The sequence below is a fragment of the Oncorhynchus tshawytscha genome, linkage group LG13, assembly GCF_018296145.1.
Source record: "Oncorhynchus tshawytscha isolate Ot180627B linkage group LG13, Otsh_v2.0, whole genome shotgun sequence".
In the NCBI taxonomy this organism is placed as follows: Eukaryota; Metazoa; Chordata; class Actinopteri; order Salmoniformes; family Salmonidae; genus Oncorhynchus; species Oncorhynchus tshawytscha.
In genome coordinates this window covers 30808071-30952249 of record NC_056441.1, presented here as the reverse complement: position 1 = coordinate 30952249, position 144179 = coordinate 30808071, and the positions used below count along the sequence as shown (strand labels likewise).

Below are 144179 nucleotides of genomic sequence, written 5' to 3'. Positions count from 1 at the left end.
AAGTTAGATTAGAATTTCATATTCTGTTTTAAATGTTTTGGAATTTTATTGGCCTGCTGACAAGGTACCACAGGGACCTATGTATGTTTGTCCTAAAATATACTGTATGTCATACCAGAGTAACCTATTTCTCTCTATACTCCCATCCCCATCGGTGTTCTCAGAGTGGTATATTTTGTGTTTTGATCTCTCCCTCTGTCCCCCTTGTCCAATCAGGAAATGGCATTGGTGACATGTGCGAGAATGACTTTGACAATGACTCAGTGATAGACTTGATTGACGTGTGTCCAGAGAGCGCTGAGGTCACAATGACCGACTTCAGAGCCTATCAGACGGTCATCCTGGACCAGGAGGGCGAAGCCCAAATCGACCCCAACTGGATAGTGCTCAATCGGGTGACCGTTTGGAATATTCCTAGATAGAAAACAAACATTACATTGTATGTAATTTAATTCATTAAGAATTGTTCTGGAATTTTGTTTTAGGGTATGGAAATTGTTCAAACCATGAACAGTGACCCTGGTTTGGCCATAGGTAAGTCTGTTGCTCTGTGTATCTTTATGGCTGTCTTTCTTTCCTCCCCCTGTCTTTATCCCACTTTCTCTCAGTTTTAAATGAAGCTGTATCAATAAAGAACATGACAAGTCAAGTATCTCTCTCTCCCTCCACCTGATCCCCACCAGGCATCACAGCCTTTAACGGGGTAGACTTTGAGGGGACGTTCCACATCAACACGGCCACGGACGATGACTATGTGGGCTTCATCTTCAGCTACCAGGACTCGTCCAGCTTCTACGTGGTCATGTGGAAACAGATGGAGCAGACCTACTGGCAGTCGCTGCCTTTTAGGGCCATGGCCCAGCCAGGCCTGCAACTGAAGGTGGGGGACACAGAAAACTGCATCTGTTGGCTTTAAAGGGACATTACACTCCAACATCAAACGTGTGTCAGATGTTTTCAGACCTTCAAAGTTGTCTTATGTCAATAGGAGTACACATCCCACCTCCATCATGTTGTGTTGTTCCAGCTACATGCCTCAACTTCAAATGTAATAGATATTAGATTACCACAGCCAAACACTTGACTTTACTCTTTCTGCTCTACAGGCAGTTAAGTCACGTACGGGTCCCGGTGAATACCTCCGTAATGCCCTGTGGCACACGGGCGACACCCCGGGTGAAGTCACCCTGCTGTGGAAGGACCCCAGGAATGTGGGCTGGAGGGACAAGACATCTTACCGTTGGCACCTCAGCCACCGCCCGCAGGTGGGCTACATCAGGTGAGCAAAACATCAAAGGGCATTACAGCCACAAATGCTCTACTCCTAGTTGTATTCTCCTGCCAATGCACTTCATCATCACAAATGTTCCTCACTGTTTAATTGAGCCGTTTTCTGTATAGAGATAGATCTATAGCTCTTTATGGCTATCTGTATATAATTCAGATTATACACTGAATGTACAAAGCATTAGGAACACTATCCTCATATTGAGGTGCACCCCCTTTCCCATCAGAACAGCCTCTATTCGTCGGGGCATGGACTTTACAAGGTGCCGAAAGCGTTCCACAGGGATACTGGCCCATGTTGACTCCAATGCTTCCCACAGTTGTGTCAAGCTGGCTGGATCTCTACTCCGAATATCTTGATCCATCTCATCCCACAGAGATCTGGTGACTGGGCAGGCCACTGCAGTAAGCTGAATTCACTGTCACCTCTGTGGAACCATTTTTGGACAATCCTATCCTTGTGGCATGGGACATTATCCTGCTAAAGAAATCCATTCACAGATGGACACTCTCCTGCTATTAAGGGATGAATCTGATTGTCAATGATGTTCAGATATCATGTGGCATTCAAATGTTGCTCCACTTTTATCTAGGGGCCCAATGCGTGCCATGAAAACGCACCCCACACCACCACATTACCACCACCAGCCTGCAATGTTGACACGAGCCATGATGGAAACATGTACTGGTTTTCTCCATACCCTAGTCCTCCCATCAGCGTGAAACAACAGGAACTGGGATTCAAATCAAATCAAATCAAATCAAATCAAATTTTATTTGTCACATACACATGGTTAGCAGATGTTAATGCGAGTGTAGCGAAATGCTTGTGCTTCTAGTTCCGACAATGCAGTAATAACGAGCAAGTAATCTAACTAACAATTCCAAAAAAACTACTGTCATACACAGTGTAAGGGGATAAAGAATATGTACATAAGGATATATGAATGAGTGATGGTACAGAGCAGCATAGGCAAGATACAGTAGATGATATCGAGTACAGTATATACATATGAGATAAGTATGTAAACCAAGTGGCATAGTTAAAGTGGCTAGTGATACATGTATTACATAAGGATGCAGTCGATGATATAGAGTACAGTATCAACGTATGCATATGAGATGAACAATGTAGGGTAAGTAACATTATATAAGGTAGCATTGTTTAAAGTGGCTAGTGATATATTTACATCATTTCCCATGATTAAAGTGGCTGGAGTAGAGTCAGTGTCATTGACAGTGTGTTGGCAGTAGCCACTCAATGTTAGTGGTGGCTGTTTAACAGTCTGATGGCCTTGAGATAGAAGCTGTTTTTCAGTCTCTCGGTCCCAGCTTTGATGCACCTGTACTGACCTCGCCTTCTGGATGGCAGCGGGGTGAACAGGCAGTGGCTCGGGTGGTTGATGTCCTTGATGATCTTTATTGCCTTCCTGTAGCATCGGGTGGTGTAGGTGTCCTGGAGGGCAGGTAGTTTGCCCCCGGATTCTCCATTGTCCAGTGTTTTTGTTCCTTAGCCCACTGCAACCGCAGTTTATTGTCTTTTTCTGAAAGAAGTGGAACTCTGTAAGGGCATTGGTTGCCATACACCATTCGTGTCAAGGTACGACGAATTTTGCACTCTTTTATGGGTCTTTGGGCACCAATGTTATACTGGACTGTAGCCCGTCTATTGCACAATTTGTGTCAGCCTCCTTTGTCCTCTTTAATAAATGACTTGTCGTTGGCTGGATGTCCTTTGGGTGGTGAACCATCCTTGATACACACAGGAAACTGTTGAGAGTGAAAAACCCAGCAGCGTTGCAGTTCTTGACATACTCAAACCAGTGCGTCTGGCACCTACTACCATAACCGTTTCAAAGGCAATCTTTTGTCTTGACCATTCACCCTCTAACAGATGACATCAATAAGGGATCATAGCTTTCACCTAGATTCAGCTGGTCAACCTATATCAGGGAAAGACCAGGTGGTTTGTACACTCAGTGTATAGAGAGATCATTGTGTATACCCATGTCACAGGGTGAGGCTGTATGAAGGCATGACATTGGTGGCAGACTCTGGCGTGGTGGTGGACACCTCAATGAGGGGCGGGAGGCTGGGCGTCTTCTGCTTCTCCCAGGAGCAAATCATCTGGTCCAACCTGGGCTATCGCTGCAACGGTACGTCAACGCTCTCAGAAGATCATTTTCTTGAATTTGAATTTAACCTGGCTACGTTATAATATTTCTTTCTATCTTTTTCCATCAGATACTGTACCAGAGGACTATGAGTTCTACCGCAAGCAGATGCACATCAGGGTGTGACTGAGCCTAGCACAGCATCTGTGCAGATACACAACATCACCTGTGCCTTCGCTGTATCTTGTGTGTGTGTGTATGGTTGTGTGTGTGTGTGTTTTAAGGTACATTTACTTTAATGTGGGGCTCTTTCTGTCTTTAGCCCCCACAACGACCTTACAGGTTGGTCAAGTCAAGAGTTTAAGATTGTTTGACAACATAAAAGCTTTTATTTATTATTATTATATAAAATGATGAATGAAAGCTACTTTTAAGGAATTAGGATCGTGAAATCCTAAGGTACATGACTGTGTATAAGGGAAAATTAAATACATATGTTTGAAAAGTGTCAAATCCTACTCTTAGACTTAAACTGAGCATCATAAAGGTTTCAGACTCACAGTTGACGTCACATTACACACCACTGAATCCACTGTTAAATTGTACAATATTTGTCATGATGAAGGGTTAACTTAACCCAAGGCTGAGTTTATAAGGAATTTTATAATTGTTATTTTTATGAGGATCATCGAGACAGACCTATGTGGAAGCCTGTGAGAAACCAATTGCATGGTAATAAACATCCAAATATATATATATAAAAGCAGGAGCTGAGACAAAATGCTGGTTGACTTGACAAAGAAGACATACTGGCAGCAGACAAACAGAGAACACAGGTATAAATACACAGGGGATAATGGGGAAGATGGGTGACACCTTGAGGGGGGTGGAGACAATCACAAAGACAGGTGAAACAGATCAGGCCCCCCCTCCCCCCCCCCCTCCTCTAGGGACGCCACCTGGTTGTCCTACCTGGGCACAGGGAGGTGTCAGCATTGGAACTCAGAGATGAGGCCTGGGTCCAGGATGTCCCTAGCGGAGACCCAGCACCTCTCCTCCAGGCCATAACCCTCCCAGTCAACCAGGTACTGGAAATCCCTGCCCCGAGGTCGAACCTTCAGGAGCCGTCTCATCATGTACGCCGGTCGGCTCCCATGGTCTCAATTAAGGTGTTCAATAATTAGTTGCATGTCATGATTTACTCACTTTCTTCATTCTGTTACAATTCACCACAAGCACTGTTACAACTAACCCAGACTATGGGGTAAATTGTTACACTTCACTCCTTGTATTTAAGACAACACCGTGCATTTGCAGTTTGATTTACATATATAGTAACGACACCAAGTTGTAAAGGACAGATGTAGGTTGTTTGTATCAAGTTTTGAATACACTACCATAAACGATCTCTGTGTTACAACCATCCCCAGTCTCCTCTACACGCCTCATCATAGCTACCCACCCCTCTTCTTTTTGTTGGAACTTTTTCAATTATACTCAAGACACACACATTTTAGATGCTTTTCACTGACAGCCGCAACTCAATCAGCTATAAGCGTGCTGCCCGAATTGCAGGATTCCTAAATAGGCATAAGCCTACACCACAGGAGGTTGGTGGCACATTAATTGGGGAGAATGGGCTCGTGGTAATGAGTGGAATGGTATAAAATACATCAAACACATGGTTTCCAGGTGTTTGATGACATTCCATTTGCGCCATTGCGGCCATTATCATGTATCTGTTCTCCCCTCAGCAGCCTCTTGTGGCTGCTGAGCTAATGATCTGAGCCAATGATCATCTGTGGCTAAGTCATGCTCTCTGGTGAAGTATTTAGATTATTTTTATTTAGACAGGTGTAATTATATAATTTTGGCAAAACGTACATTTATACTGAACAAAAATATAAAAATGTAACACGTAAATTGTTGTTCCTATGTTTCATGAGCTGAAATAAGAGAAGTGTGCTCTTCACGGATGAATCCTGGTTTCAACTGTACCAGGCAGATGGCAGACAGCATGAATGTCATTGTGTATGCAAGCAGTTTGCTGATGTCAGCGTACACAGTGCTCCATGGTGGAGGTGGGGTTATGGTACGGGCAGGCATAAGTTACGGAACAAGGAACACAATTGCATTTTATCGATGGAAATTTCAATCCACAGAGGTACCGTGATGAGATCCTGAGGTCTATTATCGTGCCATTCACCCGCCGCTATCACCTCATGTTTCAGCATGATAATGCATGACTCAATGATCTGTACACAATTACTGGAAGCTGAAAATGTCCCTGTTCTTCCATGGCCTTCACATTCACCAGACATGTCACTAATTGAGCATGTTTTGGATGCTCTGGATCGCCGGGGACAACAGCGTTTTCCAGTTCCCGCCAATATTCAGCAACTTTGCACAGTCATTGAAGAGGAGTGGGAGAACATTCCACAGGCCACAATCAACAGCCTGATTGTCACACTCTGACCATAGAGAGCCCTCGGGGTTCTCTATGGTGTTTTAGGTCAGGGTGTGACTAGGGGATGTTCTAGTCTTTAATTTCTATGTTGGTGTGAGTATGGTTCCCAATTGGAGGAAGCTGATGATCATTGCCTCTAATTGGGGATCATACCTAGTGTGGTCCTTTTCCCACCTGCGTGGTGGGATATTGTTTTTGTTTAGTGCTATGTGCGCTACAAACTGCACGTTCATTTATTTATTTGTTGTTTGAAGTTTCACCTGTGGAACTCTACTCACGCTGCGCTTTGGTCCACTCATTATAACGAACGTGACACTGATACAACTCTATGTGAAGGAGACGTGGAACTCTGCATGAGGAAAATGGTGGTCACACCAGATACGGACTGGTTTTCTGATCCACGTTCCTACCTTTTAAGGTTCAGTTGGAATTCAGAAGTTCACATACACTTAAATTGGAGTCATTAAAACTTGTTCTTCAACCACTCCACAAATTTCTTGTTAACAAACTATAGTTTTGGCAAGTCGGATAGGACATTTACTTTGTGCATGACAAGTAATATTTCCAACAGCTGTTTACAGACAGATTATTCCACTTAAAATTCACTGTATCACAATTCCAGAAGTTTACATACACGAAGTTGACTGTGTGTCACGCTCATCAAAATGATTGGACCAAGGCACAGCGTGCATAGAGTTCCACATATTTTAATAAATAGAAACTCACCAAGCAAAACAAACAAACAAACAAGCACAAACGAAATGTGAAGCCACTGGTGTGCACACAGGTAACTATCTGTAGACAAGATCCCACAAAGGGGAAATGGCTGCCTAAATATGATCCCCTATCAGAGACAATGATAAACAGCTGTCTCTGATTGGGAACCATACCAGGCCAACATAAACCATTAATCACCTAGATGACCCACCCTAGTCACTATCACACCCCAACCAACAGAGAATAAACAGCTCTCTATGGTCAGGGCGTGACACTGTGCCTTTAAACAGCTTGGAAAATTCCAGAAAATTATGTCATGGTTTTAGAAGCTTCTGATAGGCTACTTGAAATCATTTGAGTCAATTTGAGGTGTACCTGTGGATGTATTTCAAGGCCTACCTTCAAACTCAGTGCCTCTTTGCTTGACATCATGGGAAAATCAAAAGAAATCAGCCAAGACCTCAGAAAAAAAGTCTGGTTCATCCTTGGGAGCAATTTCCGCACGCCTGAAGGTACCACGTTCATCTGTACAAACAATAGTACGCAAGTATAAACAACATGGGACCATGCAGCCGTCATACCGCTCAGGAAGGAGACGCATTATGTCTCCTAGACATGAACGTACTTTGGTGCGAAATGTGCAAATCAATCCCAGAACAACAGCAAAGGACCTTGTGAAGATGCTGGAGGAAAAAGGTACAAAAGTATTTATATCCACAGTAAAACAAGTCCTATATAGACATAACCTGAAAGGCCGCTCAGCAAGGAGGAAGCCACTGCTCCAAAACCGCCATAAAAAAGCCAGACTACGGTTTGCAACTGCACATGGGGAGAAATATCATACTTTTTGGAGAAATGTCCTCTGGTCTGATGAAATAAAAATAGAACTGTTAGGCCATAAGGACCATCCTTATGTTTGGAGGAAAAAGGGGGAGGCTTGCAAGCCAAAGAACACCATCCTAACCGTGAAGCAAGGGGTGGCAGCATCATGTTGTGGAGGTGCTTTGCTGCAGGAGGGACTGGTGCACTTCACAAAATAGATGGCATCATGAGGGAGGAAAATTATGTGGATATATTGAAGCAACATATCAAGGCATCAGTCAGGAAGTTAAATCTTGGTCGCAAATGGACAATGACCCCAAGCATACTTCCAAAGTTGTGGCAAATGGCTTAAGGACAACAAAGTAAAGGTATTGGAGTGGCCATCACAAAGCCCTGACCTCAATCCTATAGAAAATGTGTGGGCAGAACTGAAAAAGTGTGTGCGAGCTAGGAGTCCTACAAACCTGACTCAGTTATACCAGCTTTGTCAGGAGGAATGGGCCAAACATAACGATATAAAACTGTATTTTTTTGTGAAGAATTAACAACAAGTGGGACACAATCATGAAGTGGAACGACATTTATTGGATATTTCAAACTTTTTTAACAAATCAAAAACTGAAAAATTGGGCGTGCAAAATTATTCAGCCCCCTTAAGTTAATACTTTGTAGCGCCACCTTTTGCTGCAATTACAGCTGTAAGTCGCTTGGGGTATGTCTCTATCAGCTTTGCACATCGAGAGACTGAAATTTTTTCCCATTCCTCCTTGCAAAACAGCTCGAGCTCAGTGAGGTTGGATGGAGAGCATTTGTGAACAGCAGTTTTCAGTTCTTTCCACAGATTCTCGATTGGATTCAGGTCTGGACTTTGACTTGGCCATTCTAACACCTGGATATGTTTATTTTTTAACCATTCCATTGTAGATTTTGCTTTATGTTTTGGATCATTGTCTTGTTGGAAGACAAATCTCCGTCCCAGTCTCAGGTCTTTTGCAGACTCCATCAGGTTTTCTTCCAGAATGGTCCTGTATTTGGCTCCATCCATCTTCCCATCAATTTTAACCATCTTCCCTGTCCCTGCTGAAGAAAAGCAGGCCCAAACCATGATGCTGCCACCACCATGTTTGACAGTGGGGATGGTGTGTTCAGGGTGATGAGCTGTGTTGCTTTTACGCCAAACATAACATTTTGCATTGTTGCCAAAAAGTTCAATTTTGGTTTCATCTGACCAGAGCACCTTCTTCCACAGGTTTGGTGTGTCTCCCAGGTGGCTTGTGGCAAACTTTAAACAACACTTTTTATGGGTATCTTTAAGAAATGGCTTTCTTCTTGCCACTCTTCCATAAAGGCCAGATTTGTGCAATATACGACTGATTGTTGTCCTATGGACAGAGTCTCCCACCTCAGCTGTAGATCTCTGCAGTTCTTCCAGAGTGATCATGGGCCTCTTGGCTGCATCTCTGATCAGTCTTCTCCTTGTATGAGCTGAAATTTAGAGGGACGGCCAGGTCTTGGTAGATTTGCAGTGGTCTGATACTCCTTCCATTTCAATATTATCGCTTGCACAGTGCTCCTTGGGATGATTAAAGCTTGGGAAATCTTTTTGTATCCAAATCCGGCTTTAAACTTCATCACAACAGTATCTCGGACCTGCCTGGTGTGTTCCTTGTTCTTCATGATGCTCTCTGCGCTTTTAACGGACCTCTGAGACTATCTCAGTGCAGGTGCATTTATACGGAGACTTGATTACACACAGGTGGATTGTATTTATCATCATTAGTCATTTAGGTCAACATTGGATCATTCAGAGATCCTCACTGAACTTCTGGAGAGAGTTTGCTGCACTGAAAGTAAAGGGGCTGAATAATTTTGCATGCCCAATTTTTCAGTTTTTGATTTGTTAAAAAAGTTTGAAATATCCAATAAATGTCGTTCCACTTCATGATTGTGTCCCACTTGTTGTTGATTCTTCACAAAAAAAATACAGTTTTATATCTTTATGTTTGAAGCCTGAAATGTGGCAAAAGGTCGCAAAGTTCAAGGGGGCCGAATACTTTCGCAAGGCACTGTACATATAAACATATGGCTGAGCAATGTTCGAGTGGCATAGGCAAGATGCAATAGATGGTATAAAAATACAGTACATACATATGGGATGAGTAATGCAAGATATGTAAACATTATTAAAGTAGCAGTATTAAAGTGGCCAATGATTTCAAGTCTTATGTAGGCAGCAGCCTCTGTGTTAGCGACAGCTGTTTAACAGTCTGATGGCATTTAGATTGAAAAGTAACTTCTGTCTCTCGGTCCCAGTTTTGATGCACCTGTACTGACATCTCCAATGCACTTCCTTATAAACTCTCTCACCGAATCAGAGTATACATCAATATTATTCTCTGAGGCTACCCTTAACATATCCCAGTCCGTGTGATCAAACCAATCTTGACACATGGATTCAGACCAGCGTTGAATAGTTCTTGTCACAGGTACATCCTGTTTGAGTTTCTGCCTATAAGGTCAGGAGGAACAAAATGGAGTCGTGGTCAGATTTACCGAAAGGAGGTCGGGGGAGTGCCATGTATACGTTAGGGGAAGCCACCATCCTAATAGTGCACTGTGCACACGCCAGCCAACATTCCTTTCCGATTGGCAAGAGGTGAAATCAGAGTTCTGTATATAATGATGAGATGCTCATGTCTCCGCCCTAACAATGTGAGTTATTGTCCCAAAGGCGGGAAGGCACGCGTCAAGCTTAAGTCTGCATAGTATGCCCATATAAATGCATCGGGCTTATTCTTGGCAGACTATGGCGAGAGTAAGCGCTTTCGCTTCGCCTCTTCCTCTCTGCAGAATCTCTCTCACCAGAGAAAGCATCTGATGAGCAAAACAGCACCCCTTTGTCTTACTATATGTAGTCCTGTATCTGATGCTGTCTCTCCAGAAATAGTATGAGATGCTATACACTTTTTGTCCAGACAGCATCAGACACATGGTCTACACCTACTAAGACAGCGGGGCACTGTTTAGCTCGTTCAGAGATTAACTCGTCTTTCTGTCAGCGTGTGTCTCAGTCAAATAAATTATCAATATTTCAACATTTTATTTGGATGGGCGAGGAGTGGTAGGGTGGGCCAGGCCTCGTAAGGCCCGCCCATAACGCTGGTCCTGTGACACACCAACACACACATACACACACTACATACTCTAACACACACAAAACACACACACATGCATATTGACGCCACACACACACACTCACACATAGACATAATTTCACACTCCCACATTCTTCACATGCACTTCCTTATTGTTATTTTATTGTGTTACAAATCATTCGTACTTTTTAACTCAGCATTGTTGGGAAAGGGCTGGTAAGTAAGCTTTTCACAGTGAAGTCTTCAACTGTATTTGGCGCATGTGACAAATAAAATACTATTTGATTTAAATCATCATTATACCGCCCTCTAAAATCATTTACAGCTGACAACATTGACTTAGGGCTTCAATATGCATCATACAGGACCAGGAAACCTGGTCACAATGTGAAGAATGAGATGAGACAGTGGCTGGAAATACAATACCACGTACAGACAGCCTGAAAATGTGGGCACAATCAGAATATGGGTAAGATCAGGACACAGGATCCATGTTAGAACCAGGGGTGTATAAACGGAAAATATTTTGCAACGAAAACAACAGTTTCTATTGGACAGGTAGGTCCCTTCGTTCCATTTGCTCTGTTTGTTTCTGTTAGGTTATTAAATGGGAAGTGTTTTCTGTTGCAAGACGTAATGAATATACCGCAGGTATAAACTAGGCTTTTGACCAGTTGGTATGCAGGGTTTGACATAAGATATAGCAGGCTCACTTTTGCCTCTAGATGGTGCAATGTGATCACAGTTTTAGTGGTGACAGGGGAAACAACATGGGAAACAACTTTCTCTGCACTTCTGATTCACCTTCAAGTTCAACCACCAATAAAATGTGGGTGAAGCAGATTATCTGGTGCAATTTGACCAATTTAGACCATTGAATACCCAGATAGCACACATACGTCTCACTGAGATCTTGCCAATTACCAAACGCTCTCCATACTACATCTTCCCGATGTATGATGTAAACATCAGGCTAACGTTGGTGAGACATATGTGTGCTATCTGGGTACAATATGAGTCATGACATCTAAACAAACAATCTAATGTCTCAGATTTTAGGGCAGATGGGGAACACTTGAAGTCTTGATAACTTTTTATCATTTAAATGAAGTCACAGAAAAAGTAAGGTATGTAGTTAAAGCCCAGTTATATACATTTTATAACTTAAGAATCCATAACTATTTGGAACTCTATATTGTGGGTCATATTAATTAATAGGTCAAACTTACAGTATGTGTATTACCTATAGGAAGCCAGCAGTCAAACATTGACATTGCTTGAGTCTGCTGTTTTCCTACTTCCAAGAAAGCACCTGACATATCCATAAACAACCGCTGTCAAAGCAAAAGCATCAGCAGTCGACGTCTCTTCAAACTTTACTCACACATTATGTAATTGGCACGAATCCAGCTGTGGTTTTGCAATGGATATTCCAAACAAGTTCAAGAATGAGCTATGTGTGTGACCCTTCTTTATCCTGAAATTGTTTACCAAGTCTTCAACCCAAAATTAGTTAGACTCATGTTTGGTGTTTTACATTTTTTTTAAATGTCATGCTACGGTATCTCACTAGAGGGTGCACCTAGTATCTGATAGAGTTTTCCAAAAACATTAATAAAATACAACCACCGACTGTTTGCTCGTTGCTGTTGCTCTAAGATGGCAGCTCCGTGCAAATGTGGATGTGCCAATTGAATCTCAACAAGGAAACAGTCGTTGGTGGTATTTCATTAACGTTTATTGAAAAAGTATGGATTCCAGCAAACAAAGAAAGGCACACAACTACAGAGGACAAACATAGATACAAGCTGGGTGTTTCATAAATGTTTTGAAGTATCAACATGGAGTGGAGTTTAGTCCACTAACTGTAGGCATGGGCAAGCCTACGTAGAAACATGACCAAATGGTTTAACAAAAAATATTTCAAAAGCAAGCTTATCCGCAAACAACTTTTGGTTTTCCCAACACGTCTGACATACACTGAGTGTACAAAACTTTAGGAACAGCTTCATTTTGCCCTCAGAACAGCTTTAATTCGTTGGGGCATGGACTCTACATGGTGTCGAAAGCATTCGACAGGTATGCTGGCCCATTTCACTCCAATGCTTCCCTCAGTTGTGTCAAGTTGGCTGGATGTCCTTTGGGTGGTGGACCATTGTTGATACACACGGGAAACTGTTTAGCGTGAAAAACCCAGCAGTGTTGCAGTTCTTGACACCTGGCACCTACTACCATACCCTGTTCAAAGTCACTTAAATATTTTGTCATGCTCATTCACCCTTTGAATGGCACACATACACAATCTATGTCTCATTCAGGACATCCCTTCAGGACATCTAAAGCACCCGGTGTCACAGGAAGGCAAAGAAGATCATCAAGGACCCAAGCCACGGCCTGTTCACCCCGTTATCATCCAGAAGGCGAGGTCAGAGCAGGTGCATCAAAGCTGGGGCCGAGAGACTGAAAAACAGCTTCAATCTCAAGGCCATCAGACTGTTAAATAGCCATCACTAGCCAGCCTTCACCCAGTCCCCTTTCCTGAACTTAGTGACTGTCACTAGCTGGCTACCACCAAGTTACTCATCCATGTACCTTAGAGGCTGCTGCCCTATGTACATACAGTAGACATGGAACACTGGTCACTTTAATAATGTTTACTTACTGTTTTACCTATTTCAGATGTATATAGTGTACTCTAGTCAAGGCTATTCAATTCAACTATTGATGTACATAGACTTTATATACAAAAGTATGTGGACATCCCTTGAAATTAGTGGATTCGGCTATTTCAGCCACACCCGTTGTTGACAGGTGTATAAATTCGAGCACACCGCCATGCAATCTCCATAGACAAACATTGGCACTAGAATGGCCTAACTGAAGAGCTCATTGACTTTCAACGTAGCACCTTCATAGGATGCCATCTTTCCAACAAGTCCAACTTCTGCCCTGCTAGAGCTGCCCTGGTCAACTGTAAGTGCTGTTATTGTGAAGTGGAAACGTCTAGGAGCAACAACGGCTCAGCCGCAAAGTGGTAGGCCACACAAGCTCACAGAACAGGACCATTTAGTGCTGAAGAGAGTAGTGCGTAAAGATCATCTGTCCTCAGTTGCAACATTCACCACTGTGTTTCAAACTGCCTCTGGAAGCAATGTCAGCACAAGAACTGTTCGTCGAGAGCTTCATGAAATGGGTTTCCATGGCCAGCAGCCGCACACAAGCCTAAGATCACAATGCCAAGCATTGGATGGAGTGGTGTAAAGCTTGCCACCGTTGGACTCTGGAGCAGCAGAAACACATTCTCTGGAGTGATGAATCATGCTTCACCAACTGGCAGTCTGACTGACGAACCTGGGCTTGGTGGATGCCAGGAGAACGCTCCCTGCCTGAATGCATAGTGCCAACTGTAAAGTTTGGTGGAGGAGGAATAATGGTCTGTGGCTGTTTTTCACGGTTCGGGCTAGGCCCCTTAGCTCCAGTGAAGGGAAATCTTAACACTACAGCATACAATGACATTCTAGACAATTCTGTGCTTCCTACTTTGTGGCAACAGTTTGGGGAAGGCCCTTTCCTGTTTCAGCATAACAATGCCCCTTGTGAACAAAGTGAGGTCCATACAGACACGGGTGGTTGAGATCGGTGTGGAAGAACTTGACTGGCCTGCACAGAGCCCTGACCTCAACCCCATCGAACACCTTTGGGGTGAATTGGAACCCGTACTGCGAGCCAGTCCTAATTGCCCAACATCAGTGCCCGACCTCACAAACACCTCGATCACACCGACAGCGTCATTGCGCAAAATGGTTTGCAGCATCATCTGGACATGTGTGCAACAAAAGTTCAACATTCACCTTCTGCTACCATTTCTGTCAAGCAGTCTACACATACAGTTTGATACATACGTTCGATAAATCCAATGCATGCACCACAAAGAACGCACTGCAACTGCCTCTGCAAAGCATGGCTGCAATGCAAACACAGCGTTCCAATGAAAATGAAAACACTTCTGGTGTACCAACATGCAATGACACTTTCGGTGTGATCGAGGCGTAATGCTCTTTGTGGCTGAATGGAAGCAAGTCCCAGTAGCAAAGTTCCAATATCTAGTGGAGGCTGTTATAGCAGCAAAGGAGAGGCCAACTCCATAGTAATGCCCATCATTTTGGAATGATATGTTTGACGAGCAGTTGTCCACATGTCCACATGTTGGAGCTAGGAACACAAGCATTTCACAACACCCTTAATAACTAATGCTAAACGTGTATGCGACCTATAATATTTGATTTTGTTTCCTCTCAAGGCTTAAAAATCCATCTTTAACCTCTCTCCTCCATTCATCTACACTGCTTGAAGTGGATTTAATAACAGGTGACATCAATAAGGGATCATAGCCTTCACTTGGTCAGTCTATGTCAATGTTTCCCAACCAGGGGTACCTTGGGTTACTTAGCCTATCCACAGGGCGTACTTGAGAAGACCTATGAGACCATAGGCCTACTGGTAAAATGCACATGAGGGGATACTTCAGGGGAACTCTGGGCAGAGCAGAATTCCGCTGGTGGTACAATAACTGAAAAAAGATGGGAACCACTGGTCTATGTCATGGAAAGAGCAGGTGTTCCTAATTGTTTGTACACTCAGTGTAGTTTGTAGTGCCATGACACTTCTTTATCCACTCCCAGGAGGGTCAAATCTGAACAAAATGTACCTCGACGGGGCTGTTAAAAAACCCTATACTAATTAATATATTTAAGAGTTATCCTTCCTGTACCAGGCTTGTGAAGTTAATTTCGCTCTCCAAAAGACCACAGACTGTAAAAAGCTACAAACAAGAATCTAGCCACTCCTCCATAAGCCCTTCCTCTGTGACAGCTGCTGAGCACTCGCTCTATCCTCTCAGCCACGAGGTGTCCACGCGCCGTTCCCGGGCGCTGATTGGTTGCAGACGACACAAACATCGATGTTCATGCGCTGAGCCATGCTGTGCATTCTGCTTCCACATGCTCAGCTGAAGTGATCAACAACGCTGGTGAATCACTGGCTGGCCTCCTCATATAAAAGCTGCGCCTTCCTCCTTTGTTTGTAGCTCCTAAAGTTAACTTGACAGTAGGCTGGAGATACTTGTGGATAGGCTTACACCAAAGCAATATTTTTGCGCTGCTTCACAGTCGTAGTTCATTAAACCTCAAATCAATCAATTAATTATATTGACCGTCTTATTGAACAACAAAACATTGATTTGGAGTTGGAATAACTCTGAACTTCTTGCAGTGTAACTATTAGACTTGGATATCGACTAAATAGCAAACATGGTTGCTATGCCGAAGAGAGTGAAGACTTTCGAGGTCATTTTCAGCGATGCTAGCAAGGCTTTCTACTGCAGTGGAGACAAAGTAGCCGGGAGGATCGTGGTGGAAGTAGCGGAGGTGACCAGAGTCTCGGCTATGAGGGTACTCGGAGTTGGATGCGCCAAAGTGGAATATGCCAAAGGAAAGCAGAAATGCAGAGAGCAGAATGAGTACTTGAGATACGAAGAAGTTGTTCAGCTTGTTGACCACCCAGCTGGTAAGATCCTCATTGAATTATTCCGTAAAATCAATATGATGAATAACTTATTTTCAAGTGTAAACGTTAGCCATGTAGATACGCATAGTAGACGAAGATCAGTTTGTGATTATTACATGCATTTCAAATGTGACTGTCGCTGTAAGGTTCGAATTACAGATTCCTGTGAAGTATCAAGTTTACCTAGCAGTTATGAGCTGTTTTTTAAACTGAGTGTCTCCTACTTCAGTAGTCATTGACTTCAGAGTTTAATTCGATGGAATGAATGACTGGCCTATGCAAAAGCTGCTGGCAGCAGTGGCTGAGCAGTATATGTGGAGTGTATACAGGGAATCCCATTCTGAGGTGTCAAAAACATCTATGTTCCACAGTACTAGGCTGAGGGTAGCATGGTGTTCTTGGCAAACCTCCAACACTAGGCTTTAGAAATGAACATAGCTGATTCTAACTTTTTTTTTTTTTAAAGCAAACTTGTATCTTGCCGTTTCGACTAATCAGGCAAATCACCATTTATTAAAACACTTTATTAACAATTTCAGATCATGATGGATCAGTTGTCCTAAGACCTGGCAACAAGTACGAGTATATGTTTGGATTTGAGCTCCCCCAGCAAGGGTAAGTCTCTTTGCATTGGCCTGTATTTTAGTAAGTCAATACAATATAAAGCTTCCTCTATATGTGGCTCTGCCTTATCTTTTTGTTTCCCCACAGGCAGATTGTGTCTTCCTACAAGGGCAAGTTTGGCTATGTCCAGTACTTTGTCAAGGCCTTGATGGAGAGGCCTGCCCAGCCTGCCCTGGAGTGCAAGAAGCACTTTGAGGTGGAGGAGCCCCTGGATGTGAACACCCCAGATCTGCTGGTGAGTTCATCTCTCACTTATCACAAAGCCTGAACTGCAAAAGTAAAAATAGCTGAGGTGCAAGCCAACTAGCCACCTGAACTCTGTGGAAACTCACCTTTTAATGGTATTGCTGATACACAGATGACAATCTGAAAGCATTAAGAGTGAGCAGTCTGTATCAGGTGTTTCCCTTGAGTGTTAACTTCAACCAGCCTTTAGAATTACAGTTGTGACATGCCCAGATGTGATGCTTCAGGTTGGGCACCTGTGCCTCATCCTGCTCAGCAGTCTTCCTTGTAAAGCATGGACAGATTTGACCTCATGCAATTCAAGTCATAGGTCCTAGAAGTCTTTAAACAATTTAGAAAACTTGGCATTTGTGAACATGAAGGAATATATGTATTGAATTAGAGATCTCAAAAGCATGGTTAAACATCTGTTAAAGTGAGCCCATGTGTAACCAGTTTCTTTCTCTCCCTCTCAGTCACCTACAGGTGGCATGAAGGAGAAGAAGGTCACCTGCATGTTCATTCCCGACGGCCAGGTGTCCCTCAACGCCAAGATCGATCGCAAGGGGTTCTGTGAGGGCGAAGACATCTGCATCTGTGCCAAGTTTGAGAACACCTGCTCACGTATTGTGGTGCCCAAGGCAGCCATCATCTCCAAGCATACCTACCAGGCCAATGGCAGGACAAAGGTCTTCCGTCAGAAGCTCTCCTCTGTGCGTGGCAACCACATCATCTCCGGTATGTGCGACGCCTGGCAAGGCAAGACCATCCGTGTGCCCAAGATCAAGCCCTCCATGCTGGGCTGCAACATCATCCGTGTGGAGTACGCCCTCATGGTGAGCATCTTGATCCCCTCAAATTAGCATAATAGGATAGTGCTAATGGGTTTGTGGTAAGCAGCCATTTCTAGTAGCAATGGCCTTTCATTGGTGAAATGAAGTGTTTATCAACCTTCAAACTAACTCGTCGCTATTATCATAGACGTGCTTATAATAGTATGTTCATTACTCTAAATCCGACACCACTTCAATTAGGTAAGAGGATGAGCCAAGTGTCCGCACTAGTTAGCCATGCAGCCTTTTGAAATGGCCACTCAGCAAGTCTGGTTTCTAACCGTTATCCTCTCCTCCAGATCTACATGCACATCCCAGGCAGCGAGAAGCTGATCCTGGAGCTGCCGCTGGTCATCGGCACAGCCGGCCTGGGCAGCCGCACCAACAGCGTGAGCAGCACAGACGGCTCGGTCAGCAATGCCTCAGCCAGCTGGGTGTCCCTTCGCATGCCCTCTGCTCCCCCCAGCTACTGCGATGTCACCCGCGACTGCCGCCTGGATCAGCCCCTCACACCCCTGCTGAATGACTACGACGGCGACGACAGCCCCATCTTCATGCACTCCTCAGCCTTCCAGTTTCCACCTCTGCCTGCCTACTCTGAGGTGAGTGTCTTGAAAATAAATGCAGATAAACTATCTCCATGATGGTACTAGTTCGTTGTGATTGAATTGATGAGCAGGTGATCTAACACAAGTGTCTCTCGCCGGTTTCAGGTTGATGAGGAGTTCAATGGCAACACTCGCATGCTGCAGGTCTGCTGAAATACCTCAGCGCTTCCAGAACTCTGGTCCACTGTACAAGGGCCACTTCTGGCACTTAGCTCACTTGAAAAGGAGCAGAATATCCAAACTAGTGTTGGACGGACTTTGGGAAGTGATGTGGTGTATCGGAGCCGGTCCTGCATCGCGAAAAGAAGAGGATGTGAAGGTCACGAGGCAAGAGGCCTTTCTTGTGCTGGCGCTGTCGGCCATCTTTGCAGCACCACCTAAGCGGATCTGGTTCTGTTTCCTCCTGGACTGTTGCTGTTCAGGTTTTTGCACCTGAGCATGACACTGCAGACTTCATGGTTTGCAACGTCTTGGTGTGAATAAGCTGCTCCTTCCAATACCCTCAATGTTCTTAGTATGTTCTGAATACATAAGAGATGAATGTTAAGAAATTAAGAGGGTTCTTATAGTCCTTTATAAACCATGTGATCTCCATGAGTTTCCCACTGGGGCCAAGCATTTGTTGACAAGTCCCTGACTGATTATGAATAAGCTCTTTGCTTGTTGGGTGTGTTCTTCATGGTGTTTCGTCATTCCATATAATTCCTGTATTTCACAAATGTGGGATTTCATCTGAGGAAGCATATTTTTTTTCCCAATTTTATTTTTTCTAAAATAAAAGCAAGCAATGTTGTGTTAGGACATGTTGACTATCTTCCCAAGGACAATCATGCAGAGTCCTATATTCTGTACCAGTGTCTTCTATGGTATTCAATTTTCTTATGGATGCATATTGCTCTGACCTCCTCCTACAGGAGATCTCATGGTTTAGATTTGTTTCTCCTGTGTTTTGTTGGGTGTGTCTCCAACTCAACCACTGATATATTGTTGTATCACAACAGCAAGGGCTCAAATAGTTTTGTATTTCAAATGAGGGCTGAATCACAAGACAAACGGGTGTATTTTGTGCATAAGACATTGAGGAAATGCACCATGTGTGAAAATAATATTGACTATATTTGGGTTTCTTAGAAAGCGTTTCACTGTGGGATGCCTAAGCTGAATAAATGTTGTAAAATTGATCTCTGAGAATGCAATGCATCTTTTATATTTTGTGCATATTGTAAATGGACATTTTTTTTGTATGAGACTGTTTTCTATAAATAAAAAGTTGCACTAAATCATGTGGTACATGATGACAATCATTAGCCGGTATAGCCAAGCAATAATAGTGCCAAGCCACAGTTGGGCACATTTTATCACAAACTACTATTGTGTCAGTATGAACATAATGTTGGGACTATCAGAACTAAAGGCTCAGAACTAAAGATTGAGTAGAGCCCTAATGCCTTGCACAGGATGTGACCCTTAACCCCCCCCCCCCTATTGTTAATTCATTATAGCTGATTTTTATTTTTTTTATTTTACCTTCATTTAACCAGGTAGGCAAGTTGAGAACAAGTTCTCATTTACAATTGCGACCTGGCCAAGATAAAGCAAAGCAGTTCGACAGACAACGACACAGATTTACACATGGAGTAAAACAAACACAGTCAATAATACAGTATAAACAAGTCTATATACAATGTGAGCAAATGAGGTGAGAAGGGAGGTAGGCAAAAAAGGCCATGGTGGCAAAGTAAATACAATATAGCAAGTAAAACACTGGAATGGTAGTTTTGCAATGGAAGAATGTGCAAAGTAGAAATAAAAATAATGGGGTGCAAAGGAGCAAAATAAATAAATTAAAATTAAATACAGTTGGGAAAGAGGTAGTTGTTTGGGCTAAATTATAGGTGGGCTATGTACAGGTGCAGTAATCTGTGAGCTGCTCTGACAGTTGGTGCTTAAAGCTAGTGAGGGAGATAAGTGTTTCCAGTTTCAGAGATTTTTGTAGTTCGTTCCAGTCATTGGCAGCAGAGAACTGGAAGGAGAGGCGGCCAAAGAAAGAACTGGTTTTGGGGGTGACTAGAGAGATATACCTGCTGGAGCGTGTGCTACAGGTGGGAGATGCTATGGTGACCAGCGAGCTGAGATAAGGGGGACTTTACCTAGCAGGGTCTTGTAGATGACATGGAGCCAGTGGGTTTGGCGACGAGTATGAAGCGAGGGCCAGCCAACGAGAGCGTACAGGTCGCAATGGTGGGTAGTATATGGGGCTTTGGTGACAAAACGGATTGCACTGTGATAGACTGCATCCAATTTGTTGAGTAGGGTATTGGAGGCTATTTTGTAAATGACATCGCCAAAGTCGAGGATTGGTAGGATGGTCAGTTTTACAAGGGTATGTTTGGCAGCATGAGTGAAGGATGCTTTGTTGCGAAATAGGAAGCCAATTCTAGATTTAACTTTGGATTGGAGATGTTTGATATGGGTCTGGAAGGAGAGTTTACAGTCTAACCAGACACCTAAGTATTTGTAGTTGTCCACGTATTCTAAGTCAGAGCCGTCCAGAGTAGTGATGTTGGACAGGCGGGTAGGTGCAGGTAGCGATCGGTTGAAGAGCATGCATTTAGTTTTACTTGTATTTAAGAGCAATTGGAGGCCACGGAAGGAGAGTTGTATGGCATTGAAGCTTGCCTGGAGGGTTGTTAACACAGTGTCCAAAGAAGGGCCGGAAGTATACAGAATGGTGTTGTCTGCGTAGAGGTGGATCAGAGACTCACCAGCGGCAAGAGCGACCTCATTGATGTATACAGAGAAGAGAGTCGGTCCAAGAATTGAACCCTGTGGCACCCCCATAGAGACTGCCAGAGGTCCGGACAGCAGACCCTCCGATTTGACACACTGAACTCTATCAGAGAAGTAGTTGGTGAACCAGGCGAGGCAATCATTTGAGAAACCAAGGCTGTCGAGTCTGCCGATGAGGATGTGGTGATTGACAGAGTCGAAAGCCTTGGCCAGATCAATGAATACGGCTGCACAGTAATGTTTCTTATCGATGGCGGTTAAGATATCGTTTAGGACCTTGAGCGTGGCTGAGGTGCACCCATGACCAGCTCTGAAACCAGATTGCATAGCAGAGAAGGTATGGTGAGATTTGAAATGGTCGGTAATCTGTTTGTTGACTTGGCTTTCGAAGACCTTAGAAAGGCACGGTAGGATAGATATAGGTCTGTAGCAGTTTGGGTCAAGAGTGTCCCCCTTTGAAGAGGGGGATGACCGCAGCTGCTTTCCAATCTTTGGGAATCTCAGACGACACGAAAGAGAGGTTGAACAGGCTAGTAATAGGGGTGGCAACAATTTCGGCAGATAATTTTAGAAAGAAAGGGTCCAGATTGTCTAGCCCGGCTGATTTGTAGGGGTCCAGATTTTGCAGCTCTTTCAGAACATCAGCTGAATGGATTTGGGAGAAGGAGAAATGGGGAAGGCTTGGGTGAGTTGCTGTTGGGGATGCAGTGCTGTTGACCGGGGTAGGAGTAGCCAGGTGGAAAGCATGGCCAGCCGTAGAAAAATGCTTATTGAAATTCTCAATTATGGTGGATTTATCAGTGGTGACAGTGTTTCCTATCTTCAGTGCAGTGGGCAGCTGGGAGGAGGTGTTCTTATTCTCCACAGACTTTACAGTGTCCCAGAACTTTTTTGAGTTAGTGTTGCAGGAAGCAAATTTCTGCTTGAAAAAGCTAGCCTTGGCTTTTCTAACTGCCTGTGTATAATGATTTCTAGCTTCCCTGAACAGCTGCATATCACGGGGGCTGTTCGATGCTGATGCAGAATGCCATAGGATGTTTTTGTGTTGGTTAAGGGCAGTCAGGTCTGGGGAGAACCAAGGGCTATATCTGTTCCTGGTTCTAAATTTCTTGAATGGGGCATGTTTATTTAAGATGGTTAGGAAGGCATTTAAAAAAAATATCCAGGCATCCTCTACTGACGGGATGAGATCAATATCCTTCCAGGATACCCCGGCCAGGTCGATTAGAAAGGCCTGCTCGCAGAAGTGTTTCAGGGAGCGTTTTACAGTGATGAGTGGAGGTCGTTTGACCGCTGACCCATTACAGATGCAGGCAATGAGGCAGTGATCGCTGAGATCTTGGTTGAAGACAGCAGAGGTGTATTTAGAGGGGAAGTTGGTTAGGATGATATCTATGAGGGTGCCCGTGTTTAAGGCTTTGGGGAGGTACCTGGTAGGTTCATTGATAATTTGTGTGAGATTGAGGGCATCAAGTTTAGATTGTAGGATGGCTGGGGTGTTAAGCATGTTCCAGTTTAGGTCACCTAGCAGCACGAACTCTGAAGATAGATGGGGGGCAATCAGTTCACATATGGTGTCCAGAGCACAGCTGGGCGCAGAGGGTGGTCTATAGCAGGCGGCAACAGTGAGAGACTTGTTTTTAGAGAGGTGGATTTTTAAAAGTAGAAGTTCAAATTGTTTGGGTACAGACCTGGATAGTAGGACAGAACTCTGCAGGCTATCTTTGCAGTAGATTGCAACACCGCCCCCTTTGGCAGTTCTATCTTGTCTGAAAATGTTGTAGTTTGGAATTAAAATTTCTGAATTTTTGGTGGTCTTCCTAAGCCAGGATTCAGACACAGCTAGAACATCCGGGTTGGCAGAGTGTGCTAAAGCAGTGAATAGAACAAACTTAGGGAGGAGGCTTCTAATGTTAACATGCATGAAACCAAGGCTATTACGGTTACAGAAGTCGTCAAAAGAGAGCGCCTGGGGAATAGGAGTGGAGCTAGGCACTGCAGGGCCTGGATTCACCTCTATATCGCCAGAGGAACATAGGAGGAGTAGAATAAGGGTACGGCTAAAAGCTATGAGAATTGGTCGTCTAGAACGTCTGGAACATAGAGTAAAAGGAGGTTTCTGGGGGCGGTAAAATAGCATCAAGGTATAATGTACAGACAAAGGTATGGTAGTATGTGAATACAGTGGAGGTAAACCTAGGTATTGAGTGATGAAGATAGAGATATTGTCTCTAGAAACATCATTGAAACCAGGAGATGTCATTGCATGTGTGGGTGGTGGAACTAATAGGTTGGATAAGGTATAGTGAGCAGGACTAGAGGCTCTACAGTGAAATAAGCCAATAAACACTAACCAGAACAGCAATGGACAAGACATATTGACATTAAGGAGAGGCATGCTTAGTCGAGTGATCAAAAGGGTCCAGTGAGTGGAGAGGTTGGTTGGGGGTCATGGCGATTTAGACAGCTAGCCAGGCCATCGGTAGCAAGCTAGCATAGGATGGAGGTCTGTTGTTAGCCACCTCTTGCGTTCCGTCAGTAGATTAGTGGGGTTCCGTGTGGTAGAGGGGATTAATCCAAATCACACAACAACAACAAAAATAAAAACAATAGATATAGTTATAGAGGCCCAAGAAGAAAACATAATAATAATAAAAATAAATAAATTGTCCGATTGTCTATTCAGATAGCAGCCGGTAAGACAGCTAACGGTTAGCAGGCCGCAGATGGGCGTTCAGGTAACGTCACGACGGAGGAGCCAGCCGGATCTCCTTCGGGTAGATAACGTCGGCAGTCCAGTTGTGAAGGCCCGGTGGGGCTCCGCGTAGGCAGTAAAACGGGTCCGGATAGGTGACTGCAGCCCAGGAGTGATTGATGGAACTCAGGAGTGATTGACGGAGCTGGCTAGCTCCGGAATAATTGATGTTTGCTCCGGAATCGACGAAGGCCGATAGTCACACGGATAGCAGCTAGCTAGCTGTGAGATCCGGGTATGAATGTCCAGAGAGCAGTCGAAATCCAGGGACATGGAGAGAAAAATTGGTCCGGTATGTTCCGTCCCGAGCCGCGCTGCGCCGTACAGAACTGGCGATAGATTTTCGAGCTAAAGGATAGCTGATGACCACAAACCGTGGTTAGCTGAATACTAACGATTTGCCAGTAAAGAAGCTAACTAGCTTCTGAACTAGCTTCTGATTAGCTTCTGGATTAGCTTCTGGCTAGTTTCAGGCTAGCTTCTTGGAGTTTCTGGCTAGCTTCTTGGAGGATTACAGATTTGAGGTAAATAATACTTTTTTATAAATATAAATTGGTGAGGCGGGTTGCAGGAGAGTGTTTTGAAGATGAGTTGATGGAAAATAAAAATAAAATGTATGTGAAAAAAGTTGTAAATATATATATATACAGGACACGACAAGACAAGGACAAAAGACGTCTGAACTGCTATGCCACCTTGGAGAATATTGTGTTAGATCTTATCAATTTAAGTTCTTGTGAACATTACAAGTTTTGAACTTCTATTTGGCTTGTAAGCCTCATTGACCTGAGCTCATAGGACTCGTTTTTAAGTTAAAAAAGCATAATGGATTCATTTGACTAACAAACAGATGAAACATTTATTTATCACAGACTACTTTGTGTCAAAGTTTAACAAGAACATTTGTTTTGAAACCATTTTAAAAAATTAAATATTGGCACAATTTTATGTCCTCAACCTGGGATATGGCGTATCTCGTTGGCCCTGGGATCATCCTGATAACATTTTCAGCCGACCTCTCCTCTCGTGGGGATGAAGACCAGGACAAATTCCCATTCTTTGACCGGAATGTAACAACAACCTCCGCAGGGCCCTCATCACTGGATTGTTCCACATCGGTTGTCTCTTGGTCTGGATCATATTCTGTGTTGTCTTCAACTCCTGACACTTCCTCCTCTAATGCATCTTTACTGTCAGTTTCCTGGCCTCTCCTCACCAGTGTCATGATCAAAGATATGATCAAGAGCCTCTCATACAGTATATCGTTTGGTCATTGTGCTGCCACAGAATGAATTGTGAGAAAGGCCTCAACAAAGTTTTATATACCAGAGCTACTGAGAAAAGTTCTATATATTATTGAGACAATGTTGCGATTGTAAGAATGCCAACAGGTGTGGTTCCCGTGGAAGCCAAGAAGTGGAGTGAGGTGTGTGCTCAAACACACATACAGTACATGTGGGAGTCTGGGAGAGGAAGTGTGTCCACCTGAAGAATGGGCATGTGCCTGAACTCAATTTTTATGCACTAGTTGTAGTCTCACCCATTCATTTCTAATGGCTGGTCATTTTTGACTGGGAACACCACAGGTGTACAAAAGTTAAATAAAACACCCAAAATGTAATGAAAATCATCAAAATGTATTTTGTGTGTTCAGATGCCCTGTGTGGACAAAGTATTGGAACCTTATGACAATCAGATTAAATGAACTACATTTTTCAGAAAGAAAACTTGTTAATCGGTCCAATTCGACCGGAACACAGCAGGAGGGTTAAAGCAAATCAAAGGAAAATGGGGCTGCCCATCAAGAAAAGTCTTCCATTTGGATGAGATTTGGTTGTGAATATTTATCAAATTCTCAGTGTCAATTAACTGTAAAAAATGACATAAGTTACCGTAAGATTGAGAACTTGTTGCAACCAAACACCCCAATAACTACTTGAGTGCCTTTTTCTCACACGGAGAGAGTCCATATCCATCAATAAATAGGGGATGGAGTAGCTTTGAGTTAAGAGAAAACCTTGCAGATATGACAGACATTGATTTTCTAGAGTCCACAATAAATGAGCATATATACTTGGGCCGGGATTCAATCCGATTGCGCTTTGTCTGCAATGCACGTTTTAAAAGCAATGCTCCCGCATTCGCAGAGACCACATTCATGTTCCACTCTATATATGTCTGCTCAAATTGGAAATAACATTTAAATGGTGCATTGTCTAAATCCACGATCGGATTGAATCCCTGCCTTGGATGTTAAAACTTTTCCCTGCCCTAAAAACTGAACAACGATAAACACAATTCTTTGGAAACATTCCCTTCATGAAACAAGTCCAGACAAACAGAAATACTCACTGTTTACCCAGAGAAGAATTGAAAGGCATTTCAAATGGGAGTGGGGCGAATGCATTGTCTTTGGGATGCTTGTCCTTTTATCCTTTCAAGTTACCTCCATGTCTAGTGATCCCAATTATGTTTTCCCCAGGTTTCTACCCCTTCATCTCATAATTATTCAACTATGTCCCCAATTAGATGGTTTTCTCAGTTTCGTCTGTCTCTAGCGCGGGAATCCAAAGTCATGTAATTTTGCTTATACTGTGTTACCTAAATGTGTTGGTTATTCTACAAGCCTGTGGCCAGACTATTTTGGTAATTTGGCCTTTTAACAATCGACTGAGGGAGACAAGATGAAAGATGAAGAGAGATGAAGTTTGGAGAAGACTCCTTAATTGTTCTTGCCCTTGTCTGATCAGTGATGCATGCAGTCAAGACTGAGGGTCCACGCATGAATTTTTTTTTCCAAAGCATGTTTTCTACTCTGTGTTTCGGTGCTGACGTGCATGAGTGCTACTTCTGTGGGTTGAGTGATAAGGGCCATCGCTTATCTTCTGTCCAGCAGCAGCAGACAAGGTATAGTACACCACGCTCCACCCCCTCTTCTCTGACAACCTCTAAAGCATATGCTTCATTTTCACTTTCTGTCTGAATATATGGGGTTGAGCCTAACTTGAGATCCGCGAGGCATTCAGACACCATAGGGTTAGTGGTCACATGACCTGGGGAGACCTTGACAAGGCCATTTCCTGGGCGCATCCTTCGTTTGCATTCAGGCTTGCCTCACAAGAACTACCTATGTTCGTAGTACATGTGCCCATCTTCGTGCCGGGCCATGCTTGTCCATTGCAATTTCTGCCAACGTCTGCACTGATGTACATGGGCAAACTGTTTGGCTTGGTTATATGTCGTGGGTAGGCATTTACATGTACAGCCTTCAGGTGCATACAACTTCCCTAGGGTCAAAGGATGAGGGTGGCATAGGACGGATAAAAACATTCCCAAAGTTAATGGTTGACCAAAGAAGTAGCAGATGGTGAACTGAAATGGTTGAAACGCACCAACGCATATCGGCTAATGACTGTTTCCCTTGAGATCGTTCCACACCATTGAGTCACCATTACTTGCCCATTCTGAACTTGATGAGTGGGTACGGCTAACGTGGTTGCTGTGGAAGAAAAATCAACAGCAGATAACAGATATATCCACATGAAAAAATACTATGGTATATGGTATAAATACTAGTATTCACTGTAGTGTTTTTTTGAAGACTAAAGTCTGCAAAAACATTTTTAAGGATTGCTTCCCTTGAAATAAAGCCTCCCTGGCAAAGTATATATATTGCAGCGCTATATCCACTGAGCTGGTAAAAATATTTCTGGGAAAAAAATTCTGAAGTGTCCTGCAAGATCACATAATGATATTTTACATAACAGAACCGAATATAATAGCATAGCATAGTGGGCCTGTTACACCAAAAACACTTACTGTCGAGTGAGATTTTAGGATGGTTAACTGAAGCTGAATAGTCACATTTATTTTCTCAACAGTGCATATTCCCGTGAAACTGATTAAGATCAAATGATTGGCATGCAGACACAGTTTGGACATTTCACCAGTAAAAGGTGAAGAATTCTAATTTACAATTGACAGTGATGATGGCCTATTTGGAAATTAGGTATGCCTAACTTGGTGTTTGAGGGTATTAAACATATTACATTTTCTTGAGACAATATGTTTGGGCATACACAGACATTTCAACTGGAGGATGCATTTCATGCATAGTCTATAATAATATTCCAAATTTGGTACAAACTTTGATAGAGAAATTATGTCTAAATTATATATATTTTAGGCGCTCTGCACCTAAAAAAAATAGCACTACACCACTGGTGCCAACACATTAGGATGGAACTCCTGCATAGTTACAAACCAGTCATAGTATGCACCCTATCCCCAGAAGCTAAAACCAGACCTGGGGTGTGCAACAGCTATATTTGGCTGTTCTTCATACCGACAGGGGTATTGTTTTAAACCTATTATGCCAGACACAGGGACACTGAACGAACACAGTAGGCTACATGCCCTGCATGTCCTGGGAAAAGCAAGGCCTTTCAGCCATATTCCGCACTCATAACAACTTCCACATCTTATACATCTGAACAACAATTTACAGCAACCTTCATAGTGGATAAAGGCTGGTCAGAGGTATGGCAATGAAGGTAGACACATGCAAAAAGGCACAAAAGCAAGAATATGTTTCGGGCATGTGTATTTTTCAATTGGGTCACTGACCTTTGACCTTCTACAGTCTTTGACCTCAGGTCATTCATCTCAGACCCTTGTTGTTGACCATGCCTCCTATAACAGCTCTGCTTCCATGAGGTCAAGGAAGGGGACACGTTTCTGACAGCCCACTCACCAGGGTAAAGTATTGTCCCCCTGGGCACACGCTGTTTGAATCAATGTTGTTTCCATGATATTTCAATGAAATTATGTTGAACCAACGTGGAATAGACACTGAATTGACGTCTGTGCCCAGTGGGGTGTGAGTCACTTCCCACTGGGCACACTACATAATTTCAACGTGGATAGTTGGTTAATATTTGGTTGAGACGTTAATCACTAAGATTACAACCTATATTCACACACTCAAAAAGAAAGCCCAAAGTTGGCTGATTTTCCAATCTACCACTATGCTTTCAACCATCTAAAAGCACAAACAAATTCCAACAGAAAAACTATTTCAGATTTTTGGTTTAGTTGTCACCCAAATGTCTATCACTGTAGTTTTGACCACAGCAAAGTTCAGCAAAGTTCAAATGCTAATAATGCAATTGTGAAGATCTCCACAGACCTGCAATGACATATGCATGCGATCTTGAACATGCATGGTTTATATGATTCTTTACAATGGGTGGGTCTAATCCTGAATGCTAATTGATTAAAAGCGCATTCCAGCTGGTGTCTATTCCACAAGTTAACACCGGCTAAATCTATGACGCTAAAATGCCTATTTACTCTGTTCCATCTGACTGCGCAATCCACTGTCTCATCAGCCCAGCCAGGCAATTTATAAACTTGATCTCCACTATAAAAAGCATCTAGAGATTATCTCACATTTCATTTAGACTAACATTTACTTTTCAACAGTGGAGACTTGTATAGACATTACTGTCTGTTTCAATATTCAAATTCGATCTCCAACTATCCCATAGTAATGGATGTGTAGGAGTCAGGAGTCGGGACAAGAGAGAGAGAGAGAGAGAGAGAGAGAGAGAGAGGCAGTCAGCGTTTCTCAGCCAGTCTAAATCATGAATCATCATTTGTATGGATAAATACAAAGAAATGTCAATTGAAAAAAGGTCAAACGAAACAAAGTGCAGCTAGTTTGCACTTTTTTCAGCTTTAGTTTGAAGTTATTGTGTTAGCTGTGTTGTTGGCTAGCTCCTCTGAACAACAGTGTCCTAACAAGAGAGCACATTTTCGCCAGACGAAATCGTGCCTCATTAGCTCATTGTTATGGATGTATCAAATAAATATCACTAGAAAACAGATTAAACAAATGCAGCTACTGTTGTTATTCTGTCTGCACTGGTTGACGTGACTCTAAGTTAGCCATAGTTGGCTAGCTCACATTCAAGGGATAAGAACGTTGCCAGCCAGTATGGCAATGGAACATTTAGAACGAACGACTGGGTTGCATCCATAGCCACAGAACAAAATGACTGAACAGCTGGGTCGCGTCTCTGGCAACCAAACCAATAGAACAAATGACCAGCCGGCTTGGGTAGCAACACTTGATTTGTTTCGGGACTATATCTTGTGCAAGGATGAAATAGTATGCATAAATTCATAAAAATAAAGTTATGAATGAAACTATGTCAATCATTATTTGAATATGTTGGTAACCCGTTGTATAAAAGTGATAATGCCATCGAAGTTGGTGTTTGGAGGATTTATTGACACGGTTTGCCAGCCCTTGACTTCGTCTCGGGCCTAACAACACCTGTGTCAATATATCCTCCAAACACCGGCTTCTCGTGCATTATCACTTAAACATAAAGAAGAAATGTATAGTTCCATGTATAGTTCCAGTTACCTCAAAATGTGTCCATGGATTTATTACTCATTTTAAGGTTGAATGTTACATTAATTTGTAAGATTGCCTTAACTTGTATTAACTAACGCTATTTACTGTATTATTAATAATATTGAATTGTGCTTGGTTGACAACAGAAATATCAACATTTAAAGGAGATGTACACTACCGGTCAAAAGTTTGGACACACCTAGTCATTCAAGGGTTTTTCTTTATTTTTTATTTTTTTATACATTGTAGAATAATAGTGAAGACATCAAAACTATGAAATAACCAAAAAAGTGTTAAACAAATCAAAATATATTTTATATTGGAGATTCTTCAAATAGCCACCCTTTGCCTTAATGACAGCTTTACACACTCTTGGCATTCTCTCAACCAGCTTCATAAGAATGTCACCTGGAATGTATTTCAATTAACAGATCATGTGTGCAATTTCTTTCCTTCTTAATGTGTTTGAGCCAATCAGTTGTTTGGTGTGTGTGTGTGTGTGTGTGGGGGGGGTATACAGAAGATAGCCCTATTTGGTAAAAGACCAAGTCTATATTATGGCAAGAACAGCTCAAATAAGCAAAGAGAAATTGTAGTCCACCATTACATGGAGGTCAGTCAATTTGGAACATTGCAAGTTTCTTCAAGTGCAGTCGCAAAAACCAACAAGCAAGCGGGTTCCATAAATTGGACTGAAGACTCAAGAAGGTACTCTCATGTGGTGGGAGCCATCTTTTTCCTATATTGGACACAGGCTGTCCATGTACAGCTTCTGTCCAGGGGGGATTTGAAGACTCAGCCCTAATCTATGTGCTCTCTGACACCTGGAGCTGCATGGCAAATAGTCCAGGAACACAAGGAAAAGACAATGCCAAAGGATGAGTCAGCCTTTCCCATCTCTGAGTGGCCAAAATGTGAATCTCTGTTACAGTATTCAGAGGACTGACTATTGACTGTGTATAATAATACTATAGTATCCATGTCTGGCATCTACTGTATCTGAAACGTTCACTGAAGATAACTGATGATAACTATATGTACAGTGCATTTGGAAAGTATTCAGACCCCCTGACTTTTTCCACATTTTGTTATATTACAGCCTTATTCTAAAATGTATTAAATAAATGTTTTTCCCCATCAATCTACACACAAAACAGGTTTTTAGAAATGTTTACACATTTCTTACAAATAAAAAACAGAAATACCTTATTTACATAAGTATTCTGACCCTTTGCTATGAGACTTGAAATTGAGCTCAGGATTCTGTCGAGGCACAAAAAAACTATTTTCACTTTGTTATTATGGGGTATTGTGTGTAGCTGCGGTGATTGCTCTTTATCCAATAGCATAGGTAAAGCTCCGCCTTATCTCAGTTCACTGGTCACGATGGCAACACCCACCCGTAGCACGCACTCTAGCAGGTGTATCTCACTGATCATCCCTAAAGCCAACACCTCATTTGGCCGCCTTTCATTCCAGTTCTCTGCTGCCTGTGACTGGAACGAATTGCAAAAATCGCTGAAGTTGGAGACTTTTATCTCCCTCACCAATTTCAAACATCTGCTATCTGAGCAGCTAACCAATCGCTGCAGCTGTACATAGTCTATTGGTAAATAGCCCACCCAATTTTACCTACCTCATCCCCATACTGTTTTTATTTATTTACTTTTCTGCTCTTTTGCACACCAATATCTCTACCTGTACATGACCATCTGATCATTTATCACTCCAGTGTTAATCTGCAAAATTGTAATTATTCGCCTATCTCCTCATGCCTTTTGCAGACAATGTATATAGACTCTCTTTTTTCTACTGTGTTATTGACTTGTTAATTGTTTACTCCATGTGTAACTCTGTGTTGTCTGTTCACACTGCTATGCTTTATCTTGGCCAGGTCGCAGTTGCAAATGAGAACTTGTTCTCAACTAGCCTACCTGGTTAAATAAAGGTGAAATAAAAATAAAATAAATAGATGGGTTGGTTGTTTAGCAACAAAACCGACGCATGCTCAACTATGGGGCAAAACAGAAGGGGTTGGCTTAGATTGTTGACAACATGTAAACTACAGTACATTTAGTCTCCAATGTTTATTAAAAACATAAATACATTTGCACTTACTATCTCTCAAATACATCATTACAGTGGTTGGTTAGCTAGCAGTGAATTGTAGCCATATTTCATTGACATGAAATCAGTCAAAACACCTCAAAACAAGACATGGTGTCAAGAACAAGATACAAACGAGCCGCTTACGATTCCCCACATGGCAGTTTCTTGTCATTGTTGGTAGCTATCTGGCCGTCCAGAATCACAACAAAACAAGGACTTCTGCCCCATTGAAGCGTGCACATCATCTTCGTGAAGTTGTCAGTTGACCCATCTATAGACAGTGAGAAAGACCTGCTTAGCAGCTCCGACATTGTTGCGAAATACTGCACCAAACACCTTAGTTAGATGTACAATTGTGTAACTGAAACATCTTCGATAAAAACGTCAAAATGAATGACAGATTTCTTGAGATATCTTCGATTCATTCTGGGGATTTTGAGGAAGTGAAATAAGCTACATTGTCTCATGGAGGACAACCATCATTAATCAAACATGGATTTGGTTAGGAAACACATCCAAGACTGAAAGCTACTTTTTTCTAATGAGCAACAGAAAAACCCACGTGCCAATCTGGATGTTCATTGGCTCTTTAAAAGTAGAAACACCTGTTGTTGTCATGAGAGAGTTTATTTGTAGTTTGGGTACAGCGGAAGGCTATTCAGACACAGCCGGCTTCTGAGTATTTTATAATCGCAGTGTAGAAGAGAGATTGCTGTAACCCAACTAATCAACTCCTACCCCTACAATCCACCCCCAGAGTCATCGTTATGAAAACAAGTACCATCTCTTGAAAGAGCCAGATACACTGAGTCTACCAAATATTAGGAACGCCTTCCTAATATTGAGTTGCCCCCTCCCTTTTGCTCTCAATTTGTCAGGGCTTGGACTCTATAAGGTGTCGAAAGCATTCTACAGGCATGCTGGTCCATGTTGACTCGAATGCTTCCAGCAGTTCTGTCAAGTTGGCTGGGTGTCCTTTAGGGGGTGGACCATTCTTGGTACACAGGAAACTGTTAAGCGTGGAAAAACCCAGCAGTGTTACAGTTCTTGACACAAACCGGTGCGCCTTGCACCTACTACCATACCCTGTTCAAAGACAATTCAATATTTTGTCTTGCCCATTCACCCTCTGAATGGCACACATACACAAGCCATGTCTAAATTGTCTCAAGGCTTTAAAATCCTTCTTTAAACTCTCCTCCCCTTCATCTACACTGAGTGAAGTGTATTTAACAAGTGACATCAGTAAGGGATCATAGCTTTCACCCTGGATTCACCTGGTTAATCTATGTCATGGAAAGAGCAGGTGTTATGAATGTTTTGTGTACACAGTGTATATATCTATAGATGACTGAGCTACCACCAAAGCTGTCTGCAGCCCCTTTTTTTTTTTTTTTTTTTTTTTTTAAATCTCACAATCGATTGGTTGGCCAGCGATCCAGTGTTATGTAGTGGGGTATACCACCCATATGTATTTCAGACATGTATGCAAATAAACCAGGCCCCCTTAAAACAACTGAACTCTAAGGCCAGTTCTTAGAAACACTACTGGAAGCCTCGCTATGTTCCCTTGGCATAGGACGGAAGCTATTTCTCATCCGAGTGTGGAAAGATATCTCCGGTGGTACAGTATGGTCGTCTTTCACATGGTCATACCAGGTTATGAAGAGGACAACACTATGGCCACAATCGACGTGCTGTTGCTAGGTGTCAACATTGCTGTCATTAGATAACTCTTGCGTGTGTTTATCCCTAAACAAAACATGTGATCATGTATACGTACATAGCGTGTGCTGTAAACAGTGCTCCTCAATGGGAAATATAGGGCACTGGGAGCAACCAGTACTTTACAAAGCACAAGGGCAGAAATCTTATCTGTGTGGACCTCTGCTTATATAAACAGTTTAGTGTGTGAGCAGCTCCTTACTTTCTTCCTCTCGGATTCCACAACATACCCCTGCAGTCCGATTGGTCAGTGTCCTAGTGAGCCCGTACAGACACCATATGAGCAACCCAACACTTGTTTTCTCCACCTGCAGCTGTTCTTAGAATAGAGGAAAACTCCCCTTCAGACCTCTCACCTCTTTACCCTTACCCAACCCCCTAGCTGTCAAAATAGCAGTCCAGGTAACTACAGACAGGAGAAACCAGACACGAGGGAGGGTCCAAGTGAGGACAAGTCCATCACCACTTCCCTATTATGTGTGAGCATTTCCGACCCTCTCTTCGCCAACTAATGACACTTGGCTTTGTTGTAATGATAGTATCAAACAGTACCAACCTTGTTAACATGCCCCCGGACCTCACAAGGCTAGGATCCAGGTTCATGCTATTTCCATGGGTATTTTATTGTGTTTGTGAGAGGAGGTAAAGTGTAGATGAATGGAGCCAGAAACTTATTGGAATTTGGAAATGTGACAGTTATTTTAGTAGAATTTTCTGTTAGACGTCATTGATTCCGAACAATCTTTTGGTACAACCCACCTGAGATATAAAAAGAATAAATAAAAAATGCTTACGAATAATATATTTTTATCTAAACAATTTCAAACTCTCCCCTACATCCCATAAACCCTTAATCAAACCGAGAACTCCACTTTTAAGGTTTTTTCTTGAGATCCTTCAGATATTTGTGGAACTATTAGTTGAACTATTGCATTATGGTCTATGGAAAGAACAAAATTCATATTAAAGTGGCAATCTGCAGTTGCTACATCAATTTTTGGACTTATAAATTAATGATATATATAAATATATATATATATATATATATATATATATATATATATATATATATATACCCATTGATTCTTGGAGAATATGCTGAGCATAGTTAAACTTTCATACCCTGTCAGAACCCAAAATATAAGCTTGTTTCACTCCAATGTTTTGTAAACATAGCAAAAGTAAACAAATATTGTGTAGCCTCAAAACATGCTTAAATCTATAAGTTGTATATCATGGATGGCCAGTCCTGGCATCCATAGCATAAATTGAGAGTAGTTACATTTTCTCCAGCCCCATCCCTCAGCTTTTGACCAAAACAGGGGTAACCACTTTGTAATGTTTCAACTCTCTGTTTCAACACTCAACTCAGAATCCTTCAATTCTGAAGAGGCATATCGTCAGCATCCCCGTCACAAATGGAACTGAATGCCCTATGGAACAACATGAGCTGCGACAACAGTATGTGAACTGTGTAAGAGGGGAAACTGTCCCGATGAGCCCTATTTTACGTTACGCCATGTGGAACAAAGGTGACAGAAGATAAACCTGTTCTCCAGTTTCTATCACCTGCTGGGGAGCCAGCGACATCACAGTGGAGATCACATTGCTTAAATCGTTTTAAATCCAGGCACTCGGGTGACATGCAACACGTGGTACAAATGCATTTGTTTTGGAACGTTCAACGGCAAGCAAAGCCTAGAGGTGGAACAAACAAGGTCATGTCCAGCGACCCCCTGAGCCGTAATATGAGACCTGTTCTGGGATCTGTCTGAGAGAATTATATCAAAGTGAGTCTGACTGAGCAGCACCATCTAGACTGATCTCATTACCAGCTTCCCTTTCACCCAGTTGGCAATGCAAAGATTCTCAGGAACAAAGTGGATTCTATTTCTGAGACATTTGTGAAATGTATTCTGTCCCTAATCAATCCCAAAAAATGTGTATTGAGATCTACACAGAAACTGCATGGTTATTGATAAAGATCCACATCTCTCTATAGGTCCAGTAAAAGCTCAGGTCATTATAGGGTAAAAAGAACAACATCAATTTGACAGTCAATCCTCTGTGAATGAACAAACCAAATTCATCAAATAAAGCGGTTCTACGAGTGGTGTGTGTTTGGGTCGTCAAGAGAAATAAAGGACCATAAAAGTCACAAAACGTTCAGGAAACTCATCTGAGAATGACGTCACAGAGAAGCCACTCCACTCCACTGAACCCCAGGGCAGTAGGTGTAAAGCTAGCCATTGCAACCAGCACCACCAGACCACATAAATATGATGCAACTTAGATCTGTTTAATCTATTTTAAATATGCATCTGTTAATGCAAGCATTGTGAGTTATCTCCTATTGCTGAGCCATCCGTTCTGTGCTGGAATGTCTTTGCAAGGACAGGGCAAGTGTGCACCCTGTCAGATACCAGCCTGTTGATTAAGACATTGAAATCCTTGGATTAAGTGGGGGCTAATTTTATACAGTGTTCATTCGTGCTCTGAGGCCCCAGCATGGGAGAAAGTATTATTACACCTGCAATCAATTCATGGAAGTGTGTCACGGTGCCAAGTTCACGACCAGTCAAATTAGATTAAAAGCAGAGGAAAGAAAGTGAAAGGAACAATTTGATTTTTGGTTTCATCAACCTTTACTTTAACTTTTTGAAAGAAATCATTTGACAACACTACAAAACAGCATCACTATAAAAACATGTTTGAGAGGTTAGAAAGCCTGTTTATATGGCTTGGCTCTGTGAATCTCAAGATAATTGGAGCAAAAACAACATGGGAAGTTTGGTATTTATCTCAGGTAGCTAAAGGCGTTTCACTCGCTCCTTATCAGAGCTCTGATTGGTTAAGGGGAGTTGTTCATGCAGTTTCCCATTGGCTGCCATGTCCCAGACACTTGCCTGGCAACTGACAGTTTGGAGGAACACGTCTTGAGTTTCATACATTTCTTTGGCCCCGTGCCAAAGAGGTTGAGACACAAAGTAAATGCACTAATTGTTCTACTGTCTTGTTTGTCTTCACGGATTGCAGAATCATCTTGAGGTATGGCATGGTCTAGAGGCTACAGAGTGAATAGGATGGTGTATGGTTTTCTGTGGGCTTCGTAGAGAGAGAGAGAGAGAGAGAGAGAGAGTTCTTTTGTACACCCAAACAGAGAAAAATATACAAACATAAACTAACACAAACACACGTGCCATAATTTTGGCTCTTGGCTATGGGGAAAAACTGTTGTAGCTGTGGATTAGCTCAGCTAATGGAACAATCGAGTAGTCACTACCTCTCAGTGACATGTTGGAGTTTCACTGTTGTTTTGTCTGGTTAGCTTGGAGTTTTCTCTCTTGGGGGATTTCTGTGACAGTGGTGGTGAAGGAGGGTTTTGGTACTCATTTTGCATTTACTTTCCATATTCAAAGGCAACTATTTCAAGAAAGACTCTTATTTCGTAATATAACATGCCTCAGGCTCCAGTAGTCTATCACCACATCTCTCATGAAAGTTTTTGGTCTGTCGCAGTATGTTAATCTCACAAAACGTTATATAACTTTGTAAGAAAAACAAAACTCTGAAACTAGATCAAGTTAAGTCATAAATAAATAGTGAACGTATAGTTTTGTCAACTGAACTCTGCAATTGAGGCTGTTTATGAGAAAGCTGAAGATGTTGCCTTTTCTAAGTGTTTGCTCAATGAAAATTCCTGAAGGGGGAAATAATTCGGACAGGGGGCCTCCCATGTGTGACGATGCCTTACTTGCCAGTTAATTTTAATCAATCAAGAATTTCATCATTATGAATCCCGTTATAAATCCAGCTTGACACAGAGTTCTGGGAAGTGCTGTGCATGCAGAGTGCAAGTGGCACTGGCCTCAGACAAGTGAAACTGGCCTCAGACAATGATGTTGCAAGTGATTTAGACCTCTGACCAATCAGAAACAAGTTGAGTCAGCACTAGAAAGAGGACATCCTTAGTGATGACAAATATCAGAAACCAAGGTACTTTAGAAGTCTCTTTCCCTCTGACTGTTATTTTAGAACATTTGTATATGTGGAACATATTAGTCACCTTACCATTCACCATTCAGGCATATCCTGTTGGGACATTCAATTGTTTCACAATGAACAACAATTGAAATGACAGACTAAAACTGATTTTCATCCATTTGTAACAAACACAAAGTCACCATGCAAAATGTCCTTAAACTTTTAATAATAATAGAAAGTGATTTGTGTTCCCTATAGCTTTTCTGTGAAAGAAGTGATGAGTCATTTGGTAAACTGTCAGAAAGGATGCATTAGAAAATATGCCATATACAGTGCCTTGCGAAAGTATTCGGCCCCCTTGAACTTTACGACCACATTTCAGGCTTCAAACATAAAGATATAAAACTGTATTTTTTTGTGAAGAATCAACAACAAGTGGGACACAATCATGAAGTGGAACGACATTTATTGGATATTTCAAACTTTTTTAACAAATCAAAAACTGAAAAATTGGGCGTGCAAAATTATTCAGCCCCTTTACTTTCAGTGCAGCAAACTCTCTCCAGAAGTTCAGTGAGGATCTCTGAATGATCCAATGTTGACCTAAATGACTATTGATGATAAATACAATCCACCTGTGTGTAATCAAGTCTCCGTATAAATGCACCTGCACTGTGATAGTCTCAGAGGTCCGTTAAAAGCGCAGAGAGCATCATGAAGAACAAGGAACACACCAGGCAGGTCCGAGATACTGTTGTGAAGAAGTTTAAAGCCGGATTTGGATACAAAAAGATTTCCCAAGCTTTAAACATCCCAAGGAGCACTGTGCAAGCGATAATATTGAAATGGAAGGAGTATCAGACCACTGCAAATCTACCAAGACCTGGCCGTCCCTCTAAACTTTCAGCTCATACAAGGAGAAGACTGATCAGAGATGCAGCCAAGAGGCCCATGATAACTCTGGATGAACTGCAGAGATCTACAGCTGAGGTGGGAGACTCTGTCCATAGGACAACAATCAGTCGTATATTGCACAAATCTGGCCTTTATGGAAGAGTGGCAAGAAGAAAGCCATTTCTTAAAGATATCCATAAAAAGTGTCATTTAAAGTTTGCCACAAGCCACCTGGGAGACACACCAAACATGTGGAAGAAGGTGCTCTGGTCAGATGAAACCAAAATTGAACTTTTTGGCAACAATGCAAAACGTTATGTTTGGCGTAAAAGCAACACAGCCCATCACCCTGAACACACCATCCCCACTGTCAAACATGGTGGTGGCAGCATCATGGTTTGGGCCTGCCTTTCTTCAGCAGGGACAGGGAAGATGGTTAAAATTGATGGGGAGATGGATGGAGCCAAATACAGGACCATTCTGGAAGAAAACCTGATGGAGTCTGCAAAAGACCTGAGACTGGGACGGAGATTTGTCTTCCAACAAGACAATGATCCAAAACATAAAGCAAAATCTACAATGGAATGGTTCAAAAATAAACATATCCAGGTGTTAGAATGGCCAAGTCAAAGTCCAGACCTGAATCCAATCGAGAATCTGTGGAAAGAACTGAAAACTGCTGTTCACAAATGCTCTCCATCCAACCTCACTGAGCTCGAGCTGTTTTGCAAGGAGGAATGGGAAAAAATTTCAGTCTCTCGATGTGCAAAACTGATAGTGACATAGCCCAAGCGACTTACAGCTGTAATCGCAGCAAAAGGTGGCGCTACAAAGTATTAACTTAAGGGGGCCGATTAATTTTGCACGCCCAATTTTTCAGTTTTTGAACTGTTAAAAAAGTTAGAAATATCCAATAAATGTCGTTCCACTTCATGATTGTGTCCCACTTGTTGTTGATTCTTCACAAAAAAATACAGTTTTATATCTTTATGTTTGAAGCCTGAAATGTGGCAAAAGGTCGCAAAGTTCAAGGGGGCCGAATACTTTCGCAAGGCACTGTAGCTGACGCTTTTACCCAAAGCGACTTACACTCATGCGTGCATACATTGTAAGTATGGGTGGTCCCGGGAATCGAACCCACTACACTGGCGCTACCAGCACCATGATCTACCAAATGAGCTATTATTCATGTAAAAGTGTTATTTAAGGGAGACGATGGATAAAATGGAACTACTTTACATAAAGTTGACAGACATAATGCTTTATTAACTTGTTATAAACATGTATGAGCTTTTATAATGTGTTATTATTTTAAGGATTCCTGTATGATATGTTATGTCTATGTAGCAAATTGTTGGACTCTAAATGGCTGTTATTTAGTAAGGATGTCATACGTACTTATGGCAAGTCTGACAATGCATTATAAATGCATCATAATATAATATACCTGTTGGTGTTAAGTATTGTGTTGTGACCAAAGGCTTGGCCAGCATTGTAAAGCTGAGAGAAGCGCCAAGTCAAAGTACCCAATGTTCTCTTATCCGTTCTCTCTGACCAAACAAGGTTAGTCTGTCTGCTGCAATGCTCTCATTCCCTGTTCAGTGCTGCTCTGGTATGCCCTGACTACTATGGCCTGTGCTCCAAGACTTCCCAACACACGCACACTCACACTGGTCTATTTCCCAGATATGTCCAGCCGTTTTTCGAGGAAAAAAGGAAATACTCCCCATCCAGTTTCCTCGCATGACAAGGCTAGTAAACTGTGAACGCTGAAGCTACTGTAGAAATAGTTTATTTTGCAGCTAACTTTCAGTCACCGACACAAGAATTGTACCCATTGTGTGGTTATGTTGGTCAATCTTGAATCAGATTTTGGAGTCCCTGGTATATATCTTTCGCTTCAGTGATCATTCCATATTCAGAAATAAGCAGGTATGATACAATAAATATAATGACATTTTGTGGGAAGATATGCCAGGATGACACACAATTAACACAAATTACAATAATGATCCCTTGGAACTCTATTCACTTTCTGAATACCTTTGGAAATAAGCCTCAATGTAAACATTGCAACACACAACCCTGCCCTCGTTCTAACACAAAACCCTCTGATGATACTAAACCATCTTACTCAAAACAGCAGTCACACTCTCTGGTTTCTTTATAGGTCTTCTCATTGGCTCAGGCCCTTGATCACTCACATTGTGATTGGTCTAACCGGTTGTTCACGAGGGCTCCCATTCATTCAGCACGTGTTCACCACACCCTTCCCAAGAAATCCCTGCCCTCCCACTTGTGGATTTCTTGTTTATGTTCTAGGGGCCTGAGTCAAGCAAGCCTCCCTCTCTTCTCTACTCCTCCTCCTCCTCCTCTCTGTTCTGCTTTTATTACAGCTGGTTGAGAGAATCCAGGACACCATGTGCTAGTTAGCTGCTATAGAAAACAAACAGCATCTCTGATCAGTTATTGACATGCTTTTACGACTATTAGGTTTATAGGCACCACTGAAAGACCTCGATAAATGGCAGGGCACACAATAGAGTTTAATATAAAAGGGTTTACAATAGACTCTAATGTAAAAGACTTCTACATTTTTACAAATATATAACATATTTATTGTACAAAGAGATGGGTGGATAACAATGAAGCCTGATCTGTGAAAGACTGTCATAAGCCATCATACTGGCAGGGCAACCGATTTCCATCTATCTAAACCCCCATCAAACTGTGCAATCATCCTTTCTGTGCCTTCCCCGTTCATGTTCCCAAGGGAGAGCATGTCCACATAAATGCGTAGGCCTACTTGGCATGCTGGCTTTACATTACATCACAGTTCGGTTCTACACGTTTGACTATTGAACATTGTAAATACTGACCCACGACTACCCCTAAGGCCTTATTCAATTGTAACAATTTGCTTGACTAATTAGTGATGTAGTCCTACTGTATGTAGACTACATGACACACAGGATATTTGATGGGTAGGTGAATGTTAACTTGACAACCATTTTGACATGGGCTTTAGATAACTAGAGTCACAGTGTGACACATCAGAGCAAGTATAGGGTAACTGTTTTCCTCTTATGCAAGCATGGCCCCTTTCATTCCCATTATAGCCCAGTCTGACTCCGAAATAGGGAACTGGGCAGGTCAGTGTAAATGCTGAGAAAGGAGAGCTGTAGCAGTACAGGATCTTACGGCAGGGATGATCAAAGTCAAAGTAGAGCCTTGTTGTACATATTTTTCACTGATTAAATGGGGAATTACTAATTGAAATACATTTGGAATTGATGGTGAAAAGGAATGGGCTAAAAATGAATTTATCACAGGTTAAAGTTGATTTAAATGTGTAATGTTTATATTGTTTTAGAAGAATCTAACAAACACATCATGTGCTGTATGAAGTGATAGAATTTGTCTGACCTTCAGAACATTTGCTACAGTACAACAGGCCCTCGCTTGAGGTGAACTCAGCCTTTTCCTCTCTGCATATCCTCAACAGAAATTAAGTGAGCACCCATTGGCCGACACGTACTATCACTCGCTCTCTGATTGGCTGAAGGGCATGCGGCTGCCATGCGAGGACGGCATGCAAGCATCCCCTGTACACTGATCAGTTCAGGCTCTGGTCTTGAGACATAGCTTTTGTTTCGAGAGAGGCATTCTTAAAAACTTCTTAGGGCTGCAATCCCGTTAACGGGATGATATGACAACAGCCAGTGAAAGTGCAGGGTGCCGAATTCAAAACAACAGAAATCTCAGAATTAAAATTCCTCAAACATACATGTATTTTATACCGTTTTAAAGGTAATCTTGTTGTTAATCCCACCACAGTGTCCGATTTCCAATAGGCTTTACGGTGACAGCACCACAAACAATTATGTTAGGAAAACACAGAAAAACACAGCCATTTTTCCAGCCAAAGAGAGGAGTCACAAAAGGCACAAATAGAGATAATGTAACGGCATTCAGAGGTGGAAGAAGGATCGGACCAAAGTGCAGGGTGGTAAGTGTTCATGATGTAATATTTAATGAAACGAACTGAACACTGAAATACAAAACAATAAAGTGAACGAACGAAAACCGAAACAGTACCGTGTGGACCAAACACTCACACGGAAAACCAACACCCACAAACCAAAAGTGAAACCCAGGCTACCTAAGTATGATTCTCAATCAGAGACAACGAACGACACCTGCCTCTGATTGAGAACCATACTAGGCCAAACACAGAAACCAAACATAGGAAAACAAACATAGACTGCCCACCCCAACTCACGCCCTGACCATATAAACAAAGACAAAACAAAGGAACTACGGTCAGAACGTGACAGATAAAATTAATCACTAACCTTTGATGATCTTCATCAGATGACACTCATAGGACTTCATGTGACACAATACATGTATGTTTTGTTTGATAAAGTTCATATTTATTTAAAAAGAATCTGAGTTTACATTGGAGCGTTACGTTCACTAGTTCCAGAAACATCCAGTGATTTTGCATAGCCACATCAATTCAACAGAAATACATCATAAATGTAGAATGATAATACAAGTTATACACATGGAATTATAGATATACCTCTCCTTAATGCAACCAAACCATGCAATAATCTGAGACGGCGCTCAGAAAATGAATCATATTAGCCGCCATGTTGGAGTCAACAGAAACCAGAAATTACATGATAAATATTCCTTTACCTTTGATGATCTTCATCAGAATGCACTCCCAGGAATGGCAATTCCACAATAAATGCTTGATTTGTTCGATAATGTCCGTTATTTATGTCCAAGTAGCTGCTTTTGTTAGCGTTAGGTACACATATCCAAACGCTCGTGTGTTTGGACAAACACTTCGGACAAAAACTTTAAAAAGTTATATTACAGGTCGAAGAAACATTCCAAACTAAGTATAGAATCAATCATTAGGATGTTTTTATCATAAATCTTCAATAAAGTTCTCCAACCGGAGAATTCCTTTGTGTCTACAGAAGCAACGGAACGCAAGTCGATATCATGTGGAATGCGCATGACCAGGAAATGGCTCTCTGCCAGTAAGCTGACCCATTCAGCTCTTATTCAGTCCCACAACACAGCAGAAGCCTCATTCAAGTTTCTAAAGACAGTTGACATCTAGTGGAAACCCTAGGAAGTGCAACTTCATTCATATCCCAATGTTGTGAAATCTGTTGTGAATGTTTTATAATGGTTTAAAAAATATATAACTGCCTTAATTTTTCTGGACCCCAGGAAGAGCAGCTGTTGCCTTGGCAGTAGCTAATGGGATCCATTGTAACGGTTGTCGTATGAAGGAGAGGACCAAAGCGCAGCGTGGTAAGTGTTCATCTTGATATTTAATAAGAAACGTGAACACTGAAACAAAAACAATAATCAACAATGTGAAATAACTAAACCGAAACAGTACCGTGTGGACCAAACACTGACATGGAAAACAAACACCCACAACTCAAATGATTGACAGCTGCCTCTGATTGAGAACCATACCAGGCCGAACAGAGAAAATCCCAAATTATAGAAAAAAGAACATAGACAACCCACCCAACTCACGCCCTGACCATACTGAAACAAAGACATAATAAAAGAACTATGGTCAGAACGTGACATCTATAATAAATACAAATACATGACAATGCAGGGATTTTGACAGAGCACAGGGCTGCAGGCCAAAGTTTGTGGGTTTGCAGACCACTGCCGACAAGAGTATGGGTTGAAAGATCTCTTTTACAGTAAAAGCATTGAATGAATCTATCATCTTATTTGCAGGTCCGAGAAAAAAATGACTTTAATAAAAATGTCATGCAATTCTACATATTAGCAGAATATTTTTTTTATATCAGGCAAAACACCAAAATGACAGGTTAAGAATGGACAGAGAGATAGGCCTATGTGTTCATTTTATCATATTTCTCCCATGACAAATCAGTGTGTCTTGTTTGCAAAGAAACTGTCCCTGTTAGCAAATAATTCAATCTGAGACATCATTAGAAATCTGAGCATGGCATTTTCAAAAGTTAGGCCTACCTTTCCACGCCAGACAGAGTGGGCCTACCAATGCAGCAAAAATGTAAGCTTTAATTGCTGGCTACTCTTCTTCTGTGGCTTAACCAAACGAGAGGTCACAAGTATTCTCCTAAAAGCTGTCTGGGATTAAACATCTTTTATTGTACAGAAAGTAAATAGCGTAATCAATTGATAGTGACAGAATGACATTACTTCCCAAGCAAAGTAAATGTTTTGTCTCCTCAGCTATAGAAGGTTGTAGCTCAGCCTCTGAATGTCAAAGAAACAAAACAATGATATCCCCATGTGCATGTGCATCTGGGTCAAGTCTTTTCCAAGTATTTTACATCTTGTTTCTAGCATAAAGCTTCGCGGACCAAAGTGCTGTTATAGATAACTTTATCGGATCCATTTTATTTTCTTATGCCATTTTCTTTAATAAAAAGTAGTAATGTCATACCCTCGCAATTCGAGTCTTGGTTTTAACTTAACAGCCCTTCACAATTTAAGAGTGCATGTTGGGTGGAGGAATTGACCGACAAAATCTATGAGTATAACAGCCTATAGCCTAAGTTTGTTTGTCAAACAGGTAGGCCTACCTCTTATTTCTTAAATAGGAATAAAAAGGCTCCAACACAAAGCTTACTAAATTGTTAGTGAATTAGGCCTACTAGAATTTCAGCCACATGAGCTGTCCATTTCCAATTGATTGTGCTTCAAGTTTCAACACCACAACGTAAATGACTAAAATCTGGTTTATTGTGAGGTCAATAACTCTGATAAATAGGCCGACATCATGGGCAAGGAACATAATGTTTTTAATAAAAACAATTCTAGTTGGAGCAAACTATCAAAGTTGACCGCAGGTCCTCATCTTCATGCTCTCCTTCTCAAACTGAACAGAACATACAGTACCATTCAAAAGGTTGGACACACCTACTCATTCAGGGGTTTTTCTTTATTTTACTATGTTCTACTACATTGCAGAATAATAGTGAAGACATCAAAACTCTGAAATTACACATATGGAATCATGTAGTAACCAAAAAAGTGTTAAACAAATCAAAATATATTTCATATTTTCATTCTTAAAAGTAGCCACCCTTTGCCTTGATGACAGCTTGGCATTCTCTCAACGAGCTTCATGAGGTAGTCACCTGGAATGCTTTTCCAACAGTTTTGAAGGAGTTCCCACATATGCTGAGCACTTGTTGGCTGCTTTTCCTTCACTCTGCTGTCCAACTTATTCCAAATCATTTCAATTGGGTTGAGGCCAGGTGATTGTGGAGGCCAGGTCACCTGATGCAGCACTCCATCATTCTCCTTCTTGGTCAAATAGCCTTTACACAGCTTGGAGGTGTGTTTTGGGTCATTGTCCTGTTGATGAACAAATGATCGTCCCACTAAGCACAAACCAGATGGGATGGCGTATCGCTGCAGAATGCTGTGGTAGCCATGCTGGTTAAGTGTGCCTTAAATTCTAAATAAATCACTGACAGTGTCACCACCCCACCTCCTCCTCCGTGCTTCACAGTGGGAACCACACATGCAGAGATCATCTGTTCACTTACTCTGCGTCTCACACAGACACGGAGGTTGGAACCAAAAATCTAAAATTTGGAATCATCAGATCAATGAGCAGATTTCCACTGGTCTAATGTCCATTGCTCATGTTTCTTGGCCCAAGCAAGTCTCTTATTATTATTGGTGTCTTTTAGTAGTGGTTTCTTTGCAGCTATTCGACCATGAAGGCCTGATTCATGCAGTCTCCTCTGAACAGTTGATGTTGAGATGTGTCTGTTACTTGAACTCTGTGAAGCATTTATTTGGGCTGCAATCTGAGGTGCAGTGAATTGCTGATTTCTGAGGCTGGTAACTCTGATAAAATGATCCTCCGCAGGAAGGTCCCTCTGGGTCTTCCTTTCCTGTGGCATGAGAGCCAGTGTCATCATAGCACTTATTGTTTTTTGCAACTGCACTCTAAGAAACGTTCAAAGTTCTTGATATTTTCCGGTTTGACTGACCTTCATGTCTTAAAGTAATAATGGACGGTCGCTTCTTTTTGCTTATTCTACCAAATAGGGCTATCTTCTGTCTACCAACCCTATCTTGTCACAACACAACTGATCGGCTCAAACGCATATAGAAGGAAAGACATTCCACAAATGAACTTTTAACAAGGCACACCTTTTAATTTAAATGCATTCCAGGTGACTACCTCATGAAGCTGGTTGAAAGAATGCCAAGAGTGTGCAAAAAATGTCATCAAGGCAAAGGGTGGTTACTTTGAAGAATCTCCATGATTGAGTAGACACAAATCCATCAGTTATATGGGCCAAGTCTTGTAGCATATGCTCTATCTATAGACAGGTTAGCTTACAACGTCACAAAAAAAATGTGCGCGCTTCAATGGGGCAGAAGGCCGTGTGTTGTGATTCTGAATGGCCTGATAGTTAGCAACAATGACAAGAAGCTGCCATGTGGGGAATCTTAGGTGGCCCGTTTCAGCTAGTTTTATATTGTTGTTGATACCATGTCTTGTTTTGAGTTGTTTTGTCTGATGTCATGTCTACGCTAACATGACAAAAATTTGCTAGCTAGCTAACCAACAACGGTAGCGATGTATTTGAGAGACAAGTGCTCATTGGAAACGTATATTTGTTTTCAATAAACATTGTCGACGAAATATACATGTTGTCAACAATCTTAGCCAATCCTGTCAGTTTTGCCCCATAGTTGCGCACCTGTTGGTGTTGTTGCTAAACAACCAACCTGTCTATGGCATAACACGGAACTCATCTGAAACCATACTCTGATGTGTCCCATTTACTTTACTGTGCCCACTGTAGTAAATTGTGAAGTTGGAAAAGTTAAATAATGAAGCTAAACATATGTAGTGAGTACTTTTCTCTATTCTGTGTGACATGCCATGGCAAAATGGGGTTTAATGAAGAGGGAGAAAAGATATTTGCTCCAGTCATGAATCTCTTGACCACGAGTCTCTTTTCACTCTCAATGGGTGTGGAAATCAGACAGTTAAATAGTTAGATAAGCAAGTCTTCAAATGCTTATTAAAGGTAACATAAGACATTTTGTTACAACAAATGACTGCTGAAATCAAAGCCTCATCTATTGACATCTCTTTCACACTCTTTCACACTTGAACCACTACAATACGTCCCGCAGCAGTTACCGCAGGTCTTCTTTAATGAAGGTGCTTTCATGGTCAAGGACTGTGCTAACTTACACATAGTCATGAGACTCAGGCTGCATTAAACCGGTTTGATCCGCTAACACAGCAAAACTGTAAAAGAGAAAACGCAACACAGGGACTGGTGAGAGAAATAACAGGATGAGGGCTGGTGGAATTTGAGATACTGCAGTCACATGTCTTAAATGATGTCATGTACAGTACATGCCCTCTGCAGAAGTAAGCGAAAGTACCTGCTATTCCGCCCAACCCACAACACACAGACATAATCTGTAGCTACTTGCCTGCTTGAACTCTATGGGGCCAGTTTCGCACAGACACAGATTAAGCCTATTCCTGGACAAAAATTGATGTTCAGTGGAGAATTTCTAGATAAGCTTTTTCTTCCAGGACTAAACTACACTAGGCTTAATCCATGTATATGAAACTGGCTATTAACACATTTTCTGTCTGGATCACAGTAATGAAAGGGTCTATCTATGACCAGAATACACTTGGTTCTCCTTTAAGAAAATTTCAAGATAGAATCAAAACATCTTGGGCAAGATCGTTAACGAATGTGCACAGTGTGTGTGTGTGTGTGTGTCCTGCGTGCATGTGGTGTATGTGTGCACATATTTGTGTGTGGACGTGCAGAGGCTTGCAGAGCAAGACTGAGCAAACACAGGCCTCCCACACTCGGTGAGGGATCAGAATGTGCCGTTTACCTGAAGCTTCAGCACACCAGTTGAAAAAGAGCAAAACAAGAGACACCACGAGGTTAACTCCCCTCGCAAAGTCTAGCTCCGCCCTAGTTATCTGATAATGACCTCACTGTACTGCTTGATTGTTGATAACGTTGCAAAACACGGCAGTCAACTGTAATGCAACTGCATTTCAATGTCCTTTTCCATTCATTTGGGATTGAGTCACATGCTGGTAGTTGGACTGCCACAACAGATGATTTAGAAAATAGACATATCCTGAAAATATACCACTTTAAAGATTTCTAAATGTCCCTTTAAAGTCATACTCCAGTCGCCATTTCAGCTAATTTATCACCTGATTTTCTTAACAAAAGGCACATCTCAATAGGTGGTCCAGGTATCTTCATGGTCCAGATATCCTCATGGTCCAGGTATCCTCATGGTCCAGGTATCCTCATGGTCCAGATATCCTCATGGTCCGGGTATCAACATGGTCCAGGTATCCTCATGGTCCAGGTATCCTCATGGTCCGGGTATCCTCATGGTCCGGGTATCCTCATGGTCCGGGTATCCTCATGGTCCAGGTATCCTCATGGTCCAGATATCCTCATGGTCCAGGTATCCTCATGGTCCGGGTATCCTCATGGTCCGGGTATCCTCATGGTCCAGATATCCTCATGGTCCAGGTATCCTCATGGTCCGGGTATCCTCATGGTCTGGGTATCCTCATGGTCCAGATATCCTCATGGTCCGGGTATCCTCATGGTCTGGGTATCCTCATGGTCTGGGTATCCTCATGGTCTGGGTATCCTGTTCTCTATTTGTTCTTTATTGTCCCTCAAGCAAGTGGGGATGCCGATTACATTACACATCCCCATGAGACCTGAATGAAGCTTGCAGTTGTGTCTAAAACACACCATTTTGCTCAAAATTATACTTTTTCTTTTTACCCTTTAGTATGTGTACTTTACTGTATTTATACATGAGATATCACATTTCAACTGTAAAAGTTCAGAAATTGCTGGAGGATGTTTTTAAGCTCTAGAGAGCATTGCATGTGCCAGAGAGTTCCCTTACCTCTAAAAGTGCCTTGTAACTCGCAGAGAAATGCCCTTCTCACAATACCATGACACAGTCCCTCTGACCTAGGCTAATAATAGCATCAGCATCAATCATGGCCTGCTGAGCTCTGCTAGTTGTGGCAGTACGGAGAGCGGATGTCCCCGCTGTCTCATCATGGGTCAGGGTTGAGTTGTCTCAGTGTCAACTTGTTGACATGGGCTTGGCAAAGGGGCAGAATAACGATATGTCGCTGATTGGCTCTCTTAGTGGTAGAGAGAAGCTTTAATGAAAGGAATAAAAGAGGTTACAGAGCATGGAGGGTTTTGACAGGACGTCAGGGAAACAGGCCTGGAAGTCCCATGCCACTGTTCTGTAAAACTGTAATGGGAGGAACTATAGGTCTTGAATTAGCCATTTGAGGAAACAAAGATGGATTGATATGATAGTAGACAGGCAGATAAAATGGTTTCCATTGAAAAAAAGGGTAGACTGTACTTTAATTTTTTTGAATGACTGCATGACATTACAGGAATTGTTTCAGGACACAGATTTGTCAATGTGGAAGCTGCTCAGATGCAGCTGCTAAGTTATTGTTCTGTACTGGAATCCTCCCATAGGAAAGGTCAGGGATTGGGGGACTAGAAGTCTATATATCACTCAGACAGAGTGTGACGTCATCAAGGCCTCGACGGAAGAAAACCAGTCCCTTTATCGACACACTACTGACCATGCGTTGTTCTGAGTATTTCACTCTGTTACGGCTCACAGCTAAATTTCAGCATATTGTCGTTTTGTTTTTTCCATGTACTCATCCAAAATAATGTATATGGCTATGGCCTGCTTTGTTGACATGGATACTGCATATGCTCACTGATACAAATGGCTGTAAACTGCTTATGATTTGGTTTGATAAGATGGAGTACGCTTCACTTTGCCACGTGTGATGTAACAACTCTTCAAAGGGCAATGGCACATCAATCTTCAGAGGTCTGACCCTCAAAATACAGTTACACTTACGTCGATATCAGTGTACTTCCAGTCTCTTCCTAGCAAAGATGACACGTAATGGTATCTTTAGCTTAGTCCTACATCCATGACATTACATTCACAGCAATGTGAAATGTCCAGATCCACCTCAAAAAAGGTATGTAGAATATGGCAATGATTTAAAATGACTATGCATTACACAGCACTAAAGATGATAGGTAACATGGTGCATTGATAGGTCTATGCCTTATAGGTGGAAATAACATCAGCATTGACTTCCTCATTCAGAAGCATTAAAGGTTAATGATCTGCTGCTCTTGAGGAAGTCCACTGCCATCAACGAGAGTTCTATCGAGGGCACGGGCACACACATAGGTGGTGTTGACAGCTCGTGGGGCTTCATCTCTCCCAGGCTGTTCCCATGGCCGACTGTTAATGCATAGAGTAATTGGATGAAAACACGAAGGAGAAAAGTCATCATGAGAACTGGGGACAAGGCCTTCATAGGATCAGTGATTCCTCTATAAAGAACATACAAACCTTTGATGTTGATAATATAGTAGGTAAGAAATGGGAGCAGTACAACATAGTAATGTAATAACCTATAAATAAAGGCTATGTGTTCTTAGATATCCAAAACAGAGGAAATATGAGAAACATAAGAAAAGGGGAAAGGGTCAAACGGGTTTTATGTCATATGCCCGGTTAATAACAACAATGAGGTATTCGATTACAAATGTGATATATTTTATATTTAATTCAACCTTAGCAAGAGTAAACACTAATATTTCTTTTGCTTGTTGAAATAAGAGCGTGCAGTGTCAGGGTAGCAAGCCCATGTCAACGACGTAATCCTGAGGAAGCAAAAGCTGTAAAACAAAACCAACAGAGGATGTCCAACATTGACCCTCCCACAGTCAGGGTCCATCCTGAAAGGAAACGCTTTTACATGGCTTGTTCTGCACTGTGGGCGAAACAGGAAGTGGTTTGTTGGCCTGTAGTCTCGTGGCAGTCAGGAGACATGAACACGCCACACCAAATCAGCATAGGAAATAAGGGCCAGCATCAGCAAGGGGAGAATTACCACGTCTGCCCCTTTAACAGCATAAACTGATTACAGGACATAAACATTATAATCCAATGGTAGCTTGATGGCTTTCACATGAACCTGAAACCCTATTTTTAGATTAGTTTATTACACTCAGTTCAGTTTATCTTACAGCGTAAGACAAGTAAAGTAGGAGGAAACATGTGTTAAATCACCAGTGGCTGTGTTCATAAAATGGCAGAGGTCACGGCGTTCCTTTTTAAACATTTTTTAAAAACCAGTCACAAGACAGAGTCTATCAGACCAAGAAGACATTGGCTGTGAGCCAAATATCCCCAACAAGAGATACTTTTTTGTCAGCCCCACAAAACTTCAGATTGATGTTTTTTGAAGCCATGACATCATGAGAGAAAGCAAAATGTTAAGTTGATTGGGAAATGAGCTGATGCCTCTTGACAAGCAAGTATCTCTCTGATTTGAATCACTATATAAAAAAGACATGACACTGGCCGCCAGTTATTTCTATCCTCACAGTTAGACAGAGTATCAAACAATTAATGGCACAAATTGGTTCACTGTCATTTGGAGCTGTTGCTCCGGGCCCATATGGGGATAACTTTGCTGTGGCCAAAGTAGGTGGCCTCATATTTTAAGCGCAGTGCCAGACATCCAAGTCAGCCTGTGCCCTGAGGAATAAGATGTAGGGCTCAACTAAGAGGTCAGGAGTTCTAGTGCAGAGTAACGGCTCTTGGTTACCCTGTGATACTCCCTTTCTATAGGTATGCCTGGCTGAATTCATAGTTCACAGCCAGAGCTGCAATAGTACGGAAGCCCATTAGGACATAAATAAGAGCATAATTAAATTGACTCTTACGAGGTTCGGACAAGGGTAGTAATGGTCCGGCAGACAATTTCAGCTGTTTCAAGCTTTTCTCTCCATTAGGGAATAACAGATTAATGGACAGACCAGAGCAGCAAGAACACAATGGCGTCAGTAAACTTAGGTTTGGGCACACTTCGCAGGGATCACATGCTGTTTTCCTCCTGTCGTCCTCCTCTTCCTCTCTCCTTCTGCTCAGCTCTCCTTGGCTGGAGTGACACCATGGGAAGTGGTGACATGTGCACCCTCTCTTCACTCTCATTGGTCCAATCCTATTTTTTGTTTTACTTACTGCGTTCTAGCAGTGCCCCTTTTTGTATCCCCTCTTCCATCCTCTACTTTCATCTGTCTTGTTTTAGTCATGTGGTGGAAACCTGCACCATGTTATGTCACCTGAAAGGCGGGGTCAGAGCTTGGTGACCTGGGGGTGATGACGTAGAATGAGAAGGCTGAAATCGGATAAGCCCATCCGGTCATCCCGCATGCTACCAGGACTGGCTTAGCCTCTAACGGTGAAAAAAGCATCCAATTGGGCCAGCGCAGTGATTGGATGACCAGCGGTGATGACGCTCAAAAAATAAATGGTGTTTTTATTGGATGGCCACCTGTGAAAAGAGCCTCTGGGAGCCAAAAGGATGAGCTGCAAGACTAGCTGTGGCATGTGCGTGAGTCTGTACACTTGACCTGGTTGTGAAATCTTGGAAAGTACAGGCACTGGGGAATATAAGTACTAGCATAACACTAACACGTCATCTTTGAATGTACAGACAGTCTACTATGGACCTTATGGTGGGAATGTGAGCAAAGATACTGGTTAGTGTTCTGCATTTACACCAATGACGAGCAGCAACTCAGTTCTTCTTCTTCAGTTCCTCAACCTAAACGACCATTACCTCAGTTCAAATCAGTCTCCACTCTTTTAACAATTGTAACGAATCGCATCTGCCTTGGTCAAAACTAGTCTCTCATTACAGTGGATACAGATGAGGGTAGTCAAGGCAAAAATCTTATTGATTAGTGATGAGCTCCTCCAAGCATGACAGGTGCTTGGGAACCTAACCCGCTTGTGTTACTCAGCAGAACTCAGCTGGGTCAGCCAGGCAGAAAACAAAACCTCTAAACAGGCTAACGTTGCAGAACTAGCCTAGAACCAAAGGGTTTCTTTGCTAAGTCACATACAAACTGGATTTAACCTTAAATCAGGGTTGAGGCCATTTCCAGTAATGCTAATGTAAAGATATTCCCTTACTGTTAATGCTTAACTGTAATTATCTAGTATCTACATTTCTATGTCTTTGGGTGTCATTGAAAACACAATGAGGCACTGTCTACTACCAGGACCATCCGATGCCGTTGACATAGTTGAAGTAGCTAATTACACAACATTTCTGCAGTCCTACCGATTGGGGTTTGATATATGAAACACCAAGCATGTGATTAGGCCAATAAATATACACAGTTTACAAAACATTAAGAACCCGTTCCTAATATTGAGTCAGACCAGAACAGCCTCAATTCGATGGGGCATGGACTCTACAAGGTGTCGAAAGCGTTTCCCATAGGGATGCTGGCCCATGTTGACTCCAATGCTTTCCACAGTTGTATCAAGTTTGCTGGATGTCGGGCATTCTTGATACTCACAGGAAACTGTTAAGCGTGTAAAACCCAGCAGTGTTGCGGTTCTTGACACAAACCGGTGTGCCTGGCACCTACTACCATACCCCGATCAAAAGCAAATATTTTGTCTTCCCCATTCACCCTCTGAATGGCATACACACAATCCGTCTCAATTGCTTCAAGGCTTAAAAATCCTTCTTTAACCTGTCTCCCCCTTCATCTACACTGATTGAAGTAGATTTGATAAGTGACATCAATAAGGGATCATAGCTTTCACCTGGTCAGTCTATGTCATGGAAAGAACATGTTTTGGATACTCTGTGTATGATACCAGACATTCAAACAGCTCTTGCCCTGGCATGTTGTAGTCTCAGTTTGTGCCACTACTACAATGCTACAATAGGAGGTACAAATACAGGGTGTCCTTTCATGTTGTCCAGGATTTCATGTAGATCTTTTGTATGGTACAGTTTCAAACAAACTAACAAATTAGCAAGCACCAAAAAACAAAACACACACACACACATCCCGATTGCCCTCGTCAGTCTCATTATCAATGAACTGTTTAACAATAGAGACGTTCACCCTAACCTCCACAAAGTTGATGGTAGCTTATGAACACCTGTGCACAGCCACATGAAGGACACAATAACAAACTTCTTCAATGTAACAAATAATTCAAGTGAACCTCAGCTACAGCCCGAGTTGGATGCTCCTTTGTCCTTGTACAGACATAGCTACAGATATTGCAGCAAATGCATTTCTTTTGATTGCATATGATGGTTATTACTTTAAGTAAAGAAAGAACAACATGTGTTGCATAACCTCACATTGTTTCCATGGTTGGCGGGAGAAAGTGAGATAAACAACAAGTTCCCCTCCTATGAACTGTTTTGAACATAGTTCAGAAGAGTATACTGCCCCCATGCAGATTATGGTGGAATTGCACCATCAGATACAGATTTGACTGAACAAGCATTGTACAAATCTACTACATCTGATCAGAGGAGGCAAAAATGTGTTGTCTTAGTCACTTGCTAAGGAAAGCAGTTGTGATAGCAAAGCTAGGGAAGCATTGCAGCCGCACAATATTGTGCCATATCCTTGGGAAAACACAATGACACATGGAGTAAAACAGTCAGATGCATTGCACTATCACACTCCTAACAAGCACTTTCCATTGCTTGTCCCTATACACAAGTTTGATGAGTCTATTGTTCTAAGAGTTCATTTTCTCTGCAGACACCCACCCATGAAAGGCTTCAGTAGAGTACACAGCACACAATGTTCTAGCCATGTTCTCTCCCATCATAAACAAAAGGCAAACTGCAATACCACTTCCGCCCTTAAAGAGGAAACGCGATATTGCTCACCTTTTTTTTGTTGTTGCATGCCTTATTGCACTGTTAGGCTTGCATCAATAACCACCAATTCTTTTCCCAAATGTTTTGAGATAGCACCTAAACATAAACCCAGTAGAAGACACTGAGAAAATGGACGAGCATGGTAGGGGACAGAGGGTAACAGGGACTAACCTATATACGGTTCAAACACTAGGTTGTGGACAAAGAAATAAGTGTGTGCCTTGTAAAAACCGGAGGGTGTCGCTTGTTGTGAAAAGGGTTGCCAGCACTATGGCCACAGCGCATTCCACTCCATAAGGCTGACATTCTTGTAGGCAGTTCAAATGTAGGGGCTGTCGAGAGCTGTAAATTGTCGCCTGCTTGGCCAGACCCTAGAATCTTCTCTGGTTACGTCCCATGACCCTGATTCAAGGGGGAGCAGCATGGCTCGATTCCAGAAAGTGGGATACCCATGGAAGGAGTGTGGTGAACAAGTCTACGGTCATGTTCATTGGGGACACGCAACAGAAAATATTTTGCCACGGAAAACAAACGTTTGTGTTGCTCTCAACAGCCCAGGTACTCCCTTTCTGTTTGGTGCCAAATTAACACATTGTTTTGAAGGAGCATTCTGTGATTTTGACGACAAACTCTTCAGAATTAGTCATGAGGCTGTTTGTTTGCATGTCCTCGTCTATTTAGGTTCAATCTCAAATTGGGTAATAAAGTAATCAAATAGAATCTCTTCTTTATTGACAGTGGATAAAATGCACAATAGAGTGATGAAACTGAATTGGTGACATTTAATCATAAACTCAATGACATTATTTCCCTCAATCAAAAGAGTTACATGAGTCAAAGATGAGAACAGTTGAATCCCCAGCAGTATCATAACTGCAGAACCAACTCAGCGAAGATCACAGGATGAAGTTTTATGTAATACATTTTTCACCAGAGCCCCTGATAAAGCGGTGTTTTCACCCTAAAACAAATGGTGTCCAGAACAATCCTGTGCAATCTATAGACAACGGTGCGTGGGCCACACATGTGTGGTATACCGTCTTCCCTCCAAGAAAAACACGTTGCACAGCGAAGAGTCATTCGGCAGAAAGAGCAGATGAGATATGTAGGTGTGTAAACAGAACTCATGGCGGTGTGACCAACCGACAAAGGAGCACCGTCGCCTTCACTCCTTCTGTGTATGTGACAGTAGGTGGGGCTGCCACCACGAATAGAAAGGCCCACAGAGCTTTGCCTTTGTTTACCGCTGGCTGTGGCTCTATGGTTCCCATACTGAACTTATGAATGTGAAGGCCGCCCGCTCAAGCTGAGTTGCGTTGAGTTGACAACAGCGGGAGGGGACATCTTTACTAGGGGTTAGGTCTGTGTATGCGAAGGCACAAATGAGCTACATGCTTAGTGATGTGAAACTCGTCCTATAACATGACTCAATTTAGGCTGAGCTTTTCAGAACTGAAAGCCAAGTAGACTGCAGCAACTATGACTTTGGAGGAACTGTACTCCTTAGCTCAGGCTAAACCACATAACCATAGGCAATACAATGCTAAGTTAACCTTATCTGAAGCAACATTTGCTGCTCAACTGGTTAGTTCAAGCAAACATCTGAGGAAGTTGTGCTGTTCACATGTCTTTCCACACCTTGGATGAAAGGAAGTATTTTTTTAAATTGAATTAGGCAAGTCAGTTAAGAACAAATTGTTATTTACAAACCCGGACGACGCTGGGCCAATTGTGCGCAGCCCTGTGGGACTCCCAATCACGGCCGGTTGTGATACAGCCTGGATTCGAACGAGGGTGTCTGTAGTGACGCCTCAAGCACTGAGATGCAGTGCCTTATACCGCTGCGCCACTCGGGAGCCCACATTGCTGCTGTAGGAAGGACAACTGTAAATGTTTAAGTCCACACCCGAAACATTTGGTCTACTTAAAGTGATACAAGATTAACTTGTCGATACCATTGTTATGTCTATGTGGCCAGTACAAAGGAAGTTGAGGTAGTTTTGCGAGCCAATGAGCAATGACTGGAAGTCTATGGGTATCCTCTTTAAACGGCAGCCAGGGGGCTATGCAGAGTGGGTTTACACACACACAAGCGGTCAATTTGTTGCGCACAGCCTATGCTGACTACAGTCTTCTGTTCCTAAAAAGGAACTAACCCCAGGTCTAGGTCCCAACACTGTAGCAATGGGTATCACTTCCCTTAGCAACTACAACTCCCTTAGCAACTACAACGTGCCTTTGAAAAGGAGAAGCACCGGACCCAGGTTGCCCCGAGAGCCTCCAACGAGGGAATGCTTAGATTGCAGATGCAACCATACCAACATGTAAGCTAACACTTTTGCATACATGCACATTTTGCATACGTGCACAACGTGACAAGTGCTATGGCTCAAACAAAAATACCAAAGAATATCTTCGGCATTTGGTATACCTCCTTGATGTACAGCCAGCAGCAGAGGAGATGGAGTGCAGCCGCAGTAGGCTCGTCTGGATCACGTCAGGTCTGTGTGAGGATGATTATGAATCACACAAGGTCTTAACCCACTTGTATGCCTTTATTTAACTAGGCAAGTCAGTTAAGAACAGATTCGTATTTACAATGACGGCCTACCAAAAGGCCTCCTGCAAGGACAGGGGCTGGGATTAAAAATAATAATAATATATATATATATATAGGACAAAACATATCACAACACTACATAAAGAGAGACCTAAAGACAACAAAATAGCAAGGCAGCAACACATGACAACGGCATGGTAGCAACACAACATGACAACATGGTAGCAACACAACATGGTGACAGCACAAAACATGGTACAAACATTATTGGGGACAGACAACAGCACAAAAAGGTAGAGACAACAATACATCACGCAAAGCAGCCACAACTGTCAGTAAGAGTGTTCATGATTGAGTCTTTGAATGAAAAGATTGAGAGAAAACTCTCCAGTTTGAGTGTTTGTTGCAGGTCGTTCCAGTCGCTAGCTGCAGTTGCAGCGAACTGAAAAGAGGAGCGGACCCAGGGATGTGTGTGCTTTGGGGACCTTTAACAGAATGTGACTGGCAGAACGGGTGTTGTATGTGGAGGATGAGGGCTGCAGTAGACATCTCAGATAGGGGGGAGTGAGGCCTAAGAGGGTTTTATAAATAAGTATCAACCAATGGGTCTTGCGACAGGTATACAGAGATGACCAGTTTACAGAGTGCAGTGATGTGTCCTATAAGGAGCATTGGTGGCGAATCTGATGGCCAAATGGTAAAGCACATTTAGCCGCTCAACAGCACCCTTACCTGCCGATCTATAAATTATGATTAAATGAGTAGTAAAGAGACTGTGCATTGTTTTTTATAATAATTATTATTATTTGAGGGGACGGCTTATACTTGTCCTGTTACGCATAAGTATGTAACAGAAACTCCCCCTGAGACACCTGCAGGAAGTTGGGTCACAGCCAGGGTCACCATTGTCTCGCGTCCTAAGAGCAATTAGTGGTAAGTGCCTTGCTCAAGGGCACAGCGACAGATTTTTCAACTTGTCAGCTTTGGGATTCTAACAACCTTTAAGTTACTGGCCCAACGCTTTAACCTTGCTACCTGCCACCCCGTGGTGTGGTGTTATTGATGTTGTTTTGGATAGAGAATTTCTCAAAATCCAATGGTAAGAGAGCAGAAGACTTGGGAGTAAACAAATAAACAATGCCCTTTTTTCAAAACTAGTCACGCAATGGAAACTTTCTGCCCTTAGGGTTTTCTTTTCACTGCTGACGGCAACAATGTTAAACCCTGTTCAATGAAATGGAGGATCACACTATTTCAAGGGTAGAAATAGAAGAAGAAAAAACATTCTGGGAGCTCACCACTATCAATGGCCTTTTACTTGGCAATGGTGAATAACCTACCAACTACACACGGTGAACATAAACCACCCCTTGATTTACCTTGGAGTAATATGCCATCTGCTGGTTGATACAAAACACAACTATTTGCTCGGGTTCTTTAAAATGTATTTAGAGAATCAAATTCAACACTTTCAAATGTTCAACTCGCATAACAGAAATGTCACATTACAGAAATAAAATATTTAAAATGAACAAAAGGTCATTTTTCGATTAGCTAAGACATTGAAAACTGTAATTAAAAACTTTGATTGTCGTATACACTTTAAAAAAAAAATTGTTACACCAAGGAATTGTAAAAGCTAAATTACCTTTCTCTAAAACATGACGTTACTCTAAAAACCCTATCACTACAATTGCACATTATCTGTTAATTAAAACCATAAATGTATTATTAAAGTTATAAAAGGCCACAATGGCCTGTAAATAAATCAGCTCCCATTACTACCTCAACATAGCTGAAGAAAGGGGAACAGTCAGCATGACTAGTTAGTGTCTTTGGGACTTTAAACCACCACATACAACATGTCTGAGTATTTGCTCTAGACATCTACATTGAGCAACTGTTTCCAACAGCAGTCACCACCTTCCATGTCCTGGACCTAGGTTATCAGACAGCAGCATATTGTTCTTTCCATGTTTTAGACTATACCTGTCATGGCTGAATAGCAGCAGGCCTTCAATGTCTGTTACCATGGCCAGTGACTCCACAAGTAATTAAAATACTTTAACTGCGTCCACGGGGACGATTACTTAAGGCCTCCTCTTCTAGTCTATTTGGTGTTATCAGCACTCGCACGGTCTCTCAGTAAGTAGCTTCGTCCATGTTGTCGTCGCTGTCCCCTCCAAACTCCTCTCCATTGTCAAAGTAAGACATGATGTAGTCGGTATCCTGGAACGCAGATGAGAAGCAGCGTTTCCATTAGGAAAAACTTGTGAGACCCACTGTACGACCAGATTTGAATTTGCAAGGGTGCCCCACTGCCAAATGACACCACATATGGAATCGAGTCGGTTGCAATTAATATTGAGCTATGCAAGGAGTAATTGATAGCCTACCAAGGGAACAATGGCTCTATGCACTTCTCCCTCGGTCCCGCTGGTTTGTCAACATTCTCTGTTTCAGTGTCGCTTCATTTTTCCACTTGTCTGTACCTTCTTGGTATAGTAGCTAGCTAGTTTAATTTGCGCTGTTTTTAGCATGTATGACATAGCTATTCAACCATACATTAGAGGAAGGCATCTTACTTAATCAAAATACTCCCCCTTTGTGAACTTGCATGAAATTTCAGTGAGTCCTCATTTGGAGAGGTGAATCTCGCAAAACATCATAGAACCCTTACGGCCTGAGTAAATACAGCCGTGTCTGTCACAAACTCAATGGCACGGGAAACTGAAGGCCGGATCCAGTTGATAAAATGTGGCCAAGTTTGCAAGCAAGAGCACGCGCTCAAGACAGACAGGAATAATCGACTGATGATTGAAAGACAACCTGAACCAATCTCCATGCATAGCCAAAGTGACTTATAGAAGATATGTATTTTCATCAGGATATTTTCTGCTGGACAATGCGTCTGGCAATGTTTTTATTTTTGGCTTTTATGGGGGGGGTTTAACCACCAAAATACGGCTATTACCAGCTAATGGACCTCTGATGAGAAGGTGTGGATTTTAAGAAGCCTAAACACACCTTAAACACCGTTTATGCACTTCTATATTTTGTGAATAGCGTTTGAGTATCTATTATGATAAATGAGTGTTGTTAGCATCAGTGTTACTCGCCGCCCATTATCTCAACTGGCATTTCAACTATTTTTTACACCTAAAACCCTGACCATAACAATCAGGTTCCAAGAGGAGACGGTTACAAAACGTAAATGGGCCACATCAGTCGCCAATACCCCTTACCTCTTCAAAGTCTTCCTCGTAGTCCTCTTCCTCTGGCTGTTCTTCTTCCTCGTTCGCCTTCTTTTTCTCCCCGTCTTCCTCTTCCTCAGAGTTCACCGTCTCTTCGTTCTTTTCGAGAGTCTGAAGAGTGGGAATTTCCACGAAACATCAAAACCAGAGCAGGGTATATGCAAATCTCCCTTAATTAGGAGTAACTAAAAGGAATAAATGTATGATCTCTAGTCTTTCGAAGAAAGGTTAGTAATTTCTGTAGTATCCAACCTCCAGCTTGGTGAGAATCTCCTCTTTTCCCACAGGAGGTTTCTTTGGCTGTTTAACTTGGGGTGGATGTCCTAGAAGAGAAGAACGGAAAAGTAAGTAGATAAAAAAGGAGAACAGACATGGCAACAAATGGCACAAGACAGAAGTATGGCCGTAACAACATATGAGAACACAGAGGTCAGGACCTCGTGAATAAATGTATCTACATCTATATACACATGTACATATATATTATATACACAGTATATACACTGTTTGGCAATAATGACCATCCTTATGTTTGGAGGAAAAAGGGGGAGGCTTGCAAGCCAAAGAACACCATCCCGACCGTGAAGCACGGGGGTGGAAGCACCATGTTGTGGGGGTACTTTGCTGCAGGAGGGACTGGTGCACATCACAAAATAGATGACATCATGAGGGAGGAATATTATGTGGATATATTGAAGCAACATCTCAAGACATCAGTCAGGAAGTTAAAGCTTGGTCGCAAATGGGTCTTCCAAATGGACAATGACCCCAAGCATACTTCCAAAGTTGTGGCAAAATGGCTTAAGGACAACAAAGTCAAGGTATTGGAGTGGCCATCACAAAGCCCTGACCTCAATCCTATAGAATATTTGTGGGCTGAACTGAAAAAGCGTGTGCAAGCAAGGAGGCCTACAAACCTGACTCAGTTATACCAGCTCTGTCAGGAGGAATGGGCCAAAATTCACCCAACTTATTGTGGAAACTTGTCGAAGGCCACCCGAAACATTTGACTTGAGTTAAACAATTTAAAGGCAATGCTACAAAATACTAATTGAGTATATGTAAACTTCTGACCCACTGGGGATGTGATGAAAGAAATAAACAATTAATTCATTAAATTAATGAAATCATTAAATCATTCTCTCTACTATTATTCTGACAATTCACATTTCTTAAAAAAAGTGGTGATCCTAACTGACCTAAAACAGGGAATTTCTACTAGGATTAAATATCAGGAATTGTGAAAAACGGAGTTTAAGTGTATTTGGCTAAGGTGTTTGTAAACTTCCGACTTCAACTGTGTATATATATTAGAGGTTAATTACGATTAATCGTAATGGCCAATTAATTAGGGCCGATTTCAAGTTTTCATAAAAATCGGTGGAGTGCAATGAGACTGCGTGGCAGACTGACTACCTGTTATGCGAGTGCAGCAAGGAGCCAAGGTAAGGTGCTAACTAGCATTAAACGTATCTTATAAAAAACAATCAATCTTAACATAATCACTAGTTAACTACACATGGTTGATGATATTACTAGTTTATCTAGCTTGTCCTGCGTTGCATATAATCAATGCGGTACCTGTTAATTTATCATTGAATTATAGCCTACTTCGCCAAACGGGTGACTTAACAAGCGCATTAGCGAAAAAAGCACTGTCGTTGCACCAATATGTACATAACCATAAACATCAACGCCTTTCTTAAAATCAATACACAAGAATATATTTTTAAACCTGCATATTTAGTTAATATTGCCTGCTAACATTAATTTCTTTTAACTAGGGAAATTGTGTCACTTCTCTTGCGTTCTGTGCAACAGAGTCAGGGTATATGCAGCAGTTTGGGCCGCCTGGCTCTTTGCGAACTGTGTGAAAACTATTTCTTCCTAACAAAGACAGCCAACTTCGCCAAACGGTGGATGATTTAACAAAAGCGCATTTGCGAGAAAAGCATAATCGTTGCACGAATGTACCCAACCATAAACATCAATGCCTTTTTAAAATCAATACACAGAAGTATATATTTTTAAACCTGCATATTTAGTTAAAATAAATTCATGTTAGCAGGCAATATTAAACTAGGGAAATTGTGTCACTTCTCTTGCGTTCATTGCACGCAGAGTCAGGGTATATACAGCAGTTTGGGCCGCCTGGCTCATTGCGAACCTATTCGCCAGAATTTTAGGTAATTATGACATAACATTGAAGGTTGTGCAATGTAACCGGAATATTTAGACTAATGGATGCCACCCGTTAGATAAAATACGGAAAGGTTCCATATTCCACTGAAAGAATAAATGTTTTAATTTCGAAATTATAGTTTCCGGATTTGACCATATTAATGACCTAAGGCTCGTATTTCTGTGTGTTATTATGTTATAATTAAGTCTATGATTTGATATTTGACAGAGCAGTCTGACTGAGCGGTGCTAGGCAGCAGCATGCTCGTAAGCATTCATTCAAACAGCAGCTCATCGCAATGCGTCAAGCATTGAGCTGTTTATGACTTCAAGCCTATCAACTCCCGAGATTAGGCTGGTGTAACCGATGTGAAATGGCTAGCTAGTTAGCGGGGTGAGCGCGAATAGCTTTTCAAACGTCACTCGCTCTGAGACTTGGAGTAGTTGTTCCCCCTTGCTCTGCAAGGGCCGCCCAAGGCTTTTGGGGAGCGATGGGTAACGATGCTTCGAGGGTGGCTGTTGTGTTCCTGGTTCGAGCCCAGGTAGGGGCGAGGAGAGGGACGGAAGCTATACTGTTACACTGGCAATACTAAAGTGCCTATAAGAACATCCAATATTCAAAAGTTAATGAAATACAAATGGTAGAGAGAAATAGTCCTATAATTCCTATATTAACTACAACCTAAAACTTCTTACCTGGGAATATTGAAGACTCATGTTAAAAGGAACCACCAGCTTTCATATGTTCTCATGTTCTAAGCAAGGAACTGAAACGTTAGCTTTCTTACAAAGCACTAATTGCACTTTTACTTTCTTCTCCAACACTTTGCTTTTGCATTATTTAAACCAAATTGAACATGTTTCATTATTTATTTGAGGCTAAATTGATTTGATTGATGTATTATATTAAGTGAAAATAAAAGTGTACATTCAGTATTGTTGTAATTGTCATAATTACAAATAAATAAATACATTTTTCAAAAAATCTGCCGATTAATCAGTATCGGCTTATTATGGTCATCCAATAATCGGTATCGAACAATCATTTTCGGTCGACCTCTAATACACACACACACACACTTTGGAAAGTATTTAACTTTTTACACTCTAAGTATACAAAACAATAAACATAGACTGACCAGGTGAAAGCTATGATCCCTTATTGATGTCACTTGTTAAATCCACTTCAATCCATGTAGATGAAGGGGAGGAGAAGGGTTAAAGAAGGATTTTTAAGCCTTGGAACAATTGAAACATGGATTGTGTGTGTGTGCCATCCAGAGGGTGAATGGGCAAGACAAAAGATTAAAGTGTCTTTGAACGGGGTATGGTAGTAGGTGTCAGGTGCACTGGTTTGTGTCAAGAACTGTAACGCTGCTGGGTTTTTCACACTCAACTGTTTCCTGTGTGTATCAAGAATGGTCAACTACCCAAAGGACATCCAGCTATACTCAGTATATACAGTGCATTCGGAAAGTATTCAGACTCCTTCCCCTTTTCCACATTTTGTTACGTTACAGCCTTATTATTTAATTTATTAAATAAAAATGAAATAAAAATCTACAAACAATACCACATAACGACATAGGGATAACAGGTTTTTAGATTTTTGTTTTGATTTATTAAAAATAAATAATGTAAATACCTTATACACATAAGTATTCAGACCCTTTGCTATGAGACTTGAAATTGAGATGCATCCTGTTTCCATTGATCATCCTTGAGATGTTTCTACAACTTGATTTGAATTCCACTGGAGAATAAGGCTGTAAGGTAGCAAAAAGTAGAAAAGGGGAAGGAGTCTGAATACTTTCCGAATGCACTGTATTCATGCAGGGGGTAGCAGAGGAGAGAGAGGAAGCAAGCAGAGAGATTATGGTTACAGCCCTACTACAGTGCTTCCTAAACTTGGGCCTCAGAAAATATGTACTTATCTTATCAAACAAGATAAGAACTTACAAAAATTATGATATGTTTGAATATGAACATCCTCACATGGCCTATCTTCCCTATAGGCCTAGGTTAACATGCAAACAAAGTTCTAAAATGCCATAGGTTTTCCATTTCGTCCATGACACTACATGTCAGTGTGAACAATTTCTCACATCACATTACAATTATAAAACTAATAGGCGATGTGTTTGTAGAACGACTAAGGTGAACGAACCTACAGCAGCCAAGTTGAGAACCCATTTCAACTGTTTTTTTTTAAACCGACCTCACTAAAACTCAAACCCTGGTTACAGCCCTTGACAGAAAGGGGTGGGAAGCGGTTCAAAAGTGTTTTGCGAGGAATTCAAAGGCCAAAGTAAGTAGCTAAGAAAATATGTTGATGAAAGTTCACTTATTGAGTATCTGGGGGAAAATAAATTCTCAATTGAAAACAATACATGGCGTCCACAAAGTTTGAATTCCACACACAAATTTCAAGGCCTTTCAGACAAAGTACTCACTTTTAGCCAGAGGCTTCCTCACTTTAATGCAAAGCTCTTTAGGTAATCTGCTCCAGTCTGAAACAGAACCATAGAAAAAGAGAAACATGTTAACACAGAGAAATACACATCACAAAAAACACACCATAATGGATCTTATTCACAGTATAAGGAATAATGACACCACAGCACAAGATTAAAAATCTGACAAATTCAGACCAGAAATGGACTTGTCTGGCACCATCTGCTGGACATATACCAACACTGCATCAAAAGAAAACACCAGAAAAAGGACAGACAGCCTGGCTACACGTTGCCGCTGAAGACTACAAGCAGCAGGAAAGTGGTACAGAGAACTGAATAGTTAATGAAAGAGACAACTGTTCTGTGATCAGTTGGGTGCAGATTCTAACCCCCAGTATTTCAACAAACCAGCCCATCATTACTCACCTGGGCTCCACTCGATGGCACTGTCCTTGGGCTCTCCGCTCTGGTACTTATCAGAGTAGCGATCAACATCTACAATGGAAACAGCAGCATAATTACAACTAACAACGTCCTATTCATATAATACCAGCAAAGGAAAACAAGTATAACACTCCATTACAAAACCTTCTATAGCATTTGTCTGACATACATTAACATCCATCATAACTGGGTACTTTTACATGCATTCAATAACCCGATTATTGTGAATACTTTGATAATATAATAGATTGATTTAAACATTTACATGCTTTGCCCTTACAATCCGGTTTACATGGACAGCTGATCAATTGGCTACCTAAAGGGACTTACGAAATTATTTCACGAGCGACAAATGACATGACAAAAACTTGCCATTTTCTTTAAAAGTTTACAAATAACATTAACCATATGACTTTGGAACTTAGCTCGATCACGGTTAATAACATTCTACAATTTCTCCACCCCTTAAAATGAGACTCGGCAATATGACATTGCAACGAGCAGCACCGCAGATGTTGCAGATGAGCACGATGCAAGACAATGCACTCACCGAGTATCATAGAGTAGCTGTGCATGTGCAATTCAATAGCTATAACGTGATAGCTATGGGACCAAAATGGCAGAGCCTCACGCTTCAATGCCCTTACTTGTTCGCGGAAATTGGCCTGATATTGCCGTTTACTTTGTGCATCGCTAACTCTGCCTTCAATCCTGTGTGCTGGCTTACCTCTTTTGGGAGCGGCCCGTCTGATGTAGAAGGGCAGGGTCTTGTTGGCGGCCCTCAGCTCCTGTTTCAGAGCCAGCATGTACTCCACCTCCTCTCCTGTCTGCAGGGGCACAGGCTGGACTGGCATGGGCTGAGGTTAGGGAGGGGGAACAGATCAAGAGGCTGGGTTGTTATAGTGCCACAACACTAGCACTAAGTAAAGACATTACTACAGTGCCTTGCGAAAGTATTCGGCCCCCTTGAACTTTGCGACCTTTTGCCACATTTCAGGCTTCAAACATAAAGTTATAAAACTGTATTTATTTGTGAAGAATCAACAACAAGTGGGACACAATCATGAAGTGGAACGACATTTATTGGATATTTCAAACTTTTTTAACAAATCAAAAACTGAAAAATTGGGAGTGCAAAATTATTCAGCCCCCTTAAGTTAATACTTTGTAGCGCCACCTTTTGCTGCGATTACAGCTGTAAGTCGCTTGGGGTATGTCTCTATCAGTTTTGCACATCGAGAGACTGAAATATTTTCCCATTCCTCCTTGCAAAACAGCTCGAGCTCAGTGAGGTTGGATGGAGAGCATTTGTGAACAGCAGTTTTCAGTTCTTTCCACAGATTCTCGATTGGATTCAGGTCTGGACTTCGACTTGGCCATTCTAACACCTGGATATGTTTATTTTTGAACCATTCCATTGTAGATTTTGCTTCATGTTTTGGATCATTGTCTTGTTGGAAGACAAATCTCCGTCCCAGTCTCAGGTCTTTTGCAGACTCCATCAGGTTTTCTTCCAGAATGGTCCTGTATTTGGCTCCATCCATCTTCCCATCAATTTTAACCATCTTCCCTGTCCCTGCTGAAGAAAAGCAGGCCCAAACCATGATGCTGCCACCACCATGTTTGACAGTGGGGATGGTGTGGTCAGGGTGATGAGCTGTGTTGCTTTTACGCCAAACATAACGTTTTGCATTGTTGCCAAAAAGTTCAATTTTGGTTTCATCTGACCAGAGCACCTTCTTCCACATGTTTGGTGTGTCTCCCAGGTGGCTTGTGGCAAACTTTAAACAACACTTTTTATGGATATCTTTAAGAAATGGCTTTCTTCTTGCCACTCTTCCATAAAGGCCAGATTTGTGCAATATACGACTGATTGTTGTCCTATGGACAGAGTCTCCCGCCTCAACTGTAGATCTCTGCAGTTCATCCAGAGTAATCATGGGCCTCTTGGCTGCATCTCTGATCAGTCTTCTCCTTGTATGAGCTGAAAGTTTAGAGGGACGGCCAGGTCTTGGTAGATTTGCAGTGGTCTGATACTCCTTCCATTTCAATATTATCGCTTGCACAGTGCTCCTTGGGATGTTTAAAGCTTGGGAAATCTTTTTGTATCCAAATCCGGCTTTAAACTTCTTCACAACAGTATCTCGGACCTGCCTGGTGTGTTCCTTGTTCTTCATGATGCTCTCTGCGCTTTTAACGGACCTCTGAGACTATCACAGTGCAGGTGCATTTATACGGAGACTTGATTACACACAGGTGGATTGTATTTATCATCATTAGTCATTTAGGTCAACATTGGATCATTCAGAGATCCTCACTGAACTTCTGGAGAGAGTTTGCTGCACTGAAAGTAAAGGGGCTGAATAATTTTGCACGCCCAATTTTTCAGTTTTTGATTTGTTAAAAAAGTTTGAAATATCCAATAAATGTCGTTCCACTTCATGATTGTGTCCCACTTGTTGTTGATTCTTCACAAAAAAATACAGTTTTATATCTTTATGTTTGAAGCCTGAAATGTGGCAAAAGGTCGCAAAGTTCAAGGGGGCCGAATACTTTCGCAAGGCACTGTACATTTAAATTACTATACGGTATTTCAAAATACTGCAACCCAGTTAGAGGATGGTAGGCAATATTGTGTGTCTAAACCAGTCAGTGTCCATACAAATGATATTGTACCTCAGAGAGAAACAATGCCTCTAAGAGAAAAACAAAGCATGTATCCATTACATTACTAGTAATATTAGATAACTGTAATTATTTTAATTTTGTGACGCTCAAGACAAGAGCACTATAAGCAACAGCGGCAAGGTAAGTCTAGGCTATGTTACAAGCCCTGACTCCATGTGCACACTCACAGGGAAGAGGGGTGAGGGCTTAAAGGTGGTGGGGGGCAGGCTGTCTCCCCTTCCTATGCCCAAATCCTCCAGGTTGAAGGTCATCTGACCCCTTCCACGACCCCTGCCTCTTCCAGCCATGGTGATGAGTCTGTAGCTAAATGCATGAAAGAAAACTGATATAGACGTAGCCTAACAAACACAAATGCACATAGCAGCCAGTATTGTGGATATCTAACTAGCATTTGAGACAGGGCTCCCAACACTTGGGCACCAATTTACCTTTGTTTATAGATTGCTAGTAACTAGTCAGGTAGCTAGCACTCAATAACCACATGGGAGTCCATACAGAATAGGAAAGCTAGTTACAGTAGCTATTGCATTTCACCCTTTCCCTATTGACTGCTGTATGGGCCTGAGTTCTCGAGAATTAATTTCACACATGATTACATCACATTTTTTAGCAGGCAAAATATCTAGCTAGCTCGCCGTGATATTTTAACTAGCATCCAGTGACCTCTACAGTGCAGCATTGTGGTTGTTGTATAGCCAGCTAGCTAACATTAGTATTGGCTGGCATTCAAGCTAGCTATCTATATTTCGCCGCTAAGGATCATTCTGGCATGGTATTGTTTCCACTTAACGTTACCTAAATGGTTTGATAGCGATGAAGCTAACGATTAAGCTTGCAGGTTGAGCCTTTTAATAAACTGCAGGCTATAATACATATGCTGCTTTTCCTCTTGACACATGTAGCTTATACTGTAGAACATCCAACATTTTAGGAATAAATCCACACGTGCAGACTGCCGGATGTTTTCAACTGGAGTAAACGTGTGTTCCGTCGGCCTTGAATGTCTCATGAAACATATTATGTGAGGAATTGTTCCGACCTACTGTCAAGTACTGATATGGAATGATCGTTTCCAATTCAATCTACCATGATACAATTTCCCCTCAAAAATGTGTTAGTGTTTTTGAGCAGTTGTGGTGAGCCATATCATAGAAAAAATTTAGTAATTGTTCATTAATTCATTCTTCTGTCTGGGTAATAAGGAAAAACAGCTCACAAGACATTGATGCTCTTCTCATTCGCCCCAAAATAGCTCGGCCAGTGCTGCCACCTGATGGCGCTATTATTCCTAGCATATTTTGTTATTTGCCAATGTTACGTACAATGATTTATGATTGTTTGAGAAAATGAGGGTGTGGTGTTTAGTTCAGAGTGAATTTTAGATTTGCCGGTTAGCTTTGTGCTTGTTATGCTGAAAAGGTTAGACTCTTAAATGGTATGCAATGCTAAATAATTACTTTACATTTCACATCTACCCCTATAGTGACTTCACAGGAAATACTGTGGTTGTTTCCTTTAACAGAGCACAAGTCACACTACAGAAGTAAATCGTTCCATCCTTTATTAAACTTAGCTTGCAAGAGATAAATATTACAAAGTTATTTCCTCCAAAATTAGCTTATTTTTTTTCAGTCAATGCATAATCATTATTAACCAACTGGCAGTTTTCAAACAGCATCAATATTCTTTCATTTTTTTTGTTTTGAAGACAGTTAAATATCAAGTATGTGCAAATGGTCAGGATTTACATTTGAAATCAAAATAAAACAAAAGGGCTTTTTTTTATAGGATCAAAATTCATTTTAATCTTTTCACCCATTCCCCAATGTCCATTCAATTGATACAGATTGAGTCATTATCAATATCATTTTTTTCTCACAAATGTAATATACAACATCAACATTATGCAATGTTCAAACTGAGGAATTGCAGTTAATTTTATATGTATAAAAAGAAAAGCTTTCAGCATATTCACATCAAATTTAGAAAATGATTTGCAATAAATCCCCCCTCCCTCCCCTTCAAAAAGTTACCTGTATTTCCAACAATAACTAAAATGCCAAGAGTAAATGAAATTATACCAATAAAATAAAACATTTGTGTAGCCAGGAAATGTGATCAGTCCTCCATCAGAATGACATCACGATTAGTAAACCCCATAACTAACACTGTCCTGATGGGCAGCTTTATCTGCCTTAAAAGGTTTTAGACACAACCCCATTATTTTTTAACTCACTTATATGGCAGTCAATATAGTATTGTCAGTTTGATAACTCCATGAAAATCCCCCAAAACAGATGTTGACCAGAACAAAATGGTGACGAGGGCAATATTTCGCTCATCTCCAACACCTCCTAGCACACTAAATTAAAAACAAATACTTTTTATTTATTTTTTTAAAAACTTTTTTTAGACAACTTATATGTTCCAATGGAAAGCATGAGCATTACAAAATGTCACATTTTCATATTCATAGAAATATGGAAGAAAGCAAAGGAAATGTAATTTTTTTAACTTGTCATTTCAGACATGGGTAGCCCTGTAGTTCAGTACAGAAATTGAAATCAACAAAAACACAGAGAGATCTGTGGATTTGATGACTATCCCGGGGTAGTACTGTCCGTCAGCGCTTTGACCCATGCCACGTCCTCACAAATGAAGTCTGCATGAGCTCAACCAAAATAAGAAATACACTGAACAGCATTGAGTTTCTAATAGAACATACAACAAACATATGTGAACTTGACATTCTTCACGCTCAAAGCCTGTGGAATGGATCTAACTCCGTCAGAACAATGACCACTTTTCCGGCAAACCCTACTCACTACAACAAAAAAAGACATCCAGGGAGAAAATGTGTAAAAAATAATAATAAGAGAATCCCATACATTTTGCACATTTGTTTACACAATAATACACAGTGATCACAAAACGAAATGGCAAGCTTCACTATATTCATGGCTTTTTGTTTGCTTTTCTACACAATATACCATTTTTTTTTTTGAAGGGAGAAAAAAAGCTTATGTACAATAAGTCATTATTACTTCTGACCTAGCAAATATCGTGTCATTTTTATTTCAGTCAATAAAATGTTGTTTGATAATTTTTTAGATTTTTTTCTTGAAAACTTAAAACATTACAAACAAAACAAAAAAAAGAACTGAATTGAGACATCAGAAATAGAAGAATGACATTTAAAAACCCTAAAACATTTGACATAAAAATAAAAGATTGTGGTTGAAATTACCAAGGTGTGTGGATTCATCTATTACAGTCTGCAAGAGAGAGAAAGGATCTTCAATATACAGTCCAGCTTTGTAGCAAAAGGACATAGAAAAAAACGACAGTCAAATCAAATATATGATGGGGTGGGAAAGAAAATGTACCCCGACAAACATTTTTTCAAATGACATCCTATAGTAACCAACCACAAAAGAAGGTATTAATTGACAATAGTATAAGCAACAAAAAAACTTTCTCTTCTGAATGTAAACTTCCATTCACATCTACATATTGCACCTGCCAATCAAACCCAAGGTAGTTTCATAATGACTTGGTGTATGTTCAGTATAAATAACTTACAAGAACTAGGAAATGGGAACTTGAGATTTCATAGGCCACTGCACGAGTGCACTTGACACACCAAATCTGTGTATCCAGTGGGTAGAGCTTGTATCCAATTTTCAGACTACTCTGCCGTAGGACTAAATGTAAGCCCGTCATGTCAGGCCTGCTAAACTGCACACACCCAGTGATAGTAGTGTTAACTATCCTGAGATTGATCCAAATCAGTAGATTACCCCATTTCAAAGAATCCATCTTGTTTGGTTCAGCTCCTCATAGCTTCCACTCTAACAGTGTTGGTCATAATCTCACAACCACACCATACAGGTTGTCAGTGCATAAGTGGGTGAAAAACCACAAACTCTTTCTTGAGGCCAGTGAACAATACAGGTGAGACATTTTTAAGTGCCAATATTATTGCAGGGTCTTCGATGGTCCTTTGGCTTTACTTAAGACTCTCTATGGCCATTGGGATGGTGATGTGCCCTAACCCTTTATTCAATAACCTATTTGACCAAAAATGGACATAATACGCTGTTGAGCCAATGGCCTTCAGGGGCTAATGTTTAATGTCGTTCAACGGTTGACCTAAACTCCTGATACAGTGAGAGGTGAAATTGCAAAGATAGGCTTTAGCAGTAAATAATGCAACAATCCTCTAAAAGCCTGAAAGACTGAAAACTGTGACGCTGAACCTAGCACAAACTAAAAGCCCTGTCTGATCTTCCCAAGACTAGCCATAAACCCCCTATAGCTTCTACACGGAGACACATGTAAAAACGTATCTCCTATGCCAGCCAGACAAACCCCAAACCAATTGAAGATCTGCTGGTCTACCTCTCCTGGAGTAATACTGCACATTTACTGAACACTGCTTTAATGTATTGTATGACGTGTAGCAAACTTGACTTCAAAACCAAACCGAAAAGACAAACATAGAAAGTGCTGCTGGTGAAATGTGTGTGGCAGTGGTAAAGGAGTGTTGACAGGTGTGAGAGACCATGCTTGTATGACCGATGCCCCAAAGGACAACGGGGGGCAAAAAAAAGAAGGATAAAAACAATTTGGTGTCAGTGCCAGCGTTAACAAAACTGTTCAAATCATTCAAAAGATAAAGAGGGTTAACCAATTGAATGTCGTCTGATACAGTCCACATGAACACTCTGGACAATGGTCTCTCTCCCGAAGACAATCGGATGACATCCGCACCTTGGGGTACCTGGGAATTGTAACATTTTTAACCTTTTATTTTCATTTTATTCATAATAAGAAAAGTGCTCCTCGAGAATGAGGCATCTCGTGTGCATTGCCTGAACACGATGATTGATCCATCTATCCCATTTTCTAGATAAATCCATTTCAGTCTCCTTTCTCTCAAGCTAGCCATCAATACATAATCCATATAGATATTTGAATAGTTTCAATCTGTTCACTATTTTTTGATAATTATCGTCTCCTGGGGCAAGTACCTCACAGATACGCAGCCTTTTCTACAGGAGACGGCGCAAATAAAAACAACGACAAATCAAGACACCCTACAACAACAAGAAAACAAATAACATGCCACTGCCACCTCCTGCTCGAGTCCTCTCCATTTCCCTCGCGGTACCACAAGGAACAGTTGGGTTTAGAAAGGTTTGAAGTCTCTGCATACTCTATAAGTGAAGGCATTGAGGGGCAATGGAGAATCTTGGGGGCAGGTTTCATGATCCCATTTTCAGGCCTGTGCCAAGCAGCGAGATGGGACGATACGCCACAGTCCAAAATGGCTGCCACGCTCCTTCTCTATGCAGGCCATGGCCTCCATGTTTTTTTCTCACCGCAAACACCGGTGGACTTTCCTGTGCTTAGTTCACAGATTTTTAAAAAATCTATCTGCTCCATAGCACGCACTTTCTGGATTTTCTCACTTCCATTAATACTGTGTCAAATAAAAATATGAATAGTGCTTCCTGGTTATGATCCGTCATCTTTGCTGGTCGACTCAAAGCAGGGCAGTCTGTCATTTGGACCAGTGTCCAGTTAGATCCGGTTCATTCCACATGATCGCCCTCTTACATAGCGATATGTCCATCTCTTTTGCCGCGTTGAAACTTCACAAGAATCCAATCCATAACAGAAGGTGGCTTTAAACATTTTGAAAACTAAAATAACCATACATATGGAGTGTAGAAGGGGAGTAACTAAAATACAATTATGCCAAAAGAAAAACAATGAAATCCAAAGCAACCCTGCAATAGTCACCCCCCCCCCAAATAAATAAAAGTAAAGGTATGAACTGAAAGGCGCTCTACATAGCATAACAATAAAAAAGCTCAATAAGAGTAATAGTAACTGAAGCGGTAACAGTTATCATAATAATAATAGTAACAGCGGCAATAATAGTAGTACAAATTATTTGAGAGTCTTCTAAATCATTTTGCTATAGTAAGAAAGTCGAGAAGATGCACTGACAGTTTGGTTGTCTTTTGTCTGGCTGATTGTGTCGTTTCTCAGGCTGATTGTGTCGTTTCTCAGGCTGATTGTGTCGTTTCTCATGGGTTAGTTTAGGTAGGCACACGGACAGGCACTGCATGCAATGGGGTGGGGGAGGTGGTCTTTTTTTTGTGAGGGCATGGCGGCGGGGGGGGAGAAGGTGGCCCTTGGGGAGAGGATTGGGAAGGTGGGGGTAAAGGGCGGGGTTCATTTCTGTCCGTTGATGGACTGCGATATGGAGCGTGGCGGGATCATGTCCAACAGGTACTCCCTCTGGCGGTCAGCTAAGCTGGAGCCCTTGTGGGCCCCAACCCCTCCTTGGTTCAGGTATGCAATGTTCAATCCTGACAGAAAAGGAGAAAGAGATCAAGAATAATAGAGAAGGAGAGAAAGAGACAGAGTTCAAACAAGAGGTTGAGAGAATGAACAAGGAAAGGGAAGTTAAAAAAGGACAGAAAGAGAGAGAGAGGAAAAAGAATGAGGAAGAAAGAGGAACACATTCAATAATACCTTTGTACCCGCAACATATTTAAAAATGAAAAAATGTTCCAGTCGGCTGTGTCTGTTTTGTATACCTGGGTTGGGGTCAATTCCAATTTAATTTGAAATTCAAAATGTAAAACTAAATTTTACTCATGAAGCGGAGAATTTACATTGAATTCAATTAAAGTTTTAACAATCTTCAAGTTATGGAATTGTGTTTGAATTGGAATTGTAAAAAAAAAAAAAGGAATTTAATTGAATATCTCTACATTTCACAGTTAATGCACTTAGTATCAAAAATTGACTGCAGGGTTTGTTTTAAAATGATTTAAAGTTGCATTTTTATGTCCAGTATAACGTCATTGTTCTGACAGTGTAATGTTCAGCCTAACAGCCTGAGGGAATTTAATTGGAACTTGTGGAATTGTTGTGGATAATATTGAATTGGCAATTACATTTTTTATTTTTATAACCTAACATTGGAACTTGGAGGGATTGAATTTTCACAGAATTCAAAGACTAACCTGGAATTTGAATTGAGTTTACAGGGACAGGGAATTTAATTAGAATGTAATTTGTTGAATTAATCGCAACCCTGCTGTCCACCTCACCAGAGATTTCAGAGTTTGTTAGACCATCATAAGGTATGACAATTATTATTGCAATAATTACTTTATTTATGCTCTCAGTATGGCCATCTTTGTGAAAAATGTGTAAAACCCATCGTGTATCACGCTTACGCTTTCTTTGAATGCTCTCATTGGGCATCACCTTCAGGTATAATGCATTATAATGCATTGTAAGACCTGTCATAAGCAGGTACGACCCCCATATTATCATCTCATCATCTCATAATGATCCTGACTGAATTAAAAACAGCCATTTGGAAGATGTTTAAAATGTGCTACATAGAAAGACAAAACTTATTTTGAGCCTTACACATTATACTGGTCCCTTGGAGAAATCGATCCCACAACCATTTATACACTGAGTGTACAAAACATTAAGGACACCTGCTTTTTCCATGACAGACTGACCAGGTGAAAGCTATGATCCCTTATTGATGTCACTTGCTAAATCCACTTAAAATCAGTGTAGATGAAGGGAAGGAGACGGAGGGAAGGAGTTAATGAAGGATGTTTAAGCCTTCAGACAAGAGAGACATGTATTGTCTATGTGTGCCATTCAGAGGGTGAATGGGCAAGACAAAAGATTGAAGTGCCTTTGAACGGGGTAAGTTCAAGTACACATGTTTGTGTCAAAACTGCAATGCTGCTGGGTTTTTAGGCAGCATTGCAGCTTCTTCTACAATGTAGAAAAAAGTAAAAGTAAAGAAAAACCCTTGAATGATTAGGTGTGTCCAAACACTTGACTGGTACTGTATTTATACACACAGCACCAGTCAAAAGATTGGACACATCTACTCATTCAAGGGGTTTTCTTAATTTTTACTATTTTCTACATTGTAGAGTAACAGACATCAAAATTATGAAATAACACATATGGAATCATGTAGTAACCAAAAAAGTTTTAAACAAATCAAAATGCATTTTACATTTGGGATTCTTCAAAGTAGCCACCCTTTGCCTTGATGAGAGCTTTGCACACTCTTGGTATTCTGTCAACCAGCTTCACCTGGAATGCTTTCCCAATGCTTCACCTGGAATGCTTTCTTGAAGGATATGTATGCTGAGCACTTGTTGGCTGCTTTTCCTTCACTCTGAGGTCTAACTCATCCCAAACCATCTCAAATGGGTTGAGGTCCTGTGATTGTGGAGGCCAGGTCATCTGAAACAGCACTCCATCACTCTCCTTCTTGGTCAAATAGCCCTTACATAGCCTGGAGGTGTGTTGGGTCATTGTCTTGTTGAAAAACAAATGATAGTGGGACTAAGTGCAAATCAGATGTAGAATGGTGTGGTAGCCATGCTGGTTAAGTGTGCCTTGAATTCTAAATAAATCACTAACAGTGTCACCAGCAAAGCACCCCCACACAATCACACCTCCTCCTCCAAGCTTCACGGTGGGAACCACACACGCAGAGATCATCTGTTCACCTACTCTACGTCTCACAAAGATACAGCGGTTGGAACCAAAATTCTCAAATTTGGACTCAGACCAAAGGACAGATTTCCACCAGTCTAATGTCCATTGCTCATGTTTCTTGGACAAAGGAAAGTCTCTTCTTCATTTTGGTGTCATTTAGTAGTGGTTTCTTTGCAGCAATTCGACCATGAAGGCCTGATTCACGCAGTCTCCTCTGAACAGTTGATGTTGAGATGTGTCTGTTACTTGAACTTTGTGAAGCATTTATTTGGGCTGCAATTTCTGAGGCTGGTAACTCTAATGAACATCCTCTGCAGCAGAGGTAACTCTGGGTCTTCCTTTCATGTGGCGGTCCTCATGAGAGCCAGTTTCATCATAGCGCTTGATGGTTTTTGCGACTGTACTTGAAGAAACTTTAAAAATTCTCCATATTGACTATTCATGTCTTAAAGTAATGATAGACTGTCGTTTCTCTTTGCTTATTTAAGATGTTCTTTCCATAATATGGACTTGGTCTTTTACCAAATAGGGCTATCTTCTGTATACCAACTTTACTTTGTCACAACACAACTGATTGCCTCAAACGCATTAAGAAGGAAAGAAATACCACAAGTGAACTTTTAACAAGGCACACCTGTTAATTGAAAGGCATTCCAAGTGACTAACTTATGAAGATGGTTGAGAGAACGCCAAGAGTGTACAAACTGTCATCAAGGCAAAGGAATCTCAAATATATTTTGATTTGTTTAACACTTTTTGGTTATTACATGATTCTATATGTGATATTTAATAGTATTGATGTCTTCACTATTATTATACAATGTAGAAAATTGTATAAATAAAGAAAAACCCTGGAATGAGTAGGTTTCCAAACATGATGTTATGATGTTACTTCTATATATTTCACACACACACACACACACACACACACACACACACACACACACACACACACACACACACACACACACACACACACACACACACACACACACACATACATGTAATAGCATTATACAGTGCCTTCAGAAAGTATTCACACCCCTCGACTTTTTCCACATTTTGTTGTGTTACAGCCTGAATATAAAATTGGTTATATTTAGATGTTTGTCACTGGCCTACACACAATACCTCATAATGTCAAAGTTAAATTATGTTTTTCGAATTGTTTACTCATGTCAATAATTATTCAACCACTTTGTTATGGCAAGCCTGAATAAGTTCAGGAATAAAACATTGCTCACAAATAGTCACAAATAAGTTGCATGGACTAACTCTGTGTGCAATAATAGTGTTTACAAATATTTTTTAATGACTACCTCCTCTCTGTACCCCACACATACAGATAATTTTAAGGTCCCTCAGTCGAGCAGTAAATTTTAAACACAGATTCAACCACAAAGACCAGGGAGACTTTCTAATGCCTCGCAAAGAAGGGCACCTATTGGTAGATGGGTAAAAATAAAACAAAGCAGACACTGACTACCCTTTCAAACATGGAGAACTTATTAATTACACTTTGGATGGTGTATGAATACACACAGTCACTATAAAGCTACAGGCGTCGTTCCTAACTCAGTTGCTGGAGAGGCAGGAAACAGCTCAGGGATTTCAACATGAGGCCAATGGTGACTTTAAAATAGTTACAGTTTAACGGCTGTGATAGGAGAAAACTGAGGATGGATCAACAACATTGTAGTTATTCCACAATATTAACCTAATTGACAATGAAAAGAAGCCTGTAAAAAAAAGCCTGTACAGAGTACAAATATTCAAGAAAATGTATTTTGTTTGCAATAAGGCACTAAAGTAAAACAGCAAAAAATATGGCAAAGAAATTAACTTTATGTCCTGAATAGAAAACATTATGTTTGTGGCAAATCCAACACACCACTGAGGACCACTTTTCATATTTTCAAGCATTGTGGTGGCTGGATCATGTTTTGGGAATGCTTGCCATCTGCAAGGACTAGGGAGTTTTTTGGGATAAAAATATACTAAATAGAGCTAAGCGCAGGCAAAACCCTAAAGGAAAACCTGGTTCAGTCTGCTTTTCACCAGACATTGGGAGACAAATTCACCTTTCAGCATGACAATAACCTAAAACACAAGGCCAAATACACTGGAGTTGCTTACCAAGATGACGTTGAATGTTCCTGAGTGGGCTAGTTACAGTCAGACTTAAATCTGCTTGAAAATCTATGGTAAGAATTGAAAATGGCTGTCTAGCGATGAACAACAACCAACTTAACAGAGATTGAAAAATTTGTAAAAGTATAAAGTGCAAACATTATACAATCCAGTAGTGCAAAGCTCTTTGAGATTGACCGATAAAGACCCACAGCTGTAATCACTGCCAAAGGTGATTCTAACATGTATTGACTCAGGGGGTTGAATGCTTACCTAATCAAGATATATTAGTGTTTTATTTTTCATATTTAAGAGTTTTTATTACACTTTGTATTTTTTGATAAAGAAAATGCAATTAAATCAATTTCAATCCCACTTTGTACAACAACAAAATGTGGAAAAAGTCAAGGGGTGTGAATACTTTCTGAAGGCACTGTATCTGCAGGCTTTAGGCCAAATTGAAGTGTTACCATAAGGGGTTCTCAAAAACCCACCGGGGATGTTGTAGATCTGGCGACGGCCATCATGCTGGATCCGACTGCTGCCACCGCCACCACTACTGCTGCCACCTCCTCCTCCGCAGCGCTGCTTCCCCGTCATCCCCAGCAGGCCACTGGCCACGGAGAGCTGGGATGCCTGGGCGAAGTTGGAGAGGACGCCCCTCGCCGAGCTGGAGAGACCCCTCTGCATGGAGGCCTGAGGCTGGGGAGCCTGAGGGAGCAGAGAGTGGAGAGAAAGTGGAGGAAATCAGTGACCTCTAGACACATCAGTTCAGTCAAAAATGTTTGTTTTTTTGTAACATTACAATTTAAAACATAATATGATACTGTGCCAGAGCATGGTCTACAAACGCTGCCAACTAAATCAAATCATGGTCACATACACATGGTTAGCAGATGTTAATGCGAGTGTAGCGAAATTAACTTAAAGCAGGAAGCACCAGTGACTCAGTCTATAAAAAAGTGGTCAGATGAAGCAGATGCTAAACTACAGAACTGTTTCGCTATCACAGACTGGAACATGTTCCGGGATTCTTCCGATGGCATTGAGGAGTACACCATATCAGCCACTGGCTTTATCAATAAGTGCATCGAGGACGTCGTCCCCACAGTGACTATACGTACATACCCCAACCAGAAGCCATGGATTACAGGCAACATTCGCACTGAGCTAAAGGGTAGAGATGGCGCTTTCAAGGTGCGGTACTCTAACCCGGACGCTTACAAGAAATCCTGCTATACCCTGCAACGAACCATCAAACAGGCAAAGCGTCAATACAGGGCTAAGATTGAACCATACTACACTGGCTCAGATGCTCGTCTTATGTGGCAGGGCTTGCAAACTATTACAGACTACAAAAGGGAAGCACAGCCGCGAGCTGCCCAGTGACACCAGCCTACAAGATGAGCTAAATCCCTTCTATGCTCGCTTCGAGGCAAGAAACACTGAGGCATGCATGAGAGCATCAGCTGTTCCGGACGACTGTGTGATCCTGCTCTCCGTAGCCGACGTGAGTAAGACCTTTAAACAGGTCAAGATACACAAGGCTGCGGGGACAGATGGATTACCAGGGTGTGTGCTCCGGGCATGTACTGACCAACTGGCAGGTGTCTTCACTGACATTTTCAACATGTCCCTGAATGAGTCTGTAATACAAACATGTTTCAAGCAGAACACCATAGTCCCTGTGCCCAAGAACAAAAAGGCAAACTGCCTAAATGACTACAGACCCGTAGCACTCACGTCCATAGCCATGACATGCTTTAATGGCTCACATCAACACCATTATCCCAGAAACCCTAGACCCACTCCAATTTGCATACCGTTCAAACAGATCCACAGATGATGCAATCTCTATTGCACTCCACACTGGACAAAAGGAACACTTATGTGAGAATGCTGTTCATTGACTACAGCTCAGCGTTCCAACACCATAGAACCCTCAAAGCTCATCACTAAGCTAAGGATCCTGGGATTAAACACCTCCCTCTGCAACTGGATCCTGGACTTCCTGACGGCCACCCCCAGGCGGTGAGGGAAGGTAGCAACACATATGCCATGCTGATCCTCAACACTGGAGCCCCCCAGGGGTGCGTGCTCAGCCCCCTCCTGTACTCCCTGTTCACCCACAACTTCATGGCCAGCCACAACACCATCATTAAGTTTGCAGACGACACAACAGACAGGCCTGATCACCGACAACGACGGGACAGCCTATAGGGAAGAGGTCAGAGACCTGGCTGGGTGGTGCCAGAATGACAACCTATCCCTCAACGTAACCAAGACTAAGGAAGTGATTGTGGACTACTTCTGTGAGGAGGCCTTTCTAATCGACCTGGCCCGGGTATCCTGGAAGGACATTGACCTCATCCCGTCAGTTGAGGATGCCTGGTCATTCTTTAAAAGTAACTTCCTCACCATTTTAGATAAGCATGCTCCGTTCAAAAAATGCAGAACTAAGAACAGATATAGCCCTTGGTTCACTCCAGACCTGACTGCCCTCGACCAGCACAAAAATATCCTGTGGCGGACTGCAATAGCATCGAATAGTCCCCGCGATATGCAACTGTTCAGGGAAGTCAGGAACCAATACACGCAGTCAGTCAGGAAAGCTAAGGCCAGCTTCTTCAGGCAGAAATTTGCATCCTGTAGCTCCAACTCCAAAAAGTTCTGGGACACTGTGAAGTCCATGGAGAACAAGAGCACCTCCTCCCAGCTGCCCACTGCACTGAGGCTAGGTAACACGGTCACCACCGATAAATCCATGATTATCGAAAACTCCAAACTCGAAAGCATTTCTCAACAGCTGGCCATGCCTTCCGCCTGGCTACTCCAACCTCGGCCAACAGCTCCGCCCCCCCCGCAGCTACTCGCCCAAGCCTCTCCAGGTTCTCCTTTACCCAAATCCAGATAGCAGATGTTCTGAAAGAGCTGCAAAACCTGGACCCGTACAAATCAGCTGGGCTTGACAATCTGGACCCTCTATTTCTGAAACTATCCGCCGCCATTGTCGCAACCCCTATTACCAGCCTGTTCAACCTCTCTTTCATATCGTCTGAGATCCCCAAGGATTGGAAAGCTGCCGCAGTCATCTCCCTCTTCAAAGGGGGAGACACCCTGGACCCAAACTGTTACAGACCTATATCCATCCTGCCCTGCCTATCTAAGGTCTTCGAAAGCCAAGTCAACAAACAGGTCACTGACCATCTCGAATCCCACCGTACCTTCTCCGCTGTGCAATCTGGTTTCCGAGCCGGTCACGGGTGCACCTCAGCCACGCTCAAGGTACTAAACGATATCATAACCGCCATCGATAAAAGACAGTACTGTGCAGCTGTCTTCATCGACCTTGCCAAGGCTTTCGACTCTGTCAATCACCATATTCTTATCGGCAGACTCAGTAGCCTCGGTTTTTCGGATGACTGCCTTGCCTGGTTCACCAATTACTTTGCAGACAGAGTTCAGTGTGTCAAATCGGAGGGCATGCTGTCCGGTCCTCTGGCAGTCTCTATGGGGGTGCCACAGGGTTCAATCCTCGGGCCGATTCTTTTCTCTGTATATATCAATGATGTTGCTCTTGCTGTGGGCGATTCCCTGATCCACCTCTACACAGACGACACCATTCTATATACTTCCAGCCCGTCCTTGGACACTGTGCTATCTAACCTCCAAACGAGCTTCAATGCCATACAACACTCCTTCCGTGGCCTCCAACTGCTCTTAAACGCTAGTAAAACCAAATGCATGCTTTTCAACCGTTCGCTGCCTGCACCCGCACGCCTGACCAGCATCACCACCCTGGATGGTTCCGACCTTGAATATGTGGACATCTATAAGTACCTAGGTGTCTGGCTAGACTGTAAACTCTCCTTCCAGACTCATATCAAACATCTCCAATCGAAAATCAAATCAAGAGTCGGCTTTCTATTCCGCAACAAAGCCTCCTTCACTCACGCCGCCAAACTTACCCTAGTAAAACTGACTATCCTACCGATCCTCGACTTTGGCGATGTCATCTACAAAATTGCTTCCAACACTCTACTCAGCAAACTGGATGCAGTTTATCACAGTGCCATCCGTTTTGTCACTAAAGCACCTTATACCACCCACCACTGCGACTTGTATGCTCTAGTCGGCTGGCCCTCGCTACATATTCGTCGCCAGACCCACTGGCTCCAGGTCATCTACAAGTCCATGCTAGGTAAAGCGCCGCCTTATCTCAGTTCACTGGTCACGATGGCAACACCCATCCGTAGCACGCGCTCCAGCAGGTGTATCTCACTGATCATCCCTAGAGCCAACACCTCATTTGGCCGCCTTTCGTTCCAGTTCTCTGCTGCCTGTGACTGGAACAAATTGCAAAAATCGCTGAAGTTGGAGACTTTTATCTCCCTCACCAACTTCAAACATCTGCTATCTGAGCAGCTAACCGATCGCTGCAGCTGTACATAGTCTATCGGTAAATAGCCCACCCATTTTTACCTACCTCATCCCCATACTGTTTTTATTTATTTACTTTTCTGCTCTTTTGCACACCAATATCTCTACCTGTACATGACCATCTGATCATTTATCACTCCAGTGTTAATCTGCAAAATTGTAATTATTCGCCTACCTCCTCATGCCTTTTGCACACAATGTATATAGACTCCCCTTTTTTTCTACTGTGTTATTGACTTGTTAATTTTTTACTCCATGTGTAACTCTGTGTTGTCTGTTCACACTGCTATGCTTTATCTTGGCCAGGTCGCAGTTGCAAATGAGAACTTGTTCTCAACTAGCCTACCTGGTTAAATAAAGGTGAAATAAAATAAAATAAAACTACAGGAAAAGGAGGACCGAGTACGCCCTCATTCTCATCGATGGGACTGTAGTGGAGCAGGTTGAGAGCTTCAAGGTCCTTGATGTCCACATCAACAACAAACTAGAATGGTCCAAACACACCAAGACAGTCATGAAGAGGGCACGACAAAGCCTATTCCCCTCAGGAAACTAAAAAGATTTGGCATGGGTCCTGAGATCCTCAAAAGGTTCTACAGCTGCAACATCGACAGCATCATGACTGGTTGCATCACTGCCTGGTACGGCAATTGCTTGGCCTCTGACCGCAAGGCACTACTGAGGGTAGTGGGTACGGCCCAGTACATCACTGGGGCTAAGCTGCCTGCCATCCAGGACCTCTACACCAGGTGGTGTGAGAGAAAGGCCCTAAAAATTGTCAAAAGACCCCAGCCATAGACTGTTCTCTCTACTACCGCATGGCAAGCGGTACCGGAGTGCCAAGTCTAGGACAAAAAAGGCTTCTCAACAGTTTTTATTTCTTTACCTACCTATTGTTCACCTAATACATTTTTTGCACTATTGGTTAGAGCCTGTAAGTAAGCATTTCACTGTAAGGTGAAATTCGTCGCAAGTGACAAACTTTGATTTGAAATGTTTGTGCTTCTAGTTCCGACAGTGCAGTAATATCTAACAAGTAATCTAACAATTCCACAACAACTACCTAAAACACACAAATCTAAAAGGGATGGAACAAGAATATGTACATATAAATATATGGATGAGCGATGACCGAGCGGCATAGGCAAGATGCAATGGATGGTATAAAATACAGTATATACTTATGAGATGAGTAATGTAAGATATGTAAACATTATCAAAGTGACATTATTTAAAGTGACCAGCAATACATCTATTAAAATGGCCAATGATTCAAGTCTGTGTGTAGGCAGCAGCCTCTCTGTGTTACAGCTTCAGTCTCTCGGTCCCAGCTTTGATGCACCTGTACTGACCTCGCCTTCTGGATGGTAGCGGGGTGAACAGGCAGTGGCTCGGGTGGCTGTTACCCTTGATGATCTTTTTGGCCTTCCTGTGACATCGGGTGCTGTAGGTGTCCTGGAGGGCACGTAGTTTACCCCCAGTGATGCTTTGTGCAGACCGTACCACCCTCTGGGGAGACTTGCGGTTGTGGGCGGTGCAGTTGCCGTACCAGGCGGTGATACAGCCCGACAGGATGCTCTCAATTGTGCATGCCCCTACCTCCTTCCTATAGGCTGTCTCATTGTTGTTGGTAATCAAGCCTACTATTGTTGTGTAGTCTACAAACTTGATGATCGAGTTGGAGGCGTGCATGGCCACGCAGTCATGGGTGAAAAGGGAGTACAGGTAGTTGAGCACGCACCATTGTGGGGCGTTAGTGTTGAGGATCAACAAAATGGGAATGTTGTTTCCTACCTTCACCACCTGGGGGCAGCCCGTCTGGAAGTCCAGGACCCAATTTCACAGGGCGGGGCTGAGACCCAGGGCCTCAAGCTTAATGATGAGCTTGGATGGTACTATGGTGTTGAATGCTGAGCTGTAGTCAATGAACAGCATTCTTACATAGCTATTCCTCTTTTCCAGATGGAAATATGGCGGTGAGCAGTGTGATGGCAATTGCATCGTCTCTGGACCTGTTGGGGCAGTATGCAAACTGAAGTGGGTCTAGGGTGGCGGGTAAGGTAGAGGTGATATGATCCTTGACTAGTTTCTCAAAGCACTTCATGTTGACAAAAGTGAGTGCTACGGGGTGATAGTCATTTAGTTCAGTTATCTTTTTCTTATTGGGTACAGGAACAATGGTGGCCATCTTGAAGCATGTGTGGATAGCAGACTGGGATGGGGAGAGATTGAATATGTCCATAAACACACCAACCAGCTGGTCTGCGCATGCTCTGAGGACGCGGCTAGGGATGCCGCCTGGGCCAGCAGCCTTGCGACGATTAAAACGTGTAAATGTCTTACTCACGTCGGCAGTGGAGAAGGGGGTCCGGTAGTCCTTGGTAGCGGGCCGTGTCGGTGGCACTGTATTATCCTCAAAGCGGGCAAAGAAGGTGTTTAGTTTGTCTGGAAGCAAGACGTTGGTGTCCGTGAAGTGGTTTTCTTTTTGTAGTCCGTAATTGCCGGTAGACCCTGGAACATACATCTCGTGTCTGAGCCGTTGAATTGCGACTCTACTATGTCCCTATACCGGCATTTCACTTGTTTGATTGCCTTGGAGGGAATAACTACACTGTTTATATTCTGCCATATTCCCAGTCATCTTTCCATGGTAAATGAGGTGGTTCACGCTTTCAGTTTTGCGTGAATGCCGCCATCTATCCACGGTTTCTGGTTAGGGTAGGCTTTAATAATCACAGTGCGTACAACCTCTCCAGTGCACTTCCTTATAAACTCACTCACCAAATCAGTGTATAAATGGATGTTATTCTCTGAGGCTGCCTGGAACATTTCCCAGTCCGTGTGATCAAAACAATCTTGAAGCGTGGATTCCAATTGGTCAGACCAGCATTGAATCGTTCTTGTCACAGGTACATCTTGCTTGAGATTCTACCTATAGGACGGTAGGAGCAAAATGGTGTCGTGGTCGGATTTGCTGAAGGGAGATAATATGGTTGGCATTTGAATGTAAGGAATTCTAGGTCAGGTGAACAAAAGGACTTTAGTTTCTGTATGTTGTTATGATTACAACATGAGTCGTTAATCATGAAGCACACACCCCTGCCCTTCTTATTCCCAGAGAGATGTTTATTTCTGTCGGCGCGACGCATGAAGAAACCCGGTGGCTGTACCGACTCCGACAACATATCCCGAGAGAGCCATGTTTCCGTGAAAAAGAGAATGTTACAATCTCTGATGTCTCTCTGGAAGGCAACCCTTGCCCTAATTTAGTCTACCTTGTTGTCTAGAGAGTGGACATTGGCGAGTAATATACTCGGAAGTGGTGGGTGGTGTGCACGCCTTCGAAGTCTGACCAGGAGGCCCCTCCGGCTACCTCTTCTGCAGTGACGTTGTTTTGGGTCGGCCTCTGGGTGGTGGTGCGAACAAAGGAGCCACTTCGGGAAAGTCGTATTCCTGGTCATTATGTTGGTAAGTTGAGGTCACTCTTATATCCAATAGTTCTTCCCGGCTGTATGTAATAACACTTAAGATTTTCAGTCTACTTTTGAGGTCTGACAACAGCTGACAAATTAAGGTTTCGCAGTGAACTGTCACTTTAAGGTGTCTAAGTGTAGACCCGTTACCTGACGCAGGGCATGATGTCGGATCATGGTCTCGGCCTTGCTGACATTGGGAACTGTCTGAGCCGTGCTGGGTGAGAGGGCCGCCTGCTGCTGGAGCCTTTGCTCAATCTCCTGTTAAACATGAGGAGAGAAAGAGATAAGGGTTGAGACAATGGACAACATATGGAAAACAAATTGTGGGACAAGGAGTGGGGGTGAGAAACAGACAAGAAATTAAAGTACAAAAGCACACACACACACACACACACTTGTAAAAAGTCATTGATGCTTATTATATTTATTTATTTAACAAAGTTATGCAACACCCAATTCCCCTATGTGAATAAGTAATTGCCCCTGTACACTCAATAACTGGTTGTGCCACTTTTAGCTTCAATGACTGCAGCCCCAAATGCTTCCTGTAGTTTTTGATCAGTCTCTCACATCGCTGTGGAGGAATGTTGGCCCACTCTTGCATGCAGAACTGCTTTAACTCAGCAACATTTGTGGGTTTTCAAGCATTGACTGCTCGTTTCAAGTCTTGCCACAACATCTCAATTGGGATTAGGTCTGGACTGTGACTAGGCCATACTGAAACCTTAAAAAAAGAAAAACATTTTTTTAACCATTTTCCTGTTAACTTGATTGTGTGTTTTGGATCATTGTCTTGCTGCTAGAGCCAGCTGTGCTGCAGCTTCAACTCACAGACAGATGGCCTGACATTCTCCTGTAGAATTCTCTGATATATAGAATAATGAATGGTTCCTTCTATTAAGGCAAGTTGTCCAGGTCCTGTGGAAGCAAAGCATCCCCAAACCATCACACTACCACCACTATACTTGACCATTGGTATGTGGTTCTTAAAGTGGAATGCAGTGTTTGCCAGACATAAATGTTACCCCTTGACTTGTCCAAAATGTTGACTCAAGTTTGCCAAAAAGCATCTGGAAGCACCTGGATGATCATCAAGACTCTTAGAAGAATGTTATTTGGACAGCCGAGTCAAAAGTATAACTTTTTAGATGACATTATGCCTGGCGAAAACCAAACACTGAATTCCACAGTAAGAACCTCAACCTGGCAGTGTGATGGTTTGGGGATGCTTTTCTTAATTGGTTTTACCCCTTTTTCTCGCCAATTTCGTGGTATCCAATTGGTAGTTAGTCTTGTCCCATCGCTCGGGAGAGGCGAAGGTCGTGAGCCATGCGTCCTCCGAAACAACCCAGCCGAGCCGCACTGCTTCTTGACACAATGGCCGCTCAACCCAGAAGCCAGCCACACTAATGTGTCTGACACCACCGTCTCAGCGTGCATTGCAACCAGCCCGCCACAGGAGTCGCTAGAGCGCGATGGGACAAGATCATCCCTGCCGGCCAAACCCTCCCCTAATCCTGACGACGCTGTGCCAATTGTGCACTGCCCCATGGGTCTCCCGGCGTGGCCGGCTGCGACAGAATCTGGACTCGAACCAGGATCTCTATTGGCACAGCTAGCACTGCGATGCAGTGCATTAGACCACTGCGCCAATCAGGAGACCCGGGGATGCTTTTCTGCCTCGGGACCTGGACGACTTGCCTTAGAAGGAACCATGAATTCTGCTCTGTATCAGAGAATTCTACAGGAGAATGTCAGGACATCTGTCTGTGAGCTGAAACACAGCTGGGTCATGCAGCTAGAAAATGATCCAAGACACACAATCAAGTTAACATGAAAATGGATAAAAGGCAACGAATTTTATGTTTTGGAATGGCCTAGTCACAGTCCAGACCTAATCCCAATCGACATGTTGTGGCAGGACTTGAAACAAGCATTTAATGCTTGAAAAACCACAAATGTCACTGAGTTAAAGGAGTTCTGCATTCAAGTGTGGGCCAAAATTCCTCCACAGCGACGTGAGGGACTGATCAACAACTACAGGAAGCATTTGGGGCGGCAGGTAGCCTATTGGTTAGAGCGCTGGACTAGTAACCGAAAGGTTGCAAGATCAAATCCCCGAGCTGACAAGGTTAACCCACTGTTCCTAGGCCGTCATTGAAAATAAGAATTTGTTCTAGACTGACTTGCTTAGTTAAATAAATGTTTTAAAAACAAAAAATTAAAGGGCTGCAGTCATTGCAGCTTAAGGTTGCACAAGCAGTATTTGACTGTAAGTAGGCAATTACTTTTTCACACAGGGAAATTGGGTGTTGCATAAATTTGCTAAAAATAAAATAAGTATATATATTTTTTGTTATTTGTAAACTCAGGCTCCCTTTATCTAATACCAGGTTTTGGTTGAAGATCTGATAACATTCAGTATCAAAAATATGCAAAAATAGAGAAAATCAGAAAAGGGGCAAATACCTTATCACAGCACTGGATCTCTTTAATCCATGCCATTACATGTGAAAAATAAAATCTGGGCACCTATTCATAAATTGGAATGTGGATCTAGGATCAGTTGTCTTTTAGATCAGATTACAGTGATCAGACCCCTTCCCTTTTTCCACATTCTGTTACCTGACAGCCTTATTCTAAAATTGATTTAAAAATAAAACATTTAAACAATCTACACACAATACCCCATAATGACAAAGAAAAAACAGTTTTTTTAGTAACTTTTCAAATGTATATAAAAAAAAATCCAGAAATATCACATATACATTAGTATTCAGACCCTATACTCAGTACTTCGTTGAAGCACCTTTGGCACCGAGTACAGCCTCAAGTCTTCTTGGGTATGATGCTACACACTTGGCACATGAGTTTCACCCATTCTTCTTTGCAGATCCTCTCAAGCTCTGTCAGGTTGGTTAGGGAGAGTCGCTGCACAGCTTTTTTCAGGTCTCACCAGAGATGTTTGATCGGGTTCAAGTCTGAGCTCTGGCTGGGCCACTCAAAGACATTCAGAGACTTGTCCCGAAGGTGTTGTCTTGGCTGTGTGCTGAGTAAAGGGTCTGAATACTTATGTAAATGTGATATCTGTTTTTTATATATACATTTGCTAAAACTGTCTAATAAACCTGTTTATGCTTTGTCATTATGGGGCATTATGTGTAGATTGATGAGAAAAAAAAACAATTTAATACATTTTAGAATAAGGCTGTAATGTAGCAAAATGTGGAAAAAGTCAAGGGGTCTGAATACTTTCCAATACCTGTAGAGCAAGCCCTGTTAAAGCCCTGTTAAAGCCCTGTTAAAAGGGGTCGAGCTAACCTGCTCCTGCTGCAGGGCCTTCACGAATGCGTTCTTCAGTCTATTGGTGTGCTCCGCCTTCAGGGCCTTCTTCTGATTGGACGTCATGCACTGCTCACAGAGGATACGCCCGCCCTTCTCCTGCTTCCAGTGGGGTGTGAAGTCGATCCTGCACTGGCCGCAGAAGAAGGGCTCCATGCGCGACAGCGTCCCCCGCAGCTTACCTGATGAGAGGCAGGAGAGAGGAATTTATTAAAGGTTTTGATTCTTGAGGGGGTCAGTTTAAACTAACTGTCCTGTGTTTACAGATTTCTATGAAATATTAGCTAGAATTAATTACAAAATAGTTTCCTTCCAAAGTTGTTTCATTATTTTCATAAATGTATGCTTTGGCCACAAATATGAGTATAGGATAAGTTAACAACATTATTTGGGTATGAGTTAACAGAATATAGATTATAGATAGATTTTACTGGACAGCATGGTGAGGTGCAGAATCACTAATCTTGATCATATAATGAGTAGTTATTTGGGATGCGGTGTGATTTGTAGATTTGTAGTGGTGCCTGTCCAGTGGCTCACCCTGGCTGTCGATGACGCTCTGCACCACCTCTTCCAGGCCTACCATGTAGATGAACTCGCTGTTGGCGGCCGACGGCAGGAAGTGCAGCAGTGGGGCTGGAGGCTTGGGTGGGGGAATCTCCAGTAGGGTCTTCTCCAGCTGTTTGCGCAAGGCCAGCTTGGCTGCCGCCTGGCTGCTGGCCTGGTCCGCCAGGGAACTCACGCCGGAGCTGCTGCCGCCACCTGTGCCGCTCGATATGGTGGAAGGGCTGACAGCGCCCATCCCACTGCCGCCCATCCCCACACCGCCCACACCACCAGCCCCTGCCGCCTGCATGTGGGCCAGGTTCATGTAGATTGCAGAGGAACCCGAACGCTGGGACGCCGCCACCTGCTGGCTGGTGGCCTGTGGTGCATTCAACACACAAGGGAAAAGGGGCACAGTGGAAAGACAGTGAGACAAGTTGAAGTGATTGCTATTATTCACACGGAATGGTCCTCTGGGTGGCTTTTATGACATTTAAACATGCTCAAGGGATGAAGTGGTATAAGGAATATAGTGGGAACATCCTCCAGCCATGCTTGCAATGATCCAATGCTTTTAAATGCATGAGGGGGCGTGACCGAGTGCATACTCATGGGTGAAGGTTAGATAATCGGAATGCAACCAGTGTTTACTGAAACGTGGAGAGTAGAGGGGTGGCACCATACCTGCTGGTAGCTGATGTTGCTCATACTGCCCGTGCTGGAGCGGCCCATGCCAGGCTTGGAGGGCATTCTCTGGCCATGTAGCTGGGATGGGTTGGGGGCGATGACCCTCTGTGACATCATCATCGGTGGCAGGGAGGCATTGGCCCCCGACCTGATGACTGTTTGACCCTGTGGAGAGAGGAGAGGAAAGGTTAGAGGATATAGGAAGAGAAGGGATGTCCAGCAGGTATAGAGGAGGAAGAGGGACAGGAAAAGGTGAGAAAGTGATAAAGAGGAGTGGGTTAATAAAATGGGGAGAATTATGAGAACAATAAAAATTTGGATGCATTTGAATTAATTCCACAATTGAATTGATCAGGAATCCACATTTGCTACATGGCGTGTGCCATTGAAACAGAGAGAGCTAGTCACTCACGAATGTAATGATTCTATGAATGGGTATATGTTGTACCGTTTGTGGTCACTAGAGGGCAATAGATACTTGGCCTTATTGTCACAGTTCAGACAGACAGTGAACAGCTTAGATAAAAAGCTGACCTGACCAACCCATGTGCAATTCAAGGGATCATGGCAATGACTTCCTAACAATGTCTTCCTAACATAGATGTAAGATATCAACCTAACCAGGAACGATATACTTTTCTAAACACAAACATGATCCAAAGAGTAGTGAAATAGATTTGCCTAAGCATGCAAACACAAATTAGCTTTGAGTATTGATCCTACAGTGTTGGTATGTAATGCATTACAAGACGTTCCAACTGAAGGAGCAACAATGCTCTTGGAGCTGTGGATAGCAGGTTCGGCTCAGACCAGAGGTGCAGGTAGAGTTCCGGTCAGGCTACTGCCAAAATCACTGCAATACACACACACACACACACACACACACACACACACACACACACACACACACACCTGTGCAGTGCGAAAGTTCTGGGGCTCCGGGGTGTGCATGCCAGGGCGCACCGGCAGCTTTCCCATCCCCTGTGAACTGTGGATGGGGGATGGCTGCACTAAAGAGGGGGTATTCTGGACCACTGGTACCTGGATGGGTTGGAATAGAACAGTTAGAATAGAAAACAATTTTAAAAAACAATAGAGAACATTACACACCGACGTTACAAATCAATTTGTGCAATGTATATCATGTACATATGTACATATATCATGTTTTACACGTGCCCGGGTCAGGTCTGGCAGGCGAACGAACACACACGCAAAACTCTCTCTCTCCCTTTCAAAACAGAGACGCACACAGCACACAATAACGCCACTGATCTATGCCATGTTTACTCCTGCTCTGAGACATTGAGATATTTAGCCTGTGTGTCAGCACAATCTCACTACCACTTCAAACAGGGGACGTAGGTAACACTGCTACCTGCTGAGCCATTCCCATTTCACTAGTATCAGGCTGTTTCGGTGCCTGTATTTTGTGGGATATAGGAGCCATTATGATATTTGATGCTAATTTTAGCGATAATGCGTCCCTGATTGCGATTTTTGTTTACCGGGTGATTATCCATTGTAAAGTGAGGTAGCTGGCTAAGGTTATTGTAACACCAATATATTGTCACAAACTAGGGGTGCTGGGTCTCATTTTCTATAACGATATTTCAATCAGCTTTCTGAATTGAATACGGAATGGTATTAGCGTCAACTCTGGTACTAACCTTCTGCACGACATTCTCCTTCTGGATCTGGCTCTGCCGAAGCTTCTTGAGCAGCACCAGACGGGCCTCCTCCAGACGCAGCTCTTCCCTCAGAGCCTTGATCATCTGCTGCCGCTCCTCGCCAGTCTTCCCCTAGAACACACACACACACACACACACACACACACACACACACACACACGTTTATGGATAGGACAGTAAAGGGCTGACAGGAAAGGTAGGAGGAGTGTGAGTATGAAGGGCGGTGGAGCAGATTCGAACCATGCCCACTCTGGTCTACATGTGTGCCAGGGTCACAGTCAGTGGCTTTAACCCCTAGACCACACAGGCCAAGTGGTGACAACGTACCTTGAAGATCTCCAGGTTGGCCTGGTGCAGCCTCTCCTCTGGGTGGGGCGTCCCCCTGGGACTGGAAGCCTCGTTGTCCGACAGGATGATCACGTCCGGGGACGGAGTGTGTCGCTCACGGTCCACATCGCTGGAGGTGGGAGAGGGGGACCAGCAGCGAATGACGTCCAACAGAGGATGAATGGTGTACGCTGTTTAGCACTGCATAGAGCTACACTGCATTACCTCCTCTACATGGAGATACACTGCATTACCTCCTCTACATGGAGCTACGCTGCATTACCTCCTCTACATGGAGCTACACTGCATTACCTCCTCTACATGGAGATACACTGCATTACCACCTCTACATGGAGATACACTGCATTACCTCCTCTACATGGAGCTACGCTGCATTACCTCCTCTACATGGAGCTGCGCTGCATTACCTCCTCTACATGGAGCTGCACTGCATTGCCGCCTCTACATGGAGCTACACTGCATTACCTCCTCTACATGGAGATACACTGCATTACCCCCTCTACATGGAGCTGCACTGCATTGCCGCCTCTACATGGAGCTACACTGCATTACCTCCTCTACATGGAGATACACTGCATTGCCGCCTCTACATGGAGCTACGCTGCATTACCTCCTCTACATGGAGCTACACTGAGTAACACAATACTAAACAGGTTACAACAATATGTAGTGTACAATGAATGAATTATATGTTGAATTACATTAGTTGGCAACCCATCCCTCATGGGATTAATGTGACCAACATTACAATAATTCACTGTGATATTCCAGTGATAATTCTTCTTCTGGTGTCCTCTGCAGTGCGCATCGCATGAATACGTGTATAAGGTGTTTTTGTTTTTCAAATCTGCATAACACACCAACTAAATACACTTCCAAAGTCCACATCTTCTGCACGACTCATTTCCACCCATCACCTGTTCTTCATCCATTTTAAATCATGATTAATTATATGATTCTTACCCTCTTCTGGCACTGAAGTCCACTGGTTCGTCCACCATGTTCTCCTTGCCGTTCTTACTCGGCCCTCCGTGGCCCCCCAGCCTCCCGTTCATCTTCTCCTCATAGGCCGCCGCCGCGCCCGCCAGCATACTCTGGTGGTGGTGGCTCCCCCCCAGTCCGCCTTTCCCGCCGTCCAGGGACCCGGCTGCCACTGCTGCCCCTTCCAAAGCAGCCAGGTCCTTGCGCTTGAGCAGGGCCAGCATCTTGAGGTGCTCCATAGCCTCGTGGCCCTCCATCTTAAGGCGCTTGGCCAGGGCCTCTTCACGCTCCTCGGACGTCTCCAGGCCCCGCTTGAGAAGGTTCAGCCGCAGCGCCTCCTCAGACATCCGCTCCATCCTGGAAACAAAGGAAGGGAGGGAGGAACGTGAGGTTCAATTCAACGCAATTCAATTCAACCAAATATTTGAAAGCATTTCACACATCACAGATACTTATGAACCATGGTTGAGAAGGGGCCTATGTGAAGATAACACCTCGAAACGAACAGTCTCGCCCTGGAGCTGTGTATTTTATAGTGAAAATAGGGCCTTTGTTGCTCTTTATGTGTGTGTCCATGTAAAAATGAGTGTGTGGGATTGCTATATTCCTGACTGCGCACTGACTAACTACGCAATCAGGCAACTCGTTGACAGCATCGAATGAACTAAATACACAAGCATTACATTTAGATACCAGTCATATTCACCACTTGATGGCACTAATATTGAAGTCAACATAGATATTTAAAAAAATATTTGAGTCTTTCAAAAGAGGGAAATTGTAAAATATTTGAAAGCCTACAGAATTCTCATTCTCAATGGTGAATCTGTGAGAGTGAACTCTTCCACCTTCAGTGAATGGGGGTGTCCTTATTTTGCTACAGCACCAGATGACATCAGGTGCACTGACCCGTGACTAACTGACAATTATGTTAACAAGTGGATGATAGTTATTCATGTCATGTCGTTATATTAAAACAAGTTCCTATCCAGCAAATGAATGCATGAGAAGGAACACACAAATAAAATTAATGCGTGTTAAACATTGACTTGACATTTTCAAGTCACCTACATTGTGGTACTCAAGACATCTCTTTAGGACAGGGATCCTCAACTAGATTCGGCCGTGGGCCGATCTTTCTTTAGAGGATGGTCAGGGTGGCGGAGCATAATTGCAAATGATTTGTCGACTGCAAATTGACCGCAAGAAGCCCAAACAGATAATATTTGACTAAAACAATCAATCATTTCACTTGGAGCTGATATGCTAGTGTTTTTAATAGTCTTAAGTCCAACAATTAAAATAAAAAAAACACATTTAATTTGTATTTATTTTTGCTCAGAAAACTTCAAATCAAATCAAATGCGAGCCAAATTGTGCGTGGTTACTATGTGGATCACATCAGTGAGGAAGACTTCGGTTGGGTGGCAACCAATGACCTCTAACAAACACGGCTTTGTCATGTGACTGGTTGCTATAAGTAGACTGACTGAACATTTGGTCCAATCAAAAGCCTGTGTCAGGAATGCAAGCTGGAAGTCAAAAAAATATATAAAAAAATAACTCACATTGTCACAGTAATTGCATGTTTACTGAATAAGGCAACAATTTCAGATTGTACGTTTTTACACATACATCTTCATAACGCACATGAAATGAGCCCTCGGTACAGTCACAGCAGAGCCGTAAGATTTAGATTCTAAAGAACGGTCCTATAATACACACATAGGGAGAAACATTATTCAGAGGCCAGTATCAATCCAGATCATACTAGATAGTGGATGATCAATGTATGTGGAGAACATATGCGCATGAGGTCGTACATGTTTAAGTGCCCGTGAGTTAAATTGTGTGCATACATATAGTCTGCTCTGGGTTTGACCATGTGTCACGTACAAACGATCTAAATGATCATGTGTGTGCGTGCCAGTCACACTAAGTTAAGCACGCTTGGGTGGGCTATGGGAAGGCCCGAGGACACACACCCACACCCCCAGACAGTGTGTGTCGGCTTTTGTCTGCTGGCAACTCCCTATCTGCCCAATACATTTGTATTCCAGTCAGCATAGATAGCAAGCCTGAGATTAAGTGCATTACTATCAGGCGTTGCACTGCATAGTGCTCTGACGTCTGCATTGGTTCCTTGAGATCTTGCTCTGCATAGAGAGGACTTTCTGAGGTAAAAAGACCCAACAATAAGCAGACAGTTCAGAACGGAACTTACAAAATGCTTTCCGCTGTCTATACGTAGACAAAATACAAGATAGCTGTCAGAAATATATTAGATAAAACATCCCAACCAGACATACAAACATAACATAAACAACAGCACATCAAAGGATAGTATGAACACAAGATGTTGGGGAAAAACACGCTGATTACATTCAAATCTGTGGATGTATGGCTCTGTTATGATCTTCAGGTATTTCCAGGATTTTCTACAAAGATACGTTTCCCGTGGCAGCATATATGTATGGATTCCCATTGCAGACACAGCCAATATTTGATGAAAACCCATCCAAATTAAGAAACTGTTCCGATTCATATTCAGACAATGTGCAGGGAGAGCCAAGTTCATTCTCAGTTAACAGATGACAGATGAGGCCTTCAGTGATGCATACATGAGCGCACTGCACCAACAGTCAAACAGTGCTGTAGTCGTACCGCCATGGAGGATGACTTGTCTGTAGTCACATACACCTCCTCAATGCAGGTGTTCTGTGACACGATGCTTCCCCATCCCATTCCCATTCCCATCCCATTCCCCTTTCTGTTCTGGTTTGAAGATGAGAGATTACAAATGTTCATAGGGGAAGCGCAAGGGCCTGTAAGTGACAGTAGCATTATTATGCTACAGAGTTATTATTTTTTAAGAGGGTAGATCAGCTTTGATACTGCAGATATATTCCGCATAATTTACAATCCACCCCCCCTGCATATATTTATTAAAATATACACTGAACAAAAATATGAACGCAAAATACAACAGTTAGTTAACGACTTACTGAGTTACAGTTCATATAAGGAAAATCTGTCAATTTATATAATTTCATTAGGCCCTAATGTGTGGATTTCTGGGACTGGGAATACAGATGGCTACAGACACTTCTTTTTAAAAGAAGAAGAGAAAATGCAGTATCTGGTGTGACCACCTTGCCTTATGCAGCGCGACAGAACTCCTTCTCATCGAGTTGATCAGGCTGTTGATTGTGGCCTGTGGAATGTTGTCACACTCCTCTTCAATGGATATTGACGGGAACTGGAACACGCTGTCGTAAACGTCGATCCAGAGCATCCCAAACGTGCTCAATTAGTGAAATGTCTGGGGGGTATGCAGGCCATGGAAGAACTGGGACATTTTCAGCTTCCTGGAATTGTGTACGGATCCTTGCGACATGGGGCCGTTCATTATAATGCAACATGAGGTGATAGCGCCGGATGAATGGCACAACAATGGGCATCAGGTTACAACGGTATCTCTGTGCATTCAAATTGCCATCGATAAAATGAAATTGTGTTCGTTGTCCATAGCTTATGCCTGCCCATAACATAACCCCACTGCCACCATGGGGCACTCTGTTGACAATGTTGACACTTCAGCATACCGCTCGCTCACACGTCGCCATACACGCTGTCTGCTTATCTGCCCTCTACAGTTGAAACCGGGATTCATCCATGAAGAGCACACTTCTCTAACGTGCCAGTGGCCATCAAAGGTGAGTATTTGCCCACAGAAGTCAGATATGACGCCAACTGCAATCAGGTCAAGAACCTGGTGAGGATGACAAGCACGCAGATGAGCTTCCCTGAGACGGTTACTGACAGTTTGTGCAAACCCACAGTTTCATCAACTGTCCGGGTGGAGGTCCTGAGCTGGGGTAGTTACACGGGGTCTGCGGTTGTTGTTCGGTTGGACATACTGCCAAATTCTCTAAAACGATGTTGGAGGCGGCTTATGGTAGAGAAATGTACATTCAAATCTCTGGCAACAGCTCTGGTGGACATTCCTGCAGTCAGCATACCAATTGCACGCTCCCCCAAAAGACATCTGTGACATTGTGTTGTGTGACAAAACTACATATTTTAGAGTGTCCTTTTATTGTCCACCGCACAAGGTGCATCTGTGTAATGATCATGCTGTTTAATCTGCTTCATGATATGCCACACCTGTTAGGTAGATGGATTATCTTGGCAAAGGAGAAATGTTCACTAACAGGGATGTAAACAAATTTGTGAACACTATTTTTTGGCTTGTGGAACATTTATGGGATCTTTTATACAAGCTCGTGAAACATGGGACCAGCACTTTACGTGTTGCATTTATATTTGTGTTCAATGTATTTTCTTTCATTATTATATTCCGCTAACTCTATCACCCCTCTAATTGGAGTAAACTAATGGACAACGATACTTTGACTTATACTTCCAAAGTATACATATACATGTGACCTTACTTATCCTTCTTTTCCTTTAGTCCCGCCCTTCCGCTACCCTTAGCACCTCCAATTTATCTCTGAAAACCACCCACTTTTGATTTCTACTTGCCATATATTTTTTCAACTATGCTGTAATGTTTCACAACAGTTCTGAACCATTCGATTGTCATAGTTGCTATACATTCGAAATCAAATTTTTTAGATTTTTAAGAAGAGTATTATTAGATTATTGATCGATTGACTACGGATTTTCAAATCACCCAGCAGTGCTATTTACAGAGTTAGTTTTAGGTACATGTTGCTATTTTCAGCCATTCCTGAACCTGTGACCAAAAACAAGCTACATATGGGCAGTACCAAAACAAGTGATCAAATGATTTTGTGTCTTTGCAGCAAAATCTGCAGAGCTGGGATTATTGTATCCTCCATATACAAAACATTGTATTGGTTGCAAGAATTTTGTATTATAATTTAAATTGAAACAATAAGTTTTGAATCAGGCGTTGTTTGTGCATAAATTCATAAACCAAGCAGCATGGAATCGGCACATTGAAAATCTATGAAATATTTTGCAACCTGTATGGCGTAGATGTGAATTTTTTGGTCCTTATTAAATGGAACTGGTATACTTTTTTATTTATCACTAAAAACATTTTATACTAATTTTGGTCAATAATGTAGGGCTGACAGACAAGTTCCTTAGCTTCTCCCCCATTTGACTTGCCTCCTCCATTTTTGCAGTAATGCTGCAATCAATTGGTTGTCATTTTGTTAGCTCGATGTGTGACATAACTCCACCAGTGCTATTTATGATATCATTAAGAAAAAGTAGAATTTGTTTTAGATCAATTAGAATATGAGTTAACCATAACACCTGTTCTGTCTTTTCTGGTGGATTTTTTTTTTTTTACCTTTATTTTACTAGGCAAGTCAGTTAAGAACAAATTCTTATTTTCAATGACGGCCTAGGAACAGTGGGTTAACTGCCTGTTCAAGGGCAGAACGACAGATTTTGTACCTTGTCAGCTCGGGGATTTGAACTTACAACCTTTCGGAATTGCAACCAGCTTTCTATGGCTTGTTTTAAAAATAACACATTTTGTACATTATTTCATTTTCAAATAACCGAAAGTGGAGGATGTTGTAATCTGGATAAAGGGAAAAACAAACATTTATTATTATTTATTTATTTTAAACAGGGTGAGCCATTCTTACTAATCTGCTGGAGAACAAGTTTGGATTTAAGTATAACTCTTGTATGACTGAAGCCTTTTGAACCTCTCTCTATGCTTTAATATTTAAATCATTAAAGCCCTCTCCGAATTCATATTCATTATATAAAATAAGCCCATTGAATTTTGTCTGGCTTGCCAAAATAAATGTAGATTATTTTCTGCCAATATAATTAAAATAAACAAGTTGTTCGGTGTAGGCAGGGCCACATACAGTGCATTCGGAAAGTATTCAGACACCATCCCCTTTTCCACATTTTGTTACGTTAAAGCATTATTCTAAAATGGGTTAAATAAAAATTTCCCCAATCTACACACAATAACCCATAATGACAAAGCAAAAACAGGTTTTTATATATTTTTTGGCAAATGTATTACATATAAAACAGAAATACCGTTTTCTACATAAGTATTCAGACCCTTTGCTACGAGACTTAATTGAGCTCAGGTGCAGAAAACGTTTGACCTCTGTCATTGCCAACAAAGGGTATATAACAAAGTATTGAGATAAACTTTTGTTATTGACCAAATACTTATTTCCCACCATAATTTGCAAATAAATTCATTAAAAATCCTACAATGTGATTTTCTGGATTTTTTTTTTTCCTCATTTTGTCTGTCATAGTTGAAGTGTACCTATATTGAAAATTACAGGCCTCTCATCTTTTTAAGTGGGAGAACATGAACAATTGGTGGCTGACTAAATACTTTTTTGCCCCACTGTATGTAATTGTGGACTTTTTTTATACATTTGCAAAAATTTCAACATAAAAAAATAAAACGATTGAATTCATTTTACAATAAGGCTGTAATGTAACAAAATGTGGAAAAAGTCAAGGGGTCTATTTTCTGAATGCACTGTAAGTAAATGGGTAACCTATTCATTTATATGAATATCGAGTATGTCCACCGTCAGACTATTTTATTGGTAACTACACAGGAATCTGAAAAAGTTTACTTTTTTTGTGATCTAATATGCAATATGGTACATCATAGTTCAGTTATAATCCAGAGAGGTTAGAGAAATGATCTAGATACTCCAGGAGGCTGTGCAGTGATCCAGATTGCGGATTTAAAAGAAAACATGAGTCGTCACTCTCCAAACCAGTTTTGTCTAGCAGCATAGGACTTTGATTTGATTGATTGTTGATTGTTTTTAAACCTTTGATTTCTAGACCCTTCATAATAATTTTGGATATGATTTGAATAGCTAACATTTTAATGGCCATTATAAATAGATACGTCAACAGTGGTCAACCTTGTATAGTACGTTTTTTCTGCTGACGTTCTGACCTTATTCGCCTTGGTGACAGGCACAGAGGATGCTAGACTGTAACCGCTATGTGTGTTCAGCCATGTTGACGGATGTGGTCTGATTCGCACTTGACCTCACAGAGATGGAGGTGTTTGATGAGGTCTGGTAAGAAGAAAACAGTCTCCAGACACACCGTCTGAAGAAGACTGGTGACTGTGTTCCACTGAATCCTTGGTCCTCACAACACATACCAATGGTCTACTTTCTTGTGAAGTATTCCGTTTATAGCCTACCACTTTAGCACTAAGGTTTTAGTCCTGGTGCAAATGAGTCTCACAAAACTTGAAACCGAATAAAGAGCCAGAAGTACCCACCACCAGTAAAGTAATGCCCAAAAGTTAAGGGTCTCAAAGACAAAATGGATCCCAATTTGCTGTGATTTCAACTGTCAAAATAATGCTTGCTGGTCATTGCCAAGTGAAGGGCAATGTGGAGGTCAGGCTCTTCAAGGGCAAGTTTGTTTCACTGGCTTCTCAAAACAGTCACATTCTGTTTTAAGCGATCAGAGAGTCAGATGCTCTGACAAAGGTCAAAAGCCTGGCACATTAAATTACTGAAATGTGCATTGTTCGAAGAGTGCGAAGACTCTTTTTCTAGTCCAAAATGTTCTCAACTTCAGCACTGAATCTCGTTAGAAGATTTGGCCCACAAAAGGGTCACAGTATGCAAACACCTGCCTCGAACTGACCTTTGTAAGACTGAGCCATCAGCATTAGTAGTTCACCTGCACCGCTGTACAGGAACCATCATCTAATTAATCCCAAAGGCCCTACATCTAACTTTACAAAAATGTCATGTAGCGAGCGCCTCATCAATTGGAATTCAAATAAGAGATTTAATTGGCCCCTTTTATCGCTTAATCACTTCCCTATTAGTGGATTATTCCTTGTGATGTCTTTCTATAATTCCCCCTCATCTATAGCATTATCTTATTCTTCTGGCTGGCACCATTAAATCTATTCAGCCTGTCATTCTGTTACATCTCAATATTATCATCTCCAGATCTGAAGCGTTCTCTTTAAAAAAAAAATTTAAAAAGTGAGGAATCTTTTATGATAACGTAATATCCCCTCCTCAATAATAAGAATGCAGGGAGTGTCGAGGCAATGCGAGTGCACATTCGCCTCGTTTCATTTTGGATGCCTCAAAAGGCATGATGTGAATCACAGTCTCCATTTCATGTATAAACACCCTTGCAACCTCCATGCCAAGCCACCCACCTCTAATGAGAGACAGAAAATAAAAATTAAAAAAAGAGCACAAGCACGCGCATGGCCAACAATGGCACTGGCCGAGCCAATCAGTGAGGCTTCTGTGGTGCGCGTCAGTCTTGCCCCCACTGTTCCCCCGTCTGCCTTTACATAATATAATGGCTGTTTCAGTCAGCTGCTACACAAACCAGACTCTTTCTCCCCAACCACTCTCCCCCTTATCCCTCCGCCTAAACGCCCTCCCATCCCTCCTTTCACAGAAACCTGCACACGCGCATTCCGTGACAGACTCATGGCTTTGGGCACTTTGCCAGCCAACGCAGCAGCAGCTAAGGGAATCGAAAAAGAAAGAAAGACTGTGCGAGAGGGAGGAGAGATAATTTGAGACAAGAACATCATCCCCCTTTACCCCAAATCGCCATTTTTCATTTACCCCACCCCCCCTCTCTGGGCAGAGTTCCTCACCTCACATTGCCATTGACACGTGCGCACACACACACACACACACACACACACACACACACACACACACACACACACACACACACACACACACACACACACACACACACACACACACACACACACACACACACACACACACAAACATGGGGTCACTTAGAAATGTCCTTGTTTTTTAAAGAAAAGCAAATTTTTTGTCCATTAAAATAACATCAAATTGATCAGGAATACAGTGTAGACATTGTTAATGTTGTAAATGACTATTGTAGCTGGAAACGGGAGATTTCTTTTATGGAATATCTACATAGGCGTACAGAGGCCCATTATCAGCAACCATCACTCCTGTGTTCCAATAGCATGTTGCGTTAGCTAATCCAAGTTTATCATTTTAAAAAGGCTAATTGATCATTAGAAAACCCTTTTGCAAATATGTTAGCACAGCTGAAAACGGTGTGCTGATTAAAGAAGCAATACAACTGCCCTTCTTTAGACTAGTTGAGTATCAGCATTTGTGGGTTCGATTACAGACTCAAAATGGCCAGAAACAAAGAACTTTCTTCTGAAACTCGTCAGTCTATTCTTGTTCTGAGAAATGAAGGCTATTTCATGCGAAAAATTGCAAAGAAACTGAAGATCTCATACAACGCTGTGTACTACTCCCTTCACAGAACAGTGCAAACTGGCCCTAACCAGAGTAGAAAGAGGAGTGGGAGGCCCCGGTGCACAACTGAGCAAGAGGACAAGTACATTAGAGTGTCTAGTTTGAGAACTAGACGCCTCACAAGTCCCCAACTGGCAGCTTCATTAAATAGTAGACGCAAAACACCAGCGATGCTTCAGATACGCAACTAGTCTAAAGAAGGCCAGTTTTTAGGCTTCTTATATCAGCAACAGTTTTCAGCTGGACTAACATAATTGCAAAAGGGTTTTCTATTGATCAATTAGCCTTTTAAAATGACGAACTTGGATTAGCTAACACAATGTGCCATTGGAACACAGGAGTGATGATTGCTGATAACGAGCCTTTGTATGCCTATGTAGATAATCCATTATAAATCAGCCGTTTGCAGCTACAATAGTTATTTACAAAATTAACAATGTCTACACTGTATCCTGATCAATAAGATGTTATTTTAAATGGACAAAAAAAACAAGTGTTTTTCTTTCAAAACAAGGACATTTCTAAGTGACCCCAAACTTTTGAACGGTAGTATATATAGAAATGTCCTTGTTTTTTAAAGAAAAATCAAATTTTTTGTAAATATACCCTGTCATTCACTCAATCACACACACACACGGAGCAGTCAGAACCCAGGGACAGTGAGGGGGCTGAGACGGGCATCCTACCCCAAAAACTTGTCACTGGAACATAACAGACCATTCCTAAATAAGGCACTCTTTTGTAACCCCCCCTCATCCATGCTCCACCCTCGTCTTCCCCTCTCCAGCATTCTACTACAGCTGTGCCACACCACAAAGAAGTGTGCATAAGTGACTCCTCCCTTCCTCTGCACCCCCCTCCCCAAAAAATAGAAGTATGCCTGCCCCCCCCATCTCTCCCCCTTGTTGTAAAAATAAACACACATGCTTACTTTTTGGGGGCCCTCGAAGGTACTGACAGCGGAGGGCTTTATTTTTTATTAATGCATTTACATTACCCCCATCTAAAAAAGTGTGTGAGCACTTGTGTGTGCGTGGTGGGGGATGCTGTGTGAGGAAGAGATAGGTGGGAGGGTGGGGGCGAGGACAGAGGAAGATCGAGCAGAAAAAAAAAACAAAAACGCTCTCTTGACACGCTACCCTGTCATAATGCCAACCATTAACTCCCCCCATCCCCCACACCGACACACACCATTTTCTTTATGTGCACACAACTGCTGCCTGTCGATCAGATCAGAGCACACACACACACAGCAAAATGTCCGCCTCTTTATTTTGCACCCCAAAAATCCACCACCTCCAGACACCTTAACGTCAAAACGTCCACACAATCAATCGTCCTATGCTACTAGACATAACTGGTTTGGAGAGTTTACCAAACAGGCCAAATTCCAGGTGGTGGGGTACAACAGTAATAAGGCCATTTGCAACAATACTGTGGAATCCGCAGCTCATTTCACATGATCTGCATCATGCCACTTCATTTGGCTGACGCAACTCCTGCACCCCACCTTCCCCAACCCAAAACGCTGGTGGCACTGCATCTTTCACCCAGGGCTAGAGAGAGGGAGAGAAAGAGCAGAATGACATTTTTCACCCTCTTATGACTCAACTTCACACAAGACTATGAGAGCATCCTCTTTTACTAATATATATATATGTATATATTTATTAACCGTTACGTTCGTCTGATGGTAGGGGGTGCTTATCGCAGAGGCGCAGGGGGGGGGGCAACACCACCCTGCCCCCTCATCTCTATCCTGTGATCCTGGCCAAACTCCCAAAAAATCTCTGGCTCTACCCATCCAGTTTGTCTGATCACCCACCAGCTCAATTGGCTCGATTAATCCTTTTCCTCTTCACCGCATCTGATGCCGAGCGAGCATTGCAGGCACACAAAATGGCCGCCATCACCATAGCACAAGTGGACACTCACCCTTGTGAAATGCTCTGGGGCTGAATCCCTAATCGAGTCAACATATTTGTCATTACAAATCATCTGTATCATCACCGTTATCACCATGGCCTTATAAGTCACTTATGTATGGTGTTCTAAGTAATGTATGTAATTTGTGGCATGGTATCACAAAGCTTTGGGCTGTGACCCAGTTAGGAGTTATAAAAGCCTGGCCTTGTCACAGGGTCAGACAGGGTGAGCATTGCAAGTCTCTGGGGATGCGAGGTGGCTGCTGGGCTCTGGGACCTTTCTGGAAACGCACAATCCAGTCCTGCTATTCCCCTTGGCCTTGTATGTGGTTTGGAGGGATAGTGCCACAACTATGTACATATGCTGAAATTAAAAGGAGTCTAATTGATTAACTAGCTTGCATAATTAACAAACTTCATTCAAAGTTGTATTATAGTGTTTCATGGAAGTTCATGCGGATGAGGAATAGGCACCTATTTGTTGAAGATAATGGTCGGTGAAGTGAAAAGGTAAGTGTTGGCATGAGTCAGCTTCTCTAAGGCTATAGGGCAGACATCTTTAATTTGAGCACAGCGCCCATGGCCATTGATGGCTGACTAATCTCTAGTTCCACATTCCCAGTTCCAAAGCAGGATAGAGTAACTATAGACATAGGGTGGTGTGCTTGTACCACAGATAAATATAAACTGTCTGAGGAATAACATGGAACATAGAAATACTGGCTTTACATTGTGATTAATGGATTTCTGAGAGAACTCCTATGAACCTTTCACGAACTGGTGAACATTTATTAGCCAGTTGAACATGGCAATAATGCTATTGGAATTATGACATCATGTGGAGGTCATATAATTTTGTCATATGATTTGAGTTGCTGAAAATAGCTTCCTACACGTGACTGGTGTTTAAATTGGCTGTAATCCCCGAGTATCCCTCACGCATCCTCAGATTTGGAGTTCTTCTGAATTCCACAGGCCGTTTGCGACCCTAGTATCAACGGATCAGATAAGGGCCTATTTTCATTAGCGTAGCTGTATGCTCTGAACTCCTGAGGGATATTTATGATTAACATTCGGCGGCAGACCCGCATTTCTGCACAATGGAGACAAAGTCCAGATTTAAGGCAGTTGAGCTGCCCTGCTCGGGGTTGAAGGTCGTCACGACAAACAGCCAATCCTTTGTGATTAGGAGAGCAGTCCGATGCGGCTCTGCACAGCAGGGCACAGACACTGTGAACTCGCTTACACAGGCGACAACGCACCAGGCGAGAGTGCGACATCCCCAAGGGCACATAAAGCAGAAATATTACTTCAGCAACAGACACTGGTTTCATGATCTCATGCTGCAGCCATTCATGCACCTCATAACGGCGCAGGAGATGTATTGCAGGAGACAAAACACCATACAGGTCAGAAACGCTGGCGTTGCAGACGTCCTGTTTCCACCTTTCCCTCCATTTCACTCAATAAGATCTCTTCGGTGTAATAGCATTTGCAGATGAGCCACCTTTTTTTCTTTTATAGTGCTTATAGTTAAGGAAAATGCATTATAGGGGAACATGAGCTTACCAAATGGTGAGCAGCACCAAAATGCCAGAGATGTGGGTTCATTTGGGGCCAAAGCTTGGTTTCTACAAAGGTTTCCGACAAGAGCTCCATACCCATTCCTTAGTAATTATATAACCTTATATTGGTTTCCAGGCTTAGTACCTCAAATCAACATTGATTGATGAGTTTATAAAAATAAAAAACGAATCTAGTTGATAGAAATCAATACTTTGATTAGTATTGGTCTTACGATTGGAATCAACCTTGATGCAGGTTGGAAAACTACCTGGATCTGCAAATGTTGTCAGCAGAAAACAGTGGAAGCATACAGCGAGAACGTCTAAATCCCATCGTTCAAGAAAACGGAGGGGAAATGTAGACTAGCCCATTTTCATTAGTCACCAAATCTGTTAAAAACGGATTATTGACAAATTCACTGGCACACTAAGGCAGGGCAGAGAATTGGAACAATGCGCCAATTAGCTTTACGAGTTGCTGGGAGGTATACCGTTAGCTTGGCTTTTGCACTAAACGTTGTGCAACTACATAGAAAAACAAACTGGTGATGGTAAGTGGGCCAATTGATTGAGCTACAAGATAGAGAGAATAGTTCATACATTCTTTTCAATGAAGCAACATTACATGGTATCAATAGCAGCTAATGCTGAATTATTTGATCCCATTTACAAATAAATATACAATCAATGCATCAACACAATAAAATCTAAAAATGTAAAAATACATATTTTCTGGAAAGACCATCAGTGCTGTGAGTTTGGTAGACACAGATCACAAGTAAAGTTCACATTAGTCGGACAAAAGGTGGCAGTCCATAGCTCACATTTATTGTGCTCTTTTCGCACAAATGTAGATATATAATGTTACTATAGCCTAGGACTGATCAGTAACACATTTTTGTTGTTAGAAAGGGAATTTGAGGTCAACCGTATCACAAATGTTGTGCTGATAAAGTTATGTCTGGGAATAGCAAAAACAACAAGGCACAGCAATTTTTTAAAAGCCAATGGGAGGTCTGGGCAGGAGGCAGCAGCTCAGCTCATTGGTTAATGTACTAATTGGACCTACATCCTGATCAACCCACACACTGACGTATATTACTCAGATGGGGGGCTCTGCTGGGAATATGACTAGAATTTGCATACGGCTAGTTTCTGACACTAATGAGGCCAATTAGGCAGATTGCGCCCATGGCAACAGAGTTGTAATTGGTTGGCTTGAACTGCTCAGGAGTTATGGATAAGAGGATGTGAGTTCAAAGTCAATAGTAAGCACTGCAACCGTGAGATGTTGACAGACTTACAACATCTCATTTCATATTGGTGGTTTTTGTTTACCCTCAGGTTGAGTAAGCCTATCAAGGGTTAGACTGTGACAGAGAAAATCAGTCTCACATCTCAGAAGCAACAACATCCACGTACAATTGGCGTGGGGGGGCTTCCAAATAAATACAGTTGAAGTCAGAAGTTTATATACACTTAGGTTGGAGTCATTAAAACTTGTTCTTCAACCACTCCACAAATTTCTTGTTAACAAACTATAGTTTTGGCAAGTCACATCTACTGTGTGCATGACACAAGTAATTTTCAAACAATTGTTTACAGACAGATTATTTCACTGTATCACAATTCCAGTGGGTCAGAAGTTTACATACACTAAGTTGACTTGTGCCTTTAAACAGCTTAGAAAATTCCAGAAAATTATGTAATGGCTTTGGAAGCTTCTGATAGGCTAATTGACATCATTGAGTCAATTGGAGGTATACTTGTGGCCTACTTTCAAACTCAGTGCCTCTTTGCTTGACATGGGAAAATCAAAAGAAATCAGCCAAGACCTCAGAAAGAAAATTGTAGATCTCCACAAGTCTGGTTCATCCTTGGGAGCAATTTCCAAACTCCTGAAGGTACCACGTTCATCTGTACAAACAATAGTACGCAAGTATAAACACCATGGGACCATGCAGCCGCCATACCGCTCAGGAAGGAGACGAGTTAGGTCTCCTATAGATGAACGTACTTTGGTGCGAAAAGTGCAAATCAAACCCAGAAGAGCAGCAAAGGACCTTGTGAAGATGCTGGAGGAAACAGGTACAAAAGTATCTATATCCACAGTAAAACGAGTCCTATATCGACATAACCTGAAAAGAAGCTCAGCAAGGAAGAAGCCACTGCTCCAAAACCGCCGTAAAAAAGCCAGACTACGGTTTGCAACTGCACATGGGGAGAACGATCGTACTTTTTTTAGAGAAATGTCCTCTGGTCTGATGAAACAAAAAGGGAACTGTTTGGCCATAATGATCATTGTTATGTTTGGAGGAAAAGGGGGAGGCTTGCAAGCCGAAGAACGCCAGCCCAACCGTGAAGCATGGAGGTGGCAGCATCATGTTGTGTGGGTGTTTTGCTGCAGGAGGGACTGGTGCACTTCACAAAATAGATGTCATCATGAGGGAGGAAAATTATGTGGATATATTGAAGCAACATCACAAGACATCAGTCAGGAAGTTAAAGCTTCGTCGCAAATGGGTCTTCCAAATGGACAATGACCCCAAGCATACTTCCAAAGTTGTGGCCAAATGGCTTAACAACAACAAAGTCAAGGTATTGGAGTGGCCATCACAAAGCCCTGACCTCAACCCTATAGGACCTCAATCCTATAGAATGTTTGACCCAAGTTAAACAATTTAAAGGCAATGCTACCAAATACTAATTGAGTGTATGTAAACTTCTGACCCACTGGGAATGTGATGAAAGAAATAAAAGCTGAAATAAATCATTCTCTACTATTATTCTGACATTTCACATTCTTAAAATAAAAGTGGTGATCATAACTGACCTAAGACAGGCAATTTTTACTAAGATTACATGTCAGGAATTGTGAAAAACTGAGTGTAAATGCATTTGGCTCAGGAGTATGTAAACTTCCGACTTCAACTGTACAAACATATATGTGCACACCTGCACACTAACATAAAATACAAGCAAGTCTCCCTCATCTACTGAACACCAAACGCACATCTCTCCTTCAGGCAGCGAACACACCCGCATCGATACACACCTACGTCTCTCCTCCCGCTCGCACTACCCCTGCTCAGCCACAATACTTAAAACACACCCCTGGTCTTCATTAAACAAGACAACAGCTCATTGTGGTCATCACCATGACAACCGACCCCCTTCTATTTTTAAGCCATGCCACTAATCAATTCCTGTTCTGCTGTCGCCTGAGGGAGGGAGAGAGGGGCGGCTAGGAAGGAGGAGGAGGGTGGTGGTGAAGAGGGGTGGGGGGGGTGGGCAGTGGCAGGGGGCAGAGTGGAGGAAGTGTGTGGGGGTGTGAAGTTTGGAGACAAAGAGTCGAGCGCACAAACGCGAGCCCTGAGGTAGCTGACATGGCAGAGCTCGACAGTGGCCTTGAGGGACCATCAGCGGTGAGCAGCAAGCAGTAGCAGCATTATCGAAAAAAGGAATGAATCTTCAACTAGGGCTGTGTTCATCAGTTTTAAACTATTTTGAGAATATTTTTGCAACACAAAACAAAAATGTACGTTTCTTACTGGACAAGTCCATGTCCTTCCCTTCAGTTCAGTCAGTTTTCTTCCAGTTGGTGCCAAATGAACACAACCCAGGATTTAATTCCAATAAGTCCCGACAGACGGCAGGGCTGCCTCACCGTCTGGGTTTTTGGAGACTACCATACGGGCGGTAACGGACAAGAACCCAATGGGTCATCATGGTTACCAATCACAGACCAAATTGGTCCAGGACCCAATAAGTTTAGGTTACATTGCTGAGAACAAATCTAGCTCATCCGAGGCCCTACGGCATAGGCTAGTTTCCCATGTTTCATTTGGGAAAGACATAAATTACATAACCCATGGTCACAAAGGTCAGATGGGTTCTGAAGAATGCCCATTAACAAAATGTGTTGTCTCAAAGACAGGTGTGGGATATTCCGTGCTTGGGGGTAGTGCTAATGCACAAAAAAAAAAATATATATATATTATTTTTTAATCCTAAACACCATATTCCATAATACAACAAACAGATTGGACACATACCTATACACTGGGATCAAAATGAAATTGGTTACAGTACCTCCAGTTCCAGTAAGGTCTCTACATTGAATTTGAGAGTAAACTCATTTCATTAATTTAATTGAACCTGACTGGGAATTCATTTCAATGGAACCCATCTTTTATTCAGTACTTCCTGGAAAACCATGATACGCTCAAATGAGAAAATGATTGGGTACTGAGGTGTGAATATTTAGCTGATAATGTTTATAATTTATCTAACATAAAATGTGTTTTTTGAAAAACATTGATACTCCAGCTATGTTTCTACTGAAATATCATGCTGTTTTCCAGTCTATTCAGACCAATGAGTTTCATTTTTGAGTGTTGGTCATATGGACATGACGTTGTGCTTTTATAGATTATGATTTTGTGTGCATATCAAGCATGGAACCATTTCACTTTAAGAGGGCATGCTGACACACAGCACTGTGGCGTATACAGTAGGTTAGCATACAGATGAACTAATTACGATTTTCACTGAGACTGGATTCTCCCTGACCTACCTTACCGTAATGTAACTACATAACAATGACTGGTGACACTGTTTCTTGAGGTACTCTGCCTCCTCAAGGAGGAATTGGAGAGGCAAGGGTGGAACAAAAGATAAGTGCATTTTAAGAGGGCATCAGAAACCATCTCAAGTCATTGGTTCACCATGCAAACAAGTCTACTCTAATGAATTGAGTCTCGTTCATTGAGAATATGTGGTTATCCCCACGATTACCACATTTTGCAATGAGAATCTGTTGTCTACTCCATCCACCATTTGTATTTGTGGATGTGCCTGTGTTTCTCAGACACAGTACACTGACTTAATGTCACTCTTGGCATAAATGTCTCCTGTTCCTTTAAAAAAAAGTCACAATTCTGTTCACTTTTCTTTTTTTATTACCCAGAGTACCCAGCACAGTCAAAAACGTGAGAGAGCCAGTCTAAGCCGGTTTGTAACCTCAGGGTATGGAATTATCTCTTAATATGTAGCCGTTAGTGGTCAGGACGTCACACGAAGACAGGGAGAGAGAAAAAGTCAGAGGGAGGGAGAGGGGGTGGGGGAGGGGCAATGAAGCCCCTGTGCTTTCAGGGCAGAAAGAGGAAAATCTACTTCTTGCGAGACGAGACGTTGATTCTAAAACCTGGCACCTTGACAAAATGGGATCATTGCGGAACTTCAGACCACAGGGTGGGGCATTCGTTGTTTAAACAAGGGGGGATGCTGGAACTTAGGCCTGGAGAGACTGAGGTAGCTGAGAGATTTGTAAAATGGGGTTGAATGGGGCAGTGAGGGTATCGATGTCTTCCACGAAATGAGAGCAGAGCAGAGAATAATAGGTACAGTGAAGACATCAACACAGACGCACCCAGACTGATTTTCTACATTAAACCCTGTGAGCACTAACCCCTTGAATCACACAACTGACACTCTTACGGGAGGGATGCTTCATCAAGTGGAGATAGCGTCAGCAGAGTCACTTGTCTCAACCTAAGAGTAATGGGCACGTATACACTCACACACATATACAAAGGACAACACAAGATCCCACTATACAGGGCCAGGTGAAAATAGGTTACAGGAAGGAAGAGAGAAGGAAGCTACAAAGACAGAGCATATGAAAACATCTTGCTCGTTTCCGATGCCTTCTGTGGGCTGACGCCACTAACTGTACGAACAAAATACATTTGAGGTCTGGCCACAGCCACACAAAGGTGCCCTATTGCAGAAGGTAAACCGTAGTTTTGTAATCATGGTGGGCTGACACTGCCATAAAGGACACGGATGAGGAAATAACTCTAGGGGTAGAATAGCAATCTGTTCCAGTGCATAAACATGCTCATATGAGAGAGGGAGGGAGAGGGCTGTGGGTGAAGACGACTAGGACATAGCCCTCAGGGACCCCCAACCATTGCAGCTATTTGTTCCATTTCATCACACCGGATTCAACAAATCAAAGGCTGGACTGATTAGTTGAATCAGGTGGTGCTAGAATCAAACACATACATTGAGAAATGCTGTCCTGAAGGAGAGTCCAAGATGGATGCCATTGATAACAGCACAGTTATTGACAGAAAAATGGAGTGCAAGATTCTCCTTCACCTACTGACCTTAGTGTAGAGAACTAAGACAGCGAGAGCAACTAGACTGAACTTGCGTTCAGTGTTTACCAACCAGTTCTGTTCACACTACTTTACATCTCCGGCTGAATCGTAACAGCATAGACAACACTACAGATACAGTAAATGAAGGGGACAGTGTTTGGGTGACGATAAGGGATACACATGACAGCCAGGACACTTCCCCCTGGGAACATGGGACACAAGAGTTCAACACAGGGAGAAAAGGTCAAAAGAGCAAAGCCGTGACAGTATACACGTTCTACAAAAGGTCACAGGGTCAAAGTGGTGTGATGTGTGAATGGCAAATTCTGGTGGATTTTTTAATTATTATTTTTAATTAAAAAACATTGTGGAAGGTGACAATTAAATTCACTTCATTTAACAAGACATGGCACAACATAAAACTGAAATAATTTGTTTTTTGCAGGGCGTAACAGTGATTTCCTGTCTAAGCAATTTTCAAAAGGTATTTTTTCAGATGTGAAATATACACAGTGCAACAAAAGGAGAGCTACAGTAGTGTAGCCCTGCAGCTGCACAATCAACCTTGAGAAAATCTGAGAAGTTACTGCCTGTTGGATCTGGGAAGTGCTATGAGAAGGCAACCATCTTTGCATTGACAGGTGGGAAGTGAGTTACCAATGTCAATCTACAGTGTCACTTCAGTCTATGAGTCCAATACAGCAAGCAGTTCCTGATACAAAACCTGCATACATATCACACCCTCTCTTCATCAAACCAAGTCTGATGGGATATTGGTACATAATGGTCTTCTCACCTAAATGGAGATGTTACAAGTCTATTAAGCAGTACTTTATACATGCCAAAGTAAAAGTTGCATTTTCTTGTAGCCTCGTTATCCCTACATCTTCTTTCCACTGTCAACTCATCTTCACTCGAGTGTCATGCAAATGATCAACGGACCGAGCATAGAACCACTTCTCTCTCAGTCCATCAGCCTTTCATTATCGTTCCTTTTACCAACTCACCCCCTTCGTGCCAACCTCCCAGCCTACCTTTGCAGTCCATTCATTTGCATTTTAAGCTCATCTTAACAAAAAACATAATTAACCCAACGAGGAACACACAGAAATGGGGATGTTGTGAAAGCCAACAGAGGCAAACTACTCATCCAGAACAAGGGTGCCAATTAGCCATCATGGTGCCCTACGTGTTTTAACCTTTTGGTCACTGACACAGAGGTCCAACACAACAGAACATGGTGGCATTAGGACCCCCGTGGGCCTAAACTGTTCTTATGAAAGGAGTCATTTAAAAGGTCTCAGTTTCGTCTGATCGAACCAATTAAAGGCTATCCTGTTCACACTACTCATCTGAGCCAAGTCGTACTGGGCTGGCTTGATTACGCATCCACCATCTTTGCTGGAACTATACTGGAAAACAAAATATATATTCCAGCACAGAAAGGTTCGGGTGGGCATGGTAGTGTGAAAGGGTATGAGTCAGCCGGGTCCTGGTGATTCTTGGTGACCACGTGTTCCACAACTGCGTTTTGCTGTGTTTCCCGCTGTAGCTTATCGAGTCGAAACGTTGGGGCGGCCCGCTAATTAAGAGTTGCAGGGAGCCATTCATCTGGGCTGTTTGTTTCTGCGTAGGATTTAATAAGCCTTGCGTGAAGCCCACTGAACACAGCCACCCCGATTCAGGTGTTAACAAGGATGCGACGCCAAACACACACACACACACACACACTTAACACGCAAAACCAAGCATTCTTGAGACCCATTCACAAACCAATTACATCCCATGCTGCTAATTCATTAAATTGATACTCTTCTCAGTTTGCTGGTTAAGGTTGCTTTGCCCATTGAAAGAAGGGGCATTCCAAGGTGAGTAGTAAAAGGTACTTTCTTCTATGATTGACAACAAATGGGCCAATGTAATAAAAATAAAAAATGAAAAATGCTTTATTTATTTATTTACTTAAACCTTTAACTAGGGAAGTCAGTTAAGAACAAATTCTTATTTACAATGACGGCCTACCGGGGAAAAGTAGGTTAACTGCCTTGTTCAGAGACAGTACTACAGATTTTTACCTTGTCAGCTCGGGGATTCGATCTAGCAACCTTTCGGACCAACGCTGTAACCACTAGGCTACCTGCCACCCCAAATACCAGTGTAATATCTGTGGGAAAGTCTAGCCAATTACCTTCCCCTCTCACCTCCGGATTCAAAATGACGGATTTTGGTAAACCAATGGATATGTGTAAGCATGTAAAGCCTGCAGCTGCTGGAAATTTCATTTAGTCTACCCATTTTTGATTCAGGACTTCCACTGAACAGAACCCACATTACAAGCAAGGATATCCCCCAATGCATGGCTCAACACTCCTCTTTGGGAATGCCTTGGCTCTCACTAAAACTGAAGGCTTACACATTGGCTTGGACCGGTACTGCTTTTGAATTACAATTATTTCAAGGAACAGCACAGGTTAAATAGGTTAAAACATAACAAACTACACATGTAATTAAAGGGACATCAGTAGCTGGGCTGACCTTTCATGACCCGTAGAAAGGGAGAAAATGGCTAAAACCAACACTGCATCACAGTGATCTTCTCAATACTCAATTTTCTGTACAAGCTTGAATGTGCACAATCGCAATGTGAATCAACTGCGATATCGCTTGCAAAACATTATTCCTGTGCATGTCAGAAACAAATTAGAAGCCTGTGAAGACATTTTTTCACACTCCCGTTGTACACACGTTGCTATGCAAGATAAGTCCCTTGTTTATAGTTACACTTTACATGCATTCATTACCATCACACATATCAATTAGCGCCACGTGCCAGCTACCGACAAGGCTTCTCGCCCTCAAAGGAGTTTCACTTGGGCGGATTCTTAAAGAAACTAAATTTTCCTGATTAAGAGCTAATTATACAGATTTCTCTCCCCTCGAACAGAGAGCGTTTATCTCTTAATTTCAAATAAGTACGGACCACTAAATGAGGATAGATTTTAATAGGGTGCTAAGGATCCCTCTTCCCATGACTGAAAACACAAGGAAGGAGTTGTTGGACACAGCAGCTTTCAGAAGTTACCACAGGCTGTGTTGGGTATGACAATCCTTTTGCACTACAAATATTTCTGAGCTCAAAAACATAGGCCTACTTTTGAATGCTGGACAATAACATAGCAACATAGTGGTACCAAAGCTGACTGACTCAACTGCAAATTTGACCTCCTTTAAGTAAAACATTAAAGGCTACGGTCTTAAAATGTACCCTACCCCCTCATAATCAGCTCTGATAAAAACTTAAGTGGGAAAGCTGCCGGGCCATAGCTTCTCCAGACCAATAAGTCGTACACTCATGATATTTTTCAGAGAGCTTTCCTGTACACTCTGTCATAGGAAAGTCTGAGGTAATGGTGTTGTCATGACTCTGCTTTTGTATAGAACCAACAGGGAATGTGAACAGCTGGTGTCAAGACACACATGCTTTATCTGTGAGAGAGAGCACATCAGTCCCCTGCCCAACCCAGGGCCATTGAGTCAATCTGGACATGCCAACACGGTGGTAGGGTCATCACACACACACACACACACACACAGGTCTCTTGAAACACAAGTACGGAGTGTCTGAATCAATGGGTGAGTGCAATCAACACCGTATTTTTTCCCCACACCATGAGAGACAAATCCCCTCCCTCTGAAGGTCATGAGATCAATATTAGGATATTCAACATTGAAGCTTCTCCAACACAACATGAACCTTTCATCAGAGGTCGTTGTGACTGCATCCTAAGCACATCAGTGGAGGGCACCTGGTTTATTGTCATCCAACCGCACGTGCACTGGTCGTTTATTTAGAGGCTGTCACTTTGTTGTGTCTGGGACAAAGGGGGCGTTTAAAAGGGCAGCCCGTCCGTTTTCAAACCTTTTTTTCTTTTGACCAAGGTCAACAACCCTGAAGCACAGCCAAGGCCACCTACATTGAGTGCTTTTGTGATCTTTCCCTCAAAAAATGATAAAGGCCTACATAAAACTGCCCAGTTTGTCCGATATAGGCCTAAAATCTCATTTATAAGCAATGTTTATTTGGAACAGATTTGTTCCCAGGAGAGGAAGCGGTTGCTTATCCTTAAAAATTAGAATGATGCAGAACCTGATAGTTTTAGCGGATGATAAAAATTCAATCGGCAAGTTCTACTGAGCCAAGGGACTGGCTGTAGCCATAATCTGTGATCAATCTGAAATATTGCATTGATGATACACATCTACAGAAACCGACCAGTGGAACATTTATCAAGGCAATAGCATACCTTTCTCTGCTGAACTGAATCTGTATCAATAGGAACTTGTCAGGGTTGAATCTTGGCACAATGTCGCATCAGAAATGCAGGAGGACAGAGGCCTCATGGGCTTTGCGACACCAGGCAGTCAGTAGCGATAAGGCACCATGGAAATTAAAGTGTGCACACTGTGTGAAATCCCTTCACGGGCAGCGCCAGTGTACTGGAGCACATCAATTGTGTTAAAGAACCGCAAAGAAATCAAATAAATAAATAACATTATATGTCACATACTACCTAAACTGGGTAAAACCTCCTTGATGATGACCTATTGATGCTCTATATCAAGAACAGAATTCAAGAATATGCTAAAGCCACCCCAAAAAGAGATTTGTAATGGATTCCTCTTCTACCCCATGTAGTTGAGCGTGATCAGGGCCACAGGTCTCTCCATACACATATGGGAAGGAGAGTATGGATGGTAGAGTGATACACATTAGAGGACATGGCCATGGATGGTCCATCATTGACAAAGCAGTGCCGTAACCATTCATTCATACTGCTAGACAGTGTTCAACACCAGGGAGTCCCATTCACAGACTGCAGACTTTCATTCATACAGAGAGAGAGAGAGAGAGAGAAAGAGAGCTGAGCACTAGATTTTCCAGGGCTCAGAAAGTACTGTACATTTGGATTACTTGGTAGGATATAGTGTCTGGTGGAAAAGCACAGGTTGAAATACTTCTCAAAGAGTATTGTAGGCCTATAAAGACTGGGAACATTAAATAAGCAAAAATACAATATTCAGACAACAAGACCCATGATGAAGGATCCATGTTTAGACGTGTTTATCCTTAATTCCTGCGTATCTTGGATTGGTATAGATTACAGTAGGTTATGCATGTCTTATTTCCATATATGATCTGAAAGAAAATACTTCCTCCTGGCTTCAGCGTTTTAACTCCAAAAGGAACTTGTTCATTGCGCCCGAGTACCCCTGCGTCATTCTGAAGTTGAGATCCCAAAATAGAACAGATATAGGCATAGCCAGGGGAAGTAGTTTGGGGGTGGTGCAATTTTTTTTTTTTGCCCACGCTGAAGATCTCTATATCGGTCTGCTAACACAGGACTAGTAAAGGCCCAGCACACTACTTTTGTGATTTAAAAAAAAAACTAAATGTATTTTAGTATTTACCAGCATTTGTAATTTGAGTCTGCACAAATCAGTTAATCTGATAATACTTGTGGAATATAAAAATACTTGCTTGATATTTATATTTTCCAGTTTCTTTAAATACTTCGCAAATGCAACTTATTTCTATGTGAAAACTGAAATGATCTATTCATTCCTTTTCCATTTTAGTAGACACTCTTATCCAGAGCAACTTACACTAGTGAGTGCATACATTTTCGTACTGGTCCCCCGTGGGAATCGAACCCACAACCCTAGCGTTGCAAGTGCCATGCTGCCAACTGAGCCACATCATCACATCTCATTTCAAACCACTTGGTGTCTCAATTACTATATTGTGCATTGTTTTTCTTTATGTTGATGGAAAGTCTACAGGTACAAACCTAGATGACTAGCCTATTTACAATACAGTAATGTACATTAAGTGGTTTGTAAGGATGGTAAATTAATACTGCACAAAAAGTGGTTGTTTCCCATTTTTAATTTGATGTGGTTGTTTTGTGTCTTTGCCCATAACTTTGCACCTTTTGATGTAAATACTCGAGGACAGAGTTTGTTTGTCCTGGATCCCATTATAATGACAATCACAGAGAAAGGGACAAGGCAACAACTCTTACAATTCCAACTACTGAATCCTGCAAGATACTGTTCTTAATTATACAGCTACCTTTTTTGCCAAAGCAGAGAAAAAGATGTTTACCCTGTGCTGGAGATGCTTCAAACGTGTATAATATATAATGTAAAAGGCCCAGTGCACTATTTTTGTGACAAATATGTTTTGTACATGATTATTTTGTATTATTTTATTTATTTTTTATTCAATTCTGATTATTTGGGGGGGTGCTTAGCACCCCTAATTCCTGTGGCTATGGATATAGGCTTTATTTGGAACTTTTACGAATGGTCTCTCCTGTGTTCCAACTAGTCTTCATCAATTCAGCAGACTTTTCCTTACATTGTTCTGTAAACTGCAGGCAATAGCCAGGCCTACATAGACACTGCGCTCCCGCTGTCAGATTAAATTTTAGAAAGTAATTCAACGAGGGAAGGGTAGAATAATTTAAATTGAATTCAATCCAAGTATTTTGGCAATCCCATCGATAGGCTAATAAATGGGTGAAAACTATTCTCAGTGGGAACCAATGTATATATATTCCAACAGATGCCTGACAAGAGAGTCTACACACGGACTCCCCAAAATGTTGCCAAAGCCGCATAAGGATCAGACAGTTAGGCTTGGCCCAGTTGAGTAGCCTCAGCTCTACCCAGTCTGCCTATCTAAATAAATTAGGCGCTGTCTCACTATTGACTTGTCTGCCGCACCGAGAATAATAGCCGGACCATATTAGCTATTGATCTGCGTTTCTTTCCTAAAGTCATCTAGACATCTACCGCTGCTAATCAGTGGTTGCCCCTTGGTGACAATCAATGCATGCATTCGCGTTAGAATTACATTTCAAGTCTTACAACATGTCATGCGTCAGGCAGCCATTTGAGTGCATATGGAACAAGTTAAGAACATCCTCACTTACGTATATGGCTGATAGATTTTCGGATTTAAAAAAAAATAATTGTACAGCCTCAACTACAGTGCACCGTGACCTCATCCACACAGCTCTGTGAAGCTATCACCTTAGTCTTGTGTCTACAACTACGTTGGTCTTACACACGGATATGCTTCATACAAGGTGTTTTAAAGCGAAATATTTGTGTATACTTAGAGGATTCACCGTGTGCACATGCTTTGCTTGTGTATCCACCCGGGCACACGCAGGGCTTTCTCCGCAAATCTGAGTTAACCCCCAGAGACGCGAAATTAAACAATGAAACGGATTTGTTGCCATTGCACGAATCTTTAATATTTCTCTAAACTTTTGTTTCTTTCACATGAGTCCTTTATGACAAAGCGCGACATGTATCCAAAAAATGCCTATCAAATGATCCCAGACCTTGATTAGTCACTTTGAACCGTTGGTTGTTGGTCGCTTGCAAATCAGCTTGCATCAATATATGAACCATGTTATTGTATTGTCTGTCTTTGCAGCACCCCCCTCTCCTAGCACCCCCCATATCACCCCCCATAACCTTGGATGCGATTATTACTACCCAATGAGAGTTTACTCCAACCGAAAGAATCCAAATCCTGCCGCCGCAATTTCAAAATTATATTCCACCTCAGCTAGGCCTTATCCATATCCTCGGACTCACCTGACTCGACTTTCCCCTCAGGTTCCACAAGCTCGGGGTTCTCTTTCAGATCCTGAAGCGCTGCAGTAGCTCCTCGCGACCAGTCCCCGGCACCGGTAGGCAACACAAAAGCGCTGATTGGGCCTCGGCTAGCGCTCATCCCCTTGGTCTCAGTCCAGACAGACGGGTTATTGGTCGCCGGCTATGTCGAAGGCGCGCCCCTATTATTAAGGTGTGTGTTGTTGTCTATGTCTGGAGGGGAGGGGACAAGAAGCAGTGCAATGATGGTAACTAAATGGGTTGTTATGCGCGCCGTGTCGGCAGCACCAGGCAAGCTTACAACATTGACAGATAGTGGACAGCCATATGAACTCCCTCTTCATTCGGCGATGGCCATCGACTGAATCTCCAAGGAACAATGCCGTTTCTATGACTCATCTTGAACCTAGTATTTTTTCCACAGATTTTATTTCAATTAACTTGTTGTATCGCCTTTCTACCAAGAACACGAGATCAACCGCTTGATACGGCAGTAAATCATATGCGCAAAAGCGTAAATAAGATAACACAATTTGGTGTTATATAATTGATCTATTTTCAAATTGTATATTTTTTTACACAATTTAGGATTTGTATTAAAAAAATATAGGCTATATAGCCTATATACATATTCTACATATAGGGCTTGCACATACATATTCATACATATACTCAAAATAATCGATTATGAACAATAAAATGCCTTCCACTTGCTGACCTACTTAACAAACTATAACCCAGTCGAATGTAAATGTTTCAATATGCAATTTTGGAACTAAAATAGGATTGTTAAAACAGGGATTTGGCTCAGCAGTATTGTTGAACTCCACTTTAGGTCGTCCATACAAGGCAAGCAATATTGTTATTCATTTAAAAAAATGTTTGCATTGGTTATGCATAGACTATGTAAGCATTGTATAGCCATAGCCTGTAATAATCTAAATTCTAGGACTTCAGTCATAGTTTATTGATGGCCGCCATGGCTGTGATAATAACCATTACCTATACAGTAGGCTATAGCCATATTGCAGGGGAAAACGTGGAAAAAGCTCACGGTGCATGAGCAAGTTTTACTTAAAGCTTAGCCTACTGTATGTATAGACAGCTTCGTGTGAACTCAGTGACCGAGTTCAGATTCCCCTTCATTGCACATACAGTTGAAGTCAGATATTTATATACGCCTTAGCCAAATACATTTAAACTCAGTTTTTCACAATTCCTGACATTTAATCCTAAAGTAAAAAGTAAAAAATGTCTGTCTTAGGTCAGTTAGGATCACCACTTTATTTTAAGAATGTGAAATGTCAGAATTATAGAGAGGATGATTTATTTCAGCTTTTATTTCTTTCATCACATTCCCAGTGGGTCAGAAGTTTACATACACTCAATTAGTATTTAGTAGCATTGCCTTTAAATGGTTTAACTTGGATCAAACATTTTGGGAAGCTTTCCGCAAGCTTCCCACAATAAGTTGGGGGAATTTTGGCCCATTTCTCCTGACAGAGCTGGTGTAAGTGAGACAGGATTGTAAAGGCCTCCTAACTCGCACACGCTTTTTCAGTTCTGACGAAAAAAAATTATATCGGATTGAGGTCAGGGCTTTGTGATGGCCACTCCAATACCTTGACTTTGTTGTCCTTAAGTCATTTTGCCACAACTTTGGAAGTATGCTTGGGGTCATTGTCCATTTGGAAGACCCATTTGCGACCAAGCTTTAACTTCCTGACTGATGTCTTGAGATGTTGCTTCAATATATCCACATCATTTTCCTCCCTCATGATGCCATCTATTTTGTGAAGTGCACCAGTCCCTCCTGCAGCAAAGCACCCCCACAGCATGATGCTGCCACCCCCAAGCTTCACGGTTGGGATGGTGTTCTTTGGCTTGCAAACCTCCCCTTTTTTCCTCCAAACATAATGATGGTCATTATGGCCAAACAGTTATATTTCTGTTTCATCAGACCAGAGGACATTTCTCCAAAAATACAATCTTTGTCCCCATGTGCAGTTGCAAACCGTAGTCTGGCTTTTTTATGAGCAGTGGCTTCTTCCTTGCTGAGCGGCCTTTCAGGTTATGTCGATACAGGACTCGTTTTACTGTGGATATAGACACTTTTGTACCTGTTTCCTCCAGCATCTTCACAAGGTCCTTTGCTGTTGTTCTGGGATTGATTTGCACTTTTCGCACCAAAGTACGTTCATCTCTAGGAGACAGAATGTGTCTCCTTCCTGAGCGGTATGACGTCTGTGTGGTCCCATGGTGTTTATACTTGCGTACTATTGTTTGTACAGATTAATGTGGTACCTTCAGGCATTTGGAAATTTCTCCCAAGAATGAACCCGACTTGAGGTCTCCAACTTTTTTTCTGAGGCCTTGGCTGATTTCTTTTGATTTTCCCATGATGTCAATCAAAGAGGCACTGAGTTTGAAAGTAGGCCTCTAAATACATCCACAGGTACACCTCCAATTGACTCAAGTTAGGTCAATTAGCCTATCAGAAGCTTCTAAAGCCATGACATCATTTTCTGGAATTTTCCAAGCTGTTTAAAGGCACAGTGAACTTAGTGTATCTAAACTTCTGACCCACTGGAATAGTGATACAATGAATTATAAGTTAAATAATCTGTCTGTAAACAATTGTTGGAAAAATTACTTGTGTCATGCACGAAGTAGATGTCCTAACTGACTTGCCAAAACTATAGTTTGGTAACAAGAAGTTTGTGGAGTGGTTGAAAAACTAGTTTTAATGACTCCAACCTATGTGTTTGTAAACTTCTGACTTGAACTGTATATTCTGTCAAATGCTACATTTTATTATGACATTGTATATTATTGTAATGGCTAATAAGCAGCCATCTAATCAAAACCACTATCCTGTCTTCAAGTGTCAAAATGTGTGTCAACAGCTGGAGCTTGGTGTTTCTTTGGGGCAAGTTAATGGTTAATTGGAGTAATGTTTATGTTGGACAAATATACCCATATATTTTTACATGCACGTGCAGGCACAGCATTGCAAAGTGAGGGTATATTACTTGGAACCTTCAACGTTTACCAGTAAACTACCAGAATTTTGGTATCTTTCAAAGATTTTATTTAATCCATCACAGGACATCTAGTGGCCCTTTTTGGGTACTTCAGATTGTTACAGGTGTAATTATCTCGGGCCCTCTCTCTGGTCTTATCACATGTAAAATAATGAAATAATATTATTTTTAAATAAACAATTGAATGACAAAGCTGTAAAATATTATCCTAAATATAAGCCATCAACTTAGTAAATACCATTGCTGTTTAATATGAGGGCTTCAGCATTAAATATCCTTGATATTTTTTTACAAACTTGTATTTATTTTGTTCTGTCAATATCTAGTTGTTGTCAATGTTTTGGCGTCCAACTGGTGGCAGTTGCGAAAAAGTCAATAGTTGGATGAGTTGCAGAGGCAATTTAAAATAATGCAATTGTTTTTAATTAATTAGGCTATTATCTCTTGAAATTCATGGACAATATGGACACAGATATAAAACATGAATACTCCATATGAATACATTTTATAAAAGTTATTAGTATAAATGACCAACGTGACGATAGATTGCCATGCATTTTCTATTCATTACCAATATTACTGAAGATTCTGGTAAACATTGGTATATTACCCGTAGCTCTGCAACCCTATGCAGGCATGCAGAGCCACAGTTTTCTTGATATGAATCACAATTGTGTTGATCTTCACTGTTAAATATCATTACGTTTGGCAACAGCGGTAACTGAGCCCTCTATGACGTGCAAAGGAACCCTCGCTTGGCACTTGGCCAACACATGACACTATATGTCATGATACTATATGTGCAATAGGCCTATCAGGCGATTGTATAAAATCACAAACACTATGCTACTCATGTAAGTGATGCAAATTTTAGGCTTTACCATCTGTAAATTATGGGTTTCACATCAGTTTTTTTGTTATTTACCATAAACGTTATATTACACTGTTTTTAATTAATTATTCACGATTAAATATTAAACTGGGTCACGTTGGTCTTATAACCCGAGCTGGCTTAGCCATGTCATGTAAAATAGAACGTCACATTATCAACCACTGATATAATCATGATGGCAAGGCCACAGGGTCAGCATTTAAAATCTTGAAGTCATCTTATCCTGCTTTTCGATTAACCCCAGGAAGAGTAGACAAGAAAACCTGGTTAGGGAGCTTTGTTCACTAACTGACTGTTACTCAATGGGATGAGGTAGTGCCTCCAAAACAAGCAGACTCTTGCTCAGGGTTCTTCAGTCCCTATGTACAGTATTGTACAGTGAAAATAAGAGCTTTGTCACCCTTTATGGGCAGAATATGATGACTGTGGACATTTTTTCATTTTTAGAATGTGTGTGTTTGTGTGTCTGTGTGCATGTGTATGGTGTGTGTGTGTGTGTGTTTCTAATTAACCCCTGCCATCAACGTATTGCTTGATATTGAAAGCGGACTCCAAATATGAGAAATGCATCTGTCGCTCAGTGAGAAGCAAGTTTTTTTTGCTGATGCTGATGTCGATTATTCTCTCTTTTAGGACTCTCATCACCAAAGAATTATGAATCCTAAAATTAAGATTACATGGAAAATCATCACAGAATATAAACATTACTTTTCTGCAGTTTGTCAGGGTCAAGTGCACCTTGATAGGGGTCAGTTCCCGGTTATGCCCCCTACTCTAAATTCAGACACAACGCTTTCCTTGTTTTCATTATCCAAATTCCCTAGCCACCAGGTCATCTTTCTAACTGCAGTATTGTACTGTACGTTTCAAACACATTCAGAACCTTTCCCAGAAGTGATCTACCACTGCTGCCCAAAAATAACCCACAAACACAAGAAGTCAACCTGTTTTCAGTAGCCTGCTTTGTCTTCTAGAGTAAAGCGCTAATTGTGCGCAAGGCAGTGGTTTTGCAATGGTAGGTACACATTACATAGTAGTAGGAATGAAATGTACTAGTAGGAATGAAATGCGACATAGTCCCCTGCACCGAACGTCTCGTTAACATCCATGGAGCAGCTGTACTATCAGAGGACCATGCAGGGCACAAAATGTGCAAGCCAGAGTGTTCTTCTCCGGTGCCTGCTCTAAATCATTCATGTGAAGGTGGGCGCTGCAACTGGACAAGAGATCAACAGAAAACAGAGAAGGCATCTGGAGGGTTGCAGCACCGCAACACTGCAGTAGTCCACCAACTGCATTATGTTACATTATATTCATTGTACCTTGCTTTGAGAGAGGATGCTGTGTGACTTATCTCATGCATTATTTAATCTCAGTGCCTTAATGCACATTGCTTGAGCCAGCGGTGTGATTTAGATATGAACCTTTTGAATACTGTATTTGTCAACTATTGGCCCAACAAAGGCCTTTGTATAGTTCCATATTTCCCTGCAACATTTTGTCAAAGTATTCCCCCTGTGAAGCACCTACTTGAACACTACTTCCTCTGTAGTGATTATTCACTGGTGATTTCCTACAATAGATTACAGATACATTTCAAACATGCCCACTGTAAATCCAACAACATGTTCTCTAATGGTTGGCCATTTTTGTGTGGAAAGGAAGAGAGGGGAAGTATTGTTTTACATGGCTACACAGAACTTACACATAACAGTCATGTTAAATCAATGACTCCTCCAATGAAATGGAGGAAGAACACCTCTTCAAAGTATTTCCAACAGAGACACTGAGTGACTTCCTGACCCCATATGAAAGGATGCGTGACCAAAGCTCTCCATCACAGGAGGTGGGGATTAAGGGTTCTGAAAAGTTTTTTTTGATTACATGACAGGAAATTACAGCTACATGGGTGAGGGACCGCTCAAAACACGGCAGATACGGAGGGAGGGTGATGCACAGCAGTGTAACCTGGGTCATGTTCATTAGTGGAAAATGTTATCCGCGATTCATATTGAACAAGTCCAGGAAGTCCCTCTTTCAGTCAGTTTTCTTCATTAGGCAGTTTGGTGCCTAATGAACACAACCCTTGCCCTTCCCAACCATTCGGAAGACATAGGCCAGGATTCAGTCTAAGAGAGCAATCCAGTTGTTCCTTTTAAATAACCTTTTAAAGGACTTTTTAACGTCAATTATAGTGCAGCTCCATGCATTGAATCTCGGCCATATTCTTTGTTTACAGCACTGGAGATTCCCCTGACATTCCAGTAAAATAGGTTGATTAATTGGCTATTAAGCGAATAGCATGCATGGCAAAGAAAAACTGTGCTATCGCAAACATTGATGGATTGATTGCTGATGAGAACTGCAGCCAGTACAGGTACATTCTGCCACTCATATGGTTGTCTGGCAGTTTCTTAACCATGCAGGTAAAAAGCATGCTTACATTGGGCCACCAATAACGTCAGGTTGTTCATCCCTCTAAGAGGGGCGGGCAATTCCCCTCCTCTTGAGGGCCTGATAGGTGTCACAGTTTTGCCCCAACCCCAGCTAACACACCTGATTTCAACAATCACCTGATCATGATCTTCAGTTTAGTATGCAATTTGATTAATCAGCTGTGTTTGCCAGGGATGGAGAAAAAGTGTGACACCAAATCAGGCCCTCTAGGACTGGAGTTGCCCACCCCTGCTCTAAGGGACAGGAAGTCTAAAGTAATGGGGTTAAAGATACCTGCTTTGTTATCCCTTCATAGGCATTTTCTCACATCTAATTGATGGACAGATTTTCTTGGCAGCGGCCCTGTCTCTATAGATCAAAGTGGGGTTTTGTCATCACTCAAAAACACTTGTTTGAAAAAACATTGCCCCGGCTGACACGGAAATATGTCAACACCACAATTAGATGTGCTGTTTGGCCTAATCTGACATTAACCTCTCGTCGACATACAGTAGGGTAGAAAGGGACAAACAATCACACATAGGGAGATCTGATGGAGTATGTAGGTTTCAACTGGCCCCGCGTCCAGTCTTTGCCAAAAAAAAACCCACTTCATTACGGTTGCCCAAATTCATTCTATAATCCGGCCCCCTCTAAATTTGGTGTGTCAACATGGGGGCCCACATTAAATACTGACTCTAAATAGATTACGAGGTTTAACTCCTGATTAAAAACCCATACTACAAAATACGGATAAGGCAGCAAACACTTTGGTAAGACTGCCATATGTTAGAGAGAGGAACAAGTGGTGTTCCAGACAGTAGATACAGTGGACAAGCAGACAGACACACCATGTGAGAACATAAAACAGTAAAGAAACTTTAACTGAAGAGAAGATATAACTCACATTGACACAATAGTCCAACTGTCTTGTCGATTGTTCGTGAAAGCATTTTTTTTTTAAACCTTTATTTAACCAGGAAGGGCTCATTGAGATTTAATATCTCTTTTTCAAGAGCGTCCTGGCCAAGATAGGCAGCACCAAGTCATTACAAAAATTACAGACAAACAACATGAAAAACTACAAGTAATCTAGTAAAAACCATAGAATTCACAAGAGTATAACAAAATCAAAAACAGCTAATTAAAAACATTGACAGGTCAGGGAATCAGTCTCAAGTTCATTCATCAGTGATTTAAAAATACCAATCGGGACAAGTTCTTCCAGTTTAAAAGTATTTTGTAAGGCGTTGCAAGACGATCGCGCAGAATACATAAAAGCCCTTTTACCAAATTCAGTTTGTACATTTGGAACAGTTAGCAGGAAAAGTCCAGCGAACGAAGAGAGTACCCACCACATTTCTGAACAATAAAAATGCTCAAATAAAAAGGCAGTAAACCCAAAATGGCTTTGTAAATAAAAGTATACCAGTGCCTGAGCCTACAAGTGACTAGAGGAGGCCAGCCAACCCTGGTATACAAAGTGCAGTGGTGCGTAAGGGTTTTGCAGTTTAAAATAAATCTCAAAGTGCCATGGTAAAGGGTGTCAATTGATCTCAAACACTGAGCGGAAGCATTCATATATAAAATATCCCCATAGTCTAGTAAAGGCATAAATGTAGCTGAAACTAGCCTCCTTCTGGCTCCAATAGAAAAACAGACCTTATTCCTAAAATAAAATCCCAATTTCAGCTTCAATTTTTTTGTAAGTTGTTGAATATGCAATTTAAAAGAGAGGCTGTCATCAATTAAAATTCCAAGATATTTATATGAGGTTACAACCTCAATCTCCTTGCCCTGACAGGTAGTAATAGGTGAAAGGTTCAGAGGTCTATTTCTTGCTTTAGAAAACACCATTAGTTTCAATTGACACAAGGTATGTTGAACAGTATAAAAAGCAATTTGCAAGTTCTGGAAAGCTTTTGTAAGAGATGAGGCACAACAGTAAATAACAGTGTCATCAGCATAAAAATGAAGTTGCGCATTTTGGACATTTTTGTCTAAATCATTTATATAAATAGTGAATGGGAGAGGACCAAGTACAGAGCCTTGGGGCACACCATTCAGGACAGACAATTTAACAGACATAAGCCCATCAAATTGAGTGCACTGAGTTCTATCAGACAGATAGTTAGCAAACTATGCAACTGCATGCACTGAAAGACCTACACTCGGCAATCTCTGCCTTAGTATAGCATAATCAACTGTATCAAAAGCCTTAGAGAGATCAATAAAAAGTGAGACACAGTGCTGTTTTTTGTCAAGGGCTTCAGTGATATCATTTAAAACCTTCATGGCTGCTGTAATTGTGCTATGCTTCTTCCTGAAGCCCAATTGGTACATTGATAAAATAGAGTTAGTAAATAAAAACTCTATTAGCTGTTCACTCACAAGGGTTTCAATTATTTTCACCAGGGGTGACAGCTTTGAAATTGGCCTATAATTATTTAAAAAGAGTTGGATCTCCCCCTTTTAAAAGTGGTAGGACAAATGCTGATTTCCAGATTTTCGGAATTTCATTACATTCCAGGGTTAGATTGAACAGACATGTAAGTGGTTCAGCTATGAAATCAGCTGCCAGATTTAAAAATCAGGGATTCAAAAGATCAGGACCTGCAGGCTTTCTCTGATCTAAGGATTTCAGGGCTTTATGTACCACCTGCACTGAGAATGGCAAAAAGCTAAACGTTTGACCAGCTCTCATTGGTTCATCCACACAGGGTTGTGCAGACAGAGGACACTGAATCAAACAGCCTACCAGATGATACAAAGTGCTCATTGAAACAATTCAGCATTTCAGTTTTGTCATATACAGCAACAGAGACCTTCAAAACACATGACGGTAATTCATTAACATTACCAGACATAGACTTAATAGCTTTCCAAAACTTACTAGGGTCATTCAGGTTATCAGTGGTAACAGACATAAAATATTCAGACTTGGCCTTCCTGAGAAGAAAAGAACACTTGTTTCGTAACTGCCTAAAAATAAGCTAATCAGCATCAGAACATGACTTCCTTGCTTTAGCCCAGGCTAGATTACGGTCGTGAATAATACAAGACAGCTCACAAACCACGGATTATCCCGCCTTTTAACCCTGAACCTGCGGAATGGGGCATGTTTGTTTACTATTTGGGAAAAACCATCATGAAAGAATTTCCAGGCAGTTTCCACATCAGGGATAAACTCAATCTTACTCCAGTCAAAATAAAACAAATCATGAAAGAAAGCCTGCTCATTAAAACACTTCAAATTTGTCTTACGAATAAAACGTGGGTTTGTCTTAGGAACCTTAGTATTTCTAACAGCAACAACAGCACAATGGTCACTTAAATCATTACAGTCTGCTGTTCCCACATGCTTCAAGAGGGCCACCATTGTCCCTGTTCCCAAGAAAGCTAAGGTAACTGAGCTAAACGACTACCGCCCCGTAGCACTCACTTCCGTCATCATGAAGTGCTTTGAGAGACTAGTCAAGGACCATATCACCTCCACCCTACCTGACACCCTAGACCCACTCCAATTTGCTTACCGCCCAAATCGGTCCACAGACAATGCAATCTCAACCACACTACACACTGCCCTAACCCATCTGGATAAGAGGAATACCTATGTGAGAATGCTGTTCATCGACTACAGCTCAGCATTTAACACCATAGTACCCTCCAAACTCGTCATCAAGCTCGAGACCCTTGGTCTCGACCCCGCCCTGTGCAACTGGGTACTGGATTTCAAATCAAATCCAATTTTATTTGTCACATACACATGGTTAGCAGATGTTAATGCGAGTGTAGCGAAATGCTTGTGCTTCTAGTTCCGACAATGCAGTAATAACCAACAAGTAATCTAACTAACAATTCCAAAACTACTGTCTTATACACAGTGTAAGGGGATAAAGAATATGTACATAAGGATATATGAATGAGTGATGGTACAGAGCAGCATAGGCAAGATACAGTAGATGGTATCGAGTACAGTATATACATATGAGATGAGTATGTAAACAAAGTGGCAGAGTTAAAGTGGCTAGTGATACATGTATTACATAAGGATGCAGTCGATGATATAGAGTACAGTATATACGTATGCATGTGAGATGAATAATGTAGGGTAAGTAACATTATATAAGGTAGCATTGTTTAAAGTGGCTAGTGATATATTTACATCATTTCCCATCAATTCCCATTATTAAAGTGGCTGGAGTTGAGTCAGTGTCAGTGTCAGTGTGTTGGCAGCAGCCACTCAATGTTAGTGGTGGCTGTTTAACAGTCTGATGGCCTTGAGATAGAAGCTGTTTTTCAGTCTCTCGGTCCCAGCTTTGATGCACCTGTACTGACCTCGCCTTCTGGATGATAGCGGGGTGAACAGGCAGTGGCTCGGGTGGTTGATGTCCTTGATGATCTTTATGGCCTTCCTGTAACATCGGGTGGTGTAGGTGTCCTGGAGGGCAGGTAGTTTGCCCCCGGTGATGCGTTGTGCAGACCTCACTACCCTCTGGAGAGCCTTACGGTTGTGGGCGGAGCAGTTGCAGTACCAGGCGGTGATACAGCCTGCCAGGATGCTCTCGATTGTGCATCTGTAGAAGTTTGTGAGTGCTTTTGGTGACAAGCCAAATTTCTTCAGCCTCCTGAGGTTGAAGAGGCGCTGCTGCGCCTTCTTCACGATGCTGTCTGTGTGAGTGGACCAATTCAGTTTGTCTGTGATGTGTATGCCGAGGAACTTAAAACTTGCTACCCTCTCCACTACTGTTCCATCGATGTGGATAGGGGGTGTTCCCTCTGCTGTTTCCTGAAGTCCACAATCATCTCCTTAGTTTTGTTGACGTTGAGTGTGAGGTTATTTTCCTGACACCACACTCCGAGGGCCCTCACCTCCTCCCTGTAGGCCGTCTCATCGTTGTTGGTAATCAAGCCTACCACTGTTGTGTCGTCCGCAAACTTGATGATTGAGTTGGAGGCGTGCGTGGCCACGCAGTCGTGGGTGAACAGGGAGTACAGGAGAGGGCTCAGAACGCACCCTTGTGGGGCCCCAGTGTTGAGGATCAGCGGGGTGGAGATGTTGTTGCCTACCCTCACCACCTGGGGGCGGCCCGTCAGGAAGTCCAGTACCCAGTTGCACAGGGCGGGGTCGAGACCCAGGGTCTCGAGCTTGATGACGAGCTTGGAGGGTACCATGGTGTTGAATGCCGAGCTGTAGTCGATGTACAGCATTCTCACATAGGTATTCCTCTTGTCCAGATGGGTTAGGGCAGTGTGCAGTGTGGTTGAGATTGCATCGTCTGTGGACCTATTTGGGCGGTAAGCAAATTGGAGTGGGTCTAGGGTGTCAGGTAGGGTGGAGGTGATATGGTCCTTGACTAGTCTCTCAAAGCACTTCATGATGACGGAAGTGAGTGCTACGGGGCGGTAGTCGTTTAGCTCAGTTACCTTAGCTTTCTTGGGAACAGGAACAATGGTGGCCCTCTTGAAGCATGTGGGAACAGCAGACTGGTATAGGGATTGATTGAATATGTCCGTAAACACACCGGCCAGCTGGTCTGCGCATGCTCTGAGGGCGCGGCTGGGGATGCCGTCTGGGCCTGCAGCCTTGCGAGGGTTAACACGTTTAAATGTCTTACTCACCTCGGCTGCAGTGAAGGAGAGTCCGCATGTTTTCGTTGCAGGCCGTGTCATTTCCTGACGGGCCGCCCCCAGGTGGTGAGGGTAGGTAACAACATCTCCACCCCGTTGATCCTCAACACTGGGGCCCCACAAGGGTGCGTTCTGAGCCCTCTCCTGTACTCCCTGTTCACCCACGACTGCGTGGCCATGCATGCATCCAACTCAATCATCAAGTTTATAGACGACACTACAGTGGTAGGCTTGATTACCAACAACGACGAAACGGCCTACAGGGAGGAGGTGAGGGCCCTCGGAGTGTGTTGTCAGGAAAATAACCTCACACTCAACGTCAACAAAACAATGGAGATGATTGTGGACTTCAGGAAACAGCAGAGGGAGCACCCCCCTATCCACATCAATGGGACAGTAGTGGAGAGGGTAGTAAGTTTTAAGTTCCTCGGCGTACCCATCGCGGACAAACTGAATTGGTCCACCCACACAGACAGCGTCGTGAAGAAGGCGCAGCAGCGCCTCTTCCACCTCAGGAGGCTGAAGAAATTTGGCTTGTCACCAAAAGCACTCACAAACTTCTACAGATGCACAATCGAGAGCATCCTGTCGGGCTGTATCACCGCCTGGTATGGCAACTGCTCCGCCCACAACCGTAAGGCTCTCCAGCGGGTAGTGAGGTCTGCACAACGCATCACCGGGGGCAAACTACCTGCCCTCCAGGACACCTACACCACCCGATCTCACAGGAAGGCCATAAAGATCATCAAGGACAACAACCACCCGAGCCACTGCCTGTTCACCCCTTTATCATCCAGAAGACGAGGTCAGTACAGGTGTATTAAAGCAGGGACCGAGAGACTGAAAAACAGCTTCTATCTCAAGGCCATCAGACTGTTAAACAGCCACCACTATCATTGAGTGGCTGCTGCCAACACACTGACTCAACTCCAGCCACTTTAATAATGGGAATTGATGGAAATTGATGTAAAATATATCACTAGCCACTTTAAACAATGCTACTTAATATAATGTTTACATACCCTACATTACTCATCTCATATGTATATGTATATACTGTACTCTATATCATCTACTGCATCTTTATGTATTCCATGTATCACTAGCCACTTTAAACTATGCCACTTTTGTTTACATACCCTGCATTACTCATCTCATATGTATATACTGTACTCGATACCATATACTGCATCTTGCCTATGCCGTTCTGTACCATCACTCATTCATATATCTTTATGTACATATTCTTTATCCCTTTACACTTGTGTGTATAAGGTAGTAGTTTTGGAATTGTTAGGTTAGATTACTCGTTGGGTATTACTGCATTGTCGGGAACTAGAAGCACAAGCATTTCGCTACACTTGCATTAACATCTGCTAACCATGTGTATGTGACAAATACATTTGATTTGATTTGATTTTTTGATTTTGAAAAAACACCAACCGCAGAATAATTATGTGGAACATTTGTCAATATCAAATCAATCAGGGTAGATTTATCTGGGCATTTAAGATTTGGGAAAGTGGGTGAGTTAATCAACTGGGCAAGATTTATAGAATTACAAAACATTTTTAAATCATCAGACACCGGCTTTAACCAACACCAGTTGAGAACACCAATCAAGATCATTTCACTGTAAAGAAGTTTAGACATAAGGTGCATCAAAGAAGAAAATGCATCACCAAGAGCAGAGGGGGGTCTATAACAGCCAATCACAGTTATAGAGAGACCCTTTGAAACCTCATACTGTAACCTGTTAACCTCTGGATTGCTGGCATCCAAATCAAATCCTAACTGCTTACCCCTAGGCACTCCTGCAGGTCTAAAATCATTGAATAAATGTATGGACTGTGCTGAAAATTCCACCCAGGGCAAAGTGAAGCAATTACCATATTGCCTCAAACCCATGCTGGGTTTGCTTTCAGATTTACAGGATGCTTTCAGATTTACAGGAGTGCCTAGAGACCAATGACATTTAAAAAATAATAATGCTTAAACACTGACAGTGATTATTGACACACTCTCTCTGAAACCATTAACACTTGTAGCCAATGCATTTACTAAGTGTGCCAAACAATGCACGTTCTCTGCTTTACACTCAGTTTGTAATTTTATAACACACTTTTTGCAAAACTGTAAACGCAACTCACTGCTTTACACTCAGTTTGCAAATTAATAACACACTTCTAGCAAAACTGTAAACATTGGTCTCTGCATTGCTACACTATTTCGCCAAATGCCTTTCCACATTGACACATGTGAAAACACTTAGATAAGGAGTTCACTTACAAATCAGAGCTTGAGCGCTATAAAAACTACTTCTCAGACAGAGTTCAGTGTGTCAAGTCGGAGGGCCTGTTGTCCGGACCTCTGGCAGTCTCTATAGGGGTGCCACAGGGTTCTATCCTCGGGCCGACTCTTTTCTCTGTATACATCAATGATGTCGCTCTTGCTGCTGGTGATTTTCTGATCCACCTCTACGCAGACGACACCATTCTGTATACTTCTGGCCCTTCTTTGGACATTGTGTTAACTAACCTTCAGACGAGTTTCAATGCCATACAACTCTCCTTCCGTGGCCTCCAACTGCTCTTAAATGCAAAACTAAATGCATGCTCTTCAATCGATCACTGACCACACCTGCCCACCCGTCGAACATCACTACTCTGGACGTTTCTGACTTAGAATATGTGCACAACTACAAATACCTAGGTGTCTGGCTAGACTGTAAACTCTCCTTCCAGACTCACATTAAGCATCTCCAATACAAAATTAAATCTAACATCGGCTTCCTATTTTGCAAAAAAGCATCCTTCACTCATGCTGCCAAACATACCCTCGTAAAACTGACTATCCTACCGATCCTTGACTTTGGCGATGTCATTTACAAAATAGCCTCCAACCCGCTACTCAGCAAATTGGATGCAGTCTATCACAGTGCCATCCGTTTTCTCACCAAAGCCCCATATACTACCCACCACTGCGACCTGTATGCTCTCGTTGCCAGGCCCTCGCTTCATATTCGTCGCCAAACACACTGGGTCCAGGTCATCTATAAGTCTTTGCTAGGTTAAGCTCTGCCTTATCTCAGCTCACTGGTCACCATAGCAGCACCCACCCGCAGCACGCGCTCCAGCAGGTATATTTCACTGGTCACCCCCAAAGCCAATTCCTCTTTCGGCCACCTTTCCTTCCAGTTCTCTGCTGCCAATGACTGGAACAAACTGCACTTTTTTTTTAAATCACTGAAGGTGGAGACTCATCTCCCTCTCTAGCTTTAAGCATCAGCTGTCAGAGCAGCTCACAGATCACTGCACCTGTACATAGCCCATCTGTAAATAGCCCATCCAACTACCTCATCCCCATACTGTTATTCATTTTGCTCCTTTGCACCCCAGTATCTTTACTTGCACACTCATCTTCAGCACATCTATCACTCCAGTGTTTAATTGATATATTGTAATTATTTTGCCACTATGGCCTATTCATTGCCTTACCACCCTTATCCTTCCTCATTTGCACACACTGTATATAGACTTTTTATATTGTATTATTGACTGTATGTTTGTTTATTCCATGTGTAACTCTGTGTTGTTGTTTGCGTTGCACTGCTTTGCTTTATCTTGGCCAGGTCGCAGTTGTAAATGAGAACTTGTTCTCAACTGGCCTACCTGGTTAAATAAAAGGTGAAATTAAATTTAAAAAATAATACGCCACAGGTAAACATTTGGTTTGGACAACTATGGAGGCCAATATTGGCCAGAGAGTAAGAGGGGTGAGAACTAGAGGAGGAAGAGGATGACGAGGTGGACGAGATGGTGAAGAAGTAAGAGGAGGAAGAGATGAAGTAGGACAGCGTTATCAAGGCACAAGGCGAGACCCAAATGTAGACACAGGAGAGGCAAATGGTTGGAGTCTTACAATGTTTATTAATCCAAAATGGGTAGGCAAGAGAATGGTTGTGGACAGGCAAAAGGTCAAAACCAGATCAGAGTCCAGGCGGGTACAAAGTCCAGAAACAGGAAAGGGTGTCACGCCTTGGTCTTAGTATTTTGTGTTTTCTTTAATTATTTGTTCAGGCCAGGGTGTGACATGGGTTTATTGTGTTGTCGTAGTGGGGTTTTTGTAGGCATTGGGATTGTGGCTGATTAGGGGTGTGTCTAGCATAGACTTGGCTGCCTGAGGCGGTTCTCAATCAGAGTCAGGTGATTCTCGTTGTCTCTGATTGGGAACCATATTTAGGTAGCCTGGGTTTTACTGTGTATTTTGTGGGTGATTGTTCCTGTCTCTGTGTAGTGTTCACCAGATAGGCTGTAATTAGGTTCACGTTTCGTTTGTTGTTTTTGTATTTATTTAGTACTTTCATGTATTTTTTCATTAAAGAACATGAGTAACCACCACGCTGCATTTTGGTCCGACTCTCCTTCAACAGACGAACGCCGTTACAGAATCACCCACCACACCTGGACCGAGCGGCGTGGTAACAGGCAGCGACAGCAGGAGCAGCGAAAGGAGGAATGGACATGGGAGGACGTTATGGACAGCAGGAGTATGGAGTATACGACTTGGGAGGAAATAGACAGGTGGGCGGTCGACCCAGAGAGAGTGCCGGAGCCCGCCTGGGATTCGCTGGAGCAGTGCGAAGAGGGCTATAGGAGAATGGAGTCGAAGAGAAAGACACGGCGGCGCAGAAAGAAACCCGAAAGTCAGCCCCAAAAATGTATTGGGGGGGGGGGGGGCTCAGGGAGAGAGTGGCAGAGTCAGGAGTCAGACCTGAGCCAACTCTCCCTGTTAATCGTGAGGAGCAGCGATCAAAGGACTTCTGGACTTGGGAAGAGATATTGGACGGAAAAGGACCCTGGGCACAGCCTGGTGAATATTGACGCCCCAAAGAAGAACTGGAGGCTGCGAGAGCGGAGAGGCGCTGGTATGAAGAGGCAGCACGGCGACGCGGATGGAAGCCTGAGAGTCACCCCCAAATGTATTGGGGGGGGGCTCACAGGGAGTATGGCGATGCCAGGTAGGAGACCTGCGCAAACTCCCTGTGCTTACCGGGGGGCTAAAGAGACAGGGCAGGCACCGTATTATGCTAGTGAGCGCACGGTGTCTCCAGTGCGGGTGCATAGCCCGGTACGGTACATACCAGCTCTTCGTATTAGCCGGGCTAGAGTGGGCATCGAGCCAAGTAAGGTTGGGCAGGCTCGGTGCTCAAGAGCTCCAGTGCGCCTGCACGGTCCGGTCTATCTAGAGCCACCTCCACACACCAGTCCTCCGGTAGCAGCTCCCCGCACCAGGCTTCCTGTGTGTGTCCTTGATCCAGTACCACCAGTTCTAGCACCACGCACCAGGCCTTCAGTGCGCCTCGCCTGTTCAGCACAGCCAGAGCCTTCCTTCCCTCTAGCGCTGCCGGAGCCTCCCGCCTGTTCAGCACAGCCAGAGCCATCCTTCTCTCTAGCGCTGTCGGAGCCTCCCGCCTGTTCAGCGCAGCCAGCGTTTTCCTCCTCTCCTGCGCTGTCGGAGTCTCCCGCCTGTTCAGCGCTTCCAGAGCCTTCCTCCTCTACAGCGCTGCCGGAGCCTCCTGCCTGTTCAACTCAGCCTGAGCTGCCAGGTTGCATGGAGCAGCCAGAGCTGCCAGTCTGCATAGAGCTGCCAGTCTGCATAGAGCAGCCAGAGCTGCCAGTCTGCATGGAGCTACCAGTCTGCATGGAGCTTCCAGTCTGCATAGAGCAGCCAGAGCTGTCAGCCTGCATGGAGCAGCCAGAGCTGTCAATCTGCATGGAGCAGCCAGAGCTGTCAATTTGCATGGAGCAGCCAGAGTTGTCAGCCTGCATGGAGCAGCCTGAGCTGCCAGGTTGCATGGAGCAGCCAGAGCTGTCAGTCTGCACAAAGCTACCAGTCTGCATGGAGAAGCCAGAGCTGTTAATCTACATGGAGCAGCCAGAGCTGTCAGTCTGCATGGAGCAGCCAGAGCAGCTAGATCCGCCAGTCAGCCATGATCTTCCAGATCTGCCAGTCAACCAGACTCTTCCAGATCTGCCAGTCAACCAGACTCTTCCAGATCCGCCAGCCAGCCAGGATCTGCCGGAGCCAACTACCTGCCTGAGCTTCATCTCAGTACTGGGCTTCCTCTCAGTACTGGGCTTCCCCTCAGTACTGGGCTTCCCCTCAGTCCCGGGCTTCCCCTCAGTCCCGGGCTTCCCCTCAGTCCCGGGCTGCCCCTCAGTCCCGGGCTGCCCCTCAGTCACGAGCTGCCCCTCAGTCCCGAGCTGCCCCTCAGTCCAGTGGGGTTCTGGGTGAGGACTACGAGGTCATGGTCGGCGGCGAGGGTGGACTATCCCAGGACGCAAGGGGGAGGAACTAAGACATTTATGGAGTGGGGTCCACGTCCCGAGCCGGAGCCGCCACCATGGACAGACGCCCACCCGGACCCTCCCTATGGTTTTGAGGTGCGTCCGGGAGTCAGCACCTTGGAGGGGGGTTCTGGTGTCTTAGTATTTTGTGTTTTCTTTAATTATTTGTTCAGGCCAGGGTGTGACATGGGTTTATTGTGTTGTCGTAGTGGGGTTTTTGTAGGCATTGGGATTGTGGCTGATTAGGGGTGTGTCTAGCATAGGCTTGGCTGCCTGAGGCGGTTCTCAATCAGTCAGGTGATTCTCGTTGTCTCTGATTGGGAACCATATTTAGGTAACCTGGGTTTTACTGTGTATTTTGTGGGTGATTGTTCCTGTCTCTGTGTAGTGTTCACCAGATAGGCTGTAATTAGGTTCACGTTTCGTTTGTTGTTTTTGTATTTATTTAGTATTTTCATGTATCGCTATTTTTTCATCAAAGAACATGAGTAACCACCACGCTGCATTTTGGTCCGACTCTCCTTCAACAGACGAACGCCGTTACAAAGGGTCAAAATCAGGAGGACTAGAAAAAGGAGAGTGCAAAAATCAGGAGAACAGGAAAAACACACTGGTTGACTTGAAAACATACAAGACGAACTGGTTCAGAGAGACTGGAAACACAGGAATAAATACACTGGGGAAAATAAGCGACACCTGGAGGGGGTGGAGACAATCACAGGAACATTAGTCATTAGTCATCATGTAATCCTAGGCCTATACAACACTGCACACATTATAACATTTCTAGACACCCTCCCCAACAGACTAATCCCTAATGACCAGGGGCCAGAGCAGCCCAGGTACGTTATCATCTGGGACAATGTTAGTTTCCACCGGGCTGCTGTGGTCCGCAATTGGTTCACAGGTCAACCCCTTTTATTGCACTCAATCTCCCCCATAATCTCCATTCTTGAATCCTATTGAAGAATTATTCTCTGCATGGCACTGGAAGGTGTATGATCGCCAGCCCCACCAACGTATACCCCTTCTACAATTAATGGAGGAGGCTTGTGATACAATGGGGCGGAGCAGGTGAACCCAAATGCAGACTCAGACGAGGAGACGAGGATAGGTAACCAATGTGTTTATTGAAAAGCGGGAGAGGAGATGGGGTGCAGTCCTGGGGAATATCAGGTGGGTAGTAGGGAATCCGGACTGAGGCTGGGGGCAAGGAGATTAGGAACCGGGTAAGCAGGTCTGGAGCGGAATCCAAATAAGCAGTAGATAAGCAGCGTGGATCCAGGGCAGGGAAGCAGGACTGAGGAGACAGGTACCAGAGTCAGAACAAATGGTACTGTAGCAGAGAGAAAAAGCAGCGTGAGGCTAGGGAAAGCAGACACAACAGGATGACAAAATCTATGCAAGAACAAACAACTAGAGATACAGACTGACTGAGTAGAGGCTACGATCTGGCAGTGAGGAAGTGGCAGGGCTGAGTATTTGTAGGGTTCTGGATTATGGAACAGGTTGCAGCTGGTGGGAATCTGCTCCGCTTCCAGCACACCTGTCTCCACTCACACAATCACATATACAGAGAGAGAGGGAGCGAGCGAGCACTGGGGAAGTGGTGGCATATTTAGGGAGGTCCAAGATGAGAAGTAGAGGGCATGGTAGGAGCAGATGTAACAGCTTGTGGAGATCAGGGGTTACACTAGGCCTGGATACGGCACTCCAGGCGATACTTTCTATGCTGCCTAACTCAAGACAACATCGCATGTGATGTGGATGAGGTCTTCTGGCCAGACCCACATCAAAGGCAAGATTTCTTTTTTTTTTCTCGCACAATTGTTTTTGTTTTCTTCTACTGCGCTTTTGTTGTTTGAGGAGTGTTAGAAAATGTTTAGAAAAAAAATGTAATGAACTTTTCCCCCTTATTTGTATTGATAGTGTGTTATGTTCAGAATACACATCCATACTTTACACATTTGGATACATGTGTGTGTGTGCTTACTACATGTATGACAACTTTATTGCAAACTCCTATGCCCTGCACACAGAAAAAGAAAAAGCCACAAGTGTTTTTCATTTATACTGTCAGTGCGTAGTTGGTGCTTCGTGTGCTTATTCAAATGATGGTTTGTATGTACTGTATTGATGCAAAAACACAATTCCTTAAAAGAGTTAAGAGTTTTGCAAGAATTGTTTGCTTTTGCAAAAGTTGTATAATGTTTTGCTGGTTTGGCGTAAGGTTTTGTGATTAGTGTGTACAGTTTTGTAAAAATAACCTATAGTTTCAAAGATTGTGCCTAAGCAATCAGAAAACATGTAATGTGTCAACCCATTGCTGGTGACTCGGTTTGGGGATTCAAATACATGAACACATGAAAGAGAAGATTCAAGGGGAGTTCTCCATCTAGTGGCCATATTCTGGCATTGCATTCCTTTACATAAATTCCTTTAATCAGTTTTGAGTTTGAGTTGCTCAACCTGTATTCAGTAAGGGTGTGGATGGTCCTGTCCTCCATATTGTAGGTGTGTTTGTTAATGCTTCACGGGGAGATTTTCACAAGATGCCCGCTTCCGGAACACCATTGACGGTTGAAGCTGTATCCATGACTGTTCCAGCCTGCTCCTCCTTAGCAATGTGACCAACTCATTAATAGCCTACTGTATAATGTTTGATATGAATATGGATGTCCTCAGACTGTTATACAACACACATTAATATGAAGAGAGAACAATAATACACACTTTATTCAACATATCAAGCAAGCTAGCGACCCTGTGTTGTCATTGCATCTCAAAGAAACCGAGGTGTAGCCTAATTAGGCTACTTTGTAATTATTAGGTAAACACTTATTACAGGTGCTTTCAAAGTAACTACCTGTTAAAAAGCTGGGCTGTGAAATAAAGTGTTACTTATAAATAGTACATACACATACGTATATTTAAAAGTATTCTTGTCTAATAAGGCCACATGCTTTGGTTCATATTGGATATTCTATATATTCAATTTAACATTAAAGGGAGCAATCTGGGATGTTTCCTATTGTTCAATGCGTATTTAAATGAAGGATATGACCATTGATTATTGAAGAACGCAATGAAAGGAATAAATACATTATGGGCTTAGTACAACTGCCTTACCTGTAACGGTTTTCTTGACTTGAAGGAGAGGCAGACCAAAATGCAGCGTGGTTAGTTTTGTACGTCTTTAATAAAGATGAAAGTACAACAATCTAAAATTATTATTTTTTTAAACCAGTCCTATCTGGTGCCACAAAGACAGGAACAATCACCCACAAACACACAGTGAAACCCAGGCTACCTAAGTATGATTCTCAGAGACAACTAATGACACCTGCCTCTGATTGAGAACCATACTAGGCCGAAACATAGAAATACC

The 144179-nt window shown here is 42.4% G+C and overlaps 4 protein-coding genes across 6 annotated transcripts in view; 2 read left to right on the top strand and 2 right to left on the bottom strand.

Moving 5' to 3' along the window:
• LOC112264679 (thrombospondin-3b-like) overlaps positions 1–3914 on the top strand; it is a 24664-nt gene extending 20750 nt beyond the window's left edge. For both annotated transcript variants that reach the window (XM_024441446.2, XM_042295514.1), the window contains exons 18-23: positions 217–395; positions 486–534; positions 684–880; positions 1107–1279; positions 3304–3443; positions 3532–3914. In XM_024441446.2, coding sequence (XP_024297214.2) covers positions 217–395; positions 486–534; positions 684–880; positions 1107–1279; positions 3304–3443; positions 3532–3587 — 794 coding nt within the window. In that variant the 3' untranslated portion in view covers positions 3588–3914. The remainder of the gene's footprint in view (positions 1–216; positions 396–485; positions 535–683; positions 881–1106; positions 1280–3303; positions 3444–3531) is intronic.
• An 11720-nt stretch (positions 3915–15634) lies between these two features.
• Positions 15635–19697, top strand: LOC112264677 (thioredoxin-interacting protein). Its single transcript, XM_024441445.2, has 6 exons — positions 15635–16127; positions 16667–16742; positions 16839–16986; positions 17453–17812; positions 18109–18411; positions 18523–19697. Exons 1-6 carry the CDS (start codon positions 15872–15874, stop codon positions 18568–18570), a joined length of 1191 nt encoding a protein of 396 aa, XP_024297213.1. The 5' UTR covers positions 15635–15871; the 3' UTR covers positions 18571–19697.
• A 40141-nt stretch (positions 19698–59838) lies between these two features.
• LOC112264676 (DNA-directed RNA polymerase III subunit RPC7-like) lies at positions 59839–70569 on the bottom strand. Its single transcript, XM_024441444.2, has 8 exons — positions 70359–70569; positions 69731–69866; positions 67603–67732; positions 66858–66926; positions 66429–66485; positions 62047–62117; positions 61786–61905; positions 59839–60769 (listed from the first exon to the last, which is right to left on the bottom strand). The coding sequence occupies exons 2-8, from the start codon at positions 69848–69850 to the stop codon at positions 60683–60685; spliced, it is 654 nt and encodes a 217-aa protein (XP_024297212.1). The 5' UTR covers positions 69851–69866; positions 70359–70569; the 3' UTR covers positions 59839–60682.
• A 770-nt stretch (positions 70570–71339) lies between these two features.
• Positions 71340–122764, bottom strand: LOC112264675 (transcriptional repressor p66-beta). 2 transcript variants are annotated; one of them, XM_024441442.2, is made up of 11 exons: positions 122421–122764; positions 95755–96129; positions 94771–94900; positions 94423–94554; positions 93665–93793; positions 92750–92917; positions 92060–92444; positions 91499–91701; positions 88325–88435; positions 80732–80972; positions 71340–75946 (listed from the first exon to the last, which is right to left on the bottom strand). In XM_024441442.2, the coding sequence occupies exons 2-11, from the start codon at positions 96126–96128 to the stop codon at positions 75810–75812; spliced, it is 2010 nt and encodes a 669-aa protein (XP_024297210.1). In that variant the 5' UTR covers position 96129; positions 122421–122764; the 3' UTR covers positions 71340–75809. The 2 variants fall into 2 exon arrangements, with proteins under 2 accessions (XP_024297210.1, XP_024297211.1); XM_024441443.2 differs by having other exon boundaries at positions 80756–80972.
• Between the last annotated feature and the right edge of the window lie 21415 nt (positions 122765–144179).

What these genes read in the sequence shown, in the direction of transcription:
- LOC112264677 (XM_024441445.2), top strand. Translation starts at nt 15,872, where the DNA reads ATGGTTGCTATGCCGAAGAGAGTGAAGACTTTCGAGGTCATTTTCAGC. An exon ending in TTTGAGCTCCCCCAGCAAGG is followed by an intron (nt 16,743 to 16,838) that starts GTAAGTCTCTTT and finishes GTTTCCCCACAG; the next exon opens with GCAGATTGTGTCTTCCTACA. An exon ending in GTGTGGAGTACGCCCTCATG is followed by an intron (nt 17,813 to 18,108) that starts GTGAGCATCTTG and finishes CCTCTCCTCCAG; the next exon opens with ATCTACATGCACATCCCAGG.
- LOC112264676 (XM_024441444.2), bottom strand. Translation starts at nt 69,850, where the DNA reads ATGGCTGGAAGAGGCAGGGGTCGTGGAAGGGGTCAGATGACCTTCAAC. An exon ending in AGCCCTCACCCCTCTTCCCT is followed by an intron (nt 67,733 to 69,730) that starts GTGAGTGTGCAC and finishes CCCTAACCTCAG; the next exon opens with CCCATGCCAGTCCAGCCTGT. An exon ending in ACGAGGAAGACTTTGAAGAG is followed by an intron (nt 60,770 to 61,785) that starts GTAAGGGGTATT and finishes TCTGCGTTCCAG; the next exon opens with GATACCGACTACATCATGTC.
- LOC112264675 (XM_024441442.2), bottom strand. Translation starts at nt 96,128, where the DNA reads ATGGAGCGGATGTCTGAGGAGGCGCTGCGGCTGAACCTTCTCAAGCGG. An exon ending in GACTTCAGTGCCAGAAGAGG is followed by an intron (nt 94,901 to 95,754) that starts GTAAGAATCATA and finishes TCCCACCTCCAG; the next exon opens with CGATGTGGACCGTGAGCGAC. An exon ending in GCAACATCAGCTACCAGCAG is followed by an intron (nt 92,445 to 92,749) that starts GTATGGTGCCAC and finishes AATGCACCACAG; the next exon opens with GCCACCAGCCAGCAGGTGGC.